The sequence below is a fragment of the Archocentrus centrarchus genome, chromosome 11 (assembly GCF_007364275.1).
Source record: "Archocentrus centrarchus isolate MPI-CPG fArcCen1 chromosome 11, fArcCen1, whole genome shotgun sequence".
Lineage (NCBI taxonomy): Eukaryota > Metazoa > Chordata > Actinopteri > Cichliformes > Cichlidae > Archocentrus > Archocentrus centrarchus.
Window position 1 is genome coordinate 15073107 of NC_044356.1, and position 135772 is coordinate 15208878.

The 135772-nt window shown below is 40.0% G+C and overlaps 6 protein-coding genes across 9 annotated transcripts in view; 2 read left to right on the forward strand and 4 right to left on the reverse strand.

The window, feature by feature from the left end:
* Positions 1-17470: 17470 nt before the first annotated feature.
* On the reverse strand, positions 17471-32743 carry LOC115788554 (TBC1 domain family member 20). The gene is made up of 10 exons (XM_030741622.1): positions 32512-32743; positions 31598-31652; positions 29674-29804; positions 29475-29555; positions 28706-28892; positions 28514-28615; positions 25462-25603; positions 24425-24609; positions 22697-22806; positions 17471-21610 (listed from the first exon to the last, which is right to left on the reverse strand). The coding sequence occupies exons 1-10, from the start codon at positions 32579-32581 to the stop codon at positions 21444-21446; spliced, it is 1230 nt and encodes a 409-aa protein (XP_030597482.1). The 5' UTR covers positions 32582-32743; the 3' UTR covers positions 17471-21443.
* A 1757-nt stretch (positions 32744-34500) lies between these two features.
* dgat1a (diacylglycerol O-acyltransferase 1a) lies at positions 34501-49897 on the forward strand. The gene is made up of 17 exons (XM_030741910.1): positions 34501-34974; positions 36688-36775; positions 41344-41384; positions 41934-42019; positions 42533-42585; positions 42982-43087; positions 43368-43496; positions 43856-43930; positions 45922-46025; positions 46168-46206; positions 46691-46732; positions 46915-46959; positions 47172-47284; positions 47480-47545; positions 47713-47800; positions 48072-48134; positions 48224-49897. Exons 1-17 carry the CDS (start codon positions 34703-34705, stop codon positions 48368-48370), a joined length of 1557 nt encoding a protein of 518 aa, XP_030597770.1. The 5' UTR covers positions 34501-34702; the 3' UTR covers positions 48371-49897.
* A 1074-nt stretch (positions 49898-50971) lies between these two features.
* On the reverse strand, positions 50972-55248 carry cfap20 (cilia and flagella associated protein 20). 3 transcript variants are annotated; one of them, XR_004020569.1, is made up of 7 exons: positions 54885-55247; positions 53549-53628; positions 51994-52105; positions 51710-51898; positions 51468-51581; positions 51275-51356; positions 51017-51090 (listed from the first exon to the last, which is right to left on the reverse strand). XR_004020569.1 is itself a non-coding variant. In XM_030741048.1 (6 exons), the coding sequence occupies exons 1-6, from the start codon at positions 54966-54968 to the stop codon at positions 51351-51353; spliced, it is 582 nt and encodes a 193-aa protein (XP_030596908.1). In that variant the 5' UTR covers positions 54969-55248; the 3' UTR covers positions 50972-51350. The 3 variants fall into 3 exon arrangements, 2 of the variants coding, with proteins under 2 accessions (XP_030596908.1, XP_030596907.1); XM_030741048.1 differs by having other exon boundaries at positions 50972-51353; positions 54885-55248; XM_030741047.1 differs by having other exon boundaries at positions 50972-51356.
* A 5437-nt stretch (positions 55249-60685) lies between these two features.
* LOC115788705 (G-protein coupled receptor 20) lies at positions 60686-63149 on the forward strand. The gene is made up of 4 exons (XM_030741848.1): positions 60686-60871; positions 61158-61414; positions 61887-62019; positions 62538-63149. The coding sequence occupies exons 1-4, from the start codon at positions 60686-60688 to the stop codon at positions 63147-63149; spliced, it is 1188 nt and encodes a 395-aa protein (XP_030597708.1).
* Positions 63150-68253: 5104 nt separating this feature from the next.
* Positions 68254-120369, reverse strand: slc45a4a (solute carrier family 45 member 4a). Its single transcript, XM_030740756.1, has 16 exons — positions 120248-120369; positions 118786-118867; positions 100387-101760; positions 77640-77828; positions 76071-76250; positions 75783-75973; positions 75515-75695; positions 74615-75055; positions 74048-74319; positions 73756-73917; positions 73243-73342; positions 73033-73113; positions 72802-72932; positions 72310-72378; positions 72073-72227; positions 68254-71263 (listed from the first exon to the last, which is right to left on the reverse strand). The coding sequence occupies exons 3-16, from the start codon at positions 100703-100705 to the stop codon at positions 71083-71085; spliced, it is 2652 nt and encodes an 883-aa protein (XP_030596616.1). The 5' UTR covers positions 100706-101760; positions 118786-118867; positions 120248-120369; the 3' UTR covers positions 68254-71082.
* A 7569-nt stretch (positions 120370-127938) lies between these two features.
* Positions 127939-135772, reverse strand: part of dennd3a (DENN/MADD domain containing 3a) — a 27549-nt gene continuing 19715 nt past the window's right edge. For both annotated transcript variants that reach the window (XM_030740274.1, XM_030740275.1), the window contains exons 24-30: positions 134322-134419; positions 132124-132278; positions 131230-131296; positions 131080-131152; positions 130866-130984; positions 130622-130759; positions 127939-129729 (exon numbers count right to left, since the gene is read on the reverse strand). In XM_030740274.1, coding sequence (XP_030596134.1) covers positions 129535-129729; positions 130622-130759; positions 130866-130984; positions 131080-131152; positions 131230-131296; positions 132124-132278; positions 134322-134419 — 845 coding nt within the window. In that variant the 3' untranslated portion in view covers positions 127939-129534. The remainder of the gene's footprint in view (positions 129730-130621; positions 130760-130865; positions 130985-131079; positions 131153-131229; positions 131297-132123; positions 132279-134321; positions 134420-135772) is intronic.

The following is a 135772-nucleotide window of genomic DNA, read 5'->3' on the forward strand; positions in this document are numbered from 1 at the left end:
AGTTTGAAGTTCTATCATGAGATGTTTACATCACTTGCCCCTTCAGGTTCAAGGATGTGCGTGGTTTTTAAAACTCTGCAAATCACTCTCTCCTCTGCATCATTCTGTAGTGGCTTTACCTCCTTCCTCTGTACATCCTCCATCCTCAGTCAGGCTGCAGAGTGATCTCACTGAAGCCTGGCCAGTGAGATAAGCCCACCTTTCTCTCCAGTCCAGCTCTCCTGCTCTCCTCTGCCTTCCCTCGTTCATACTTACTTCTCTTTTCCCCAGCCTATAGATTTGTTGCCCTCTCCCCTTCTCCTCAGCATTTTGTGTTTAATTTTTCACTCTCTTGTCCAATCTCTGTCTCCTCTCTTTCTTTTCACTCCCCTTTTGTGATATTTTATTTTTCTAGTTCCCTCATTCTCTATTTGTCTTTTTTACGAGTTAACATATAGGGAATCACCAAAGTGAAATACACCACCGGGAGCTGTTTTTCTTGTGTGTGCGTACGTGCGTGCGTGCGTGCGTGCGTGCGTGCGTGCGTGTGTGTGTGTGTGTGAGACTGTCACAGGGGGGATTTGTGCTGACTGGTGAAGGTAAAAGATTCATGACCCAACAAAGCCTGTCAGGGCCACACACACTCACATACATACACATAAACACACACATTAAATTTTGAGACTAGGTGAGTCTGCAGATTTTGCTCTTAGGGAGAGACAAATGGAGGGAAAGGTTTAAAGAAAATGTAAGAAGGAGCAAATGTTGGAGACTGTTGAGCAAAAGGAAAAGAGGGGGAGAGACCGACCTGTGTAAAGAAAAAAGTAGGAGGAAGATAAGAAGGAAGAGACACAGAGGAAAAGGAACTGGTTCGTGAAGCAGAAAGGTCTTTGAGCCATTAAATACTTGAGGGATTTCTTGGCTGTGATGACACATCAGAAGGAATAAACAGAGGAGAGGAAAGGAGAGGAGAGGTGGAGGAAGCACAGCAGCAGAAAAAAGACTGACTCACCTTTCAAATCATGACTCCATGGTGCACTTTCTTTGGGTCACATGTGGGAAATCCCACATTAATTTTCCTGGAGTTCTTTGGAGGATGATACATAATATCAACAGTATCATGCAAAATTGGGGATAGCATATAGCAAAGGACCTCTACAAACCAAAGCATCACATGTTGCATTTTCTTCATCTTACTTGTTGCACAGAGCCTGAGAAATCAAACTTATGTGACTGCATGGTTGGTTAGTTACTGTTTCTTCTTCTTCTTTTTCATAGTTTCAAAAGATGAGATCATAATTGATAAAATGAAACCAAGCAATATGAATTACATTGATTCAAGTAGATTTCTTTGACATTTTGAAAGCATTTTTTATAAATTAATGCCATTATTTTTATTTGCATAAGTAGTAATATTATTATTATAATTATAATACAGTTCTGTGAAAAAATAAGACTGAAAATAAAATGAAAAATAAAACTGAAGAAATCTTTTGCCCAAATTCTTTCAGTTTAACTGTTGAGGTAATTTTGCATTGCAAATGCATATAAGCTGATACAAATATGCTCTACTGAAGCATTTCATTTTGACCTGATGTACTTCCATTTTATGCTGCTAATGGAGGCCCACGAGTCATGCTAACTGTTTACTCTCAACTCCACTGTTCAAGAAACCAGAATACATAAAGGCAAAATGTGTCCAGTCTTGGTACTTTAAAAAAATAGTGCTAAATTTTACAGGAAGAGAAGCCTGGCACTACAGCTCACTGCATTAAAAATCACCATTAGAGGCCTTTTGTCAGTGGACCTGATCATCCTGCAATTTATTCCAATATGCCAGTTTGTTTATCGTGTTTCCAGATTCATCTACCTGGGTATCTACCTGTACAGCTGATACCAGTTGCATTTTGTAATGTAGTGGTGTATGTCTTTGTACCCCTACATGCGTGCACACCTGCAGGTTTTACTCAGAAGCAGCTGTGACTGGGTGTCTGTCTGTACTTGAGATGCCCATCCAGGCCTCTGCCAGTTCACCAAACATTGTAGCATCAGAGAGCAAAGCATTATTTTATCTAAATACATTCAGCACCCTCTCTGTCTCTCTGCTCCTACAGAATCAATAGTCATTACACTCAGAGTGAATTGATCTCACAGTGCTGTTTGCTGATTCCTCAGACTAAACTAAAACCTAATGAATCCCAGGCTCTCTGTATCAGGTGAATGAATGTCAAATGCGTGGCAGCCAGCATGGAAAGTCTGAGCAGAGTGGAGGTCACATGTAATCGGACCTGCTTCCTTTCAGGAGACCACATCAGCTTATTGAGATCTTTATTGTTTTCCTAGTAAACCAACATGTCGGAATCAAATAATAGACAACACTAAATGAATGCTGGTTCATTTCATGTTATAATGTAGCGATGGATGGATGAAAATGGGTCAGAGAGGACAGGCTGATATAGAGGTGAAAAGGAATGAGACAAGAGACAAGGTGAGCGAGTGGGAATATGAGTGAACGTGTAAACTAAAAAAAAAATGACATCACAAGAAATCCTACCATGGCATTTGATAAATAAAGGCTTTTCATAAATGTAGAATCTTGCCTGTGCCCAGAAATATTGCCTTTAATTTGCTAAATGTTTTATTCCTGTCTGTTTCATTGTTTATCCCAATTCAATAAACCCGTAAAGTTCTCCATGCAGAAAAATAAACTCTTAGAGTAAATATTTATTCATTTTTCAATTTTGGCTTTAGTATACACTCGCTGACAACTTTGTTAGGTACACCTGTTCAGCTCATTAATGCAAATATCTGATCACATGGCAGCCACTCAATGCACGTAGACATGATCAAGACGACCTGCTGAATTTCAAACTGAGCATCAGAATAGTGAAGATAAATTGATTTAACTGACTTTGACCGTGGCACAGTTGTTGGTGCCAGATGTGCCAGTCTGACTATCTGACCATTTCTGAATCTGCTGATCTGCTGGGATTTTCCCACACAACCATCTCTATGGTTTACAGAGAAGTCTCCAAGAAAGGGAAAACCTCCAGTGAGCAGCAGTTCTCTAAATGAAAATGCCTTGTTGATATTAAAGGAGAGTGGCCAGACTGCTTCGAGCTGATAGGAAGTCCACACTAACTCAAATAGCCACTTGTTACAAACAAGGCGTGCAGAAGCACATCTGTGAACGTATATCACCTTGAAACACATGTACTACAGCAGCAGAAGACTACACCGGCTGACACTCCTGTCAGCTAAGAACAGGAAACAGAGCCTACAGTTCACACAGGCTCACCTATATTGGAAAATATAAGATTGGAAAAATATTCCCTGATCTGCTGAGTCTAGATTTCTGCAGTAACACTGGGTCCAAATTTGGTGTAAACAACAAATCTATCCATTCTGCCTTGCATCAACAGTTTAGGCTCCTTGTGGTGTAATGGTGTGGCATATTTTCTTGCCACACTTTGGGCCTCTTAGTACTAATTTAGCATCAATTAAAATCCACAGCCTACTTGGGTACTGTTGCTGACCAAGTCCATCCCTTTATAACCAGAGTGTACCCATCTTCTGATGGCTGCTTCCATGCCACAAAGCTAAAATCATCTCAAACTGGTTTCTCAAACATGACACTGAGTTTTCTGTACTTAAATGGCCTCCACAGTCACCAGATCTCAGTCCAGCAGAGCACCTTTGGGATGTGTGATGCTATCATGCCGATATGGACCAAAATCTCTGAGGAATGTTTCCAGTACCTTGTTGAATTTGTGTCATGAAGAATTAAGGCAGTTCTGAAGGCAAAATGGGTGCAAATTTGTCTGTGAGTGTATATCTCCGTACAATCACAGTTGCACCTGTGTTGTACCTGCCATTATTATAAAATTATTTTCATCACAAGCTTTTAAACTAATATGCAAAGTTTGGGTGTCTAATAAGCCTTCACATTTATGGATCTGTTATTTAAGCTGGACTTCCTGGATCATATTTCATTGAAACGACATGCACTTACCTACACACTCTCTTGTGCCGTATAAATGCAGGGCTGCTTTGGTTTCAACACAAAGCATAACACATTATGCAACTATTGTTTAAATATGTTTGTGTTTATTTTGACAGTACATATAAGACATGTAGAAGCCCTGTAGGAAGAGATAAGTTTATGAATGGTCTTATACTGTAGATCCCACCCCCTCTATAGTGGGAGGAATAAAATGGGGAATTAACTGTCTGTGTGCAACACAAGGACATTTTGTCCGTTTTGATTCTGACGCAGCTGCAAACAGAAGCATATGGAGGAAATTTAAGATGATAGTGAATTCCAAATCTGAGAGGATCTGCAGTGGGATGAGATTGAAACAGGTTTTTAAGTAACGTCACGTCCAAAGTTGTGACAGCGTAATCAAACATAGATGTGCACATGCTCAGAAATTTATTTATAACATAATCTGTGGTCATGGATATGAGCTTAAGGACTTTGGATCACTCACTTTCAGTTACACACACACACACACACACACACACACACACACACACACACACACACACACACACACACACACACACACACACACACACACACACACACACACACACACACACAAAATCCTGTTAATACAATGATAACTGACTTTAATCCACAGGAAGAATAATTTGTATTTTTCCAGCCTGACCAGCCTGCTGCTTGTAAAAAAGCCAGTCTCTGATAGATCTTATCTCAGCCTCTTCCTGTCTCGAGGTGGTTTAATGTCCTTTTATCATTCGCCATCTTCTGTCTGTGTTGTTGACAGAAGTGACACCAAAAACTGGAGCTTCAAATCTGCCCTTGCAGCAGTGTTCATTTGAGTTGCCTTGTAGTAGTAAAGAAAAGAGGATGAGGTTCAAAGCACCATGGTGTCAGGCAGCTACATGGCTAGTGTAGGACACCTACTGAACCAAGAGATTAGATTTAGAACCAGGCATTGCTGCTGTCTCACAAAACACATTATTTACTCGTGGTTGACCCCAATGTAGTTTATAAAGTACTTAAAGTGGTGAAACTGGAAGCACTGAAGCATCCAAAGGCTCTTCTGGACCACGTGTAACAGACTGCAACCTTCTGCTTGGTGGCCATGCAGTGAATAATTTTGCTTCCTGTTTATTTGTTTTTTCATCAGCCTCTTTATTGGCTAAGCCCCCCCCCCAGATTTTGGTCCACATTGACATGACAGCATCACACAGCTGCTGCATTTTTCCAATTTCTTTGTCCAATTTTGCTGAACCTGTGTGAAACTCTTTTTCTGACCATTCTCTGTAAACAGTAGAGATAGTTGTGTGGGAAACTCCTAGTAGATCAGCAGTTTTTGAAATAGCCAGACCAGGCCATCTGGCACCAACAACCATGCCATGCTTAGAGTCACTGAAATCACATTTCTTCTCCATTCTGATGCTCAGTTTGAACTTCAGCATGACGAAATGCATTGAGTTGCTGCCATGTGATTGGCTGATTAGATATTTGTGTTAATGAGCAATTAAACAGGTGTTTAAGGTGTACCTAATGAGTGAGTTTAAATTGTATGGTTCCGCTCACAGCCTACAAAATCAACATTTTAAAATCAAGATGCATCTTCCTCAAGGTTTATTTACAAGAAATAGTCTGTACCCATTCAGAAAAAAAACTAACTAACATACTGATTTGGATGAGGTGGTTTTTGTGCATTAGGAAGTGCATTGCAGTAGGCAATTTTATGTGTGTACTGAAGCACAGTACTTTTAAAATGTAACAGTGGAAACCTGGATGATCATTCACAACACTATGTTCTCGTAACACTGGCATGAATCTGTCTCCTCAAAGGGCTCAGCATTCCCCATGTAGTTTGACATTACATATATCCATGTGCATTGCAGAAATCAATTCATTCTTTTTGAAACAAGGCTGTGCTATAGGGAAGTTTAAAAGGGTCGATTTGGAGGCACATAACATTATTTTCTTGATGCACCTAAATGGAAACTATTGTGAAGAGTTGGAAAAAAAAACAAGGCGAATGCAACAGCATGGATGTAATTAAACTGCAACTAAACTTCTGCAGTGCTTCACTTTACACTCAATGTCTCTCAGACACACACACACACACACACACACACACACACACACACACACACACACACACACACACACACACACCTCCACTGTGGCAGTTGCATTAGAATGAATGAGAATCTCCAAACCAATCACTTTGTAGCTTTATGGATCATCTGTCAGCCCAGCCATTAGACTGCCAACTTCTTGACATTTACCAACAAATTCATATTTCTCACACACACCCACACTTGCATGCACATACACACAGAAAAAGACGCACACTCAGTCACAGAGTCGGTCCTCACTACAGTAGAAGTACACCCACTAACACCCACACCGACACACACTGAACGCTTGTTGACATTTGCCAGCTCTACACATTTTTTTCTGCCAGGCATTTTTAAATGAAGGACATGAGATAGATCCCTGTAACTTAAGACAGATTGATCCGTTCCCGCCATAAAACTTGTTTCACTGCCTCTGAAGATGCGCTGCTCTGCGGCAGGCACACACTTGACACAGACAGATCCAATTCGAGCGTAAAATTTACTTGCTGTCTGTTGTTACCCCCTTTCTCTGCACTGTGAGTGTGTATAAATTAGATTATGTGTGGTTGATATAATGGATGGGGACTGAGCATGCTCAGGCCACTGAGAGCTAGTTTGAAAGATTAACAAGACATCACGAGTTAGTTATGACACATCTTAAATTAGTCAGCACAGAAAAGGGAAGAAACTTTTAGCCAAATGCCAAACTGTGAAATCAGTTATCAAAGAGCAGCTGCTGTGAAACCCCATCAAACCAGTTGGAAAACAACTTTTACACACTAATTATTTTGAACCCTCAGGATGGGCACTGACAAGAACCTTGTATTTTTTTTTTTTGACTGTTGTGAAAGCAGCACAGATATGGACTGCACTATGAGGCTGGAAATACTGCTGTATTTTTACTATTTTTGCATATCGTATGAAAAAAGTAAAAGCAACAAGTCTTTACCAAAAAAAGTCACATGCCAATAAGGTCATAAAAGTCATAAAGCTAGGGTGTCATGGTCATTTTAGTGAATTAGACTGTAAGAAATATATTGCTATGTGTCTTCAGATGAACTAAAACAAGTCTTTTCAGTCTGAAAGTGTTAATATACAGGGGTTGGACAATGAAACTGAAACACCTGGTTTTAGACCACAATAATTTATTATAAAATACAGCGTCAAGTCGTCTTGGGAATGACATATACAAGTCCTGCACAGTGGTCAGAGGGATTTTAAGCCATTCTTCTTGTAGGATAGTGGCCAGGTCACGACATGATGCTGGTGGAGGAAAACATTTCCTGACTCGCTCCTCCAAAACACCCCAAAGTGGCTCAATAATATTTAGATCTGGTGACTGTGCAGGCCATGGGAGATGTTCAACTTCACTTTCATGTTCCTCAAACCAATCTTTCACCAGTCTTGCTGTGTGTATTGGTGCATTGTCATCCTGATAAACTGCACCACCTTCAGGATACAATGTTTGAACCATTGGATGCACATGGCCCTCCAGAATGGTTCGGCAGTCCTTGGCAGTCACGCGTCCATCTAGCACAAGTATTGGGCCAAGGGAATGCCATGATATGGCAGCCCAAACCATCACTGATCCACCCCGATGCTTCACTCTGGGCATGCAACAGTCTGGGTGGTATGCTTCTTTGGGGCTTCTCCTCACCGTAACTCTCCCGGATGTGGGGAAAACAGTAAAGGTGGACTCATCAGAGAACAATACATGTTTCACATTGTCCACAGCCCAAGATTTGTGCTCCTTGCACCATTGAAACCGACGTTTGGCATTGGCACGAGTGACCAAAGGTTTGGCTATAGCTGCCCGGCCTTGTATATTGACCCTGTGGAGCTCCCGACAGACAGTTTTGGTGGAAACAGGAGAGTTGAGGTGCACATTTAATTCTGCTGTGATTTGGGCAGCCGTGGTTTTATGTTTTTTGGATACAATCCGGGTTAGCACCCGAACATCCCTTTCAGACAGCTTCCTCTTGCGTCCACAGTTAATCCTGTTGGATGTGGTTCGTCCTTCTTGGTGGTATGCTGACATTACCCTGGATACCGTGTCTCTTGATACATGACAAAGACTTGCTGTCTTGATCACAGATGTGCCAGCAAGACGTGCACCAACAATTTGTCCTCTTTTGAACTCTGGTATGTCACCCATAATGTTGTGTGCATTGCAATATTTTGAGCAAAACTGTGCTCTTACCCTGCTAATTGAACCTTCACACACACTCTTACTGGTGCAATGTGCAATTAATGAAGATTGGCCACCAGGCTGGTCCAATTTAGCCATGAAACCTCCCACACTAAAATGACAGGTGTTTCAGTTTCATTGTCCAACCCCTGTACTTTCTCAGTATAGTCAAGGTACATCTGTTACCTTGTGACATCTATGTTTTTTAAAATGTCAAGTGCTTTCACTCTAGTTTCCTCCAACAATCCAAGTATTTGCAGTTTAGGTGAAAGGCTGCATTCTTACTTTAAAGCAGCCTTTTAATTTAAATACACAATTGCAATACCTCAGTCACATCCATCCATCCATCCATCCATCCATCCATTCATCCATTCATCCACTTCTGCTTATCCAGGGTCAGGTCACAGAGAAACCCAGACCCAGCCACTTCTTCCAGCTTATCCAGGGGAACACCGAGGTGTTCCCAGGCCAGCAAGTATCCACATGTTAAGAATGAAATCACCAAAGGTATGTGAACCTTGCTGTAGTTTATATGCCCCCACCACCACCACCACCACCCCCCAAAAAAGAAAAGATAAAAATCAAAGCTTTTTTAAAGATACAATTCTAGCGTTTTCAAATATAGATTTTCAAAATCTATAAAAACTGCACAAAACAAAACCACATTGTCATCATTACTGTCCAAACTTTCCAGCTTAATGAGCATGTAAATGCCAACAAACCCAGAGACAGAAACTATCTGAGCCTGCTCAGAGAACCACAACACTCAGTGGGATACTTCCTTATTCCTCTGGTGCCCATGGTAACAGAATTGAGGTTAGCAGAGGTTGGGACCAACGGGAAGCAGGGACCACGACGATGAGAGGTCATGTGTGAGCGGCACAAGAGGTCAGTCCCAAGTGTCCACGCATGAGCAGATATACACACACCAAATGCACATACAGCATAATGAGTGCTATGTATGAATAGAGCTATATGGACCGGGTCTGGTTTAAGCTAATGAGGCCCAGGGGTTATCAGAAATGCACAGTAATATCACACTTTGTGCTATGTGAGAGAATGAAAGCAATATAACACCAGCAAGTTTAACAGTATCACACCTGCTGTAATTCTGGGTTCACACTGGATCTTACTTTTCCATTTTTGTTCTTTTGTTCTACAAGATTGGTTTGATATTAAAATTTTTCATATTTAAATGGTTTTAACTTAAGTTTATTTGGTTTTAATGTATTATTAAGAAATAAAAATGTTAATTATACACTCCACTTTTTTGTCAGATTTTATATACTTTAATATTGTTCTCATCACAGTGTGGGTCCAGAATTAAATCCGTCAACTAGTATTAAAAAGATATGGGATGGGATGAGGTTTATTTGTGACATGCATGGTACAATGCACAGTGAAATGTATTTTGTACCTGCAGCTGACAGTAAGTAATAAAAATATATAAATAAGAATATAAATAAGTAATTTACACATCGTGTATAAATAAGTATAAAATACACTACTCACAAAAAGTTAGGGATATTTGGCTTTTGGGTGGAATTTCAGGACGAGCCTAAAATGCATTCAAACCTTTAGAGGTGAACTTAATGTGACCTTCTCTAAGCTTTTGAATGCACATGTTCAACTGTTAAATGTTTCATAACTTTTTGCACAAGTTGCTGTTCTCTAACGAGGAGCTTAACGGCAAAATTCACAACAGGTGTTTGATCCTCAAATCGACCAATAAATGTCCTGGTTCATGATGAGGACGACTGTTTAAACACCAGCTCTAATTGAACCAGGACATTTATTGGTCGATTTGAGGATCAAACACCTGTTGTGAATTTTGCCGTTAAGCTCCTCGTTAGAGAACAGCAACTTGTGCAAAAAGTTCTGAAACATTTAACAGTTGAACATGTGCATTCAAAAGCTTAGAGAAGGTCACATTAAGTTCACCTCTAAAGGTTTGAATGCATTTTAGGCTCGTCCTGAAATTCCACCCAAAAGCCAAATATCCCTAACTTTTTGTGTGTATGTAATTCACATGTCAAGGCACACAAGATAAAAATATATACATATCTAGGGTAAAAATATTAAATTCTAGTCACTGGTATTTACATGAGAGCATGTTATTACAAAAAGGTACTCTGCTAAAAAGATGCTACATATGTTCTTGATGCCAGTATGACAAATCCTGATCAGTTTGTGGTACCTGACTTTCACTAGTAAGAAAACTACAGAATGAACTGGTACAAACATTCATTAAACAAAGCTTTAAATGATTTGGACAGTGGTGCTCCAAAACTGTGAACACCGGAAATATGAGATATCTCCTAAACACCTAAGTACGGGATGAATAGAGTCTATATAGACATTCCTCCTGTTCAGAAGACCCCTATGTCTGTAACAACAAGGGAACAGTTTACCCTGCCCAGGATAGGGTTACCGGGGCCCCACCCTGGAGCCAGGCCTGGGGAGGGAACTCGAGGGAGAGTGTCTGGTGGTCGGGCATTAGCCCGTGGTGCCCAGCCGGGCGCAGGCCAAAGAGGCCCGCCCTCCCGTAGGCCCACCACCCACAGGAGGCGTCGTAGGGGTTGGGTGCAGTGTGTGTCGGGCGGTGGCCAAGGGTGGAGGCCCTGGCGGACCGATCCTCGGCTATCGAGACTGGCTGGCTATTGCATTGCTCCTGCATTGCTTTGCAAAACATTAGTGTGGCAGTGGAGTTTCTCTCAGAGTCTATTCTCTTCTGTTGGAAATAAAAAGAATGGAAAATGTTGGCAAAAGAAGTAGCTAGTAATGCATAGGAGGAAACAATTACAGGCCCATCAGTCGCTGCAGCTGAATTGACATGACACATAGTTACATTTCAAGGGAGATGCTTGTCAGGTTACAGCCTAAGTTATGCCAGAATGGTTTACAGTTACGGCGTACTTACAACATAGATTTAACACAGAAGTATAAATCATACTTTAGATTTTGGCATAACAAACAGAAACTGGAATTAGTGCCCTGAGGTTGTATTTATCCTCCTTTTTTGTTCTTGTTCTTCAACCCAGCAATGCAGAAGCGCTATACAAGCAGCATTTTGTCACAATCTCCCCTTCAGTTCCTGATTTATGGTGTAACATTATGGCCAAGAAAAGTTTTTGCAGAACATTATGAAGTTTAGCATTTTATATTTATCAACAGCTCTGTGGTGTAGGGGTTAACACATTCACCAGAGATCCCCAGCTAGAGACTGGGAGGAGACACAAACCCAGTCTCAGGGGGTCACAGCCTTTGTACACCTAGTTCCAATCCCAAACCTGGGAGGGTTGCACCAAGGAGGGCATCCGGTGTAAAATCAGTGCCAAATCAAGATGTGGATCCATCCAGTGTGGCGACACCTTAGGAAATAAGGGAGCAGATGAAAGTACAAAAAAAAAAAGATATAAGATTTCATAACTTTACAATCATGTTGTACATTCCTGTGAACTTTTGTCTTTAAAAAAAAAAAAAAAAAAACTTAATGGCTTATTTAGTTAATGGCCAAAAACATATTTTTAAATGTCATGGTGAAGTCGACCTTTGACCACCCAAATCAAGTGGCACACACAGTGAGTCCACCTCCTTCCTCAGATACTGTGTTGACAGGAAACATGCTGGCCACTGCCGTAGAGACAAGATGCAATAAAAGAAAGTATCATGTATTTCAGAAAATATGATATATAAAAGCTATATGATTCTCGTGGTCTAATGGTTGCTCCAAGGTCCGTCCAGTTTGAAATATTCACACATAATTTCATGTAGGGTTACACATCAACTACCAGTGGAGCTTCACACCATCTGTGCAGACACACACACACACACACATCTACTGTACAAGGTTGGAGCTGTAAAGTCACATCAGCATGCAGGGACATGCTGCACGTGTGTTGCCTGTAAAGCACTTTGGGACATGTTCTCTGATCCATGACAGGGTGAAGGGCTGAGAGGGAGAGAGAGCAAGAAAAACAGCTACAGACAAAAAGTGTTTGTATGCGTGAGCCTGACGGAGCCACTACATGGGGGGAAAAAAACATCCAGCCTCATATGCTTTTGGGATTGAAACAGCTTCAGTGTAAATCATATGCGGTGTGGTCAAAGTGTGTCAGCGTAGTGCCACACTTCAATTTATAGATTGGAGTAATGAAGGCACAATAAACTGCAAAAGTGGAGCTTTTATACAAGACGTCATAAGGCCAGTGATTTGTTATCATATTAAAGCTTTGCAAAAAAATAAATAAATAAATACTCTGTAAGCAATATTTTCTTATTAATAATGGTTCCCATGACTACTCTAATGGCATATTCGTAATGTAAAATTGCAGGCCAATTAAAACCTACTGCAGCTGGTGAGAGCGTCCCCACTCGGGGCAGATAAGTTGCTTCATCAGATCATCACAATCAAGGACTCATGCTTTGGAAATTAGGCCAAATTTCAATGGACTTTCATGTTGGTAAAATGGAGGATAGCAAATCAAACTCAGCAACATCACATAGCGTGATGTCATCAAGTCTGCTTTCAATCTAAATGCACAACATAAAAAGCCAGCCCTGTTTGATAAGCCCAAAAAAGGGTATAATTTTAGTAAACAAACTGTATAAGTGAATTATACTAAAAGGAAATACGTGAAGACAATTGCTGTTTCCACTACTTCACACTGTTGAGTGTGTTTATGAACAAACGTACACAAAGTGACAAAGGAGCAAAAATTTGCCAGATGAATACGACTACAACTCTTAATGAAATACACTGCTCAAAAAATTAAAGGAACACTTTTTAATCAGAGTATAGCATTTAAGTCAATTAAACTTCTGGGATATTGATCTGGTCAGTTAAGTAGCAGAGGAGGTTGTTAATCAGCTGCTTTGGTTTAATGAATTTAACAACAGTTGCCCTAGAGGGGCAACAATGAGATAACCCCCAAAACAGAACTGATTTTACAGGTGGAGGCCACTGATTTTTTTTTTTCCCTTCCGCGCTTTTTCTGACTGTTTTTTCACTAGTTTTGCATTTGGCTAGGGTCAGTGTCACTACTGGCAGAATGAGGGGATACCTAAACCCTGCAGAGGTTGCACAGGTAGGCTAACTCCTCCAGGATGACACATCAAATTGCACCATTGCCAGAAGGTTTGCTGTGTCTCCCAGCACAGTCTCAAGAGCATGAAGGAGATTTCAGGAGACAGGCAGCTACTCTAGGAGAGGTGGACAGTGCTGAAGAAGGTCCTTAACCCATCAGCAGGACTGGTATCTGCTCCTTTATGCATGGAGGAACAGGATGAGCACTGCCAGAGCTACAAAATGACCTCCAGCAGCCATAGAATACCAGAATTGGCAGGTCCAGCACTGGCACCCTGCACTTTTCACAGATGAGAGCAGATTCACCCTGAGCACGTGACAGATGTGAATGTCTGGAGAAGCCATAAAAACAGAGCACTATAATTGGTTGCCAATTGCTGCATCTGTAACAAAGCACACACACACACACACACACACAAAAAAGAAAAACAAACAACACCTGAAAGATAAATGATAATATAGGTGAGAAGCTGCAACGATGCTCCCAGGAGCCCGAGACAGACAGAGAAGGACCCAGATGGCCCGGGCCATCCACCACACCCCAGGAGCGCTGAAGAACAGAGGCCAAACATCCACATGCCCACCCCAGCAGAACGAAGAGGGAGGCCCAGCCAGAACCCAAGAATCGCCTGGCACCCAGCAGAGCCCACCCCCACGCCGAAGAGGCCGATTTCAAAACATCAAGATGGCAAAGGCCAAAATGCACAGTTGGATTCTTCAAGTCTGGACTTCACAGGCCAGCGGATGGTGCTACTGTGACTACATCCACTTTGAAATACAGTCTATAATAATGTGTTAGCAAGATTGCACAAAAATGATCAAGTTGAATTGCTTTATATGAGTGCAGAGATGAAAATCCTGGAACATTTTGGAGCAGATTTTGCTTACTGGCCTTAGCAGATGCTGCCTTTTGTAAATACCCTTCTAGCTATTTTGACGTTTAAGAAAGGCAGAACCTGGACGTCAATGCTAGTTGTAAATTGCTAATTGGAATAATATGACTGACTAAAACTTAAATGTGTTATCTCTATCACAAATTAACTTCACCATTCAAGTTCCTTTTTCTGAAAAGACCAGTGAAGTTACTGTAATACATTTCATTTTATTGGGCTTATCTTTAAACACCGTGATCATCACAAATGCCACTATTCTCAAGATAACCACTGATTTTCATGCATTTTTTAAACTTAAAATTGAGGCACTAAATTAAAGATTTGTCACAGTTCCAGGGTTACAAACCACAGCGACAAGTTGATTAAAATGCTGGTAAAACAGGCAACACTGAGGGGTTTTGTTTGTTTGCAAAACTAAATCCAGTGAATGAATTAAAATAAAACTCATTTTGTCATGGCTCAGTGAAAGCAGAGGTGCTGTTGCTCCTGTTATCAGCGGCACTGAAGCCATGTGAGTGCAAACATGTGCGTGCGTGTGTGTGTCACCAGGGAGGAAAAAGAAAAATCAGACAGACCCCTGGAGCAGCTGTTGTCCCCAGTGTGCACAATGTTTAGCACACATGCGCACGCAGATACCGAGCATTTTATTCTGCCTGCACTGACAGTTTCTTTACTAACCTCAGCTCAGAGTTCTTAAATAGAAGCACCTGCACACATGTTGTTGTTGGGTCTAAAATCAAAAGTTTAATTTACAAATAAGACCAGATGTGAACATTTTCAGTGCTTTTGAGGGTGACTGGCTACCAGCTGATGTGGCACTTAATGGAGAATTTGTGTCTGTGTGGGCTGAGGGGTCTTGGTCATCATTTAGTGTTGAAATTGGAGCTGCAACACCTCCAGACTGCGTCGTGCATAAATTCAAACCATCCCTCTCCACATCTGCTCTCAGCCCTAATCAGACCCACACTCACTTCCTTTCACCTCATTAGAAATCTTCAAGGGACGCCCTTTAAATACATATTCCCAGGGACCTCCGCTACCTCTCTGTTACCTCAAACACGTCCACCAGATGTCTTTTTCTGCAGTTTTAAATCTCTCTCTTCTCCATCGTCTCATCCCTTGCTCCTCTTTAACCCTCGTCTTTCTGCCTCACCTCATGTTTCTGATTTGGCCCCCACTCTTAATCCCTGAGCATTTCCCTGGGGGGGTCAGACAGACAGATGCACAGTGTTGTCTTTTTGCACACGCGCACACATATTTCTGACCTCATTTCTCCAAGGAGACCAGTTTAACAGTTGCCATGAACAGCCAACAGCTGTATAGTACAAACAGAAGTATAAAAGGAAGACAAGAAAATGAACCAGCTGATTTCTTAGAAGTTATCTTAATTTATGCATTTAATTAATAATTCACACTTAATATCCTGGAAAACCAGTGGAAAAAGCAAAAATCATCACATTTGGCAAGCTGTGACCAGGGAATGGGAGACATTTTGCTCCGGGAAATGTCTGGTTGTCAACATACATTGTAGCTAGAGTCATCATATTTTCTGATTATACTACACATACAACTGGCTGCTTTGACTGACAGCTGTGACCACACAGGCAGCTGTGCAGGCAGTCAGGAGCTGTCTGCTAGACCTCCCCTCAAATTATTCGAGCCAAAGAACTGGACCTCTGAATTGTTTTCATGCCTTTGTACCTTTTGGTGAATTTCTGATGCACCTGTCTGGCAAAGGATATAGCATGCTGTGAGGTACAGATCAAGAAAACTATCCTCCAGTTTTGGCAAGTGAAATTCTCGTATTAGTCCGTTACTAGACGGTAATTAGCAGGTAGTGTATTTGTGTGCTGCACTAAGACAGACGATGGATGGAGCTCGCAAATTAAGCTTGCTGATCTCCTTCAGTGACAGACTGCTGCATCCTAAATGCACAAAGGAGCGTTACCGCAGATCCTTCCTCCCAGCAGCTGTAAGACTTTATAACCATCACTGCTCCCAACAAAAACCACAATAACCTACACATTGTAGGATAATATATAATATACTGTAAATAGTCTGGCCTGTTAAGGTTCAACACACAGGCACATCATGTACATTGTATATAGTGTTATTATTATTAGTAGTACTAAGGTTAATCTTGTTTGTTGATTTTATATATATATATATATTCTTTTCTTAATAGTGTAAATTATTATATTTTTATTTATATTTATAATAACTGCGGCTGCTGTTACACCCAAATTTCCCCTCTGTGGGACAATAAAGGCTGTTTCTTCTTCTTCTTCTTCTTCTTAGCATTCCACCTTTCCATCCATCCATCTTCTTCTGCTTATCCAATTCAGGTTTTCACTGGGAGTGACCAGGATGGACAAGATTAGAAATGAGCTCATCAGAGGGACAGCTCAGGCTGAGCAGTTTGGGGATGAAGTTAGAGAGGCAAGGCTGAGACAGTTTGGACATATGCAGAGGACGGATAGTGGATATACTGGACAAAGGATGTTGAGGATGGAGCTGCCTGGCAGGAGTAACATAGAACGACTACAGAGAAAATTCTTGGATGTAGTGAAGGAGGACATGCAGAGGGTTGGTGTAGCAGAGGAGGATGCTAGACATGGGGTGAGATGGAAGCAGATGATCTGCTGTGGTGACCCCTATAGGGAGCAGCTGACAGAAGAAAAATCATGTTCAGGGTTGCAGTTGGGCTCGAGCCTTTCTCAGCTGTCATCGCAGAGCTAGCACAGAGACAGACGACCATTCACACCTACGGTTAATTTAGAACCACCAATTAACCTAATGTGCATGTCTTTGGACTGTGGGAGGAATCCAGAGTACCCAGAGAGAACCCATGCAAGCACAGGGAGAACATGCTAAGGCCACACAAAGTGGCCCCCCGTCAGTCGGTGGATTCAAACCCAGGACCATCTTGCTGTGAGGCAACAGTGCCAACTCCACCCTCTGATTGAAATAGGGTAACTTCTGGCTCTTTAAAACTACAATGTTAGCGCCATAAAGCAGTTTATCAAAAACTAAATTCGTGGTTGTTACAACCTTCTACATACAATGAAATTACAGATTTGTGGACAAAATGACACATCACAGTATGTTTGGCACATCAATTAAAAATAAAAGACTGTTTCCCCAGCAAATAAATTGATCCAACAATATGTCCAGAGAAATTCTTCAAACTGACATAATCAGTATAATCCAAGTAGATGAACTCCTTTATTCTGCTTTAAAAAAAAAAAAAAGAGCCACAATCTTAAGCGTATAGCCAACAGCTTCTGAAAAAGATAATAATATTCCTTCTGGTCTTCTGTAAAGTCTCTGACAGAAGTCTGATAAAAGGGTTTTTTGTCAAACAATTGCTCCAAGATCAAGAACAAACTTTCACTTCTGTGATCCAAGTATTTTAACTTTGTCATTTATTCACTGCTCTGCTTCATCTGTATGTGAAGCACAGATCAGTACAAAATACAAGGTGCTAAAAACAGGTGTGTTCAAAGACAGTTTGTAACAGATATTTAGTAACAATCATGAAAAGTGAGCATTAAAATGCCTATAAAACATATGTTACAGCTCTTTCAGGACATTTCCAGATCTCAGGGAGAAAAGAAAACAGTCATAACTTCATTGGAAACTTTTTATAACACGACAGTTAATTCATAATCTGTCTTTATTTTTCTATTATTTTTTTGTTTTGCTGATGTTTATGTTCTGCATTGATTTTCACTTGTTTCATAATCAACAGAAAAACTAATCATATTTGGCCAAATTGCTTCTCGAAATGAACCTTCTAAGGGATTTTGTTTAGCTATTAGTAGGTGGAGTGCAAAACAGCTTCAAAATACTTGCAGATCTCAGTTGTGATCTCAAGGGAGATGAAAGAGAAACAAGACACTGCAACTAAAAGGCATTAAAAGAAAGTCAAAAAATGATTACATTGTGAACTATGTTCAATAAAGGTAAGTGATTACACAACACTGAAATAAACTTACCATGTGGGTTCTATTTTCTGTTTGTTTCGCTTGAAATAAAAGTATTTAATGGTGTTTATTTATGCATTTGAATTGCCCTGAAACCTCCTTTGTCTTTCTTTTAAATCCTGATGGATCTCACTCAAACACAGAAACAGGCTTCAATCATTTTGTAAGGCATGTGCCAGACGAAGACTGGGCAGGTGTTGGTGTGGGTGTTTTTGAAGTTCAATGTGATTGCAAGGGGGGGGCAAGGAGAAAGTGTCTTAGCATGCCAAGAGCCAGGGGCAAGAATTAAATCCTCATTAGGATCTGGCAGCACTACCACTCACCTTGTGTGTTCATGTGCGTGTATGTGTGTCTGTGTGTGTGTGTACATGGCACAAAATACAACTACACAATAGCAAAGACATTCGTCAAAGAGTTTTTCTATGCATATTAAATCAAGCAGCATATTATAAATAAGCAAAAAGAAAAAAAAAACTTAATATAACTGATTTATATCAATCATGTGTCAAAACACCATAGATGCACATTTAAATACAGCTACTTTAAAAGTAGCCGTTACTGCAGAAGGTCAACAGTAAATGTTCATTTTGTCATTTAACTCTAAAAGTGAAATTTCTTCACTTCTAGATATTCCACAATGAACTGTCAGCAGTATTATCAGGAAAAACACCAACTCTGTGTAAAAGTCACCAAAGCTCTGCTCACTCAATAACCGCAGAGCTCCAAAGCTCCTCTGTCATTAACATCAGCACAAAAACTGTGTGCCAGACACTTCATGGCATGGTTTTCCATGGACGAGCAGCTCCTGTGGGGATAAAATATAGCTGGCCCAGTACTTCTGCCCATGTAGTGTATATCTCTCTGTGAAGACAGAGCGCTCCAACTTGCTGAAAAGAATTAAGCAAACAGCATGTTTTGTGTGAGTTCCAGTGGTGCAGGTGTGCAGATTTCAGACAGAGCCAGAAATCGCTCCCATTTCCAGTTGTCATGCTAAGCTAAGTTGGCTCCAGCTAGTCCGGAGAAGTCTCACCAAACTCTCAGCAGGGAAACAAAATGTATTCCTTTAACTTCTGAACTGATTCATGATAACTGTGACACAGTCTTTGAATGCAAAAATAACTGTATCGCCTGCGCAGATATAAACCCAGAATAATGCTAATTTCAAACCATTACTAACCATTTTAACTGTTCCTCTTATTTGGTTATATTAAACACACTCATAAAACCCAGTCAATATTTAATATCATGTCTAAATAAATAGCCAATCAGATTGTTGCTTGTAAAACAAATAGTTTGACTGGTAATGAGGCACAGAGAGAAATAAAACCTTAAATAAATAAAAACACAGATGATGCCCAAGCATTTTAAAAGAAACAAAACTGGACTGCAGCTAAAGCTAGCGTTTTCCATTTCTCACTTTTGCGCACACCAACATAAACACACAATTAATTCATTTATACTGGATGATCAAGTGTACAGCTCCGGCTATTTGAACAACCAACACAGGTTTACTGACTGACTTGCAGACCCAGCTGACAGGTTATAGACTACTTTAACTGATTTATTCTAATAGATGACTAACCTGTTTTCAGTGTGATGAATCCTCAAGGCCGTGAAGCTTTAATTTACTACAGTAATTTTGGACACAACTGAGCATGTACGGTTGATTTCATACACAGAAGAAATCAACAGAACAGCTGCGGTGAGCTGTGCAAATATGATACATTCATATCTGATGACAGAGGAGGCAGCGGGGAGGGGCTGGGTGGTCGAGGAGTGTTGTGACTCTGGCGAAGTTGAGTTAACAGAAGCTTTGGTACATGCTTGTAAAAGCTGATTAATATTTCACAATATAAGTCTAACACAGACCATGCATCGCTGTTTGGAGGAAACCCCCTCACACACCCACATGGGTACCTCAGGTGGAAGCGGCCTCTATTATTAATATTCACTTTTCAGGTTATGAAACTCTGTGATTACCTTTGGCTCAACAGTATTTAAAGTATGTGTGATGCCATTTGGTGAGCTACGATTACTTCCACTAACAAAAAAAATATATAAATTAAAATCTTCAAGTACTTACTCAAAAATGTCCACCAATTAAAGCTGTACAATTATTTTTAAATGCCAGATAGCCAAAGAGAAAGATGATGTTGAGGAGTCCATGTACTTTTGCTCTTGTGACGGCTGTTCAGGGTGGATGTCGGCACAAACCTCCTAAATATTTTAAGAATGTAAAAGTACTGGTTTCTTCCCCATATTCACTCAGCAGTGGTGGGCTACAGCAACAGGAAAATTGCCACAAAAAATATAAAAAATATATACTACAATACTTCCTGCAAAATGCATCTGCAAAAGCCCCGCTGCTTGCATAGACCGATCCTTGTGCAATGTACACATTTTGGTGCAGCAAAAGCGCATTTGGTGTGTGTCACACACTACTGTAAATGTAACTGGCTTACACCTGGAGTAAAGCAATTAATACAAGGCTCACAGGCAAAATATCTACTTACATCGCCTGATCTTTCTCTTCCACTTCCCTTCTTTTCTCACAACCAGAGGCTTTTAGCAGAAAACGCCGCTCTTTAATAATTTGTACTCATGTGTCACCATGCTGGCTATGAGCACTTTTGGCTTTCAGATATTGCTGCAGATCCAAAAAAGCACACTGAAACACTTTACCAGAAATGCACAATCCAAGCAGGACAAACTTAAAAACAAGATATCAGCAAAATAATCAGCTGACAAGAAATAGGCGTGTAAAATGCTACAACAAGAGTAACGTGAGCAACAGCTGGAAAAAACAAAATGTGTTAGTGTTGCACGTGCACGGATGGATCCTGACATAACAGGTGAGGGACATACTTACTCCCCTCCTACACAGGAGCAAGTTACCCAGAGTGTAAGAGCCACAAAAATGACAGCAAAAGAAAACTCACTTTGCACAACTTTGTGACATTTTTGCATGTCTTTGGCTTTCTACTTCAGCAATCCTGTTCACACACATGCACAAGACTCCTGAGGCTGAATGAGAGAAAACACACAGTATGTTGTTCATTGTGGTTTAGTGGCAACAACCTGTTTGGCACCAATATAGCTTCTCCACAATCTCAATGGAGGAGACAAGTTTCAAGTTTTTAAAATGTGTATTTAGTGCTCATGTTGAATAGTCTATATTCCCCACCACCCACCACATCACCACATTAGAACAGCTGAAGTAATGCCTCAGGTCCCCAGTCCATGGCGGTCTGAGCCACAGCAAACACGGCTGCCCCGAGCGTTGCGGACAACCCCCATACGGCCATCTTCACCATCCTGTTCCCCCTCCTCCACAGCTGGCCTCGATCCCTGGGCGAAGCTGCTTCCAGGCCTAAGGAGGGTTCAGACAGTGAGGAACTCAAAAACACAAAGGGGTCAAGAAGATTCATAATACTGATAGCTGAACCAAACGAAGATTAAGGTGCATTTCATAAAGGGTTAGAAAAAACAGATCAGTACATAAAGTCAGTTTTCATTGCCACCCCTGGTTGACAGTTTCAGGTGTTTTGCACCTGTAATTACACCCCACATCACTGATGGATGTGGCCAGATGTGTGCACCTGTAAATCAGACTTTATGATAATGTCAATGACGTCCTGCAGCACAATTCTACAACACTGCGCCAAAATGGAAAGCTAGTGTTACATTCACAGAAAATGTGGATTCTGCCAGTAAGAAATGCCAAACACTAAAGAAAATACTTTGAGCTCATTTTAACCAAATGGTATACCTTTGATCAGTGAAGGATATGAGCTAAAATTGGACTTTGAGTTAAAATTGCTTTGTAAAATCACTGTTTACAAGGTAAAGGAAGGACATTTTTCATAGTTAATGAGAGACAGAAAAGAAGAAGGTTCTACAGAGTGGCCCCTCTGTGTGTCCGTTATGCATTTCATCTCACTCCTAATTGAATTTTGATGAAACTGTGGGGAATTGTGTAAATAAGCTTTAATATTACTCTGTTTAGTCTGATGGGGAATGCTACAACATGCTTTTGATTGCGTGTTCATTATATACAAGCTGCTAAATAGATTTTCACAAAACCTACGGGAATAATGCATCTTTTTGTTCTGTTCTGACATATTCAAATTTGCACTTGATTGGTCTGATGGGGGTGCTACAACATTTGTTTACTTGTTATTGATTGGCCCAAAGGGGGGTGCAGAGATTGTGGGCGATGACATATTTGCTGTTGCCTTGTTTTGAAGAATTGTGGTTACATGAAGAGCAACAGAAATGTAATAAACTGTGGCTCCAACATGCAACTTTTTGCTGGGAAGAATTTTCTTCGTACAGTTCAACAGTCGATATTCATTTTTGCCAACTTCAAAGAATTTAATTTTACCTTAACATCTACATGTCTGTATGCGTCAAGTTCTTCTTCAGTCAGTAATAAGATTGCAGAGACTATTTTTACCATGTCTGGAGGTGGTGAAGCCCTGGGCCTTTGTGAGACGCTGGAGAACAGAGTCTGGCCTCTGGTGGAGAGTGGAGAGCTGAAACGCCTGGAAGGTGCTGATGGACAGACTGAAGAAAGGAAACAGAGGAAGAGAGGGGTGGAAAGAGAGTTAGTTAGTGATGGAGAACAGAGTCAGGACTAAGGTGAAGCATAAATAACTGGAATGATGCGAAAAGATGGACTGATGAATGAAGTGATGGATAAAGACAGGCGAAGACAAGAGTGGGAGACAATTTCAGAGAACTGCTAACTCAATATCTCATGTGTACTGGTAGCTCAGGGGGTAATGTATAGCGAAGCATCAGTATCTTTCAGTGTGTCAGTCAAGGCCTTGTGTCACTTCATGCCCTAAACAATGACTGTATGAGCCACACTGAAGGACACTGACAGGCAGAAAGCAACTGATGGCTGTGGATACACAGAGAGAAGGTGACTGTTATCACACCTCTAAAGTTTCCCCTAAAAATGTTTTTAAAAATGTAAAAAATGGTCACACAGAAGGCCACAAACACACTAAATGGCCAGTCTATGTTATAGCACCACTGTGTCAGTGAGGATGTGCTTTTAGAGCATCACCTATCAGTCAGTGAAGGAATTACATCATATTACCTGCAGTGAATATGCAATATTTTTGAAGTAATTTCTTAAAATAGAAAATTCCTGATTTTTATTGTTTATAGGCTCTTTTCTTCTTTCGGCTGCTCCCTTCAGAGGTCACCACAGTGGAGCATCTGTATCCATCTCACCTTCTCTCTTGCATCTTCTTCTGTCACACCAATCCTCTGCATGCCCTCCTTCACTACATCCATGAACCTTCTCTGTGGTCTTCCTCTTTTCCCCCTGCCTGGAAGGTCTATCTCTATGCCCTATCCCTCCTCTGCATATGTCCAAACCATCTCAGCTTTGACTCTCTAACTTTGTCTCCAAATGGCTCAGCCTGATATGCTCATTTCTAATCCTGTCTCTCCTGGTCACACTAAATGAAAATCTTAGCATCTTCAGCTCTGCCAGCTCCAGCTCGGCTTCCTGTGTCTTTGTCAGTGCCACTGCCTCCAAACCATACATCATAGCAGGTCTCACTACAATCTTCAACCTTTCCTTTCACTCTTGCTGCTATCCTTCTGTCACAAATCACCCCTGACACTCATTTCCACCAGCTCCACCCTGCTTGCCCACTCTTCTTCACCGCTCTTGTGCCCTGTTTGTTGTTTAGGACAGTTGACCCCAGGTATTTAAACTCATTCACCTTCACTACCTCTACTCTTTGCAACTTCACCTTTCTACCTGTCTCCCTCTCATTCACACACGGGTATTCTGTCTTGATTCTACCACTCTTTTATTCCTCATCTCTCCAGTGCATACCCACCCCCCCCACTCCACTCCAGGCTCTCTTCTGCCTGCTCTCTATTCTCAGCGTAACTCGACAGTTAGTTACATTTTGTACAATATTGTTGAGGTTGTTATACTGACTAGGTTTGTCTGTGTGCGAAACCGCACTTGCTTTTAACAAAAGCAAGTATGGGTATGAAAACTGACTTAAGTCCACCCCCCCCCCCCCCAAAAAAAAAACAAAAAACAAAAAACCACAACAAATCAACAAACAAAAAAAAAGTAGGCAAAAATCTTTCTGTATTTATCAAGTAGTAATACCTAATTAACAACTTTATTAAGCTGGTGTTCCCTCACCTTTTGCGAGACTGCAGTGCTGCCTGCTTGGCCAGTAAGGATGGAGGGTACCTCTGGAACAAGTCCTGGGCCTGGCCAATCAGAAGCTCATATGGGAGATCCTGGGGGATGTGAGAGAGGAGGTGATGGACCATGGCCATGTCACACTCTGTCTGCTTCACCTCTTTCTCTCTGTGCAACACAATCTGGGGAGAATAAGAGCAAAGGATTGGTTAAAACTTTTAATCCTAAAGCAGATCACTCTGGGCAATACTTAAATCCTAGACTCCACATATTGTACATTAGCTGATTTCAGTGTTGTTTGTGAGGCGCAGTGAGTGCACAGCAGAGAGATAAGCAGATGAAGAGTTAAAGCCACATGCTGTGCACTGTACTCAGCCTGGGAGGAAACATGAACTACATTCTGCTTTGTTGTTTCATACACTTCAAACAGAGCTCTCCCTCTGCCCAGCCCCTATAAACACACACACACACACACACACACACAAGCAAAAACATCCTTAAGTGCAAACAAGAACCCACTTATCAAAATGCACAAACTCTACAGTTAAATAACACAAAGGAACAAAAGAATTCATGTACACTCTCAATATAACATTTCAACAGACAGAAACGATCCAGCTGGAAGTAAACCCACATGTATGGCATGCAGCAGTTGGTGTGGAGGAGCAGATGAAAAAAGTCAAAACGTTTTCCCTTTGTAATCTGTCTCCGTGTCCTTCCTACTAAAGCTCTCACATCAGTCAGCTCTCTCCTCATTCTTTTTCTCTTTCCTCTTTAATCCCTCCCTCTGTACCCTTCTTTCTCATCTGCTCATTAGGAAGTATCTAATTAACTAGTCTGATGACTCCACAGTACTCTGCCACAGTGTGTGTGTGTGTGTGTGTGTGTGTGTGTGTGTGTGTGTGTGTGTGTGTGTGTGTGTGTGTGTGTGTGTGTGTGTGTGTGTGTCAACATGTATTCACGTGTTCTGGATTACTGACAAAACAACCTCATTGGCTTTTACCCATTTCATGCTGGCAGCGACGCTGACTTACCGTAGCAGCGAGGTAGATGGGCATCAGTGGATGTGAGGCAAGGAAGAAGTCATACAATCTCAGGGTGTGCTTGAACTCTGACAGGACATGGCCGTACCATGTGATGAGCCAGGAAAGTGCAAAGATGGTTCCAACCTCCGCTCTAAAAAGAGGCACCCAAGGAGAGCTGAATACAAATGAACCACTTACATTGAAGGACATGCTTTTTTTTCTCTTCATTTTACCTTACTGTAATATTTCATTCTACTCTTTTGTAACCCAGTTTACACACAGATCTACTTTCATATTTGCCCTGTGTTTGTTGGGCCTGAGTGCAGCCACTCTGTTCATCCTCTGTCTGAAACAAGCTGTTTTAGCTCCTCTTCCTTTAAGGCCCCCCCTGTCTTTAAGCCAGCTTTCTCCTGACTGGCTGCCCCACTGCAAACAAAAGGTTTGAGCAGTAGATGGGTGGGGCTGCTGTGCACTTTTCTACTCTACTTGAGCTCTCAGAGCACTCTATACAACATGGCTCATTCACCCATTTATACAAGCACTTTTTTCTGTGTCTAAGTGCTTTCTATCTAACATTCACACACATTAACACACCGATGAATGCATCGGAGAGCAGCTTGGGGTTCAGTATCTTGCCTAGAAAACTTTGGCAGCCAGGGATCAAATCGCCGACACCGTGATTAGCAGATGAGCTGCTCTATGTAATGTTGCCTCTGTACACCACCATAGTGGAGCTGAATTCAAACAGTTAATATGTGATTGACGTACAGAATTTTAGCTTTAATTCAACGGGTTTTACAAACAATATTTCATTAACTATTTAGGAATTGCAGACATTTTTATACATAATTCCCCATTTTCAGAGGCTCAAAAGCAAATGGACAAACTAACATCATTGGTTACTTTACTTGGATGAACATGTGACTACCTGAACATCAGGCGACTACCTGATGTTTAGAACCCATGGACATCACCAAATGTCCATATTTTGCTAGGCCTTTATTTTATCCCATTTCTCTGCCATGATAAACTCTTGGGGTTGTTTTGCAGTATGATTTGGGTCATAATCCATTTGCACTGGCACATGCCATCCACATTTGGCTGAATCTGAGCAGAGGGTATAGCACACACATTTACAATTTATCTTGCTACTTCTATCCACACTCACATCATCAATAAATACAAGTGACCTGGTTCTACTGGCATTCATACATGCCCATGTTATAACACTGGCTCCACACATTTGACTGATACTGGGGTATTATTCAGATCATGAGCCATTTCTCTCCTTCTCCATACTTTTCACTTCCCATCATCCTGGTGCAAATTAATCTTGGTTTCGTCAGTCCAAATAATTTTTTTCAGAGCTCTTTCAGATGTTTTCTGGGAAAGTCTAATCTGGCCTTTCTGTTCTTGAGTGTAACCAGTGGTTTGGACCATGCTGTCAATCTCTGTATTTCTATTTTCGACTGTAGCCTTGACAATGGTACGCCTACTTCCTTGACTTAGTTAGATGTTGTGAAGGGTTTTTTTTTTTTTTTAAACCAAGGAAAGAATTTGTGATTATCCACTGTTCACTGGTCTTTCAGGCCTTTTAATGCTGCTGAGCTGGCTAATGCCTTCCTTCTTTTTAAAGATGTACCAGATTGTTGATTTGGCTACTTCTAAAGTTTTTGATGTCTCTGATGGATTTATTTAGTGATGATTTATATAGTAGATATGATGATCTACCATCCCCACAAGGTTCATGAAAAAACAGAGGATTTGGTTAACTTTTCAGAGTTTTGGAGGTTGAAATAAATCAAATGACCACAAAAAAAGGTCAGACTTGTGTGTTTGACGCATGTCTATCAGTCACATCTGAAACATTTGGGCAAGTATGAAAAGAGACAGAGGTTGCAATCACTCTTCATGTATGACCACCTGTTTTTAAGTGATCAGTGTGTTACAGTTTATTTTTGAGTCATGCAATTCACTGACACCATGCGGATGAAGGCAGAAAAAAAAAAAAAAAAAAAAAAAAAAAAAAAAAAACTATGGATGAGTTGGTCAAAAGTCATTTTTTTCTGATTGTAATAATTCTGACGTCTTGAACACTGGAGATGAAACACGGAATTGAAAGGAAAATATATTTTCTTCAACCTCACATACATCCTACCTCTGTGCCTCAAGCAAAATAACAAATCAGAGGCTGCTGATAAATACTGTACGGGAAAACTGAGGGATAAAGAAGGATGAGAGCTAAAGGAAGGGACTGACAAATGAAAAGATTTTAGTGGGACTGATGGACAGAAGAAAGGAGCAAAGGGCAAAAATCGTGTGCAATGGGATGGGTGGGAACTGAAAATGAAGCAGGAGAGAAAGTAAAATAAAGGTGAGCAGGAGAACAAGTACAGAATAAAAGAAGCAGAGATAAGAAGCCAGGCAAGGGGAAGAGGAAGTGTGCACTAGAAAGGGTGACTGAAACTTTGAAGTAGGGTGTTGTTTATCCTGCTGTCTTTTTCCAAGTGCAATGTCTTGTTTTTTGTGCTTTTTCTGTTTATGTCAGCGTGTATGTGAGTAGACAGGTAGTTTGCAAATATGGAAGTTGGCAGTACAGTATCAATTATGAACTGGCAACAAGGCAGCAAAAAAAACTGCAGACACACTCACTCACACACACACAGACACACATCAAAATACTTTAAAGGGCGATTCATTGACTTGCAAACATTCCCATCCCGAGTTCTACACACATTATCTGCAGTAGCTGGCTGTTTTTTGACATCCTTTGTTTCTTGTTTCAACAAAATGCAAATGGTTCATATATCATTTTTAGCTGAATTTACAAGAGAATCTCTAAAATCTTTTCTCTAAAAAGATATTTACCATTATTTTAGAGATTCTGTGGGGTACGTGTGTGGATGTGGGGTACATCTTGGCAGGACAGCCCAGCTGTTGTGCCACCTGAACTCTCAAATTTTAATTCAACTACAAATACACTTAGCCATTTCTCTCACTGTAAGCCATACAGTTAGAAACCAACACTGTGGTGCCCTCTAGTGGTCATTACTTTTTATACCTGACCATGAAGTCATGCAGTTCCAAATCAACGTGCTCCAAAATAGGCATCAGATAGTTCAAAATGTGTTTGGTACTGTCCATGGTAGGATCCATGAAGTCCCTGCACAGAGAAAAGACTTGCATTAGTGATAAAAAATTATTTTAACTATACATAAAATTCTGAGAATCAGTGGGAAATAAAATATTCAACCTGAGGTGATAATTAGATAGTGTGTCCAGCAATGCGATGGCCATTCTTTCCCCAACTACCAGCAGCAGAGTGACGGCCACATCATGGTAGCCTTGGTAGTAGTGCAGCTGAGGATTACGCTTCAAAACCTCCAGTATGATGTCAATGAGCTGCTCCTGAAGCACTGCTCTCTCCGTGGCTGGCATACCTGCAAAAAGTGACGTCAGAAGGACAGTTTTTTGGATTATCAATGTTTAACATAGGTTCCATAAACTCAAAGTCCAGTGTTTTCTATAGGCCCCAGACTGCTATGTTACAAGAACTTAAAGGCAATCGTGGCTCCTCTAGCGAGCATGTGCATACAACACAGATATTAATTTCACAGTCTACAAAGAATAAAATCTATCCTAAGAGTTCAGTTCAGTTTTTCCTCAATGCCTACACCTTCCTTTATTTATTATTTATTGTTGCTTCGATGTAAAAAAGTTTACATAGTCACCACTACCATGTAAACAATAGCAGTGCTGCTGAGTTTTAAAAACACACAAACCCTCTCAGCTCAAAAACGTGGGAACATCTCTGGTGAAGATTAAACTCGGTTCATAAATATCTCAAAAGATAAAGCCACACTGTTTTAAGGTCAGGGTTACCGTTTGATAAATTGCGCATTGATGTAGGCTGTTATCTTTAGAGATAACACACACACACACACACACACACACACACACACACACACACACACACACACACACACACACACACACACACACACACACACACACACACACACCTTTCGGGAACCGCTTCATGGATCTCCTGACATCGAGGACTACTTGGTTGTAGTCCTTGTGGTTCACCCTCACATCTCGACCTACAATAAAAAAATGTTACCATTACTGTTAGCATTATTAGCGCTAGGAGCACTTACATTTATGCAGCTATATTTCAGTTCATCAAACATTAACAAGATATTAAATTAATATACTAACCCGGTTTATGTGGTAGATCATACACATTTATGCTCAGTAGTTTGGGCCAAACTTTTCTCCTCAGTTCATCAGTGAGCAGTCCTCCTTTACCGGCTGCTGCTCTCCTCAGGGTCTCAATGTCCACTGGATCACTGTCCATTCAAAAGCCACAGTTAGACAGTGATTGTTTGGATGAAAATCTTTTGCAGTCAATGCCTGAAGTCTAGAACACACAAACATCACCAAATGCTGTGTCTCCTCCCTTGAGATGTTCTGCTCGGCCTTTACTGCAGCTTTCTGTTGCTGCTTGTTTGTGGATCTCTGTGCCTTCAGTTTTGTATTTAATAACTGAAAAGCATTCTTTATTGGGTTGAGATCATATGACTGACTTGATTATTGAAGAATATCGCATTTCTCTGCCTCAAGAAACTCTTGGGTTTGTTTTGCAGTGTGCTTTGGGTCATTATCCATTTGCAATGTGAAGTGCCATCTGCTGAATATGAGCAAGTATAGCACTGCTACTTCGATCAGCAGTCACATTATTATACACTAGTGATCTGGTTCCACTGATAGCCATGTTTGACAGATGATGTGGTATGCTTAAGATCATGAGCTGTTTCTCTTCCCATCATTCTGATACAAGTTCATCTTGGTTTCATGTGTCCAAAGAATTATTTTCAAAACTGTGCAGACTCTTTTTATTTTCAGGCAAAGTCTAACCTGAAGTTCCTGTTCATCAGTGGCTTGGACCTCATTGTAAGCTCTCTGTATTTACATTCATGAAGGCGTCTCTTGTTTGTAGACTTCTGAGAATGACACACCTACATTGTCAAGAGTGTTTTTGACAATGGTGTTGCTAAAATGGCTAGTGAATTGTTTTTAAGATTGTTGATTTGGCCATTCCTAAAGTAGCCATCTCTGGGATAGGTTTATTTGGCATTTAATGATGGCCTCTGTGACTCGGATCAACATTAGTTTTGGACATCATATTGAGAATTCCAATAAACAGCTCCTGATCTGCAAGTTGAACTCTTGGAATCAAGTCCAGCTCTTTTATCTGTGTAATTTGTCATGGAATAATGAGAAAAGAGGCCTAACCTGGCCATGAAAGTGCTCATCAGTCAACTCTCCAATTACTTTTGAGCTGCTGAAAATGGGGGACTGTGTATAAAAATGGCTGTAATTTCTAAACAGTTAATGCAACTCTTTTGTTAAACCCCTTGAATTAAAGCTGAAAGTCTGCACTTCATTCACATCTTGATAATTTTCTTTAAAATTTGCTGTGGTGGCATACAGACAGTTTTAAAGGGTTTTGTTAACAATCCCACCTTCAAGGCAAAAAAAAAAAAAAAAAAGGAAAAAAAAGGAATTTAAGGAATTTATTTAATGCTATGCTCTCCACATCTACCTGCATGGTATTTTGTGTCTATAAGTCTGAATTTCAAACAAAAAGAGTAAACTGTTGTTTTGTTCTTGTGAAATTAAGAGGTGGCAGAAGCAAATTGGCTGCTTCTGCCACCTCTTAATACTTAAGTCCTTATGATTACATCATACTATTCCTGAACACACGAGTAATCGCCATGGGTGAAATCATCTTAGTATGAAAGTTATTGTTTGTTGACAAATTAATACCATCTAATTGTGGAATAGTGTATTGAATAAGCAGAGGTAGAGGGACTTCCACTAGGGAAAACATACCCTATACCCTGGAGCTGCAGTGCTAATGGAGGCATTTAGTATGATGCAAAATGTTCATTTTTTTTAGGTTTTTAAAATTAGAACATTTTTGAGAAAGATTTTCAGGATTTTTCATCTGTAATGGTGTAATGGGGGGGGGGGGGGGGGGGGGGGGGGGGGGGGGGGCTTAAACTGCTTAAATGAGTATAGCCAGTTTGTATAACCAGTTTGGCATAAGTACACTTAACAGAGAGACTGTGATATTAACCTGATCAAAGCCTGATGGATCTCAGCCAACTTCTGCTTCCTCCCACAACCTGGCTCTGTAATAAACAGACAGGGATGGAGGAGTAAGAAAACAAAGTGGAAGCAAGTGGCATAGAGAAATAACAAGGAGTTAGGAGGGAGGAAAAATGGATAAAGACAGAGACATAAGGGTGAAATGAAAACAAATTTAAAATCAGTTACAAGTTTTAACTTTTACTAGAACAGCCCCACAACACTGGTCTATTATTGCTAAACACTTAACAACTGGCCTTTGCAGGAAAATCCCTGGATTTATACTTATTTTATTAACCTGCACAGACAAACCAGATGTATCTTCATTCGTTTCATACTGAAAGACTTTTCCCACTTGCCTATTTAATGTAGTTTAGGCAAGCAAAACCATTAGAATTAAGCATTGATCATAAATTTATGTAAATGGTATGCACAAGATTGCAGCCTGTGCGGGTTAAACACAGTCCTGATGAACAAAACAAGCGACCGCTTTGCTGGACCAGTGACTAAAAGCAACATTTCCGCCTCTTCTCTGCCAGACGGCCAGCTGTAAATTTCCAAGCAGTCCAAGCTGCCTGACAAGCTGCCACGCAAGCAGCATTTGGGGATATTTAGCCAAAGTTTGCTCTTACAACGCCCTGTAAACAAAGCAAACAAAGCATGGACTTTGGGAGAAGGACGGAAGAGCTTCAAGAATAGTGTCTAGCTAGTGTCACATGGCTGCAGTAATAGCATTAGGATAAATTAGTTGTAGCCACATAGTCTAGACTGGTCAAGTTTTTCCTGCTTGCACGTATAGTCTTGGTAACAATTCAGCATAACTTTAATTAAAGAAGAAGCCTTAAGCGACTAAATGCAGTATGACTTATTCAAAAACAAAGTCTGCTATCTGTCTTCGCGTACCTCTTGTGACAGGTCCATTCCCATTGACCACAACTCCGCCGTTGTGTTTCTTCCTCTTGAGTCTTTTCATTCCCTTTAAAAGCCGACTACCGAATCACGGAGTGTATATTGTGCCATAGGCAAATCAAGGAATTGAAAAGTCCCTAACCCACAGTCCCTAAGTAGGCGAAAACACTGAAAATACCTGTCGCAGCGACAAACCTTCCGTGAACTGTCGCCTACTCAACTCAACCTAGCAGAACGTTTACTGCTACAATACAATTGGTCAGAAATACCACGTGACCCCAAAGCATGTATATTATTTGCTTACCTTCCACTCGCACTGCAACCTGACTTGATTGTAGTTTTGTAGTTCCTACGTGTGAGCGACGGTGGCAATTTTTTTTTCTTTTTGGGTAATATAATGCGTTAGGCTGAATTCTTCTTATACAATATTTTTTTTTTATAAGAGACAAAAACTCGCTTTTATAAAAATAATAAGGAACATGTATTTGTCGACAATGAGGATTCTTCCACACCATTACATCTACTTTAAATAAAGGATGTATAATTTAAAGTGCTCGGTTTACTATTTAAAGGGTCAAGAAACAGGTAATAAAGAAAAAATAACAATCGGTCTTCGACAGTCAAATAAATATGTTTTCATAAGACTCTGCAGTCCTGTGAAAAACCAGGTGCTTGGAGAACCACCTTTAGTAGCAATAATTTGAAGTAATGATTTTCTGTTTGCCTTTATCAGTGTCTCACATTGTTGTAGAGGAATTTTGGCCCACTCTTCTTTACAGCATTGCTTCAGTTCACTGAGTTTTGCAGGCATTCATTTAAAGTCAGGTTGAGGTCTGGACCTTGGTTCTTTTCTTTTTCAACCATACTGTTGTTGATTTGTTGCTGTGCTTGGGATAATTTTCCTCTTGCATGACCCATCTGGGCTGAGCTTTAGCTGTTAGGTGGATGGGCTCGTTTAATACTTTATTATAACAACTGCAAAATGCCCCGGTTCTAAGTCCAAATCATCACCCCTCCACCGCTATGTTTGACAGTTAGTATGAGATGTTTGTGCTGTGTTTTCACTAAAGGTGGCACTGTGCATTATGGTCAAACATCTCTAATTTGATCTTGTTTGTCCAAAGGACATTGTTCCAGAAATCTTGTGATTTGATCAGATGCAGCTTTGCAAACCTAAGCCATGCTTACATGTTCTTTTAGTTGTTTTTTTTTTTTTTTTTTTGGCATTGTGAACACAATCCTGAATGCTCCAGACCTGCAAACTGCCAGAACTTCTGCTTTTGTAGAGGTGCTCATACTTGCTGTCAATCAGTTAATCAATTGCATTAATTATCATCACCTGGCTGCTACTTACTCTCTTAATTCCTATGGAAACAGTAAAGGTGTGCTGATTTTATCACAGGACTGCACAGAGTCCTGTGAAAACTTTCTTTTTCACATGATTGTGTGTAGCATGCTGCCACAGACAGATGTGATAAAAAATTTTTTACTACAATGATTTTTTTTTACTACATTCAGTAAGCCATTTTAATATATTTTTTTTTCATGGTTGAATTTGAGATATTTTATTTTATTACATAATTATATTACAACTTAAGTTTTATTTGTGTGTTTATTTTGATTACTGATTAGGTTTTACCTTATTTTTACCTTATTAAGACATTTGTCACATTGTATTGTATCATTATACCATGTAACAAAGTAACATCCAAATATTTGGGCGAAATAAAGTAAAACTTATCTTATACATAAACTGGCACATTAAACAAGCCCAAGGATATATCCCCGTGTCCTTGTGGACTGTAGATGCTCACTATTAATAAAATAACGGTCTTTTTATATTTACTTTTACACTTTCAGTTCCTTTTATGTCTAGTGAAATCAGAAACTTGTCATTTAAGCAGTTTTGTGGAACAGTGGCTTGTTCCGGAAGTTTATTGGCTCGTCAGTTCGAGAGGGGGGATGTCAGCTGAAAACACAGACCTGGCAACCCCTCTGACAACCGCACCTTGAGCCGTCGTGGCGAAACGCCCCCTTCATTGCCAGCACTGACGTGCCAGGAAGAAAGGCGTCCCGCTGCTGTTTATACAGCTCTTGTTGTGAAGTTACTGAGAGAAAAACGTGCGGCGGGCAGTTTGACCAGCAATGTCGGGCAGGTAGAGACTGCGTGATCAAAGCTGCTGAAATGAGCGACACAGCCGAGACGAGAGGGCCCGTTACCCGCCGGAGGAGGACCACTATCACCAGCGTGAAGCAAGCCAACGGGAGCAAGAGGCAAGAGGTAGGGGAGAAACCGCTACAGTGTTCCGTTAAAGAGAAAAGCGCAGACAAGGTCCAGAAGCATGCAAGCAATAACGCGAAGGTGGAGAGAGAAACGGGGAAGTCGGCCCACCAGCAGCTCACAAACAGTCCGAAGAAACAGAAGAGTGCGGTGGAAGATATCAACGACAGGCTCAGGTAACCTTTGACGTTATAACGTTCAGCGTTACGTACGGAAGAAGTTATCGGTAAAATGTCAGCAGCGGGGTACATTTCATACTCTCCATTTTTTCCGTCTTCATTTATAGTATATGTAATTTAGGCAGAGATGCTACTCTTCCTCGACATTTCCTTTAGCTGAGTGCCTTTTCATGGGAGGTTAGCAGGTGCTTAATTTTGGCTGAGCTCTTCTTGAGCCAACATTCGTTTGCAGAAACCCAAAATGCTTTGGTGAATACTTGTGCCTTGAAAAGTGGCAGTTCACCTTGACCTGTTCATAAGCTTTGCTTTCCTTTGAGTTGCCCTCATTCGTTTCTGTCTTCTTTCTCGTGCATGTCTTTGACGGCGTTGCATGCATTTTTCTGAGTGCCGTCTGCGAGAGTCTGGCACAGATCTGGGAAGTTAATTTTTTTCCAGATTTATAAACTGACAAAACTTTCATTGCTTGCATTCAGTAGCTAGAGTTCAAACCCTTTTGCTCATTTGTCAGGCCAAAATATGCATCCTTTGTTGAACAGGAGTGGGTGTAGCTGTGAGTTTGTATGCAGGGCGTGTCAGGAAAAACAGGTAAGGACTGATGGACCTTGAAGCAAACAATAGCCCGTGCTTTACCCGAAAGATACCCATTCTTTTTCATGGACCCCACACCCACTCCTCAGATCTGGCCACCTATTTCAAGCATGCGTTTCATTAGGTTGAAGCCCGCCCCCCTTGGAATTTCTACAACTTTGTAATTGGGCCAAAAGATGTGAAGACCACTATCCCAAGGACATGTGACACACTAACACCCAGCTGCTAAAATGTGATAAATGCTAATTTGTGATTTCTTTTTATTATTGTTTGGTTTTTTTTGGACCCCTGCCAGCTAGTGTAGTGTAGTGGTGTTTTCCTGTGACACATGATTTTGCAATACCATGACTGCAGTACTACTGACTGCATGAATTTCAGCACGTTTCTCTTGTGTCCTGGTACTCAGTTAAAACTGCCCGCCCCCATCTCTTCCTTTATTTTTCCATCCTCTTGCCCTCTCTCCAGTTTTCCTGACTTGTTGTTATTGCTCCATCTCCTCACCTCTTCACCATTTGCTTTTGTCCTACATACAGTCTTCTCCCCTGTCTTTGCCCTTCCTTTACAGCATCTCACTCATTGTTTCACAGTCACACATGCCAGTGTAAAAGTTCCCTTTTTTTTTGTTTTTTTTATGAATAGCCACAGTATTCTAAAGGATAGATTAGGGCGATGCTATTTAAACCTTTTAACTGTAGTGTGATTCATCTATTTAAAAGCTGGTATAGAATAAAATAATTTTTCCCATTCTAACTGAAGGTTGAGATTATCTTTAATGTCAGATTACACACATTAATACATACCACAAAATGCACTGAAATACTACATTGTTACTGAGTATATTACAGCAGGGAAAGAAGCAATAAATTCATCAAAAATACACTAAATAAGTGGAGTTCAGCATAGTTGGTCCTCAGCATGAAGTCACATTTGTGAAATGTAATGATTTTTAAAGGATTTCTCCATGTGTTATTTATTGGTGGAGTTGGAAAATCAATCCTGTTGCTCTAATCAGAGATTGCACCCCCATAGCTCATGGAGACAGTGAGACAGTTAAGAGTGGGAATAGCTTGATTATATTCTAAAATTCATCGGGGAACCTCTCGACTGTGTGTTGCTCAGCAGATGTCACAATCTACAGGAGTCTCTCTTGAGCTCAGCCAGCGGCTACAGCAACTACAGAGGAATCCTCAACTGGTGTGTTGTCATGCTGGTGAGTAAAACCACAGTACATTCCAAAACTGCATAACATTTAGAAGGTTAGACTCTCATTCAGCTAAATCTCACTCGTCCGAACAAAGCTCATGCACGATAATCTAAAAGAATTACTCTAATCTCGTCGGCTCATGCACTACGATTCTTATTATTTACCACTAGTCTCTGTTCTCTCTCTCTTTGTACCTCACTCTCTCTCATTCAGCCATCCGCAGTACATAAAATCCCCAACTACTGCAGCATATTTGAATTTTCAGGAGTGCTTCTGGCAGTTGCTCTAGCAATAAAAACAGAATTACCAGCCCACACAAAGTACACATCCCTCTGGGCTTTGCTGTTAGACCTGTTGTTACAGTGACATTCTGTGACACATTAACTTGTTGTCTGCAAGAACACTGATAAGTCAACTTTTGTGTTATCTCTCTTAACACTTGCAGGTTAACCACATAATAACTCAATTTCTTGGTTTGTCTTTGGCCCAGGTTGCCAGTTCTTGTAGACATTTCTATCATTTTGATAAGGTGTGTTGCTAAGTTAGTTTAATCTCAGTGAGCTTGTTTGAGCATGGTGATGTAGTGGTTAGCACTGTTTCCTCTCACAGCAAGAAGGTCCTGTTTTTTGTTTGTTTGTTTGTTTGTTTAAATAAATAAACATCGTACAAAGCACCTCTGACCTCACATGATTAGAGTAAATCTCTTTCAAGGGCTAAATAACAATGCCACTTCCACCTTTTCTTTCCCACTTCTTTTTTTTATGACTTATTGCGTAAAGGGTATGTAAAATTTTGATAATGTTAATAAACATTGAAGCCAGCACTATGTGATGGCTTTTTTTGCCAGCTGCCAGTAGGACCTTGAGAAGGTATTTATCCATGCAATTTAATCCAGCTGGGAAGTCCTCAAGATACCGGCATGTAAAATTATGAGGAAATATTGATGCCTAGAATTTTGGAGATAATTGTGGATACTTATTTCCAAAAAGGTTAGATGGAGGCTGAAGTCCAGAATGTGCATCTATGATCTTGCCATATTTTCTCCGCATTCTTTCCAGCCTGTCGGATGAGCTGCGGTTAATTTTAATTTCTGTTTAGGACTTGTAGCAAAAAAGTGTAAATTAAAGAAGGTCCTGGGTTTGAATCCATCAGCCAGCTTGAGTGCGGAGTTCTCCATGTGCATGTTCTCCCCATACTTGCATAGGTTCTCTCCAGGTACTCTGGCTTATTCCCACAGTTTAGACATGAATGGGCTAAGTTAATTGGTACTTCAGATTGGCAGTAGGTGTGAATGGTTGTCTCTGTCTTAGCCCTGCAATAGACTGTGACCTGTCCATCACAGCTGGCCTGTCAATCACAGCTGGAATTAACACCCCCCCCCAGCTTAGGCAGTTAGGAGAATGGAAGATGAATGGAAATAGCTTATTTTTCATATCTGTGTGAGATGTAAGCCCTCAAAGAGCCAAATTATTGCCTTTGGAAACTAATAAATCAAAATTTAATTTGAATTTTGCATCTTAAGACATTTTTAGCGATATGATTTAACATACTAATATTTAATATACTAATATTAGCTCTAGCTCTAGCTGGGATCTGTCTAACTGAATTATTGAATTACGTATCGTATATTTCATGGGTATGACTACAATGGAGAAATAACCAGTTCTTCTACATTTACAGGTATGCAGTACTATTTGACCCATATCCATTACTGTGATAATTGTTTTACTTTCAATTGTTAGTGCCAGGAATTACATGTTTTAATAATGGAACTAAAATGTTTAACCCTTGAAGGTTAAGCATTTTCTCGCTCTAGCAGGGACATTTTTATTATTAACGCCAAAAAAGTTCACGTGTTTACAATGGCTCATGCTCATAAGTCCTTAAACTTGCTATATTGAGCTGTCATGGATAATTTGAAAATAATATTAGCAGGAGTTCCTTTTAAAACAACTGAAAGGGTATGCTACAGCATATGGAAAAATTGTATTCATTGTAGCTGCCATACTATGTAGTACTTGTTCTGTTGAAGTTAAATATGTCATGTCCCTCTGTGCTGAGGACACTTCAGAACAGTTAACCTCATTAAGAAACAAGAGCTTCCATCCCAGTCCAGTGGGGGAAATACGTGTCTGTGTGCGCCTGTCTGTCTCCAGTGACAGCCTGCAGTGCCTCACAGCATCCTGTCAGCGTTAGTCTTATAATAGACATGTAGATGAAAAATATCCAGTTAGCTGTAATCCACGTGAAATTGAAACTGACCGTGTATGTCCTTCTGTGTGAGTGTTTATGTGTCTGAGGTTTGCATATGTGGTTGTAGATGTACCCTGCATGATTGCTCTCATGGAGATTATTTGTCTATGTTGGTCTGCAGCTTATGCATCTATGTAGTTTTTTTTTTTTTCCTGTGTTATTGAATATATGTGTGTGTGTGTGTGTGTGTGTGTGTGTGTGTGTGTGTGTGTGTGTGTGTGTGTGTGTGTGTGGTTCTATGACAGGATTAATCCCATCTTTGAAAGTTTAGATTGCCATGACAGCCACGTCCTTCACTCTGTGGTCACCACATGGACAGCTGACATTGCTCACTTTAAACATTCTTCAGAGGAAGCTTTGGGATTAGGCTGTAAGAGTGTGAAGTGGAACCCCAGAGCCTTAAGTGTGTGTGAGTGTGTGTCTGTATATTTAGTAAGCTGTGTACTTTGCCCTTGATAACAAGGACTATCAGATAAATTCCTAAAATGTCAGCTGTAGAAGTGCATGTTTCTGGAGACGAGAGATTAGATGTGTTTTGTGGAAACTGTATATGCAGGCATCCCAAAGCATCCATGCCTTGTTACTTATAACATTTAACACAAAATAACAGGCAAAACACAACATATCAAAAATGTCCACACACACACCCCGACCCCTTCATTACAGCACTCCAGGTCAGTTGGTGTTGGTAGAAAAAGAGAAAAATAAACAAAACATAATAATAAAATAATAAAACACACACACACAACATGAAAGTCAAAAGTCCCACAGACACATCAAACTTATTAAAAGTTTTTAATTTTAACAGTGCAGTGGATATTTCCTCTAAAATATTATCATCTGTAATTATTTTATACCACTCAAACATTTCATCAGAGTATTGATTTGTATCTGACTTTTCACATTGACCTTTCTGTGCACAGTGAGGACAGAAAAGACACAGTAGGCCTTTTTTCCACTGCAGGGAGTCACAGGCCATGTATGGGTGCCCCTTGCGTTTGTGCATATCCACTTGAGGAGGAAGTGCATACCCTCTTAAAAGGTCCTACAGAGGAGCTGCCTCTGCAGGACCTTTATTTTTCATGGTGGTTTTCACAGAAGGGGAAAAAAAAAACCCTACACTGGGGTGGGCACCTCTGAAAAGCTACCAGCTGACTAGTTAGAGAAGACAAAAACAACAAAAAAGCAGCAATCTCCTCTTTCAGATACAGTCTTCTCTCTAAAGTTATGAAGGGTAAAAGAAAAAAGAAGCAGTGCAGCAGCCATCTCGGTACTCTCCGCTGTTATTGTTTGTGGCACTTGGAACTGATGCAGTTGAAGCTGTCAAAAAATTATTTCAGTCCAGTGGGTCCTACACACACCCCTGTTGCCTTACAGTCTGAAAGGGCCTGTGAGTTGGCTTTTCCTGTAAGTAATGGCACAGATGTTGGTTCATCATCTCACTCTCACCATGAGGTCCCTCAGTGGAAGTTTGTAAAGTTTAAAAAAAAAAAAAAAAAAAAAAAAAAAGGCAAATTGCAAAATCTTCAATGTTGCAATGTTCTATACAAATGTTGTGTGGAGGCCATTGCTCCATTAAATGTGCAACATGTTGCAGAGGTCTCCTCTTGACTGTGCTGTAGGTTACTGAGGTAAAGGTTACTGGTTTGGACTACAGACAAAATCACATTGCTGCAGGGTTTTGGCAATCGACTGGGGATAAGCACTGCAGTGTGACCCCATTATGTGTCATACACTAACTGTCCTCATTATCTTAACTAGCTCACAAATTGAATGTGGCTGCCATTAAAATGAACTAGAAATATACAGATACCATGCATACTGTTGCCTACCTAAATTGTGCAAAGTCTAGTTTTATCTCACAGAATCTCAGATAGCCAATGACTGAGATGAAGCTTGACTCGGACCTTGAACTTGAACATAAAATTGTTTTGCTTGACTTTCTATCAGAGTGAGCCTCAGCAGGGTGTCAACATGAACCACAGGAACATGTCGCTAAATTTAGCTTTCAGAGGGATCTAATCTATTTATAACTCAGAATGTAACATTTATATTTCTATTATCCGTCTCTCAGTAAGTTGCCTCTGCATAAGAATAGATGTGTTTTTGTTCTGGATTTGGATAACTGCTTCCACGTGTATAAGCAAACAGTTACATGTGCAGGTTGAAAGACCAGATTTATAGCCAAGCAGTTTTTTGCTTTTAAACAAAGAACACCTTAATGAATGGTTAGATACAAAGCAACTTAAAACTCTAAAGTATATAATATTTCTTTTGTATGAGTCTATTTAATATTGTTGTCATGTTTTGTTCTTTCTCAGGTGCTGAGTAATGCACGACTTTTCTTAGAGAACATTATAAAGTGAGTATGCACCTACAAGCACAAACGTACATTTGTGTCGCTGTTATGATTCAAAAGCTTTACTGTCAGTCTTCTCATGTAAAACATGACAGTAATGAAATTCAGATTCTGAGGTCCCTCCAGTGCAAGTTTCAAAAGAAACTATGTACAGTGTACATTTACAAATGAAATAGAATAATTTAGGAAAACAGAATATACTAACTACCTGTAAAGAAAGAAGAGTGGTCTGGTACCTGAGCACTTCATGCTGTTATTGCACATCATTATTGTCACTTCCATTTCCTCCTGATTTGATCACATAGGGTTTTTTTAAATAATATATTTTAATCATCAAGAGCTTACATGCATCAAGAATTGAAAGTGCTTCCTGCCAAAACAACTTAAGATACCTGTACTGCAGCAACAGTTTATGACATGAGATTGTTAAACATATTTCCAAGTTGTACCCCACCTCTCGTGCCATCTCAGCCGGGACAGGCTCCAGCTTCCTGCAGCCCTTTAAGAGGTGACTTCTTCTAGTTGTAATATGTATTTCTCTTCCTTCTCCAGGTATGGCATCTTGGTAGACCCTATCCAAGTAGTGTCCCTCTTCTTAAAGGACCCTTATAGCTGGCCAGCAGCATGCCTGATCATTGGTATGGAGCCTTTATTTTACGTCACACGGTGAAAGACTTGCAGCTGTTTGGTCATTTCTGACTTTAGGATTGATGCTGTAAATGTGGTTTGTAGTTGTTTTTCCCACACAGATAAAACAATGAGTAATTTACTTATTTTATTAGTCATTGCTAATGGGTATTAGCAGTTTCAAATCTGCTCCCAAAAGGCCCGAATAGATCCATGCCTCATAGAAGTGTAGTTCATGTGAACCTCTGTATATATTATGCTGATTGTTCACATTTTATTTATTTGAATACAGCTGATTTTTGACGCAGTCTGTCTTTATCGGTACAGCACAGCAAATGAGCACTAAGGTGAAATAAGCATTTCTATTTATGGAAAGCAGAACTGAACAAGGTGTTATCTGAATCTTGCTCTTCAAAATCTCCTTTGAAGTTCTTCTGTTTTCTATAAATGGTGTAACAGAATCATGATTCACATCTTTGTGCCATAGTTTCTCACAAAGCTTTTTCTCTGTTTTTGCCTGTTAGTGTCCAATGTGTTCATCTTAGCAGCCTTGCACATAGAGAGGCGTCTGGCTGTGGTAAGTCCTTACAGTAACACAGATGTGTTTTTCTATGTTGGATTACATTTTCATTTAACTCGTGATGCTTTTGGGACTCTTTAACCTCAGTTAAGCCAATGTGTTGGTGTGATAACAGTTTTCTTACAGTACAAAGAAAGTGGGTTTGATTAGAAGGTTGTCATTCTGAGATCTTCCATTTTTGCTTGAAACGGGTGCTTTACAGAGTTTTCAAAGTAAATTCAGCATCACAGCACCACCTCTTTTTATACCTGCTCTCAGCTCTGATAAGAAGCAGATCCAGATTAGATTGCACAGTTCCTTAAGAGACAAAATACTAAAAGCGCATCAAGAGACCGTGATGAAAGGTCTTACACTGACAATATTACATCTCTTTTTGTCTTTGATTCTTTCTAGGTCACCATCTCTGAAACCACAGGGCTGATTCTTCACATGTTTAACCTGACATCCTTGTTGATCTTTCCTTCAGCCTCAGTCCTCACTGTGACCTCCATCACACCAGGTACATACTCATGATATTTTCTAATGCTAACACAAGAGCAGCGGGTCCTCTGCTTAGAAAATAACAATAAAATTATAACAACAATGTCAAGAATTGTAAGGTGAAGATGACTTGAATGGCCATTTGTACACACCCAAATATGCTCCTTTCATATACTGTGTCATTTATTAAAGTTAGCTAATGGTGTGTGTGTGTGTGTGTGTGTGTGTGTGTGTGTGTGTGTGTGTGTGTGTGTGTGTGTGTGTGTGTGTGTGTGTGTGTGTGTGTGTGTGTGTGTCAGTGGGTGGTGTGCTCTCCTTAGGGATCTACACAGTGCTGTTTCTCAAACTGTACTCCTACATGGAATCCAACAAGTGGTGCAGGGAAATCAGACAAGCCAAAGCCAAAAAAATGACACGGTCATATTCATGTAAGTACATCAACACCAGCACTGCTGGGCTGCTGACTCATCATGACTAAGGTCAGAAAAACAACTCATATCTGAGAATGAATTGAATAGATGATTCATACCCACAGAGCTCTGCACATAATATTTTATTTTATTGCACTACTTTGCTTATACTCCCATCTAGTGGTGGCATAGTGAAGTGTGCAGCTCAGTTTCTGCCACTTTTTCAGTGGCGTTTGTAAATTGGAGCTATATAAATGAATAAACTGAACATAACAGTTTTAGCTTGAGTAGCTTTGTGTGGTTTCAAGTCATTTTAATAAAACATGATAGCTGGGAAAAAGTACTAGATGATGCTTTTTTTTTTTTCTCCCCCAAAGGTCCAATTGTGGCACAATCCAACGGGTCAGCAGTTCACGCCAGTGTTTCCTACCCAGGCAACCTCACACACAGAGGTAACTGACAGCACCATTAGTGCAGACTGACACTATTATCAACAGAGGAAATCAGTGGGACAAAACATTTGTTATAAAAATATTAACTTAATGTCAGAGTAGTTTACCTGGGCCAGCCCCAGTAGTCCTGTGTAGATACAGGATTCCCTCTCAGAACAGTACAATCATACAGGCTGCAGTGTGGAAGAGTCCATCCATCCATCCATCCATCCATTTTCTTCCGCTTATCCGGGGCCGGGTTGCGGGGGCAGAAGCCTAAGCAGAGAAGCCCAGGGTTCCCTTTCCCCAGCCACCTCCTCCAACTCATCTGGAGGGACCCCAAGGCGTTCCCCGGCCAGCCGAGATACATAATCTCTCCAGCGTGTCCTGGGTCTACCACGGGGCCTCTTCCCGGTGGGACATGCCCGGAACACCTCCCCCAGGAGGCGGCCAGGAGGCATCCTAATCAGATGCCCAAGCCACCTCAACTGGCTCCTTTCGATGTGGAGGAGCAGCGGCTCTACTCTGAGCCCCTCCCGGATGGCCGCGCTCCTCACCCTATCTCTGAGAGAGGCCAGCCACCCTTCGAAGGAAACTCATTTCTGCCGCTTGTATTCGCGATCTTATTCTTTCGGTCACTACCCAAAGCTCGTGACCATAGGTGAGGGTAGGAACGTAGATCGACCGGTAAATCGAGAGCTTCGCTTTTACGCTAAGCTCCCTCTTCACCACGACGGACCGGTGCAGTGTCCGCATCACTGCAGAAGCAGCCCCGATCCGCCTGTCGATCTCCCGTTCCCTTCTCCCGTCACTCGTGAACAAGACCCCGAGATACTTGAACTCCTCCACTTGAGGCAAGAACTCGTTCCTGAGCCGGAGATGGCACTCCACCCTTTTCCGGCTGAGGACCATGGCCTCAGACTTAGAGGTGCTGATTCTCATGCCAGCCGCTTCACACTCGGCTGCGAACCGTTCCACTGCGAGCTGGAGGCCCCCCCCTGATGAAGCCAACAGAACCGCATCATCTGCAAAAAGCAGAGATGAGACTCTGAGGCCACCAAGGAAGAAGCCTTCCACCACCTGGCTATGCCTAGAAATTCTGTCCATAAAAATTATGAACAGAATCGGTGACAAAGGGCAGCCCTGACGGAGTCCAACACCCACAGGAAACGAATCCGTCTTATTACCGGCTATACGGACCAAGCTCTCACTGTGGTTGTACAAGGACTGAATGGCCCGCAACAATGGGCCAGACACCCCATACTCCCGCAGAACCTCCCAAAGGACACCCCGAGGGACACGGTCGAATGCCTTCTCCAAGTCCACAAAGCACATGTAGACTGGTTGGGCAAACTCCCGTGCACACTCGAATATCCTTGAGAGGATAAAGAGCTGGTCCAGCGTTCCACGACCAGGACGAAAACCGCATTGTTCTTCCTGGATCCGAGGTTCGACTAACGGACGCACCCTCCTTTCCAGCACCCTTGATCTTGCTGGGAGACTTCAACGCTCACGTGGGCAATGACAGTGAGACCTGGAGGGGCGTGATTGGGAGGAACGGCCTGCCCGATCTGAACCCGAATGGTGTTTTGTTATTGGACTTCTGTGCAAACCACAGTTTGTCCATAACAAACACCGTGTTCGAACACAAGGATGTCCATAAGTGCACATGGCACCAGGACACCCTAGGTCGCAGGTCGATGATCGATTTTGTAATCGTATCATCAGATCTGCGGCCGTATGTTTTGGACACTCGGGTGAAGAGAGGAGCTGAGCTGTCAACTAATCACCACCTGGTGGTGAGTTGGATCAGGTGGCGGGGGAAGATGCTGGACAGACCTGGCGCACCTAAACGTATTGTGAGGGTGTGTGGAAGAGTCTAAAATTTTAAATGAAGCTGAGTTCCTTAATTGTTAAACATTCAGAAATTCTAATATCAAAATCAGAAAGTGTAGCATTGAGCCATTAATATGTGACATGCTGAGATGACCTGTTTGTGTGTTTGTCTTTAGACATGTACTACTTTGTCTTTGCGCCAACTCTCTGCTATCAGCTCAACTTCCCACGGTCTCCACGAATACGCAAAAGGTTTCTGATAAGAAGACTTTTTGAAATGGTGAGAGGAAACGATCACAAACATTTTCCCAATATCTGAGTCAGCAACCTAATTAAGATAGCAGAAAATGAATCATGATCACAGAGGAGGAGATGCATGCATGGATGTTTAGTTTAAATCTTAACTTGCTCTTTTCTTGCAGCTTTTCCTCATGCAGTTGTTGGTGGGATTAATACAGCAGGTATGTAGAATATTTACATGACACATAACTACATACTGATTGCACACTGACTGCACACATTAAATAAGTGACGGGGCATCACGCTATAAGGGTATAGATCTGCTAAGCTGGACTGCAAACTGCAGTATTATTTGTTCATACTGATTGAACTGGGTAGATTTGTTTATATATTTTTATTTTTTTTTGGCTATAGTATCTTTTCACTTTAGTCACTTTGGAATGCCTGTTAAAGCATGTGCCACATGGATCCACTCCATTCACATTGCCACACACTAAAGTAACAAAATGCTGCCTGCAGTAAATATATTTAGGGATTATGTTTTTTATAATTTCTGCAGTGTGGATATTGCATATTTATCATTCCTTTGGATCATTTAGTGTACATCTAAAGTTGTGACAGCCCTAGTTGGAACATTTTTCTTTTGATTATATTGTAGAAATTTTTAAACAACACAAAAAAGTAACCCAAGTGTATGTCTTCCAGTGGATGGTCCCCACTATTCAGAACTCAATGAAACCATTCCAGGTGCGTAGATACACAGAGGCACTCACTGCATCTCTTAGAACTTCTCAAAATTTGTCTCAATAAAAACAGGAATCGCTGTAGGAATAAAGCAAGAGTCAATAAACAGTTACCGGTAAATAGTGCTGTCTTATAAAGAAAAAGTATCAATTTATTTGTTTTGGTTTTTTTTGTTTTTTTTTAAGGAAATGGACTTTTCTAGGATGGTGGAACGCTTGCTGAAACTAGCTGTGAGTATCAAGACTGCACATCAGTGATTTTTGTAATTTATGGAGAGAACAAATTAATCTAAATTTTAAAAAATCCTGGTGTTCTCTGCAGTTGTATTTCTTTATTATTATTATTACTAGTAGTAAAAGTGGTTAGTAAACAGTAGTTCAGCCTTACCAACCTAGACACCTTTTCCTCTCTCTCCTTTTCTCCTCCCTCCTCCTCTTCCCAGGTTCCTAACCATCTAATATGGTTAATATTCTTCTATTGGTTTTTTCATTCCTCTCTGAACTTTGTGGCAGAGCTGCTGCAGTTTGGAGACCGGGAGTTCTACAGAGACTGGTGGTGAGTCATCAAACCATACCGTTAGTCGTCAAGTACACATCCTCAGTGCAGTTTCCTTTAATCTTTAGTTTTTGCTTCTTCAGTTTCTGTTAGTTTAATATGTCTTCTTAGCAGAGGTAATGGTGATGTCCAAATGCAACAGATTTGTCGCGTACGTTTCAAAGAGTGTTTTCCTCAATCGGTCCTTGATTTCAGGAATTCTGAGACTGTCACATACTTCTGGGCCAACTGGAACATCCCAGTGCACAAGTGGTGCCTGAGGTGAGCACCAAACTGTCTGTAATGGGATTTTTGATGTTGTTGTTTTCAGCATTGCCAAAGGGTTTCATTGGTTGGCTTCATATCCTCATACTGCATATGTAGTAATCCAGATTTAAATATAAAGGTCAGGAATAATTTGTGTGTCTGTGTCTGTCTTTGTTTTATAGACATTTCTATAAGCCAATGTTGAGGAAGGGGGTGAACAAGTTTCTGGCTCAGACTGCTGTTTTCCTGGTTTCTGCCTTCTTCCATGAGGTAATCCAGCAACATTCAGTCTGTCTGTGTGACATAAAGCGCTGTCTGATAAATCAGCCTCAAACACCTCTGATCTTTGCTTTAACTTCTGTATGTGAAACAGACCGTTTATCCTAAATGTTTTATTCCCAGATCAAGGCAGCAATTCAGGAGAAAAAAAAAGCACCAGTATGCACACAGGAACTGAAAAAAGATGTGCTAGCATCTGGTGTTAATGTTAGAAGTGCAACTTCTCAGTCCCCATGTTTACACAGTTCATTTCTTTCCTCAGTACCTGGTGAGTATTCCTTTGAAGATGTTCAGACTGTGGGCCTTCATGGGAATGATGGCTCAGGTGAGACTAAATTTTCTCCAAACTTTTATTTATTTATTTTACACCGAGGCATACGCATTCACTCACCTCTGACCTTTTAAACCCTTCAGGTTCCTCTGGCTTGGTTTGTGAGTCGTTTCCTAAATGGAAATTACGGCAATGCAGCCGTGTGGATCTCACTCATCATCGGACAGCCCATTGCTGTGTTGATGTACGTCCATGACTACTATGTCATTCATTACGGGAGCACTACATAGCACAGGATAGACATATGCATTCTCCTACATGCACACACCAGCCTGCGGGACAAGCCATTGAGATTATAGAGCAGGTTCAGGGAAAATGATGGCAACTTAATGTTTATGAAGCTGTGACAGCAATGGCACGAAAGTTGTGACTTTATTTTTGCACATCAGAGAACCAACAGGAAATGATCTTGGATATTTAAGTGTTTTGTCTAGTCTCACACTGCACTCTTATCAGCCTCCAACTTTGCAACCCACTGTACAAAAGCAAATATGTGGTGCTAAGGTTTAATCTACTGTTCATTGGCTCAAAGGTTAGATGCATTGAAGAAAAAAAAAAAAAAAAGACTCCTCTGCTTTAATACAGTCATTTAAAAGTGGGAAGACTACTAAAAAACTCATACTCCTCCTGAGTTGTGAATGTCTAAGAGTGCACAGGTGTAACAAATGTGAACCACACTGCCAAGCGAGCACAAGCTAGAGCAGGATCCTGCCTCCATAGACAGAATATGAAAATGTGGCTGCTATACTGGGGGCTGAGGATTCACTCTTTGTATATCTAAAGGCACTTTTAAATGTTAAAGCCAGTATACTTTAACAAGCTAATGCCCAACATCCTGGTTGACCAGGACTTGACAGACCACAGTCACAGTATATTAAAATGTTAAACATGTATGAAGGTATGAAATTGTAAGAAGTGAGGATTCCTCTCCAAAAAGACTCAGCAGCACAAATACATTGATGTGGATTTATTTGTATCATTCTCGAACAAATGCAACCAATCAATTGCACGTGCTGCAGGTTTATTTTCCCTGGCTTTATCATATTGTGTCTGCGCTGCATTTGAGCTGTCAGTCTTTTATATTTTTGCATTGTTGCTTGTATATTTGACTGTGCCATCTTGAAATAACTTGTGGTATTTTGTTGATGATTTCCTGCAGTATTTGATTTGCCTGTTTGAACCAATGAATGTTTTTTGCACTCGAGATGCATGCAGTTAACTGAAGCAATAGATTTCTATGAATGCGTTCTTTGTTATATCAGTCATGTAAAGAAAATGAGGTTATGCTTCGATTTCTTTGTTCTGTAATTTGCTTGTCGACATTTTTGTTTAAAGGTAAAACGGAAGCTGTATTTTTTTTTTTTTTTTAAACGAGTTGAAATCACAGTGGATGCTTTACTGAGTTTGTTGAATCTCTTTCTTGGTTTGAGTGGGATTTTGTCAGAACATGACACTACTGCCAGTATGGATAACATACCGTAAGTTAATGTAGGAAGATGTTCTTAGGATTAAGTGTCAGATTGGAGCCTTTTGGGGTTTTTTGCTTTGTTTTTTTTGTTTTTTTTTTAAAGCATTGTATTCTTTCCTTTTTGATCATATTTCAGGGGAAAAAACTGTCCAAGAGCACCAGTTATTGAACTGAGTGTTGGCATTCCTTTTTGAATAATACAAGTGCCTCCTGTAAAACAAAAAATATGCTTGCATCTAAAAAAAAAAAAATATGCCACTAGTTTTGATGCCAAATACTTAAAAAAAAACAAAAAAAAAAACACAGAATCTAGGAAAAGTATTTTAACTGTAATCTGTGTAGCAAGTGGCCTGCTTTCCATGGTGTGATGATTTGTGAGCCTAAGATTTATTGCACTAAGCTCAAATGTAACTGAAATATTTTGCAAAATCTCATTAAAAAAACACACACACAAATGTGAAGCATCATTCTGATCACTTTTAGTATTTCAGTGCACAAACGACCTTTTTTTTAAAAATATCTTTCAAACGTTTCAACAGATGTGACCCAGTTCTGTCAAAACTGAGTTTTGTCAGACGTGAGAAGTGGTTATTGTGTGATGCCACAGAGTAAACATCTGAGTAGTAACATTTTATTTTTTAGGTAGAACAAAATTATTGCAACATTTACAAACCATGTATCTAAATAATGTGGGCTTCTGTGAGGACAACTTAAAAAAAAAATAAATAAATAAAAATACATGAGGGCAATAGATCGAAAGAATAAAAAGCTGGCCAGTGAGTTAGTGTAGTCCAGAGCAGTCAAAGAGGTGTTTCTCCAATGAGCTCATGTTATGGGATGCAATATGTAATATGTAAAATGAATGTATTGATAGTTTTACTCGCGCTTTGTGAAGAAATCCAAAGTGAAGCAAAAGATTATCTTGTAAATGCAAATCATTCTCATGAACTTTGACTTGAAGGTATTTGTGTTAATAAAAATAATTTATATCTAATGAATGGACTTGTACATTTGTCTAATGAAACACAGAAGATTATCCTGAACCCCCTACTTGCATCCAAGATGTCTATGGTAGGCGTCCTTCATTACAAGTGTGCAGCTGATATCTTTTGATCCATCCATCAACTCAAAACTGAGGACACAGTCCATGAAAACACTACTGAGCAGAAAGTAACCCAAGATGCCACTCAAAACAATTTTTTCCAATACTGGATTACTTTAAAGTTCATTTGTCTACACAAATTAATTGTATACACTGAATCTTTCCTAAATAAGTTTTCATTATTATCATGTTGTCGGGGAACCAAACCAATTAATTAACGTATCTCAGTTGCCGTGATAACAGAAAGCGTGACAATATGTATATTTTTTCCCAAAAAACTTTATTACAACCTTGTAACAAACAACACAGGTAATAAATACATCTGAAGAAAACAGAATAATCGCTGAAGAAATGAAACACGTCAAGAAGAAAAAGCCCACCTAAAACAAACAAGCAAAAGCAGGATAATGTTCACTTAAAGGCTTTTATCTCAGCATCCATTATTTTTATAGATATTTGTTTTATGAAGAAACAAATATAAAAAAAACAAACAAAATGATCGCTATGAATATTGTAAATTAACATGGTAAGAGTAACTAAAAATCTTAGCTCCATAAATGTTACCACTGTTTTAATCTCATATGTTGTGATTTGGAGTTAAATTTGTGACATTGGGGGGAACTGCGCAGGCCAAGAAACTCTACTGCTGCAAGAAACAAATGGACAAGTGTTAGTGTTAGATAACTTCATTTGATAGATAACTTTATGTGACTGTAATGCTGTTTGATCGTTCATACGCATAGAGGAGCGTACTCACTTTGGCCTTCTGGTTCTGGACAGGCAGGTAGAGTTTAAACTCTGCTGGGAGCTCATCCTCAGAGTATAACCTGTCGGAGAAATACACCCTCCGTATCCGACAGTTAGCATGAATCTGGGGGGGTGGGCAGACAGTAAAAAGAGAAAAGGGAATAACATTTAAAATTCTTACTATAGAGATCTTATAGTCACACCAGTCCAAGCAGCACCCGGAGACAGCAGGTTCCTCATCTGTGCACTAACCTGTACACGCAGCGTCTCTGTGTAATTTGTTCCATAGGCCCTCCTGGTGAAGTCCGACAGGTTGAACTGAATCTGGTTCCAGCCGTCGTCGAGCCTCATGGGCATGGTGCAGATGAAGGGCTTCACTCTCGTCGTGCTCTGGTAATTACTTGCTCGAAAGCGCCGGCGAACGTTTTTATCGTCCAGCACCTGAGAGAGAGATATGGAGACACGTAGAGAATGGGTCTCTGATACAATCCCAGCCCTTACTCTATATCCGCTACTCATGTCTGATGTGTCTGTACCTGGACTTCAAATGTGAAATACTTCTTGAGGTTCTTAATGATCATCACCAAAAAGGGAAGCTTGATCCCCAGCGTCTTTTTAGGGTCCGCAGGACACGTTATGTAAGTGGTGCTATAGGGAGGAGAGAGTTGATGAAGCGGTAAACAAGACAAAAATATTAAAGAAAGCAAATCAATTTGTGTCCTAAAACATAACATAAAGAGTATAGTATAGAATATAGTAGTGTAAAGACTGCAGGATGTAGGCTAAAGCTTGTTAACCTTATAACACAACATTTTCAAAAATAGCACATGGATACTGTTAAATATGTCATTATGTCATTTATCTGTGAGGTCAGAGTATGCACAAGTAACCCCGTGAGCCAAAAGCTCAGGCTTCAGGCTGTTTCCATCTCTCTCTTCTGTACAGTGTCAAAGAGAGCGGAAATCCTTAATATGGTCACCCCAGGAACACGTTAAGAGTAAAAGACTCGTTCGTCGTATTGCCAGGTGGAGAAGCGTGATCCGTCACTCCAGTGAACACGTCTCCACTGCTTGGATGGTAGCAGCTTGCAAGGCTTGGATGCAGCTGCTCAGTCATGGAGACCCATTCCATGAAGCTCTCTAGGCACTGTTCTCAACCTAATCTGAAGGCCATGTGAAGTTTGGAGGTCTGTAGCAATTGACTGCAGAAAGTTGGTGACCTCTGTGCACTATGCACCTCAGCATCTGTTGACACTGCTCTGTGATTTTACGTGGCCTACCACTTTGTGGCTGAGTTGCTGTTGTTCCCAATGCCTTCCACTTTATTATCATACCAAGAGCAGTTGACTGTGGAATATTAGTAGCAAGGAAATTTCACACCTGGACATGTTGCACAAGTGGCATCCTATCATGGTTCACTGAGCTCCTGAGAGCGACCCACTCTTTCACAAATGTTTGCAGAAGCAGTCTGAATGCCTAGGTGCTTGATTGCTTTTCGCGGCCATGGAAGTGACTGAAACACCAATGATTTGGAAGGATGAGTGAATACTTTTGGCAATATAGTGCAAGTTACTTCTTTATAATCTGGTTTACAATTCATTTCAGTGGTGCTTTTGCTGATTATGTAGGTTTTGTATGCATTTCTTAACATTTCTACAAAGTAGTTAATGTGTGAACAATAACCAAGCAGTATCATTTCTACGGTACTGAGAAATCTGTCTCAATCTGTGTTTTCCATTTGAATTTAGTGGGCCACATCCCAGATTAATAATAATTTATTTATACTTAATATTTTTATACAAATAACTGCAATAATGTATATAACTTTAAGAATCCCTGTACACCTCATATACACAGACAGCAAAAATTGTATTGCAATTGTTTAATATACCTTGTGTAATTTATGTTTATAGTTTGATGCCTCACATTTATTTCCTGTATCTCATATTCTTACAGGACTCTATTTTTATCTTATTTTTGATTCATTCTAGTTGCACACAGTGGGTCAGTGAGAAATTACATTTCAATCCTGTGTATGTGCTGTACATATTGCAGAACTGACAGTTGATTAATATATAAACAGACAACTCACCTGACGTTTGCCCCCTCAATCTCCAGCACATTTGAATGTATGTCATTGTCCGGGACTCTCTTTATGTGACCATTCCTCACCTGTGCAAATGCAGAAATAGATTAGTTTTCTTATTTTAAAAGGAGAAATCAAAAAGACATTTCTGACAGGTTTTACAGAGCTGTATGATGCATAGACTGTAAGGCCCTTTGAGTCTGCTGCATGATGTGATGCATAAACAAAACTCAAAAATGAAGTGAGAGAAGAAGATATATCTCATATGTAAAGCCAGATTCATGAACCAGGGATGGCACTGTCAGGAACTCTGCCCCTGATCACTGACCAATCCACAAACCCCTGCGGCCCCTCCTGTGACTGATGATCCCACAGTAGAACCTGCTTGTGGGAGGTGCTCTCCCAAGAGTACACTCCTGAGGCCTGGATTGAGGGTGGGGCCCCGGTAACGATATCCTGTGCAGGGGAGCCATTTCCCTTGATTTTGTTCTCATTATAGAGGTTTGGAGGCACCGCTCAGTAGAGTAGGCTCAGTAGGGTGAGGAGCTCGGTCATTAGCAAGGGCCTCAGCTGGCCCCATAGAGTAAAGCCGCTATGCCGCCATAAGGAAAGGAAAGGAGCCAGCTGAGGTGGTTCAGGCATCTGACAAGTATGCCTCCTGGACGCCTCTCAGGTGAGGCGTTTCAGACATGTCCTACTGGGAGACGCTCCCAAGTCAGACCCAGGACACGCTTATTATAATACCACTAGAGAGATTAGGAGAGATTAGGTCTCTTGGCTGTCCAAGAGACCGGACCGATGTTCACTCGGATAAGCTGGAGGAGGCGGCTGGAGAGGGGAAGTCCGGACATCTCAGTTTAGACTGCTGCCCATACAACCTGGACTAAGTGGCAGAAAAATGGATGGATAGATCTCTCATATCCCAGATCATTTGTCACCACTGCTTAAATGGCTATCCGAAAAGGTCCTGTTTAGCGCACATGGTAGTCTATAAAACAGAATTTAATGGCACTACTCATGTGTAACTGGTACCAACGACTCAGTCAAATTACTTTTTTTTTTTTAATTATACTGGCCGCACACTTCAGATGCTGATGTGTGACTCAGGTTAGCAGCTTAGTAGCACAGCCTCCATGGCCACCGTGTAATCACGTTACATTTACAAACAATCAACAAGAACTACGCATCCTGAATTTGAAATAGATCTAGAATACCTTCACAACAATAAAACAGCGCTAAATTCAACATCTTACAGGCGGCGCGAATGCACATGATGCTAGCCAGTTTTAGCTAGCTAAGCCAACAATATGGTTCCCTGCTTCCGTTCTGAGCCGCTACTTACCTTTTTGTCCCATATTTGAAGTGGTTTGCTGCCGATGCTGTACAAAATGGACAAAAAGCCGCTCTGGAATGTGTTTTTAAACATCTTCTTGGGCTCAGCAAGCAGTCAGCGTGCGCGTTCTGTACTCCCTCCAAAAAAAAAGCAATACTTTTGTTTATAAATTTGGTTTCCGCCCCCAACTTTACCGGTTCCGTGTGCTGGGACATAAACCGTTCCGCTAAGAGAAACTAAGATGTTTTCGCTCAATAAAAATCGGATTTACTGGGTGTTCCAATAATTCCCCGCGTCTTTTTCCAGAATAGCTAGGATAAGAAATATGGCAGCGGTGGTCTCGTTTTATTTATGTGTTGCTGGGGAACCAAAACCACCTGACGTTGTTTCTTACGGTTCTTACATGCTGCCGCGTCTCGGTCGCCGTGGCAACAGCGTAAAGGTAAAACTCAGGTGTTTAACATAATTCCGCGCAGAAATCGCACGAATAAACCAAACGCCCTTCACGTATAACAATTTCAGTTTCATACACTGAATACATGATATAATAAAAACTCCTTGATCATAAACCGCATTTTCTTAAGAGAGGAGAGCTTTCGCATACAATAATAGGGCTACATAACTAGTTCTCAATTACAGCCGTCAGGATATTCATTGTACTGTTCCTGCAGTGCGATGTTGCAGCATTATACGGCATCATAAACAAGGTATTTCAAATCTGGTGGCGTTTTATATGGTTTGAAACACCAAGTTTTGTCATGAAGCATTCAAATTTTGCACTACTGGTATTACACTTTGCATGTTCCTTAAAAGTTGTGACTATGTTGAGAATATAGGAAAGAGTAAGGGTTCTTACTTAGGAGGGAATTTTTTCTCTTTTTCTTTAAATTATCTCTTTGGTTCATTACAGTTTACTCAGACCAGTCACAGTGATCCAGATGCTTAATTGTCTGATGTCTTACCTATCCACAGACACCAAGTTTATGCATGTTAACCTGATAATTGAGGAGGTAGTCTTTATTTATTTTAGTTATGTCCTTTTAGGCGAACCACACCTGAAAACACCTTAGGGTTTAATAGAGTCCAAATCCTGTCACTTGGGTGGTTGATCCCAGGTATTTAAACTCTACTCTTTGCAACTTCACCTTTCTACTTCTCTCTCTCTCTCATTCACATACATGTATTCTGTCTCGCCCCTACTGACTTTTATTCTTTTTCTCTCCACTGCACGCCTCCACATCTCCAAGCTCTCTTCCACATGCTCCCTCACCTACTTAAAATCTGTGACGTGGCTGTGTGACCTCATAGTCCTAAACAGAAGACCAGCTGAAAACTAAAAATTACTTCTTAGCTTAACAATATTGTTTTGTTTGTTTGTTTTCATTAGACCTGAGTCCCTTCTGCTTGTTAAATGCCTACAGAGGCTCCTCCTTGTCTCCAAACCAAGCCAAAATGATTCCCCTGGCACTTATACATTTGTGGAAATTAAATAATATACTTTGTAACACCTATGTGCTGAAATTGTGTTTCAGTTGTAAAAACTGTTGGAGTGCCCCTTAATTCCCTAATGCACCTACATTTCCAGAAATAGATTTCCTATGCACAATTTAATTTAAGCCCTCTTTCCACCCACTAAATCCCACTGAAGTATAAAGTGGGACATCCTTCCTCTGTCTCCACCACTTTAACATCTGGCAATGATTTCAAATATTTAAACAAGCCAAGAAACATTCAATCAAACATTAACCAGGCACTTTGCAGAATGACTTCACCAACAGTGAAATGTAAATTTGAATTTATATATTCAGGAGGGACAACGCATAGTGATGAACATTTTAATGTAAATCAAAAGTCTCCTTTTAGTTTCATAAGAACTGAAGCCCATGGTTTTTTTTTTTCACTTGCTTTACTGTCAGGTTTGTGCTGCAGTGGGTTATTTGACATTCTGGTGTGAGCAGTATACAACTACAAGCGTTAAACAGATGTTAAAATTGTTTATCCTACAGTGGTTTATTAGGTGCTACTTCTTTGTGGTGAAATAAATAAATGTAAAATACTTCAAATTATCCTGTCTCTACACCTTTCTGTCTTTCCTTATTCATTTTGTAAGTGTGTGTTGGTTCACTGGTTCACAGGCCGGCAGCTTCATAAAAACATCTACAGAAACAGTTTATACTGTTATCTATTTTCCACTTTTATTTTACTCCTCACTTCTCTAATTGAATCAGGTATTTACACAGAGACAAATTGGATGTACATTTTTCCTGCTAACGCTTTCCGAGCAGGACCACCCTGGAGACAGTTTTAAATAAACTTTATTGAAATCACACTTGAGTCAAATTGTGTTTTGTTTTTGTCTCACAGAGACAGGGCAGTCTTTCTGCCAGTTCTTTCTCGTTTTTCCTTATCCTTTTGCTGGACAGCCACCTACTCCCTTCTTGTTATTCCTAATCCAAATATTATCCATCAGTGTATGTATTCCTCTTCTGCTTGTCGACACCTTGGACGCTCAGCTCTTGTCTGTGTGTCATGCTTTTGGCACTTCAGCCTTTGCATTCTCTTTTTCTGCTTTCAATCCACTTCTTCCAGCCATTCCAAATCCCTGTTTCAGATATGATATATTAGAAGATGTAATGTTCAGTGAGAGGTGGAGAAAAGAAAAGAAGCTCAAACTAAAGTGAAGGAAAACTGGAGTCATTATGAAAGAAAATAGAGACTGTAAGGCAGAGGAAGAAGGGGGATGAGAAGAAAGAAAGAAAAGGAGAGAAATCCTTTGTTACATTTTCTGTTAAATGTGACATGAAAGTGATGAAGAGGAGGTCCGGGTGTCTAACTTTACTTTCTATTGGATAACTGGCCCCGCCCCAGAGGTTCACATCCCAGCTCTCTGGGTCGTTATCTGCTTACCTTTGGCAAATGACTGAAAGGATGCACGAAATGAAGAGGAGATAAAAGTATGAAAGTAACAGCAACTTGAATAATATCATCAGACCACAAGGACTTTTGCATTAGTCTACTGCATGAGGATTCACTTCTCCAGGTATGTTTCATCCATTTAGTCATCATTACTTGACCTTCATTATTTTCTTGTTTTTTTCTGGTGCCCCCCCCCCCCCAGATCAGATCAGACAATTACAAGGCAGGCAGCAGTCTGCATTACTTTGCCTCATTTTATGAGCAACACACTTTTAAACAGTAGGATTCCCTGCGTACATGTGTCCTCACAGAGAGATCCATATCATTTTCACCCAACAATACTTCATCTGGGTTACATGCATCTTACAAATTTTTTTTTTTTTAATTGGAAATCATGAACAAATGGGAACTTTCATTCTTTTAAACACACAATTTAAAGTTTGAAATGGTTTGATTTAACTGGTGAAAGTTTAGCTTGAAGGTAAACTTGATTTTTGTATGAGCCAATCGCAATCATTTAAAACTTTAGGAGGCAAATGTGTATCTGCATCTGTAAACTCTTTCCAGGTTCTGGGTTGCAATAATCTGCACGATGCAAAAACCACTACAGGCTACAGAGTCATTCACAAGTTTCTCTCATTGTACTTTGATATAATAGTCTACTATAACAATAAACTACAACAATAAAGTTTCAAAAGCATATAGCCGCTTGCAGAGTTTTTCTGTTTTTTAATCCAAGCTGTCAGCCATGTTTTATCTAACTGTCTTATGATGATGAAGAGTGGAACAACCTTCCTCCTTGCATGCTATCCAATGGGAGCTCCTCTGACTCTGGTTTTTATAAGGAAATTACACGAGTAGAAAACGCCAAAACGAGTAGATCTGCCAAGTAAAACATGACATTATTTAAGACACATTTATCCATTTAGAAAACTACTTTTATTATGTCATTTTTTTCCTGATATCAAATAGTCAAGACTAATTAATTTTTGCAAGATTTCATTTGAAGTTTTTTTAGAAATGCACTGACAGGGACGGTTCAGAGCAGAAAGGAAAATGTGAGGGAGAGGGGGGTGAATGATGGGCGGCCTAAAATCCAAGCTGCTGCAGAAAGAACTTGAGCTACAGAGACAAGCCCTCATTATTCACCAGAAGACGCCCACTGAAGCTAACATTTAAGCCAACTTGGATAAAGGTCCTATAAGGGCTCTGGATGAAATCATAACAACTGCAGAGCTTGTATGGCAGCAAGTTTATTTCCATAGAAAATGAGTGTGATAAGTTTCAAAGCTCTGGGAAAAGTGAGTGCATTCATCTTGAGGTGAAACAGTTTTGCCCAACTAATGAATAGCTCTGTTTGGCCAATGCTTCTTAAAGAGGACATAACAAATTCACTAATGCTGTCATGCCTTATTTTTCACATCATTTTATCAGTTCCAGAGTGCCTTGGAAAAAAATGTGAACTATTTTTGGCTGATTTTGTTACTGCAGTTTTAAGTCTCTTGAAAGTGAACACAGTCCACGGCTTTTTAAACAGGATGTAACGCATTGATCAAATTAATCTGGTCAAGACAACCGTCTTCCTCATGTTCAGCACAGCACGTCAGCCGTGTGTTAAATAGCAGCAGAGTTCAATTGACAGAGTTCGTGTTAATGCTGTAGTCTGTCTTTGAAGAAACACACACGGTCACGCACTTAACTTTGTTGAGAGTGTCACATCGTTTTAGGGAGCAGATGGAGATGGATACAGTCGCCTCTACAGCACAAGAGCACATTGTTTAGAAGACGGGAATTTCTACAGTCGCTCTCTGTCTGTATTAGTTTCTGCTGATGTTGATCATGCTTTCATCTCTAGAAGTCACAGCTCTGTGTGTGTGTGTGTGTGTGTGTGTGTGTGTGTGTGTGTGTGTGTGTGTGCGTGTGTGTGTGTGTGTGTGTGTGCGCGTGTGCGTGTGCGTGCGTGCGCACGTGCACTAAGCTTGGAGAAGTAAGCTGTTTGAAATTATTTACAATACAGTATCCAAGGCTGCCTCCAGGATAAAGGTTGCAGCATCTATCTTTAAATTCCTGTTGGGAGTTAGTAATGAAGCCCTGATATTACTGAACAATCTGAGCAAAAATGGTAAAAGGTTGATAGAAAGAGTCTGGACACAATCCTAAAAAGCTTTTACCCTTTAGAAAACAGAAGAGTCTGAAAGATTTATTTTCTTTACTGCAATAACAAAGCAACAAATGTTTAAAAATCCCACAGTTAAAGTTTTGTTTTTTGTTTTTTAGCTACATGTCAACAAACAGCATTCTTTGTAGATGATGTACAGTCACTGGACTTTATTAGGTACACCTTCCAGGCTCCAGAACTGCCTTAATTCTTCATGGCATAGATGGCATAGATTCATCAAAGTGTGGGAAATATTCCTCAATGATGTTGGTTCATATTGACATGACCGCATCACAAATGTTTTAAATATCAACTATAAATTAACTGTCTGAAAAAAACAATCCCAGTTCTACTAACTAGCTTTCTGGGAGACTTTGCATTGTCACAGGTTGGAGCTTGCTTGTAATGTAGATGAATCTGTTGACATGCAATCTCAACACCTTCTTTTTTTTTTATTCTTATAACCCACAGGACTTCTACCCCCATGTCACCATGGAAATAATAGCTTGATAGTGTAAAAGCATTTCACAGTCTGGACCTCCAGTTGAGATTATTTATTAATCTATCCAAGGTTAAGAATGAACTTCTTGCTGCAGTAAAGCAGACTTGACCTAGCAGATGTTTTCCATAATATAGGTATTGTGAGATGTTTTTATTTTTATTAATTAAGCAAAAGATTGATAACTTTCATGTTTTAACATTTTCTTGCATCTTCACTTCCTGGTTGTTACAAGCAATGGAGAGCCTTCTCACTAACTTCAGCTCCAACTCCACTTCTGAGCCTCTCCTGTCACTTTTCAACCCACACCAAACTAACTGCAACAGCTGGGACCAGCAGTTGGGGACCCCACACCTGCACAGGTTATCCCATCTGGACATGCAGCTGTATCAAGAATTCTACACTGTCTGGGTCTCTCTGATGGTAAGATCAAATACTGAATAAGGTATTTCTATCATTCTTTTACAATTTTTATGAATTTACTCATATTTTTAGACTTACTCAGGGTTAGCAGACAAAAGCAAAGACCCCACTTAAGAGCAAATAGATTAAAATAACAAGGAAAAGACTTAATATCAAGAAAATCCTGCACACAGGACCAAGACTTGCTCTCCAGAATATCCCAAACTGAGAAGAAACTAATGAACCCTTCATGACCAGTAAACTCAGGTGTAAAGCTAAAGTGATTGTCTATCCCACCCCACCGCAGGTGTGTAACTGTCTGATGCTGGTGGTTGGTGTCGTCCTCAACAGTCTGGCTTTGTATGTTTTCTGTGGCGCCTCTGCACATTCTTCAGCCTCTGTGGTTTACACCATAAACCTGGCTGTGGCTGACCTGTTGGTGGCGCTGTCGCTGCCGGCTCGCATCGCTCTGTACCATAGTGGAGGGAGCTGTGTGGCCTGCTCCTATGTCCACACCTTCAGCTACTTTGTCAATATGTACTGCAGTATCCTGTTTCTGACCAGGTGGGTGAACCATAACCTCATTTATCACATAAAGAGGACCTATTATGCTTTTCATTATGTCTGCTATATTTATTCTTTTAGCTGGATGCTCATATTAAATGTGGCCAGGTTTTAAAGTAATGAGGTCAGCCTATGTCAGTGTAACCCTGTGGACTGAGAGCTCAGCTTCAGGCTGCTCTAATTTCTTGGTTTCTGGAAGTGTTTCCTACTCTTGTGTCAAGGTGACATCACAGATTTCCTTATATGGTCATCTCAGGCTATGACTGAGATGAAGAGGCTTCAGTTTGTGGAAGACAGGTGAGGGACAGCCAATCAGAAGAAAGATGGAGGTTCAAGGAGCGAAGCCTTAAAGAGATAGAAGCTAATAAAAATACGAAGCTGGAAATCTGAATTATAGGTCACCTTTAACTGAATGAAGTCTTCAAATATACTTCTCCCCTCTACCACTATTCAATAAGTGCCTTTTATTCAGTATCTGTATAGATCGATACCTCGCTGTCGTCCATGCATCCAGTACTCTCCATCGATGGAGGACCATAGGAGCAGCCAGGTGTGTCAGTGCCACTGTGTGGCTTATTGCAGTCGTGGTCACCTACTCTTTTCAGGTGAAGAGACACTAAAAACACAACACATGCAGGCTGAACTTTCTGTGTATAAATCTCAAAATAAACCTAAAAAATTAAAGTTCTCATCAGCAGATTAGGGGATCTGACAGAGGTCATAATTTACTCTAACAACTGGTTAATGAAGTTGTTTTGTTGTTTTGTTTTTTTTGTTTTTTTTTTTTGCTAATTTTAACTTATCAGTATCAAAACAGATCAGTGAGCAAAACCAGTGAGTGTCAATTTGACCTGAAGTGTTGGGATCTTTCATAATCAATCAAGTAGAAACTAATTTACTAGGTTCAAATAATGATTTTTATGAGGTTGCAAGAAAATTAGAGGGAGTCGTGGTTTGCTGAACAGATTGAAAACATCCAGATTACAGATGGACAGAAAAATGCTGGAATGTAGCTGCCAAGACAGACAGACAGTTTTTTGCTGAGAAATTCACGTTCACTGTGGAAACAAGTCAGTAATCTGAGATGAAAAGACAATTTCTTTTCTTTTTCTGTCCTGGTCAGACCACATCTTTGGAGGTCAGCTCCTCCTGCACGGTCCTCCCTGCCTTCTTCTATCTCACCATCCTGGAGTTTCTCCTCCCCCTGCTCGCTGTGGTGGGCTTCACTCTGCGTGTCACCTGTTTTCTCTCCTCCAGCCACGGCCTGCCCCACCAGAGCAGGGTGAGGAGGATCCGTGCTATCAGGCTTTTGGCTGCCGTCTTGGTGGTCTTCACGGTGTGTTTTACACCCTTCCACGTCCGCCAGGTGCTGGTTTACTTCCAGGTCAGAGTGGGAGGGGAGGCACTGGGACAAGGGGCGAGGCATGTGCTTGCTTATCACATCACGGTGACCTTGAGCAGCCTGAACAGCTGCCTGGATCCAGTGGTTTACTGCTTCGTAACAGACAGCTTCAAGAGAATGTGGAAGACCAGGAGAAGGGGAGGGAGAGAGGAGGACGGGGAGGTGGGGTTTACAACTGGAGTTGAAGGGGAGAGGAATTCAGTGAATAAATGCTCAGGTACAGCACTGGCGATAGCTCACAGCGTAGCTACACTAACCCTCACAAGCACATCACTCTCTGCAGCCAACGCACACCACTGCTTGGACACCCGGCCTCCACTCAACAACGAGTGATGGCACAATTCAGAGAAACACCTGGAGACAGTGACTCATCAAAACTTATGAAGAAACACAAAAAGATTCAGAGACAGCATCTGCAGCCCCCCTCCATCCATTCTTTATTTATCCATGTTGTCTTTTTGCTGTGAAGCCAATAAACTTCTCCTGCTTCAAGGTTTAATAGCTGCTGATTTACACATAAAGTGGGTTATTATTAAACTATGTGTACAGAAAGTTGATATCTGACATCTGTTCCAGTGGCACCTAATGCAAGTTTATCATGCTTTTGCATTAATAAAGAAGCTCTTTATTTGGCCAGTGCACTTACTGGAGCAGTACTTAAACTAAGAACTAAAATTTGACAATTAATAAAAACAAACAAACAAAAACCAAAATGCATAAGAGGTAAAATGCAGCAAGGTATTGTGGCTAAGTTATACAATTTAGAATAGAAACACTTTTTTGTATACGTTTGTGCACCATTGCTTTGAGTGCTTCAATTACTACATTTCATCAGTATTTCCGTGTCATCACGCTGAACGTAAACTGTGTTCAAAAATGACATCAGCGACATTAAAATGAAAAAAAATGACAGACTTAGAGAGCAAAGGGACCATCAGAGGGCTCAAGTCTCGAGTCAGCTCACTTAAATACAATAAATGCTCTCTGGAAAGTAATGCTCTTGTATTAACACAAATTCACTTTCTTCCCCACAGTGTGTTTGTTTGTCTCAGTATTGCTTGTTTTTTGTGTCAGTGTTTGTTATTTTTACTGACTTGTTTATTTTGTTTTGTGTATTAAATGATTTATATAAAGAAAATGCTGTGGCAGTGGTATTTATTGCAAATACCTAAGTGTTGTTTCTTTGCTGCTGCTGCTGCTGTCTTTATTAAAAGAAATACAGTCATCAGCCACTTCATTAGGTACAGCTCTACAGCTGCTCATTAACACAAATAGCTAATCAGCCAACCTACTGAAGTTCAAACCGAGCATCAGAGTGGGGAAGAAAGGGCATTTAAGTAACTTTGAATGTGGCATGGTTGTTGGTGCTAGACAGGCTGGTCTGAGTTTTTCAGAAAACGTTGATCTAGTGTGATTTAAAAAAAAAAAAAGAAGAAAATATCCAGTTCTAATTGAGAAAATGCCTCATTGATGCCAGAGATCAGAAGAGAATGGCCCAACAAGCTTGAGATGTTAATGAGGCAGCAGTAACTCAAATAACCACTCGTTACAACCAAGGTGTGCAGGAGAGCATCTCTGAGCCTTGAAGCAGATGGGCTACAGCAGCAGAAAACCACACTGGGTGCAATCTCTGTCAGCAATGAACAGGAAACTGAGACTAAAATTCGCACAGGCGCACTAAAATTGGACAATGGAAGGTTGCAAAAACGTTGCCTGGTCTGGTGAGTCTTGATTTCTGCTGCAACATTCAGATGGTGGGGTCAAAATCTGGTGTAAACAACATGAAAGCATGGATCCATCCTGCCTTGTATCAACAGTTCAGGCTGCTGGTGGTGTAATGATGTGGGGGATATTTGCTTGGCACATTTTGGGCTCCTTAGTACCAAGTGAGCATTGTTTAAACACCACATCCTACCCAAGTATTGTTGGTGATCATGTGCATGCCTTTCTGACCTGAGTGTACTCATCTTCTGATGGCTGCTTCCACCAGGATAGCAAAGCTCAGATGATCTCAGACTGGTTTTCTTGAACATGACAATGAGTTCACTGAACTCAAATGGCCTCCTCAGTCACCAGATCTTAATCCAATAAGGCATCTTTAGGATGTGGTGGAACAGGAGATTCACATCAGAAATGTTTCCAGCACCTTGTTGAATGTGGACCAATAAAATGCTTGATTTGTTCCACCAGAGGACAGTGTCTCACTACAGCAGAGGAATCTCATCTAGGACAATCACACCAGCACTGATTCGAAGTAAGGCTGTGATACTGTAGCTGACAAAATATATGCTCAGTAATAGATTATTCTAAAGAGCAAATTTTAGATTTTTGACTACTCACACAAAATGATTTCAATTTTTTTTATTAATCACATAAAGCTCTGTTCAGAATAATTACATTTTTTAATGATAATCTATTAGAGAAGAGGTATGAGGCATCAGTCATAACAGGAAAATGAGTCATTAAATGACTCCCTTTATCATCCTTCCAGAGAAACAGCAGGTCATCACAGTTCAATTTATGTCATGTCTTGGGCTTGCAAGGTTACACTGCAGTACAAATGCATCACACACAAGCACACAAGAACACACAGCTTGACCTGCTGCCACATGATTAGTCTGGGTTAGACGCGCGCGCGCACACACACACACACACACACACACACACACACACACACACACACACACACACACACACACACACACACACACACACACACAGAGAGTTTCAGGTTCCTTCTCTGGCTTCTCTTCATGGAAAAAGCTGAGGTTTTGACCGGTGTGTGTGTTAGAAATCTGATTCTGCAAACCATTTTCTCATTTTCCTCTTCCCTCTCTGACTGCACAGCATCATGGGAAACCAGGTCAGCTGCTTTAAAGATGCTGAGCAAAGATTTTTTTTGCCCATAAAAAGAAGTCCTGAAAGTGCAGACCAGCAGGTTGCTTCAGCAGCAGTCATGTGCACTGTGACAAAAAACCCCAACACGCAAATTTAAAAAATTTATACAACATGTAGACATGCGTAGGAAAGCTCAGAACACATATATATTTTACTTTTTAATTTTTTGGAGTAAATCTGCTTCTTGAGATAACCACATAATTGATTTACTTTGCTTAGTATGAAAAGGTTTGACTACATATATTCAAAATCTACCAATTTCTGCAGATTTCACTTCAAAAACCTCTTTAAAAGACAAAAAAAATCTTATATAATCAACTTGTAAATAATATTTTACAGAACTCTTGCATTCCAAGGATTAATTAAGATACTCTTTAACTTCCATGAAGATGTGCATCAAGCCTGATAAAACCAGTATAACTAGTGAGATAACAATATACTGAAGGACATTGATACACTGTTGTATTAAAACAGCATGTGTTTAGACACATGAATATTTCATTATTAAGGTGTGCGTTTGAAATTTTTGTAATGAAATATTTATTAAGGGTAAACTAAGAACTTCAAGAATGATGTCAACAAAATCCTTCTGAGCATCTTTCTCATATTAAATGCACTCTAAATATAAATTTTATTTTATCCTTTCCAGTAAAACTTGTAGTGTGCTAATCATTAACATCTGCTCTCTGCAGGCATATACTTCAGAGGATGCCTTATTCTGGAATCAGGTCCATAAGTATTTTCTAGAATGACACATATTTGTAGTTTTGCTTCTGTACACCAAACAAATAATCAATATAAGATTGAAGTGCAGACTTTCAGCTTTAATTTTAGGAGTTTTACAAACATATTGCATTAACTGTTTAGGAATTACAGAAATTTTTATTTATAGTCTACCATTTTCAGTGGTAGTAAAGGCCTTACAGAGAGTCAGGCACTGCCTCCAAAGCACTATCATCTATGCATTAAAGAAAAATGTCCTCATATTTAACATGTTATCTGATTACTTCTGAGCCTCTGAAAATGGAGGCGTATGCATAAAAATGTTTATTTTGTTGATATCATTGTATATTTATATCTTTTTGAAGTCAGACACTCTCCCACTTGCAGAAAACATTTGATCAAATAAACTTTTATTTTCATTGGAGTGGAGTTTTTGTCTGGTGAGGCCCTTTCTTTATTACTGATTCCTGTCACATTTTGAATTCTGAATGAAACATGCCAAATGATGAAGGACGTCATTGTTGGTTTACTTTTGAACAGCTTTTAAGGTGCGTTCCATACAGTGTTCATCCAGAGTCCTACATATGAAGGCTCAAGCATATTTACATAACATAGAGATATATATACAGACTTTATATAGAAAACAACACTACTAACAAAAATAATCATCTTTTTTATAGCAGCAAAAAAGAAGAAACTAAAAGAGAAATATGTATATTTACATCTTTTTTTTTTCAAATAACAAGGCATATTATATATAGTACACTGTGTATATTTACTTTCCCATTCTTTAAGTATTCATCTTGATTTAATCTCTATGAAAATCAAAGTATATAGGCATCTCACTCCTCCATCATTAACATACATTACTATAGGCAGAGCCACACACACACACACACACTAGAGGCTGGACTGACTGCATGGCCATCACGCTGCTGCCACTGACAGCTGCTGGCTGGAAATATGAAACAGCATCACTGTGTCTCCACATTCATTCAGTGATTGGGACGGTGGAGCCAACATGGCTGCCACTGAAAAAGTGCAAAGGCCAGAATCTTATGTGTGTGGCTCTCCCTAAGATTAAAAAAAAAAATACGCACACAGAAAAGTTTTCTAGTTGAATTAAAAAAAAAAAAAAAAAACGGAGACAAAAAGATTTTTCAACCATCAATTCCAGAGTTAAGTGTAAACCAGGTGATTGCAGAACAGAGAACGAGAACCAAAAAGTGAACACTGAGATGACAGTTTTAATACACTTATCATTTGCTTCAGATGTGAACAGCTGTGAGAGGACCTATGCTCTCTTTCTCTCTCTCTCTCACACACACACACACACACACACACACACACACGCACGCACATGCACGCAGTCCAGTTCACCTGTAACAGCAAACAGAATAGCTTTAATTTACTCATTTGGAAACTAAATGTCCTTTACAGACAAGAAAGCTCAAAAAATAAATATCCACAGTTACTTGTTTTTTCCTCCTTTTGAATATAATTCTACTGTATTTTTTTTTTTTAAACTTATCATGTGCAAGTTCTGTGCAATGTCAGGACTCCCACCCTGGATCGTCGAACATCAAAACAAAACAAAAAAGATTTCAGCTGAAATCAACTCACATTCGTTGACTTTAAGAAAAACAAACATTTTAAGTCACCAGATGGAATCAGAGGTTTTAAGAACTCAATCTCCCAGCAGGCCGAGCAAAGCGGCCGAGCCACCGGAACATTCCAGAGTCTGCGATAAAGGCTTGGGACATCGTTGGAACAACAAACACTCCCTTGCCCCCCCCCCCCCCCTTCCCACCCCAAAATCAAATACTTTCTCACTGCATTGGAACAGAAACACTCAAGTTGCACTTCAAGTATTCATGGCCTGGCGTTTCCGTCCTACACTGTTAACAAGGGGTGTCTCATCCTGTAACACATTTCAACACCTTCCAGCCTGGAAGTGATAAAATGGATGTTTAAAACTCACATACTTGTTAGGAGTGTACTGACCCAGACCAAGCACAATGCTTCAGCTTAAAGAATACATGTTGTGTTGTATTTTTGTTTTTGTTTTTTTTAAACACATTTAAGCTTGAACAAAAAGACACAAACATCCAAACATCCAGCCATGCATTAGAAAATATATCCCTGACCTATTGTGACAATAAAGAAAAGAGCTCGAGTGATTTTGTACAGAGTCATACTTTGGTGTTCCAAACATGCATATTGTTGTTGTCGCATGCAAATCTCCCAACCCCCAAAGTTTTCTTTTTTTTTAATCTTCATGTTTGTCCTTAAACTGAAGTTGTGGATTCATTTTTATCCAGAATATTTTATTGCCCTAATGGTTCCAGAATCCATTTTAAAACATCCGATCCCAGCAACCTTCTCTCTGACTGAATGAATGAATGTACCTGAAAGCATGGAAGGAATCGAATTAGTATTTTTAAAAAAAGATGGTTAAACTCTGCACCCGAGTAAAAAACAACAAACAAACAAACAAAAAAAAAAACACCACATCATCTGAATTCTCTTCTAAAATTGCCTAAATTAAAATGAACCTTCTGCACAAAACGCTTTATGTACGTCAACAAAACAGTGCTTTCTAGTTAGTCATCATCCCACTGCAATTTACATTTCTTTTCCCATTCATGCGGCTTGTTTCAGCCGATTGAACTGAAAGGAAAACTGACCCAAACATACAGCCTTTCACCCTAAAAGATCCACCACCACAAACAGCCCCGCTCTGCCAGCACAAACTCCACACAGTCCTCTGATTACCAAAGGTCCTTATTGCAACTAAAGGGCTGATTCATCAGAACACAAACACCACAATGCAATCTTTCATTTTTTCCTTCAAAATTTCTTTTTACATGTCCAGCATCATCAGCTAAAGAAACATTCAGAAGAATTAAGATTATTTAACTTCATCGCTGCACACTCGTTATCAAGGTCTTTGAGTCTCTACGCAAAGCTAAACTCGGTAGTTTTACTTCCTCTTCAGCCGTCACGCTGCGGCTGCCGCCAGCAGATATAACCATTTTCCCAAAGCCTTGTGACTGTTTTGTTAAATAAATCTCACAACACTTCAGTGAAAATAAGTGAAACTATTAAGCTCTAGAAATAATGATCTTAAATATGTGGCAAGCTGGATTTTCTATGGGAAGCTTGATGAATTATTCTTGGTGTTATTTTTTGTTGTGTATAGCACTTAAAACTGCCTGTTTTAAATTACTAAACAATGAGGGTGTCAGCATCTGCTTTAAAAATCTGAAGTCTAGTCCATACTGCTTCTCTCTCCTGATTATTTTTGACCCTCTAAAGTGGAAGGACTCACAACAGGACCATAATCCTCCACTGAAACTTAACCAACAAGCCTTAAACTTTGCGCTGACAGCACCTTTTTTTTTTTCTTTTTCTTTTAAACAAACAAAAAAATAAGCAAAAAAGTAGAGAAAGAACAACTCGGTTTCTTTCTCTCTTCATCTCTGGTGTTTGGTTTGTCGCTCCACTTCTCATCTGACATGCAGCATGTAGTTCGATTAGTCAAAACAAACAGAAACAACACTGGGTGCTCAGTCAATCTTAAAAATAATATTTGATTGTAATGCCCCATATACTGCGCACACTGCTTCGAGGCTCTTTCTTTCTCACTTGTAGAATTTCAACCCCCAAAAATTGTATTTTTTTTTTCTTTTATCATTCAATATACAGGTAACTTTATTCTCATGCTCAATATTTATGAGCAGATGCTCAGAATTATTGTCCTCTTTCCCCCGCGTTGACGGCTGAATTAAAGATTTTGTCAGTCCCACCATATGAAAGAGGGCAAAAGCGTCAATTTACGGTCAATAAATTCCCCAGGAACCAGGCTTCGGGCTCATGATTTCAAAAATGCCACTTCCAAAAGTCTTAAAGCTACTGTCGCTATAAAGTCCCACAAAGCCGACTGAGTTGTTGGGTTGTTTTGGTGAGCATGGTGCCTCCGCTGGAGGCCCCAAGTAGCAGATACACACATTCTCATAAATCAGCTTCCACATCACGATTCAAAAATTCAATCAACCTGACTCCACAGTGCGGAAGAACGATTTTCAGCATTGTACTGACTGCAGCTTCAAAGACTAATCTTCATCAAAAGAGTTCATTATTCAGGCGTTCATTCGATTGTGTTGAACACAGATGAGGAAATGTGAAGGTTTGAATGCATGTATGCGAGTCCCCTGAAGTTTCCTGTCCAGGTGGCTGCTCGGTAGCACCTCCTAGAGGCCCTGAGAGACAGAGACAACCTCTCTTTAAAACCACAATCAATGAATTACTCAGTCCTGGACGACCATGATGGATCGGTCAAATGTCTGCAAGGGTTAAGTGGAAGGAACTTAGTCGACAGCTGAAACAGCACTGGGACCAGAATGGTGTTTGTTGGGTAAGCTGGTCTGATGTAACACTGGTCCCACGGCAGATTGTGTTGTTTTCTTCAGCATATTCTGACACGTGAATCCAAAAAAAAAAAAAAAACCCTGTTAAAGCCAGAACAAATGCCAAGAGTGGACCAAAGTAATTCCACATCAAGGCACACCTTTAAGTCTTTTCCAACAGCAATGATGACTCAAGTTGTTTCCAAAGCAAAGTGTATGTCAATGCAGCCAGCTAATCACAGAGCAGACTCATTTTCTGTGTGACAGGAAGCTGTAGTGCTGGTGGCCTTCCCCTCCTTGTTGAGTTTCAGGAAGCTAGGTTTCTCGATCACTACGGTAACAGCCCCTTCAGCGCTATTGGGATTTTCCAGCGATGTCAAGGCCCGTTTCTCCGAAGCTTTGGCTGATTCCCCATCTCTGCCAATCACAATAAAAATCTGTTAGGACTTCAAGAACAGATTTAGTAGGCTAGTGGAAACAGTTGCAACAAGTGAGTTGTAGCTGAAAGTTGAACTATGTCAGCTTTGAACAGACAGGCTTCCTCTTTCCATTTCCAGGCTTTATGCTGTGCTAAGTTAACTACCTTCTAGCTACAGGTTCTTATTTAAAATGCAGGGATGATTGTGGTATTTAGCCGTTCATCAATAGAGGTTTCTTGCATGACGCCATGTATACATTATTTAAAAGTTTACTGCCATATTGGATACGATGCAACCACAGGTGGCCCAATTGGTTGGCGGTTGCTGTAGATAAGTTGCTGAGTGAACTCAGTCACATAAAGGGTGCTGCATCAAAAACCTCAAGATTGTTTTAGTCTCTAGCAAATTGGCATGTTCGATATTAGTTTGCATGGAAGACAGCAACTTATCTGCAAATACTCAGTAAAAACCAACAGTGCGGTAGTAAACTTGAAAACGTTTGCTTTCAAAGTAGAAGTTGCACCAACACATTTTGCACAACTTTTACTTTGAATGCAAACATTCTCTGTTTTCATTTTATGTTGCACTTTTCAGTTTCACTATCACTCAGGGAGAAGTTGGACTCTTGGCCTGGACCAAACTCTAGGCCTATATGACTGGCCTATGCATTTCCTCCATTGTCCCACTTCCAAAACTGCGAACACATTAATGTCACATGGTTTGTGATCACGTGACTGCAAAACCTAAGCACATTTCCTGTTTTCTGTGTGTACTGCTTTTATGGCTATGACTAGGTAGCTGTCTCACCCGTTGTTTGGAGTCGGATAAATGACCAGGAAACAGGCAGTGAAGAATCCAAGGAGGGAGCCCCCAGAGGCCACCATGGGAATGACACGAACACTGCCAACAGCTTCCACTACAGAACCCAGAGCTGAGGCCACCAAGATCTGGCTGATGTACACCTGAAAAATCACAGTTTTCTCAGTTATCAATATATCATAAAAATGTAATTGACAGAACTAAATTATTTCAATCAACACTCACCTGACAGGATAGGATGGCACAGTCGATGCCAAAGCCTCTGCGAGAGTTACCAGGACTGTGCTGGATGTACTGAAAAATGCAAAGAAAGTTATAGTTTTTAGATAACATGTTAAATAACATGATATTTACTTTCTTCCAGCTAGTGAAGACAGCTACAGTGATAATCCAGAGAAATTATAAACTGCATAAATATTCTTCATTTCCAATTTTTGAAGCTGTCAAGCTAAACTGCAAAAATGAATTTTTAGCGACTGATTTTAAAAGTACAAACAAATTAAACCAGCAATTCACAAAGAGGAGAAAGATTAAAAAATGTATTTTTATAGCTTCATAGCATAGGGTAACTAGGGCATAAGGTTATACTTTTTAGTAGGATAAATTTATCATTGGTTTGATCTTAAAATCACTAGCCTCATCCTTTAACCATGCATTTCATTCGAATAGCTGTTTTATATTAACAGATGCAGCTTTTCTAATTTAATATATCTGTACCTCTTTCATTTCATGATATTGACCCAGTAGAGCATAAGGACAGTAGGAGATACTCATGGAGATGATGCCCATGCTGCTGATCATCACCATGGACACGTACACATTAGGGAAGATTGCCATGATAGCAGTTCCTATGGAGGAAAACAAAAAGAAAGAGAACGAGAAAAATTAAAGCATTACAGATGACCCAGTTTCTTTCTACTTTATTCTGTTCTATTATATAGTTCATACCTATGGAGAATCCAAGTGTACCCAGGATGTAGATGACCCTAATGCTCAGGTCAAAGTTGTCAAGATATTTTTGAAGAAGAGCTAGAAAAGGGAGATTAGTTGATTGTTTACTCAAATGATTTATCTTTTCTTACAGAAAATCCACTTTCTAGCCATGTTTATTTAAAGGAAATCTGAATGATGGGAGCTTGTGGTCTTTTGCGTGGCTACCTGAACATGTAGCAGCAGTCATGGCATATATAACCAGTCCCCAACACCCCATTTGAACTCCTTTGTGATAGTTATCCAATAAGGTTGAGTTAGAAGGAGCCTGTGAGAAAGAAACTGGGATTAGTTACATCTTTTTTTTTTTTTTGAATGACTTGTGGCTTATTTAAGATGGAAAGCGTTTATTTCTGTTTGAACCTGCTGCTGCAAAATAAATGGTAAAATCACTGAAATAAAAAGGTACTGTGGCAAAGCTGCATTATGATACAGAAAAATGGTCTTTTCCAAAAAAAAAAAAAAAAAAAAAAATTTTAATTGCTTAATTGTCATTAAAAATGTCTACAAAAAGATCATACATGATACATGTTCTCAGAGTAAATAACATTTAAAAAGACTATATTTTACTTCTCTCTGCAAGGCTGATTTGTTTTAATCACGAATCATAGTGGGAAAGGAAACTAAGGTGAAGTGAAGATATGGTTCTCTATCTGTATGTTTTGAAGCTGTTTCTCATACTTTAGGATCTCCATGGTAGATGACTTGTCCCATGAAGTCGGTGAAGAAGACAGCCTCTGCGATGATGGAGAACCACGTGAGCAGGTGACAGGCACACAGCCGTAATAGCTCCTTGGGCATCTTCAGCATGGAGAGCCACAGCAGCCGCACGGTGGTCTCAACCTGAGGAGAGAAGATGAAATATCACAAATTACAAAAAAGGGCAGGACTAGCCTGGTGCTGTAGTTAGAGTTACAAACAATACAGACTTATTCAAGGACTCAGTAAGCATTACACCCCTCCATCTACTCACCTCGCCCTCTTCACTCTCTGTATCCCCGCTGGAGGAGTTGGTGTTCCCGCTGCGGTGTCTGCTCCTCTGTCTGTTCCTCCTCCTGTGTCTGGCCTCCACTTCGTACAGGTCGTTCATGCTGCGGGACGGCTTGATGAGAAAAGCAGCATTGGCCCGGCGGTAGCGGTAACGATGACTACCCACGCGGCCGTAGTAGGAGAAAGTGCATGATGGCTGGCGGTAAAAGGTGTGACGGTAACGTGTCTGTCTCATAGGAGCTCCAGTACTGGCAGCTGGATGAGGAGAGAGACTTTGTTAAGACATCCGTGTGCTCATCTTTTAATAACTATTATAACACTGTGGTTTTTTACAAAAATTAAAAAGATTATTTTCACTTTAAGAAAGAGATACCAGCAGATTGAGGTCATCCAACTGTTACTTTTCATTAGCTTAGTATTATTGTGCTGTTTTTCTAAAATAAAGTAGTTTACATCAAAAACAAGTTCAGATGACCAAATCCTGACTGAGTTTCTTATTAACTAAGTATAACAAAGACCAGCACGGCTACTGTAATGTAAAGATACTGACCTTTGACCATTCCAGCACGATGTGCCTGTCCTTTAGAGCTCAACCTGTTAGTGCTTAGTCTGTCAGTATTAGTTAGCGTCCGCTGCTCATTGAGCTGGTTGTTCAGCAGTGCCTCCTGCCCATCGTCATTTTCCATTTCTTGCAAGAAAGCTGAGAGGCGGGAAATCCTGGGGGTGGGAGCATGTGTTTGATGGCTGCTGTTTTGGAGGGGGCGGAGCAAGTCTTGACTTCCCGCGCTGCTGCTGCGTCTGATGTTGGGAAATCGGGGGGGTGGCGTGCTGCGATTGGGGTTAAAGAAGGGACTGGTTGTGGAAGGTGAGCCATGATAGGGCGAGAGGTGATCAGCAAAGATGGAAGGCTCTATGTGGCACAAGAATAGTGCATCGTGGTCAAGGTGATCAAGAGTTGCGTCTGCCATGGCGAGGACGCTGTCACTTTTACCTGGAGAAAGAAGAGGGGAGGGGTGGGGGATCAGTTTAAATGTGAGGAATTCAGAGAAAATTGAAGGAAACAGGGAGAGTGGAGAGGGAGAGATGAAGCCACAGTTGCCCTGTCATGACTGGAATATAGGAGAGAAAGGGTAATAGAGCATTTTTATAAGTGGAAATAAAAACCCACTCTCATATGTCTTTGTGACATATGGTCAATACCACACTGAGCTTCCTTTCCCTCTGGGAAACACAATATCCTCATAATCCAGCCCAGCAATTCATGACTTCTAAAAGATGACGCATCAAACTTTAAGACCAAAGAAGCACAGATATGTTGTTTACTTGAGGTTTATTTGGATTCTCTTGGCACAGCAACCATCTCTTCTTCATTTGAATTTGAAACCATTTAAAACAGATTTTGCTAAAAATAAATAAATAAATAAAAGAAGGCAGGAGTTTCTGAACTTACTTCTCACAAGCTCCACCTCTAGGAAGTCCATATCTCCATGATCTGACTGGTCATCTTCATAGGGGTCATAGAGGTCGTAGCTCTCTACAGTATCATCCTCACCAATCATTTCCAGTTTAGGGGCGAGAAGTCCATTCCTGCCATTGGCTGATGTTTGCAGGTGGGCGGGGTCCTGACTCTCCTGTTGAAAGAACAGTGACACAAGTGAGTTCTATTATGTCATTGAAAAAGTCTTTTTGCACTAAAATTGAGCTTCACAGCTAAGTACCTGGTCGAGCCTGTCGTGTTGCGGCGAGTACTGCTGCTCCTCGATGCTAAAGAGATGCAGCACGACAGAGACAGAGAAGAGGATGGCGGCAAAGAAGAAGAGAATCTGCTCCTGCGACTTGAAGGCTGCTCCGAGGAACGTGTGGGTCCAGTCTAAACCTCCGAGAGCGTAGCCAACTGCACCGCCGAGACCTGCAGGCAAGAACGCACACACCAACACGCAATCGTGAATCCTGCTCTTTTTTGGCACTGGCAGCAAATCTTTGATTGGTGCATTTATCAGCTGTACCTGCAGAGGCGGCGTGGATATTCAGCGCCATGTCTTGTTCCTCTGTGTCTGCCACATCTAACAAGTATGCTCTTATTGGTCCCTCTGTGGCATCCGCGCAAAAGTCCAACACCACCACACCCAGCACAGTAAGGACAATTCCTATTGGTTGTCTCCCTTGTTCATCACCCAGTGACAGACCTGAAAGGGAATCACAGAGATGTGTATGATATAATTTTTCTGTGCTAATCTTACATTAGACATAGACATAATTAGATAATGATCAAGAAGAAATGTACAGCAGTCACATTAGCAAAAAATTCTCACTCTTTTATTCGTACACAAAAATATCTGGGCTAACTGTTCTGATGTAACCAAGGGTGGCGAGAGCTGGAAGTCAGCAGTAGCAGATTAGTGAATTACAATAGCTGCACAAACAGGTAACTGAACATTTCCCACACTGCTTTGCATGTTGTGTGTGACCTTCTGTACCACGTGACATTTGTGACTAGGTCTCTCCCCCATCCCCCCGGGGGCCTGGAGTTGTGTAAATGTATGTGAACAACACAGAGTGCAGTACTGTGTGTGTGTGTGTGTGTGTGTGTGTGTGTGTGTGTGTGTGTGTGTGTGTGTGTGTGTGTGTGTGTGTGTGTGTGACATTGAGGCAGTGTGACAAAACGTGACAAACTGAAATCCATTAATGTCAGGGAAATAGAAACATTCATAGAAAGAAGAAAGAACTGTGGAGTGTGAGTATGTGTGTGTGTGTGTGTTCCCTGTACATGTGTCTATGTATTGGAGGGGGGTTACTCACTAGCAAGGCACCCAGACAGGAAGTGAACTGTGATTGGTGGAAAAGGGGAAGCAAACAGGAAGCATTTCCCTGTGAAATGCCTGCTCTTGTGTTCTCATGTCAACACACACACTCACTTAAAGCTACACACACACACACACACACACACACACACACACACACACACACACTCATTCACAGGTTACTACAATTTTCCCATGTCATCCTGGCTTGTTCACACACATTCATGTATACTCACAACGCATGGAAACGCACACGTTCTCTTATTTATTCACTCATTTCTCTCAGACAGAGACAGGTTGCTGTTTTTTCCCACGCACAAACACACAAACTCACACACACCTCCCTGGTGCCCTAAATTGACCCGAGTGCCACTGCAGAAGAATAGAGGCAGAACAGAATAGATGTGAGTAAAACTGAATAGAATTTGCTGACAGAAAACTGTTCACACACCTCTTGTTCTTATTTATAACTCCTTTGACATTTCATTTGGTTATATTTAGAGATGTGTAAAGGCCCAGTGCACTATTGTTCTACATTAGGCACACATTTGTTCCACATTTGAATATAGGCCACTCTATTATATTATGGATGACAAGTTAAAGGAAAAACCTGAACTGATGGGAGGTTTGCTGTAACAGCTTTTTTGTTTCTAATCACTATAGTCTTTTTTTTCTAATAAACTGAATATAACCCTTAAAGTACATAGTAAATATAAAGCTTTATGTTCTTTCCTCAGCTCTGACATACATATCACATCTAATGCAAGAACACACCTATCAGTGATCCATTCAGAAACAGAGCCACTCCAAGCAGTGTTCCTATACAGAGAGCCAGGATGAATGGTCTCCTCCTGCCCCATCGCAGAGTGCAGCGGTCACTGGCTGAGCCGATCAGAGGAGTGAACAAGAGGCCAAGAACTGGACTGAGGAACCATGTCAGACTGTAGTACTGCTCTGGAAGACCTGCACAGGACAGACAGACAGACCAAGAGTCAGATGAGATGTGGGCAGAGATACATTAAAGCTCACTTCAGGTGGGCAACAGAGATGTGACTGTGCTTCCACTAGAGGGTGCAAGCTGCATTGTAACTGTATGGGATGAGCATCATCATTTTTGGAGCCTATTCCAGGGCTCCAAGGCTAGAGGCAGGGTACACCCTGGACAGGTTACACTCACATTCACACCTATGGGCATTTTAGAGTTACTAATCAACCTGAACCCAGTGGGGGTAAATATAAAAAAAATAAATAAATAAATAAATAAAAACAAATAAATATAAATATATATATAAATATATATAAATATATATAAATATATATATATATATAAATATATATATAAATATATATATATAACTATATATATATATATAAATATATATATATATATATATATATATATATATATATATATATATATATATATATATATATATATATATAAATATATATATATATATAAATATATATATATTATATATATATATATATATATATATATATATATATATATATATATATATATATATATATATATGAGAGATAAAACAGAGATAAAAGCATAACATAATCAGAATATGTCAGCCTGCTGGTTAATGCTGTTCACCATCACCCTGATTAACATAATAATATCCTGCTGACAGTGATGTTAATTGACACATATTATATTGTAATCTGGTAATAAGATTTTAAAGGAATTGCTGTGTGACAGCAGAGCGGCTGCAGTCACAGGTTAAGTCCACTGCGACATAAATTGATTGTATGTGTTGTTACTCCTGTTACCTAAGAATTGACCTGAGGCTGACGTTTTCAACACCTTCTGTTAAAGCCTACACAAAGATAAAGAGAACACTACAGCAACTGTCCCCGACGGCAGGATTTATCTTAGGTCTACTGAGTTTCTGCGTGTGAACCTTCACCCTGGATTATCACACAAAGGAATCCAACATCGACTCCTGTGCTCTGCTTAATGCAGAGAAAATGAACAAAAATAAATGAGCGCAGAAGCTCAGTGAGCAGGTTGGTCAGGCTTTTGTCAGTAACTGACAGAAGAGGTACAGCCCGGACTTGTCTGTCTCAAATACTTTATGAGTTCAAAAACTGAGGAATTAAATCTCATTGTATTGCTTCTCTTGACAGCACAGAAGCTCTTAAGTTGTTTTTAAACAACTATTGCTTAAATAAAAATAAAGTAACATTAATTCTGGCTAATAGGGAAAAAAAGAGGAGAAACCTTCCCTTTTTCTACTTAACATCCATTTCCTGAATTAAATGGATCAAGCTCAACATAACCCAGACTGTTATGTGAATGTGACCTTGTTACTGAGCACACCTTTATTTATCTTTATGCCCTAACTTTCCGGCATTGGAAACCAGGTGAGGATTTCAAACATATCCAATGAATGACAGGATCCCAAATTAGGATGGGCCAGTGGAAATAACTTTGACTAAACAGACACTCAGGATGCAGCAAATGAATGGAAACACACACACGCATTTAATACCTGTCAATAATATCACCCAACACCGTGTAAACCATCAAACATACCTGTCACCAGCAAAAAATAGCTCTTAACTCCTCATACGAGCTCATAAAAAACATGGTGCTTCAGGGTCACCAATTACTAATATAAAATTTTCAAAAATGACAGTGTTCACAAATGAACTATTTGTAACGGACTGTTCCAACAGATTAAATATACTCACTGCCCACTTCATTAGATAAACCAGTTCAGCTTCCCGTTAACACAAATATGTAACGAGCCAATCACATGGCAGCAACTGAGTCCATTCAGGCGTGTAGACATGGCCAAGATGCCACTCCTGTCAGGTAAGAACAGGAAACTGAGGCTCTTCAGATGGCTGCTCCTAGCATATCACAAAGCTCAAATCATCTCCAACTGCTTTCTTGAACATGACAATGAGTTCACTGTACTCAAATGGCCTCCATAGTCACCAGATCTCAATCCAATAGAGCACCTTTGGGATGTGTTGGAACAGGAAATTCACATCAAGGATGTGGGATGCTGTTGTGTCAGTATGGGCCAAAATCTCTGAGAAATGTTCCCAGCACCTTGTTGAATCTGTCCCATAAAGATATTTAATCATCAGGCACTCAGGATCTAGTATTGGCTGTGACTTAAGACAGCTGTTTGCACCTGTATCTTACACAAAGACATTCAAACTAGAAGCAAAATCATCTGTATTTTAGCAAAGCTGTGAGTCAAGCCCACACACAATAATGTCTCACTTCTAAGACAAATTGTTTGCTTAGTCTTTGTGTCTGCAAACTTTCTGGCTTTGCTTTAACTCCAAAATTGTTTTCACTGACTGAAATCTCACATGCTTCCTCTGCTGATTCAGCACTTCTTCCTCGAGGGCAGGTATCAAGTAGGATATGTTAAGATACTTGGAAAGCCTCAAGTTAGACTTTTTGAGGAGCGCTCTCAATCTACGGCATTTAGTGAAACCAGTGTGACTTACTGTTTAGTACATCAACAACACTGGACTGGGATCAGATGAAAAATGAAAGCTAGCTAAGTGGAGTGATAGGCTAAGAGGATAACTGTAAATCAAAAAGCTTGCACATCTATTATTTGCTTCTCACATAAGTATGTGTCTTCAGTCAGATAATATGATTTTACTCATTTGTTTCACTGATAAACAGAAAGTAAAATCAAGCTTTCTTGAGTCATCACGCCCATTTAGTTAGCAATGCATTAGTGAGATAATGTTCGACCTCGCCCTTGAGACACAGACTTCACTGAGCTAATGGGAGGAAGAGGAGGAGGTGGAGGCAGGCAGCCTTTCAGCTAAGTGAAGTCAGCTCAACTGCAAATAATTAACTCACAACTTTATCACTGTCTCACTGACAAACTGTCACTTGATGTGGCTCACTGAAAAATGAAGGCCATTTGGCTGCCACACAGAGGCAACAGGCGAGGTGGGAGACGGGCACTGCAAAGGTACGAGGTCGTTCTTTGTACCATGAGCCCTGCTTAAGGACTGAGAAATCGGCTTTCGAACAAAGTGCAGTTCTAATATTCAAAAAGCACCACGACTCTCTAACGTTAGAATGTGGGGCGACTGCTATTTACTGAACCAGACAAATCTGAAGGCCAGTGTGGGCAGAGGCCACCAGCAGTGTTATGGATAAAAACAATACAGAGTAACACATTGCTGTAACCACACTACATTTGTGGTTACAGCAATGCAGCTCCTCTTCCTAAATTTAGTAGTCACATTTGAGTTACTGCTTTTATTTTAAGGCAGTATAGCCTACAGTCAGTACTGCAGTGTTTGCCATTTCACATTTTTTTTACTGGCTGGCTTTGACGTACACTTTATTAAACCTATGGTTCATTAACGAGCATAAAAAGAAAGATCTTGTGTATGGATAATGTGCTATGCATATGTGTATGTGGGCATATGTAAAGATTACATTGAGTTAACTGACATTCAAATGATAATACACCTTAGGTGACAATGCAGAATAATGTAAAAGTTAATTAATGAGTAGTGTAAGAAATTACTTTCTACAGGAGGTAAATAATTAAACTAATGCATTTCATTATTAAATCTAACAAATAATGCTTAATACATAGCATTTCTCAGCCAGACTGCAACACCGTCTTGGATGGTCGGTGGATCGATCCCTGTGTCCTACAGTCGGCATGTCGGAGTATCCACGGGTAAGATGTTGAATGCCCCCAATGCATCTGTGCATGTGAATGTTAGAAAGTGTTTTATGAATAAACATGTGTGAATGAGACTTGTAGTAGAAAGCACTTCAGCTATAGAAGTACCAGTCCAGCCCCCAAATAGGAATGATTAAAAAGACAGGCACATAAAAACATGTCTGTCTGCCTCTATGTCCTAGGAAGAACTTTCCAAAAATACCCCATTATCTGATTTCAGCTAAAAGCCACTGTTGTTTTATTTTGTTAATTCTGCAGTAATTCACTGGAATAAGAAGAGACAGCAGAGATTCAGAACTGCTGATCAATACAAGCAAGATGCCACTGGTAGTTAATTCCTCGGTGAGTCACGAGATGGAATAAAGTTGGAGAGTGCAAGTGAGTTGATGGCACCAAATCTAACTGAGAGAAGATTAGACGTATCTGAATTTTAAATGGACTTTCAAATTGCTCAAGGAGACCTCTTTTAAGAGACTGATATCAATAACTGAGTGCAACAATATCTAATTATGAGGAGCCGATCTAAAACGTCCCCTCCATTAACAGAACCTTATATCTGTTCATTTTAAAATGCACTCTACCTGCTGATTGTGACAGTAAACACCAAAGTCATCATATCAGCTGGATGGTCAATATGCTGTCATACAATACTCATTGGTCCACCACAGACCAGACAGGTGATAATCTAACACATTTTTTCACATAATCAATTAGAGGAAGAGTTGATATGATTTCCTTTAAGCTATGGTTCGGTTGACAGCAGATATAATAAACACAGCGTAAGAACTCGACTGGTCCTTGGCTAAATTTACAAGAAACAAAAAAAAAAAAAAAAAAAAAAAAAAAAAAGAAGATAAAATCAGCACAGTGTCCCGAGTCTGATGCTGATGGTAAAGCTGTGCAGAAATTTTCTGGAAATTTTTAGAGATCTGTGGGAGCGGGGTTGTTTGCTTGCAAAATCCTGTCATCATGTGAAAAACTGTCTGCTGCAATCATGGTAATTTTCATGTTTTTACTGCTGTTGATGAATCACATGATTCTGTTGGGCAGAAAATGTGGTCTGTAGATCGCCTTGCAGTCCATGAAACAGACTCAGAAACAGCAACTCCAAGGTTAAACTGCATGTTTCCCCATAAGTGATCAGTCTGACAGAAACCATGTCTTTTTAAACACAATCATGTGCATCGTATCATTATGATGTCGCCAGCATTAATCTAACAAGCAACTTAAGATTGAACAACAATCACAAGTTGGGCTAGATTTACTTTTTATAAGTTTTTTAATCAGCAGATCAAGTGATCCTCTGTAGCACTTGAACACAATGATGAATGAAACAACAGCAGCACTCACACACAGTGGAGGTGTCATCGTGGACTCGATGAATCGTGAAAACTGGTTAGCTTTGATCATACTGAAACTGATGTCACTGTGACACACTTCTTTACTGTAACAGCTGCTGCTGTGAATCATCTGAATCAGAGTGCACTACATACAGCTGCTCAGGTTTTCTCAGCACGCTGCCAAAACAAAACAACATACTGACAATGCAACTATAATTACCTTTATTAAGGTCACACACATGCACAGAGAGCCTGTCTGTCCTGGAACACAAACTACAACACTACTACAGCTAAAGAAGGATATGCATAATCAAAGAAAAAAAAGACAACAGTGACATCACAATTACAAGATATTGCCTTCAAATATTTTTTTTTTCCAGGTAGTAACCTCCAGAGCTGAAAAATGAAGCCAAAATCTAGATCTAATCTTATCAACAGGTTCTCCCAAAGTGCTTCTCTCATCCAAACAGGCAAAGCTCATTCAGTCTTCAGGAGCACTGAAGTCCAGTCTCTTGATCTGGGGCACATGTACATGTGGATATAACCTGTCCTTGCTCCTGCCACTTTGGATTTGTATGTTTTTCCAGAGGCAGATATAAATTCAAGTATCATTCTCAGACAGGAACATTAAGCCTTTGACCTCACTTTGACTTTACAGTCCATTATCCTGTTGTCCTGTACAAATGTTCACCTTCTTTCTCATGAACAGGCTATAAACTGGGCTTGACCCTTGTCATCGCAGCGACCAGGTCTTGGGAACTCTGTCGCCACGGAGGCTCCATCACCTTTGCTTCCTGGTTCCTAATATGGCTGTGTCATTCACACAGTGCTTCCTGTTGTGGGGTGAGTTCAGACTAAGCAACACTTTGTTTCTTTAAGTTTGTTTCTGTATTTTTTCCATACCCTTTTCAATCTTTTGTTTCTCTCTCTCATACACACATACACACCTAAGAATGCATGAATACCCGAGAAAATAACACACTGAATGCTGTATGCTCATATATACAAAAGCCACATACACAAGACCTGTTAAAGTGTCAAACAGTGGCACAGCAATAAAGTGGGAGACAAAGCAGCAGATAGGAATCGGTCTGTCGGTAGGTTTGTCAACATCAAAACAGGAAAACTGTTTCTAGTAAACAGTTCCCACACACACAGAAAAACAGAAACACAGTCAACATGCAGGAAATAAAGACATCTCTCTGTTCCCACACACATACACAGACTTACAGTCTCACCTATGAGAAAAAAAAAAAAGAGCTCAGACAGCTGACTTCCCACAGTTTCAGTACAGTAAGTGCAAATACACACATACACAAGGAACAATACTGAGAGAATCAAGAAGCAGGAAGCATTTTAGAAAGAGAGAACAAGAAACAAGTGCAGTAACAGACAAGGAAGGGAGGAAACAGAGAGAGAGGGACTGTGAGAAAGGATTAAGATCAAAGAATTCAAAAGGGAAGGATAAACAGAGTTGGGATAAGGTGAGGAGGAGAAGAGGGGAAAGACGGAGGAATGAAGACAGAGAGAGAAAAAGTTCATATTCGGGCTGTCACACGCCTGTTGAGCATTGATAATTGATCGTGGGAAACAAAAATGTTCAATCTGCTCTATCATCAAAGTTGTTTCATTTTTTTTTTTAAGCCATGCACATTTCCTACACACACACACACACACACACACACACACACACACACACACACACACACACACACACACACACACACACACACACACACTAAAAACTGAGCTTAATGTGTGACTGTTGGGAACACAAACCTCCCATTCATCACAGATTTTATGTGTTTCTCGTCGCTGCACTGTAAAATACACAGTAAAACTTTATAGTTTCAAATGTTTTCAAAATATGGGTTTTTTTTAGATTAGATAAAGCTGCTTTGAACTTTGGGGAAGTCTTACCACAATATCAAGATATGCCTCGTAATGTCAGTCAAAAGGACAAAGAATCTGATACTGAGCCCATTATCAGTTGTGCTTGTTCTACACCTGTAGATTTTATTTTACTTTCAATAAAATCACTGTGCTTTTATTTTCTTTAAGGAAAGTCCTCAGATCCCTTGCAGCCTCCATGGTTCCCTCCATGTAGGCTGCACATTTTCACAACAGTCCCTCTTTGTTTTCTCTTGTACAGTGTATTTGAATTTGATCCCTTCAGCTACATGAAGCTTAGAGAAAAACATTTCCAAAGTTGTAAAATGTATTGACGCTTTCTGTTGCTATAAAGGGAGTTCAAAGTAAAAAGTATATTAAAAAAAATGACTACAGTTGTGGATATGCAAGTGTCAGAAAATCTGCAAAAATGACCAACTTAAACCAAGTTAAAACTAAAGTGTAACATGAAGTTTACATCAAAGGCAGCGTGGCGTATTAGCCAGCAGCTGGAATGATCATAACTCAAACATACACTGATCAGGCATAACGTTATAACCACTGACAGGTGAATAACACTTTTTATCGCTTCATCATAGAACCTGTTAGTGGGGGGGGGTATTTAGGGAGCAAGAACATGGATGGCCGGGTGCATGTGTGTCCTTGGCACTAGGATGCACTATGGAAAGAAGGCAAGCTGATGGAGGGAGTGTGATGCTTTGGGCCATGTTGTCCTGGGAAACTGTGGGATGCTGCTTTGACATGTACCACCTACCTATGCATTGTTGCAGACCACGTACACCTTTTCCAGGAAAACAGTATTCCCTGATGGTTCTGGCCTCTTTCTCCACCATGCCACAGAGCAAAATTGGTTCAGGAATGGTTTGAGGAGCACAACAAGAAGTTTGAGATGTTGACTTGGCCTCCCAATTGCCCAGATTTCAGCACACCTTCAGAGTTCTAGTGGAGTCCGTAACTCGAGGGGTCAAGGCTTTTTTGGCAGCAAAAGAGAACCGAAACAATATTAGGCAGGTGTTCATAATGTTATGCTTGATCAGTGTATGATTCTTAATTACTGACAGCTGCTAGTTGTTTGTGCAGGACTTATAATTAAGTGTCCAAATAAATCACATCTGTTTTCAGTCATTTTTTTCTAGACTGTCAAAGGATTATCTGATAATATCCATCCATCCATCCATCTTCTTCCACTTCTTAAATTTATCTTAGAATAAAATGCTTTCACATGGAAGAGAGTATAATTAACCACACTATGCAATGTTGGTGCCTTGCTACTAAAAAGTTTAAATAAGTTGGCTAAGAAAGCTCAGTGTGCAGGGCCTTGTAATCAAATTCAAACATTGGCCTGTGACAGAAAAAAGAGATGTGAACCAATCAGATACCTGATCAGGTTGTCAACTGGTTACACCTGCGTCAGATGCAGCAGTTAAGATTACCATAGTGACCTTCTGTGGCTTTCTGTGTGACAGGTTGTAACCACCTGTCAAAATCTCTCTCAAATGGGCACTCCTCACAAAATTTCAAAAAGAATTTTTCTGCTTTCCTCACTCTGTCAGCTAATTTATGGACTCCAGCTCTGAACACCGTCCACTAAAATGTTTTGCTTTTTGTTTCCTGAGAAACTGCTAAATGAATGGTAAGACATACATCCAAACAAAATGCCCACATCGTGCAAACGAGGCTTTCATTTTGGTTTTTGAAGTGTGTTTCTACAGCAAATGATGTGGCACTGGGTTAGATGCAAACAACCTGATAGGCACATTTTTATAAAGTCCCACATGGATGAACTTCACGGTTCTTCAGCACTGTAGAAACACTGACAAACAACGGGCTGAAAGAACATTTTAGTTCTTTTTTTTTAAAAATATATTTCTTGGGGAAAAGTTCAGGCACTCTGGGTGGGAACACGGCTACTGTTTATTCAAGACTGTGTGCTTTACTGTCAATAAATCTAATATTGATGTCTCACCACTTTACTGTGTGACATGCTAATTTATTACCATGAACATGGGCCTCACATTATCCTGCTGCTTTTAAAACCACAGTGCTGAATGTGTCTTAATTCACCTCTGCAAAAATGTTTCCATAACCTTTGGTAAAAATGAAAGTGCTAAACTGTTTTAGGAAATTACTTTAAATAAAAAATATATATAGGACATATTTGTGATATATTTGCTGTAAAACTGCTCTGTTTAGCATGTTGAGCCAACCTACTGTGGTCTATCCAGCTAAATATCATTCAGGGCATTGATTCCTCTTGCTCCTCCTCTCTCACACAATTAACTGTAAATGATCTATCTCCTTTGGAGAACAACAAACCTCCAAACTTAAATCAAACAATTTGAATTTTTCTCCCAAATAAACAATCCCTCTTATTTTCTCCCTTTTCCCCTTTTCTTCTCCGTTCTCTCTCTTTCCGTTCCCATTCCTCCTGCTCCCATTCTCCCATAAACCCCCCAAAACAATCCTTTCATATCCTGCTCTGGCGTGAGAAAAACCACAAGAAAAATGACAAGGGTCCAGAAAAGAGGGAGAGAAATGGTGTGAAAAGTGAGAGCAGGGTAGAGGTCACGATGGGAGAAAGTGGGCAGGAAGGAAGGAGGGCGAGAGCGAGAGAAGGAGAGACAGGGAGTGCAAGGAAAGGAGGAAGCAGGTGTTCTTAAATAAACACAACATGCGAACTGAGTCAGGTGTAGTGCTCAAAAAGGAAGGAAGAAAGAAAGGGAAGAAATGTGGTTTGTAACAGATGGACTGTGAGGGCAGAATTAAAATTTAAAACATTATCATCAATATTTCATTGCTGATAAGTGTTTGGCAGTGGGTTTGATTTCAGCATGAGGGCAGAAGAGTTCTTCTTACAGCTCACTTTAATAAAAGCACACAAATGTAAGCAAACATGTAGAATTAATATCTAAGAACTTTGGGACAATTAAATCTGAGTGACTGACATCTGCTGCTGTTAAAGCAAAATTTGAGTGTATATTTGTGAGGAAACCAAATCCTCAGTAACCGAGTGATTAGTAAAGTACAAATCCAGCTTCAAAGGACATTTTTTTTGCCCTTATTTATAGCTGCTGTGCATGCTTTTCCCCTTAGCTTGCTATTTGCCCCAACTGGACAATAATCAAACTGTAGAGGTGGGAATGTTGACTCATGGACACTGACCATCAGGCATAAGAAGTGTATGAGGTCACCTTTACATTTAGTTCAGTTGAGTACAAAACAAATTCAGTAGAAACACTCTGATTATGTTTCTGAGGCTCTGTAGTATGATTTTAACCAGAAATCAGCACACTGTATATCAGTCATACAGTGTCCAGCTGGACGACTTTTATGTTTGCAACAAAGGCTAAGCATGTCACAGATCCAGAGACAATATTAGACCAGTAAAAATGTAGCTACAATAACCAAATAATATTACAACATACTTGAAGGTAGGTGCATGAATTCATTTGGTTGAATGTTAAACTGTAAAAAGTGTGTTTTACGCAACAAATTAAAGTGTCATGTTAAGCCAATTCTCATAGAGCTTCTCAACTTTGAACCTTCTCAAATAACTTTCTATGTGAAATTCGCATGTTGTCCCTGCGTCTAAAGGAGCTTTCTGCAGGTGCTTCAGTATCTAATTGGTCATTTGTGAGCTAAATAAAACACTTAAACTGAGTAGAGTAAAGCAACACCTGATAACTGTGAGAATGGATGAATGTGGCTACAGTGGTCAGTAAGAGTATAAAAGCACTATATTAACAGCCTATTTCCATTACAGTTATTAATTATTAGCTGCTTATGGCTAAATTGCTATTTTATGTACCAGGTCTTTGCTCTAATATAAAACCTAAAATGACCTCATTTTTCAGAGTTGGTAAAGCATCTCACATTTAGCAACGCTATCTGGTACATTGCATTAATTTAGCAGAGATCTTCGTCTTCTTCTTTTGACTGCTTCCTTTAGGGGTCACCGCAGCAGATCACCTTCCTCCATCTCACCCTATTCTTATCCCTCCTCTGTCACACCAACTCTCTGCATGTCCTCCTTTAATATATCCAAGAAACTCCACTGTGGTCTTTTTCTTTTCCTCCTGCCCGGCAGCTCCACCTTCATCATCCTTTGTCCCGCGTATCCACTATCCCTCCACTGCCCATGTTTTTAGGGTGGTTACTTTGTGGCCAAACCAGATTTGAACATTAAATTCTGTTGATCTGTGATTCAAAGTTGTGAAACATAAAACATTACATCATGTTCATGGACAGAAAAAACATTTGTCAGGCACTATAAATGATGAGCCTGCAACATAACCCAGATATCTGAGAAACCTACTGATCCAAAACCTGCTGAGATAACTGCAAAAAGACCCAAAGAAAAGATACTGGTAAAGATACTTGTTAAAAGCAAATTCAGCCAACATTTATGTTCACAGTGACTGCAGAGTGGAGGAAAGAAAAGACTGAGACAGATAGATGGAGACAACAGGGGAGAAATGAATGAGTCACAGTGCTTCCCAGCATCAAGAGATGCTGAGAGCATCAATCACACAACAGGCACACACACAGATGCTAGTACCAAGACACACACGCACTCTGAAGAAAATGCAGACTCAAGTAGGCGAGCTGCACCACCAAGGTTGTAATTACCAAAGTGCCTCTTAAGGAGAAATACAACAAACTGCTAATGAAAGTAAAAAAGCAGAACAACGGTGAGAAAAAAATCTCAAAGAAAAATTGCACCTGATAGGACCCGAGTGTGTATATCACAGATTTTATTGCCATTCTTGAGCGAAAGACGTTTTTTTACACTCCACACACAGACACACAATCTGCTTTATATTGACTGGAAACTGTTTTAAGAGCCATTCATTCAGCTCATTTAACACAGAAAAGAGCAGATATTATCCTCTGTGTGTATGTATGTGTGTGTGTGTGAGAGTGCCCAAACATAGCGGCAAGATCCCCCTGTCAACTGTCCTTTCTACGTAAAAGGTATCATTAAAGATGCACAAAGCTTGCATGTATATGCACATGCACGCAGCTGCTTCTAGTCAGCAGAGTTATGTAACAGCACTGCAGTAAACTAGGAGCCTCCCACTGAGATAGAAAGAGAAAGGAGAGAGAGAGAGAGACAGATGGAGACATTTATGCCGACAGCGAAGCTTGACGAGTGAAATTAGACTGACTGAATGAATTTATTCTTTTCAAGTATCTGTCATTTGCATCGATATATGGCCACATGTGATTGACAGCAGGGAGAGTGGTCTCTGGCTGGGGCTGACCTATAACACACAGGATGCTCCAGCTGGCAACATTTGCTGTCCTTTCACTACCAAAGAAGCGATCAATAAAGCCAATCAGCAGTGATCAGTCAGTAATCTTATGCAACCACAAGTACAGTAGGTCAGCCATGTGATAAAAGGCATTTCAGGGTTTTCTCAATTCAAAACGTGACACTATTATAATGCAACAATCTGAAACTAGTTTATTGATCTAGTTGGTGCATTGATCAGTGACCACCAACCACATGGGAAATATAACTCCATAATACCAAACACAAACAACATGCAACACTTAACTAAGCAGAACCAGAACTGGAATATATTTCCACCGACTTTTATTTTCTCATAAAATAATGTTTATCTGTAGCATTAAAATTTATCATAGTTTTTTAGCCAGCATGAAAAAAAAATGACTGATTTCTTGACTGCTTCAAGAACAAATCAATTATTGCACCCTTTTACATACTTGTGGGTAATTTCCAATGCATTTTGCAATACCTTTGAGTTGCTGTTGTAGATGGTGACCCTAATTAGTTAATAAAACTTTAAAATTACACAGTAATAGATGTATTGAGCTAATGAATTAAGATAAATGTCTCATCCAGACACACAGAACCAGATCAGATCATCTTGGTATTGCACAGAGATGCAAACCCTTGAAGTTAAAATGGTATAAATGCCTTCCTTTAAAAAACAAACACAGTTAATGTAGATTCACTTTATGGCCAGTTAGTAAGATTAAAGAGTGCTTCCAAAAAAATGATCCAATGGTTAGGTTAATTGGTGATTCTAAATTGCCCATAGGTGTGAATGTGAGTGTGAATGGTTGTCTGTCTCTGTGTGTGTTAGTTCTGGACATGAATTACTTACTGTATTTTTCCAATATGCCTTCATCACTTCAGCAAACTAGAAAACGTAGCTTTCTGACATGTGGTTTAGATTGTTTAAAAAAGGGCGGCCTATCTTAACAAAACCAAACCTATTTCTAAACCTAACCACTCTAACTACTGAAAGACTAAAATTAATGTCCTCGTGTGAGAACTTGAGTGCTAGTCTCTTTAGTGAAAGTCCTGTGACTTTCTGAGTAAACAACTCCACAAGACCAGTCTGTCAGTATTCATCCATCTTCCTCTCATTAATATACCGTCAGAGTCAACAAGAGTCAGTGAGACAGCAGATGTTTTTCTACTCGTTTAAAATACACACCCACCCACACACACACCCACACACACACACACACACACCCAACAACTGCCCTGCGGCCTACCATTACTGATGTGTTTTCTGGCTGCTGTTGGGCCTGTGTGTGTTTGTGTGTTCCACTCTTGGTTTTATGGATTTCTGGTCACTATTACTGACTGCAGTCCAACTTGTTTTGTATAGTGTGAAGTATAGAGAGAACTCATGCAGTAAAAAGGGTATGAAAACTGTGGGCCCAGTGTTAGGGCTTCTGGATAAAGTCCATGCTCACAAATCTACTTGCACAATTATTTTTTATTACTGTGAAAAAAGTAATATAATAATATTTGTAAATTTTTTTTTTTTTTTTTATTTGATGGAAATTTCCTTCCTCTTTTGGAGATTTTTAAGGTGTGTTGTGTGTTGTGTTTTCTCAATTCGTATTTGTGTGTGTGTTGCGAAACCGATTTAATGTGATTCAAACCCCCTATCTGAGCAGATTCTGGTCGCATTAGTCTTGTCTTCATATCGCTGTGGAGCTCTGAGGTTACAATGAAAGATGCTCTGAACAAGCTGCAGGTCAAGTGTTAATGCACAATGAGGTTTGCATTTACATCTGGTTCATTTCCATATCTCATGAATCTTATTAAACAAAACTGCCATGAAGACAAATTTACATTTCTGTTCTATATTTATGCTCCAAACTAACAGCTGCTGGTGAAAGCTTTGCATTTAGCATACAAACATTTTATACTTCAAATTACTGCACATTTTTCTGCTTGTTTTCTATTTTTTATTGAAATGACCTGTTTATTTGTTGTGTTTTTCATGTTTCACCAGCTGCATTCAGAAAATAAATGAATTAAATGATCACTAAACTCAGCTGACTGATTAAGACAATAATTAATACAATGAAAGTAATTTAAAGAATTTGCTTGACCCAATGTTTTTTTGTCCCTCATTATCACCTCAGAGCTCATTTGTTTTTGATGACTTCATCTCCCTGGAGAGGGAAAGGTGGAAACAATGTGCTGACAAATAACCATGCACACACGCACACACACACGCACAGTTCTGCATTCCTCGCATATCTTACACTAATAGCACACACATACCTAGCTGATCGCCTGATGGATGGTAAAACAAGCACATCTATATGACCACACATAATATGTCTTTGACTGAAGTATTTGCTGACTCTGCATCTACCCAGCATTGCAAATACAAACAGGGACCCCATGAATGTAACCTGTGCTGCTGTTCTGACTGCGGTTCAACTCTTAACAACCCTCACGGTCCACACACCACAGTCTGGGAACCACTAGCATCACTGGTTCACCAACAACAACAACCAGCAATCAGCACCACCAGCAACTATTTTGATGATTTAATGACGTATAAATAACCCTTTTATTAAAAAAAACAAAAACTTTTGTGTCTCTGTTAGTGGTAACTTATTAAAATGAACAAGGTTACTGCAGTGACGAGTCCAAGTATTATAAATGGAAAGGCTTCAAATAATTGAGAAGTCTGGTGTGATGGTCTCTCTCTCTCTCTCTCTCTGTCTGTGGAGACAGGCAGAAGTGTAAAACAATAAATGAAGAATGAAGACAAGCTGGCAAGAATGCAATTTACACTGTCAGTGGCTCCTATTTCTCACCTTTTCTCAATATACATATTTATTTCTGGCCTGGCATGTTCTATCCATCTCTGGATAACTCTCATTTCTCCAACTTAGACATTTTTAAACCATTTTCCATTACTTGGTCCTCCATCTTTTCTATACTGCGAATGACTTGGTCAGATTATGGTGATTAGTCACTGTGACATCAAGCCAGTCATTTATATAACCCTGTATTACACTGTCTGCAAGGTCATCTGTCAGATTAGACCAGCGAACATGATAGGATCACTCAATGGATTAGGTTAACTGGCGTGCAAGTATAAACAACATAAGATCAAGCTGATTTGCTGCAAATGAAACAGCAGGGGAGGCTTCACATTGTAGCGTGAAAACAGGGTACCAGCTAGCTACCATGAAATCAGAGCAAAAAGACGTTTCTGTGTAGACTGACGTGTCAAAGTCTGTGACATGAAAGGAAATTATCTCAGATTGCTTGCATGTAGCAAATTTGGTGACTCTGGCCTCAAGTAAGCTAGCACACACTGTGCCATAATGCATTAGTAAAGTAAACAAGCACCCAAATGGCCTTATTGTCTCATTAACTTTAACTGCCACTTTGTGGGCCATTTAATTTGGTATGCAAATATTAAAAGGCACACAGTGCTTCAGAATTCGAGGAAATACGATGTAGTAAAAGTGAAGACACTAATCCAGAGAGCCATACCTTTAAGCCACAGAGAAGGTCGGTTTTTTTTTTGGATTGTAGTAATCTCCTTAAGTAAAGCCAAGAAGGCCACCAAAGAAGGACAACAAAGTTGTAGAATTGCCAGACATGGACTCTTTTGGGTACCACAATGGTGGCATACAGTAGCTGTAAGGATAGGCAGTCAACCACGCAACCATGCAAATAAACAGATTATAAATAATTACTGGTTAGGAAGAACCCTTTGAATAAGATTATGCTACTCCTGAGACTGTTTAGCCTCACTCTGAATCTTTAGGAGCTATTTTCTTCCTGTATTAAGCTGATAATTACTGAACCCTTTCTTCATTAAACATCTAAAAAGAACTGGCCGATGTCCAGAAATGATCTAAAGAGAAATCCACTTTTTGTAGGAAAGTATTCTGACACAGGACAGAATAACAGAAAAACTGCTACAGGAAAAAAGGAGAAAATAAGCTCATTTAATAACAAGCTGGAATTTCAAGAAAATATAACTTTTTTGTGCATGAGTGCAGTGGCTCTTTCCCCTCCAGTTCAGTCCTTTTTTGTGTATTTTTAGTATGTGTGTGTGTTTAGTTTTGCCAAGCGAGACCTTCTTATCTCATTGTATTTGTATTCTGAATACAATGACAATAAAGGCTTTCTATTTGATTCCATTATATTCTATCAGTTGAATTCACAACATAGAGACTTTTGAGGTCAGTGGGTGTAACTTAATGAGTGACCTACTCCACAGGGTTCATAGAATTTCCCCCTACTTTCTAAATTAAGTGAAACAATATTGGCTATGTGAGCTATAAGTGACTGATTATGTCTTTTCAGATTAAATATGTTTTATGTTGTGAGTTTAAAGAACTGCCCTGTGTCTGCAGGTACTTAATTCTAACACAATGACTTTATGTCTGATCTAACATCAGTCCACCAGTCTGCTGTTAATATGAAGCTTAACATTAGGGCTGCAATGATTAGTCGACACTGTCGACAATAATCGACAGCAAAAATGGTTGATGACGAATTTAATTGTTGAAAATAGTTGTTTTTTATTACTACTGATGACTGAGACGTCTTCCTGTCCATCTATCTCTGGCGAGCTTCACACAATCCGGTTGTTAAGTAATGATGCAGAATTCCATTCACAGGTCCAAACTGTCACGAGATCAATGTGTCGCAATGCTGTGTCACCCCCCCCCCCCCCCTTTTTTTTCCCCCCCAAGGAATTTATTAAGTTTCACAAATACAAGTATACAATAAACAGTATACAAGAACATGACATACAAATGAGCCAAGTGAGCCAGGGGTTATCTACATTAAAGAAAAAAGTTATAAGTGGAACATAGATTTAAAGTTTTGATAGCCTTCTTGTTTGTTGATTCAGCAAGCAATTTAAACAATGCTGTGTCCCTGGTTGTTTTAACCAATCCGACTCAAAAAAAAAAAAAAAAAAAAACACACTCAGCTGTCATTTTACTGATGAGAAAGAGAAGTGGAAATGGCTGCAGTTGATAGAGTATGTTACAATCATCTTTAATAGTGAATAGTCATTGGTTATGCCATTGCTGTTTATTTAGGAGCATTTGGACCCGGAAATGACATCAGACTTAAAGACCGGATAGCATTCAACGGCATGTTTAGTCATGGCGGCTACTCGTGAAACTGTGCCAACTTTGTTTTACAGGGAAATTAAAGTACTATATATATTTTTTTTATCATTGGAAAAATGGACCGTTAAATTTATATCAACAGGAAACATGATTAAAATTTAAAATAAAATTAAGTATCCATCTTCTGCGTGTTTACTACCACATTTTAAATAACCTTATGCTAAATATAAAAGCTGATAGCTAAATAAGTGCCATTTCATAATTATGTGATTCATAATCCGATTAGTCGACTAATCGTTTCAATAATCGATGACTAATCGACTATCAAAATAGTCATTAGTTGCAGCCCTACTGAACAGACTCGAAATAAATATATCTGGCAAAGACAATAATAGTGTGGTTTATTTTTGAGAGCTTTTCTCCTGAGTATTTTGATGTTTTACTAGTTTTCGCTGAGTAACTGTGAGGTCAGTTCTGAGAAAGCCGATTATGTAATGCGTCATGCTCGTAACCAAAAAGATCAACACAACACAGGATCTGAACTCACCTCCTCTTCCCCTCCTTGCTCTCTTTGTCTTTCTTTTACCTTATCACTTTTCTTAATCCCATTTGTAGAGCTGACTCCCTTTCACTTATCTCAGTTTGAGCATTAGGTGGTGTTCCTGCTGAGGGTGACTTTCAACAAAGCAGGACAAGCAGAAGAAATCAAAGGCAATGCACTGAATGTTTCAAACGACCCCTCATCTCTCTGCGTGGCAGCTTAAAGGACATCCACATACTTACACATATATACACACACATACACATCTGTTGCAAGGCTAACAGAGACAGACTCCATTCAAACCTACGGGCAATTTAGAATTAAAAAAATACTCTAACCCATGCATGCTCCCAAGGATGAATCCAGAGTACCTGGGGGAAACCCACAGTCACAGGGCAGAATATGCAGACTCCACACAGAAAGGCCCCAGCCTGGATTTGAAGCCAGGACCTTCTTGCTGCAAGGTAACGGTGCTAACCATCACACCAATGTGTTGCCCCAAAGGTTTGCTGCAGCTTGGATTCAAACACTGAACCTTAGAGTTTGAAAATGAATGATCAGGGCCCATCAAATCTTAAAGGTCTCACAGTATATGGCCGCAATAGATCACTTTACTCTCAGACTGCAGTCATACTTGTGGCTCTTAGAGCTTCTAAAAGCAGAATGGGAGGCTGAGCCTTCAACTATCAGGTCCCTCTCCTGTGGAACTAGCTCCCTGTTTACATTCAGAAGACAAACACCCTCTCTACTTTTAGACATTATTGTTGGATCTTTAGTCTTGCACCTTTAGGTGCCTTGAGGCAACTGTTGGTGTTCTATGAGTAAAATTTACCTTAAACAAATTTAATTGAATAGATGGAGAAACAAAAAAAGAGACACAAAGACAAAGGCAGCACAGTGAGTTGGTAGGAAAAGAATTTCAAATGTGTTAGATTAGTTGTCTTATCTCTCAACTGTTTCCAACCATCAGGCCAGACTGTATAGGACCTGAGCCCTATTTGGTCCCATTTGATGCCTAAATTATAAATATAACCAGCTCAGCAACCCCAATATGTGCCCTTGCCTTTAGGGGAAAAGCCTGTCTCCTCATATAAGAACAGAAGAGAGCTTGGTATGCTCCCCATGCAAGCCCTTGTAAGGCAGAAGTTTCTTAGCCTTTCTCTGCATTGTGTAAATATGGGCTCCTTGACCAAATTATGTCTGCTGTGCACACACTCAGACACACATCCTCTCCCCTTCTATGACCCCAGTGTTGTGGGGTTACACATACAATGGTTTCACTCAGGCTGAGCCAACCAGCCAGCTTACTGACAATCCAGCTAATTCTAGTAGCTACAGTCAGTGCATGAAGCATTAACTACATAGAAGGGGGGGTATTGTTATCCCAAAACTTGGAGCTGTGCCCACAGTTAGGGGAAGGAGTTGTTTTCAGGTACTATGTCTGTTTGTTTTTCTTTGAGCAGCCTAAAAAACATGAATGAATGTGAACAGAAGCAACCTTTGTAGTTGTGAAGGGGTGGGGGAAATGCCATATAGACATATAACTTCTAAACTGATCTAAAAATCAAGATGGTTATGGATGTAGTATAATAAGAACTGAAAAGTGCTTTTCTATTTCAGAACAAAGTGGCTCACCCAAAGCCATAATATAACTTCCTCTTCCAGGTTTGCTTCCACCTTGTTTGTTCTGCCAGCAGTTTTCCAGCTCTGTTATAATGGTGCTGTCAACACCTTACAATGGCGTTTTATGAGGAAAAATTGTTCTGGTCCACAGGGGATTTTTTTAGATCTACTTTGCCACTGGGACAAAGCCGTGCTGACATGCCATATTAAGCTCTATTAATACATCCATGAGGCTAATCAGCATGCAGAGAAAATGAGGAAACCTCTCCATCATAGGCCAAAGCATACATAGAGTTAGACCTGCTAAACTATCTAAAACATGACATGTGGCAGACCAAGCAGGACAGGAAGTAAAATCTTGCCAAAAATGCCACTGGGAACAGAGCACAAGATTACCATAAACCTGCTACTATAGCAAAGTAAATTCTAACCTGCCATTTGTTTTCCCAACAGAATGCTGAAAACAATGCCTTATTACACAAATCTGTCATACTGGTGAGCCCAGAGACAACTCTCTCCAATCTCCCAGCTTATGACTTTACAGATCTCTACTGTACTGCTTTGGTTCACTCTCATGGCTCTCACTGACCTTTTTTTCAACAGCTGTTAACATGATTGGCACATCAGCTTCATAAGGTCTGAACATCACTTATAGCCTTCTCCATGCGGTTCTCTTTCTTGGAGCACAAAATAATGTGTTTGTCGAAGCCACAGGCGTCACTTTTGTACAAAGTGTCCTTTGGAAGAGGTGTGTGACATTTTGCATGCAGTCGTGCAAACGTCCCCATTTATAATTTGTAACAAATTAGTAAAAACACTTTGCAACAAGTTTTTAGTAGTAATAATAAGAAGTACAGTTTATTTTATTGCACCGACTGGAAACGCCTTTATTTATTTAGGTGAAGGGCAACGTTCACTAATTATGATCAATAAAAGGTCAAAATGAACGGTAGACAATTAGCTTGATGGGAGGGAAAAAAAAAAACATCACTGGATTATCTTTCCTCTCAGTGATGAATAACAGCCAGACACCAAAGTCACTGTTCTGTCTGCTTTAGTTTTATTTATTTCAGCAGACTAATCTGTGGTGCTTGTACCTCCTGGCAGTTTCAGAATCTGCTAAGAGGAGCTCAGACATATTCTGATCTAAAAAAAAAAAATTAGGCTAGGGCAGCTAAATCAGGGCTAAAATTAGAACCAAAACATGTAGCAGCTCCCCTGTGTAGCGCTTCCACAAGAGATATGTACAGACTGTTGAAAATTACTCCCAGAAAATTTTTTTTAATTTTCTTGCTTTAACATTATGTATTCAGAGAACACCACTCTTCTGAAGACAGCTGGAATCCTTTAAACTTTCAGCACTTGGCTGATCTCAACACTGTCCTTCAGACACAGCAAGCACTCGAAGTGCATGTTTTTTGGATCCTGGTTCCCCATCCTGGGTGAGCCAGCCAGGAGTCATGGTGTCCACAGAGCAGCCTCCTATTCATGTCCCCTTGGTTATGTAAGCTAGGACATCACACTAGAGTCAGTGAAGGGGAAGGATAAATTTGGAGGAAAAAAGCAAGAGAGGGGGATTGCATGGAAAATTGCTTTAAATTATAAATATTGTTATGGCTGTTTTAGGCTTTTATCTCCCCCCTTCTCACTCTAACATTCCTCCCCTTCCTCCTCTCCTACTTTTTACTCTTCACACCCTCTCCATCTCCTCTAAAGACTCCTGTACACTCCAGACAAAACTGGACTTTCAAAATGCTGTAAAAGATGACACTAGGTGCAAATGACAGCATGCTCACTGTGACCGGAGGTCTGTTTTTTATTTGGGAGGCAGAATGTAAGCCGGGTAATCTCTGAGCACATCCGGTGGAGGTCCATCCAAACAAGGTGAAAAGGAGATGAGATATGTGCTCTGACATTTTAGCTGCTAAGGTGTCACGTTAAATGGCAGAATGACTTAAAGACAGGACTTCATCCATCCATCCATCCATCCATCCATCCATCCTCTGGTTATCCAACTGAGGGTGCAGGGCTGGGGCAGCTGGGGAAGGTTGTGTTGGGAAGGGCCTCTGGTGCAAAATCTTTGCCAAATTAAACATGCGGATCATCAAGAATGAGATTCCCAGACAGGAGTCCAAGCTGGAAGTGGCATACCTGAAAATGCTTTTATTGGGAGTGACCAGGAGGGACAAGATTACAAATGAGTACATCAGAGGGACAGCTCAGGTTGAACAGTTTGGAGACAAGATTAAAGAGGAAAGACTGAGATGGTTTTGATATCTGCAGAGGAGGGATAGTGTAAGCTGCTAGGCAGGAGGGACAGATGAAGATCACAGAGAATGTTCATGGATGCAGTGAAGAAGGACATGCAGAAGGTTGTAAGACAGAGGAAGATGCTAGAAACAGGGTGAGATGGAGGCAGATGATCCGCTGTGGCGACACATAAAGGGAGCGGCCGAAAGAAGAAGCAGCATGTTCTTGGACTGTGGGGGAAAGCTGCGGTAACCAGGGAGAACCCACACAAACATGGGGAAAACATACAAAGTTCACATAGAGAGACCCCAGCCTGGATTCAAACCAAAGACCTCCTCACTGTGAGACCAGAGTGCTAACCACCACACTGTTGTGCTGCCCAAAGGAAATCATGCAAGTTTTGATTGATCTTTTCTTGCACCTATTTCTACCTGCCCAATGAATGGCTGTTATCATCTGTTATAAGCCTTACTGGTACTGCTCAAAAGCAGCTTCTTCTACCTACTTGATCTCATTCGTGGCTATTCGACCCTTCTCAAAAGTAATGAGCTTACCATTTGCAGGTTAAAAACAGCAATAAAGTTCTACACTTAACTCTCAACCAAAAAAAACCCAAAACAAAACAAAACCCAAAAAACAAACAAACAAACAAAAAAAAACAGCAATTATTTGTAGCTGAAGTACTTTACAGATCTTGGCTCCAGCCTGTGACTTTATATACTTCACGTGTCTTTGTTTTTTATGTAAATCACATGGACTCTACTCACCTATTTGCAGCAACACAGGAGTCACCAGCGCCGTCTCCATGGCGTAGCAGAACTCCCGACCGAACATCACAGCCCCATGCATCACCCATCTCTTCAAAGGAATTCCTTCAATCGATCCTTCACTAGCAGATTCCTCTCCTCCTCGGCCTCCTTCTGCCGCTCCGCCTCCACCTCCCAATCCATCCGTCTCACCTCCTGCTACTCCTTTCTCCTCATCCAAGCCTGATGCGGTGGAGTTTTTGCTGCCAACCCCACCCACCAGAGATCCGACCTGCATGGTGTCAGCCTCTGTGTTCTGGGGAGGCATGTTGGAGGGCATGCAAGCAACAAGAAAACAAGCGCACCCCTTCTAACAATACTACAATACAAAAGCAATAATACTTCTATTTCTCCACTTCCACAAACTCCTCCTTTCAAGTTACTTGTAGTTACTTTAAAACTAGTAGTGGCTTCCTAGAAGTAACTTCATTACAATCTTTGCAAGAAAAAAATTGCAACCAGTGGTTGTAACTTGCTGGTTACATTGTTGTTACATCTATTACTGACATGTTCAAGAAGTGATGGAGTGTTGAATAACTGTAACAGATGTTTCCCAGCCTGTGAGGTAATGAAATGTATCTTAAACTGGGTCCTGCTAAAAATTACAAAGGCTAAGGACACTAAATATATGCAGAACTAATCTGCTACTTCCAGATGTATCGCACATCAGAATTTTCAGAAAATTAAGATAACAAAACAAAACAAACAAAAAAAACAAAACAAAACAAAAAAAAAAAATCACTTAGCAATCAACTGTCCTCTAAAGTTGTCCTCCAAAAACACTGCAAATTCAAATTCCCCACATTTTTAATCCTTGCTTAAATTGGGAAAAAATAAAATAAAAATCAGCTTTCTCAAGGCTTGGAGAAATTCTCCAAAAAATAAAGGAAGCAGATGAATTTCACAGGATGTGAGCGGTACATTCCAAGAGCGGCTTTGTGCATTTGCTTCTTTGCTTGTTTTTGTGTGTGCACATCAGGTGTGTGAGGAACTGCCTGCAAAACAGCTTTATTTGGTATGAAAGTGTCTGTGTAGGTGTGTGTGTGTGTGTAGGTGTGTGTGTGTGTGTGTGTGTTGTGGGTGTTTATGGCTTTTTTGTCATCGACGTTTGCCACTCCTTTTTCTTACTGTCTATTACAAGCAGTAAAAATCCATATAGAAGACCATTCAGTGAGTTCCAGAGTCATTTTGTGTATGGAGGGCTGGATGGAGGGCTGGATGACGGAGTGGGTGGGGGCGAGCAAGAGGTCGCGGGGGGAGGAGGGAGCAGGAGGAGGGAAGGCGGCGACGGTAGGCGGAGCTCCTCTGAAAATCCCCATCGAATGGCTGATCAGTCTGGAAGAAAAATAGCAAGAGAACAGAAAAAGCCAGTGAGCTACAGCAGCTTAAACTTCAAAGATGTCCTACTGTTATCTCCAGTGTGTTCATATGAGCATGACAGGTGAGGGAATGAGTGCGTGTCATGTGTTTTTTCATACCACAGCTGATATTACATGAGGACGTAGTAGTATTCTTAAAGGTGATACACAGCGCTTGCAAAAAAGCTGAGATTGTATATAAAAAACAAACAAAAAAAAACAAACCAAACCGAAATAAAATCTTTATCTTTTTCTCTTATATGTTTTATCAGTGGCACTCAAGGAAAATCATTAAGCTTGAAACACAATACAAACAGTTGCAAGTCTGAGGTTCTCATCTTATTTGACAGTTGAGAAAATGCAAATATCTAATCAGCCAATCACATGGCAGCATATCAATGCATGTAGGCATGTATGATCAAGACAACCTGCTGAAGGTCAAACTGAGCATCAGAATGGGGAAGAAAGGTGATTTAAGTGACTCTGAACGTGACATGGGCTGTTGGTGCCAGACAGACTGCTATGAGAATTTCAGAAACTGCTGATCACAGGGATTTTCCCACACAACCATCTCTGGGGTTTACAGAGAAAGACAGAAAATATCCCGTGAGCAGCAGTTGTTTGGGTGAAAATGCCTTGAGGATAACAGACGTCAGAGGTAAATGCCCAGACTGCTTTGAGCTGAAAGGAAGGCAACAGTAACTCAAATTACCACTCCTTACAACAAAGGTATGCAAAGAGCATCTCTTTAAGGCATGTTGAACCTTAAAGCAGATCGACTGCCGAACCAGGTACCAGTCCTCTCAACGGAGAACAGGAAATTAAAGCTACAATTTGAATGGACTCACCAAAATGAGACCATATAAGACTGAAAAATGTTGTCTGGTCTGATGAGTTTCAATTTCTGCTTCGACATTCAGATAGTAGGGTCAGAATTTGGTGTACACAACATGAAAGCATGGATCCATGTCTTGGGTCAAAGTTAGAAATTGGGAAAAAAAAATAGAAAGATGATGCACTTTTTTTTTTTTTTAAATGAGATTTTCTTTACAAAAACAAGTTCTTATTTACACCCTGAACAACCGTTTATATAATAACAAAAATAACTAGTTCCAATTTCTAAAAATCCTCATCCTCAAAGCCTGTGGATAATCTACTCAAAAGAGACCATTATTACTGCCTCTTTTTGAAATTAAAAGTTGTAAAAACACCAACAAAAATTACCCTTACTGTTTTGGCTAAAGGCAAAACTCTAGAGACCAGTAACTCAAAGGCCTATTTCTGTAATTTGGCAAACCAACTCACATGCACTTGAATTTGTAAGCGTGAGGTTTTTTTTTTTTTTTTTAAAGTACCAGCAAGCTGATACCACAATTCAGGCACACACATATGTATGTGTTCTCTCATATGAAAAGAGTCCATTTTTAAACAGTGTAATTGGTTTGAGCACATGATTCATCCACGCAGACACTTGGACAGTCTTTGAAACTGGACGGGATGGATGAAAGAATGTAATGTGTTTTATGAGCTAAAATGTTTTCAAGTTGAGCTACTGTTTCAAACAGAGGGCTTGTGTGTGCGGTGAGAAGAAACGACAGATATGCAGATGGAAAAAAAGAGAAGGAGAAAAGAGGAGTACAAGGAAGGAAGGTCTTCAGCTAATAGTACGCTTCACAGAGAGACAGAGAAACGGAGTCTGCATGGAAGTCCAATACGATTCCACACAGAGTTAAATTCCAAAGTGTGTGTTTTCCTGCGCAGCAGCCCACTGTATTAAAACCCATGGAGCCCACACAATTCATCACACACAACACACACTAATGCTTGCCACGTGAACAGCACACATACATAATAACAGTGCTAAGACCATTATCAAGCCTCTTAGGGAGAGATTGAGAAGGTAAATAAAATTGGAGCAAGGGAGTGAGAGTGGTAATGGGAAGGTTGGAGGGAATGAGGGTTTTAACAGGTGGATGGTGGGAGGAATTAGTGATGGAGCGAGAGGAGAGTCAGGAAGAAGAGAGAAGAAACAGATCGACTGACAGATGGAAAATATTTGTCTGCCTGACATTTGTTACTTTCTTTCTTTCCTCCCATCATCGTTTCCTGCCACTTCTAGTGTACTCAGATGTCCTCATTAACATTCATAATGCACTCAAGATGGTCCTGAATATTTTATCGCACACAAACAGACAGGACCCTTGTCACCTGACCTCACACGCTGCAGCAGATTACATAACAGCGCCTCTTCTCTACAAGCATTTAAAATAAAATAGGCCCCAATTTTCTTCTAAATTCCTTTCGGATTTGAGCACAACAAGAGAAAGAACACCACAATCTCCACTATCAGAGAGAACAGGATGTCCCAAAACACCCAAAATCTCCATGGTAAGACATGCTGCAACACGCCAGCAACAACAACAAAATTTTCGGATCTTGTTGGCCACATACTTCCAAGTACTTCATGTGTGATGGGGACATTATTTATGGTTCCCAACAGGGTGGAGACACAGCAATTCTGGTCTGGGGAAGCAATGCCTTTTTCAAATGGTACACACATTAATGTGAAGTTTAAATCTGCATGCAAAAGAAAAACACAACAGATGCTGCACCAACACAATTAAATTCTTATCACGAGCCTGTTAATGGATTTATTTATTTATTTTTATCTTCGACAGGGCTTTACCGGCTGGCACTAAGCATTCATTTCAGCTCTTAATCTTAATAATAAACTAATCATAATTTCCTACAACCACTTTCTGCCAGTCAGTTAATCAATTAAATTAACAAACATTTTCTAGCACTGTAGTGAGGAGCCATTTCATAATTTCTTCCTTGCTGCTGTGAAGCTTTAACATCTGAGCATCACAATTAGAAGTTATACAACCTTAAAAAAAAAAAAAAAAAAAAAAAAAAAAAAAAAAAATCACACTTGCTCTGAAAGACTAAGTAAGCAAAGCAGTTGTGATGGTAGTTAAGGTTAATGTGATTCTTGCAATGGAAATAATTCAATTAAGCTTCCAACTCTGAGATTTTGAAGGTTTTCTACAAGCACTTCACCCCCCCGCAGCAACAGTTCAAACAGAAATACCATCAGGGTCTCAAAAGAAGAAATATTTAAACAGGGGTGGGCAATAAAGCCTCAAAATCATATTTCAAGGAAATTTGCCAAAAAAAAAAAAAAAAAAAAAAAACAAACAAAATTTCATTGGTGATTGCAGCTTGCACGCAGCAGCATTTATTAATGTAAAGAAAATTAAGGGTATTTTTCATCTTTTTCCAATGAGCTACTGTCATTGATGGCACACTACCTAATTAAAAGTGTCAGTCTATTGCCCCAAGGTGCCAGCAGCAGCAGTATTATAGTGCAATAGTAGTGACACAGCGTAAGTCAAATGTAAGCACAAAAGTAGCCTAGGTACAGTTTTCCTGGGAAGCATAAGTATAACATAACTGCAAAATTGCTTCAGTTTAACAATAACTAAAGTAACTTAATCTTATAACACTGCATGATCCTGCATAGTATTGTTCAATAATACAACTGAAACTGAAAAATATTTTCTACCTGCAATGTTGTATCTTGGGTTAAGCTTTACTGACTGCAGCTAACAAGTGCTCCAGCAATCCAACAATGAGTCTTTTGTTTACATTTGGCTGTAAATCACCAGCTGCTAGTATTTTCTCCTTCATAGTCTGGTTGTACTCAATGTTGTGTTTTTTCCTCAAGTGGTGAAGCAACTTTGCTGTTTCCTCCTTTAGCAGGAACAGTTTGCTTCTAGATTAAATTAGCTCCCTCATTTGGAAATAAATCTCATCGGAAGCTGGCATGCAGCTCTTGCCCTCAGATATGTCTGGGTTTGTTTTGTTGTGCACACTAGGGAACATAAAAGCATGGGGTCCATCATATAGACCCCATGCTTTTATGTTCCCTAGTGTGCACAACAAAAAATTTACCCCGGTATTATATAGCACAGCCTTATAATTAAGGTTCTCCAAGAATCTGTAAGTCATGTAGCCTCGATTATCCAAAAACATACTTCTGGGGTTTCTGACTTCAGTAACAGCCAAGATTTTGGTGAGTGGTAGGCTTTAGTGAAAGCTTCAAAACAGCACTGATGGATACAATTACCACAAAATGATTAGATGAATAGTACCAAATACTTTGTAATCTGTAATCTAAATCATTATATTTTACATAATAATAATAATATCGGTCTCTGCCTGGAAAGAAGGAAGGTAACCTGTAAAAATACATAAAACAATTTTTGTGAAATTCAAAAATAATGCAAGTGACTAGAGGGGACACCTGCTGAGCACAAATGAGTCAATTACCCAAAGAAACAGCATGAGCTGTCAGGATGAAAACAGCCTTGAAGCAGGAGTTAAATCAATTTAAATACTTCTGTAAACACAAGAAGCAATTAATCCATCTCTTCTACTGGTGAACCCCTGAGTTTTAATAGTAACCCATTATGTTTCAGTTCTTTGTTTCAGATCCTTTTTTTTTTTTTTAGGTCTAAATTAGTTTGGTTTAGGTTATAAATGTAGTGTGTGCTATCACTAGCGTGCAATTAAAAAATAAAACAAAAAAACCCCAAAAGAAAACAAAAAAAAAAACAGGTGAAGGTCTGTGAATCTCTTGTTCAGGAAGCACTATATGACAAGATTTGTAATTCTCAAACACACAAGCAATGACTGTTTTCTAATCACAGGTCCATACACATGTAGCTAGTTCCCTCATTATTTCTCTGTGTTCTCTTAGTTCTGCTTATACAGAATGAAACTTTAGCTTTCTACCAGAGAAATCATTAAGTAAATAAGTCAGAACTGAGGAAAGACTCCCTCATAGGCAACACAATAAAGACAAAAAAAACAAAAACAAAACACCACCAAATTTTATATATATATATATATATATATATATATATATATATATATATATATATATATATATATATATATATATATATATATATATATATAAACACAAACACACACACACACACACAATTCTTTTTTAATGCTACTGAATGAAAAAGAGGGTCAGAAGATGAGAGGAAAACAAGAGCAGGAGGGAAGGAAAAGAGATGCCTGTGAAGTTCAAGGTCACAGACAAATTAAGAGTCTGCCATGTCTCATGTCTCACAGCGCAACACACACACACACACACACAGGCTTTCTGACTCTGCAAGGGCACACACTCAACACACATAACCTGAGTCTATTTTAGTGAGTGTTTATTCTTGTGCCATAGACCAGATTATGTGTGACACCAACATCAAATCAGAGGAAGTACCGTCTTTCTCACTTTATCCACCTTCTCCATTCCTCTGCTCCTCTTTCTTTTTCGGTGCTGACTCATGACTCACGTCTGCAGAGCAAGTTGACTTTACAAACATGAAAAATATGTAAGTCTTATCAGCTATGTAAAGCAGAGAACGTCTAATTTGGGCAGTGGGGTGGACCAGGAAAGTAAGTGGCAACAGCAACAGTTGGAACCAATGGCCTGCTATACCTGACAACCCCAAACAAATAACTCTGTTGGTCTCTCACGTGCATGCACACCTTTGAAAGTTAAGTGCAAAAACAGAAAGCAGTATGAGATCATTAGGGTAAAGTTAAAGATAGAGGTAGGAGGACGAAGGGATATACTAAGAACTGACACAGCTTTCTAGAGTCCCTGGTGAAACTTTGGCTTCCTATGTCACAAATATAATTTTAACCAAAGAAGAGCTTACCAGGCCAGTCTTGAGCTCAGAACAGCAGCTGACGAAACAATCTCAACTCAAGGTCTATTTACTGGCTTGGGCTGATGGTTTCCTTTGATGCAGTGAATTACTGACTTGTAAAAACTTAACTGCAGGTATTAGATCAGAAAATATTCAGAAGTTATTTTTGGCTAGTCAAAACAATTGTTGGACCAACACTTGCTAGTTTCCCCTTTTTATATCCAACGTTTTCCCATCTTTTTCTTGCCAATTTATATCACTTTAAATCCTAAAAGTTTCACTGTTGATCAGACAAATTATGTAAACGCATGATGCTGGGCTTTTGGGTGTTATGATATTTTTCATTGAATTAATTATGCATATTCTTTTCCCAAACCATTACTGTTTAATCAGGTTGTTTGTGTACGTGTGTTTTACAGTGAGGCACACGTGCCCTCTGAAAACAATGTAGCACTGGGTTAAATAGAGGTACATATAGATTACAAGGTTAAGGACCTCGGGATCAAATTCACATTCTGCTGTGGCTGTAGATGCTTTTGCGCATCAAGTAAATAAAAATAAAGACACCAGTATTTTGTTACTCTGACCAATAACTTGAAGTGGTGCTTTATTTGGATTAAGTATTGTAATCCAAAGAGAGGTAAAACAGATAAATTAATATGAGAGGCAGAAAGGGCAGGAAATTGTGTAATCTAGTTTCACAGACTGCTACATAAGATGTCATTGTCATGACCCTTGTTGTACTTCATCCTCTTTCCTTTGGTTCATCAGTTTTACCTTTCTTTTGTCTCTTTTGTTTTCCTGTCTGTCCTATTGTGTCTCTGTGTGTCAGTTGTAGTTCTGACACCATCACATTTTCTGCAGCGCCACTCAATCAGCATGTAAACCTGTGGCTCATCAACTCATCTCCAGCCATACATCTACCCGTCTCTCCAGTCACTATCTGACAGACATCACGACAGTGACACCATTACCACATCTATTGTGTTTGGGCTTCAAACTAATTCAATTTGATTGTGCTTACATTTCACCCATATCCCTCCTCCTGCTCTCAAGCTTCAGCTCCTCAGCTCACCAGCATCAGCTCCTTTCTCCCTGCCTGCCCACTCTAGCTGCCTGCCAAACCAGCTCACCCTGCCTCTACCATCAGTCTGCCTGCCTGTGCAATGTGCCAGCCACGCTTCACCTCTCTTCATCACAGACTCCCTGTTCAATTTCCAAAAAAGACATTTCATCTGCAGCCCTTCCACCTTGAGTACATTTGGAATAAAGTCTCCATCTGAATCACGGTCAACTTGTGTCCATGTGGTATGAATTTAAGTCAGTTCTATCTATGTGTCTATGTATTCTATATTAGCCATTACATATAAAACAATGATTACCAGTGAGGAACATGGCTTACCAATTAAGTACTGGTATGGAATGGGTACTTGGTATTGGTCGATATTCAAAGCCAAGATATATGCATCAGCACCAGGAGTCATGAATATTTAAGTGTATTTATATATTAGCTTATGTCCTTTCCCTGTTGCATTTATATAGTTCTTTTTCAGTTTTTCTGTGTACTAAATACCTTGTATTATTAGATATTCATGTACAGTTTATATGACCACTGTGTAACTTAGGAAATAAATATTTTATCAGAGCCTTGAACTGGGTAAGAAAGCTGGCTCAAGTCAAATTTTTCCAACACTGAACAAAGTCTCACAGAAGAAAAAAAAACCTTTGCTGGTTGGCAAAGTATGTGATTTTAAAAATGTGTTTGTATCTGTGTGCACTGGTGCGAGATGAAATAAAATGCAACTAAGTCACTGGCAGATGTTTAGTCTTCTGTTGTCTTCATTTCAGTTATCTACACCCGACAAGAGGCTGGTAAACACACAGGAAGCTGAGCAAAGTTTTGCATGCACAAAAAGACGTGAACATTCCTCTTCAGTAGATAATTTTCCCATGAAGAATAACCACTGTCCAGGTTTTGGGAAGCAGATGGCAGAGATAAGAGAGCAAGAGAAACAGAGCGAGGTTGGGCAGTTGACAGAGGCTGGATGTTAGTGTTATGGTGCAGTAGTGCTGCAGTGCAGGGGGGGGGGGGGGGCACATGTGTACCAACGTGCAGTAGCCTCAATGACAAATCCCCTACTCATTACACAGGGCTTATATCACTATACCGGGTGGCATGAATATGACATAATATAAGTGCTGTTCACTTAAATGCACTCTAACCCACACATACACACATATGTGCATATTAAAACACTTAGGAGAGCTTCCCATTGACTTGGTTTTATCCCTGTGATGTCCTAGCAGCTCTAAGTTAATCCCTGGTCTCAGCCTCACCTGAAACTCCCAGCTGCCTTCTCTCAAAATAGTTGCTAAATGTCTCTGCTTGCTTTAAACAGTCACAATGAACCATCAAGATGACACAAAACTTGTTTTAGTGTGAGTTCAGTCATGTTAAACTTCCTGTCACTCCACTGACAGGCTTATCATGCAAGAAAAGTCACTCTACCACAAAACAAGATGGACTGGACTCTCAAACTACAGAGAAGAGGCTCTGAGGTATCCACCTAGAGCAATTTAACCTCTGAGTTTGAATACAAGACACAGCACAATGCTTTATGGTCTAAAAAATGTGTTCCTCTTGTGTGTTATCACATAATGTCTGTGTGGATTATGCATCTGAGTAACTCAGACAACTGGAATAAAATTATTCCACCCACTTGCATAAGGCAGTAGGCATGTTCATTTGGTGTGGGAAATTATATATTAGATCTATTTCCATGACTCTGGTAAAGCTAATATGCTAATGGTAACTCAAATTCACTTGAGATCATAATTATGAGCAGCTGAGTCTGAGAAACGATTAATCTGAGCCTCCTGGTTTTCAGTTAGGAAGCAGAACAAACCTGCAGCAAAACAGCCGCACAGCTCGCAGTGATGTCTATATAAAAATTCAATTTTCTTAATTCAGTTAATTATAAATGAGTCATACACTGGTTATATCTGTTTTTATGGGCTGAAAAAAAATTTAAAAAGTGCAAAAGCCATCCCTCTTTTCTTTATATTTTGCTTCCATTGAACCAGAATTTCTTATATTTTTAAAGTGGTTCCGAACAGTAGTTCCCAAAGGCTTTCTGAAGGTCTTTCAAAATTTTTGCTTGGACATTGGCAGCTTTTTCACTCATTTTCAGTTCAGTCCTTGGGTTAGAATTAGTGTTATAGTTTCAAGAAATTACTCCTCTAATTTTCCTATCAAAATACAAAAAAAATAAAAAATAGCTCAAGCCTACTATATGTTGTGGCTACAACACATCTAACAATTTAGCAACAATCAAAGACGTTACATTATGCATCCTATTCCCTTCACTCCAACAGATTAGCCACAAAAACTAGTGCTGCTAATAGAAAAGAACAACTACATTGAGAGGTGCAGAGATTAGGATGGCTTAGCTGACCAGACAACAAGTTCTTTCATTGCTGCATGTTTTGTTCTTGGGTACTCCCCATTTCTTTTGAACAGCAAACCAATCTACTCTCGTCATGATACATACAAGTTGTCCTTTGATAATGCTGCTTTGACTCATCAGCAATCCTGTTTTTAGAAGCTGGCAGGAGGTAGGACAGGTGGGGGTGTTGTAGCTCACAAGTTTATCTACCACGAGTACGGTGTTCGCCTGTTTGGGTGGGTGCTTTGTGATTTGGTTAGGCTAGGCTGGCTGTGGCTCAGGTGGTAGAGTGGGTTGTCTATCAGCTGAAAGATTGGTGGCTCAATTTGTGTGTGAATGTTAGAAAGCGCTTAAGCATAGATAAAAGTGGCATATAAGTACCATTTAGGAAAAATTCATGGTGTGGATTAAAATATGCCTCCTCACAACATTAATCCTGCATAGTAAATATTACAATGTACCCAGTACATTTATTGCTAAAGGGTCCTGAAGCAGTATCCATACGTGATGAGTGAATCAACACGACTGGTGTGCCAAATGACGAGGACACAGTGTCTGTATCTCTGAGATGTTCTTTGATGTAATAACAAATAAAATATATTTATTTAATTTCATTTGTATTTATTTGTAGTTGGGGTCTTAGTCGAAAATAGGATTGGGATACAAATTTATTTTACCTATGGTTAATTTTGAACTAGATTATTTCTGAAAAGTCCTAAAATAAGGATCATGTCGATCTTTACAGTACTATTAAAGAACAAGAGATACAGGCATGATTAGCATGTGATTAGCAAATAAAAAAATATGAGAGGGAGAGAAAAGAGACCTTGCCTGCATGTTGTGTCAGCTTGCTTAGCAGCCTGTAATAGCCTGGTCATCTTAATGTTTATTTTTAGCCCAGTTAGCTAATAGGCTGGCTAGTTAGCACTCTGTCTGGCCCACCATGCAAACTGCAGCCAGGTCAAACACAACAAAAAACAATGCAGCTAGCAAGCTTATGCTACACTTTCAAATTAAGATAAGTTTTCCAGGTTTGAGGCTAAAGTAAAGAGAGCAGGTTAGCCCTGTGCTAAAACAGTACACAGCCTCTTTGAAGCTTTTTAAGAATGCTGCTCTGTTTCATATTTGTAATAAATTATTATTATGTGGTAAAAAAAACAAAAACCAAAACACACCAAACAGACTGAACACTGAGGCCACACACATACACTGTTCTTTTAATCTGCAAGGCATGTTGACCTGAGCCTGTCTAGACACTGGATGTCAACATTGTTTCTACTGTGTCGTAAATTTCTAATCATTATTTGGATAATCTGCTGACCCAGAAATTAACAGGTCAACAAATGACCATCAAAGACCTCTCATGGAAAAGCTGCCCTGCACCTCTGAATATCTGAAGCTGGGTACAGTGAGATTTTGACAAGCTGCTGACAGCAGATCTGACCTACTTCTGCTCCAGAGTCAGACTACTCCTGTGTCACCCAGACCCAATGCATAACCACATGCGTGCATGCACGCGCGCGCACACACACACACACACACACACACACACACACACATACACACACACACACACACGCATACAGACACATATCTCTATAGCTCACCACCTCAAACCCTGCCTATGCCCCTTCAGACTACAGTGCCCCCCAAACATTGTATTACTGCAACCCCCACATGCATCCTGTCTTTCTAACCCAGGGGACCTGCCCCCTTTTAAAGAAACTGCATGCATGTGTGTGTTTTGGTGTGTATCTTACCACTTACACCCCCACCCCCACCCAACCAGGCTTCTACCCACAAGGGAGCTGCACGCCAGACACAAGATAGGAAAAAAAAAAACACACAAAAGAGAACGAGGAGGTGATATCGATCTACTTTATGTCTCTCTCGTTAGTGTCTTTCTTCTTTCCAGTCTTCCTGGTGGACAACCTCTGCCTCTCATAATATTTAAACAAAAACATAACCCCAAAGCTACCTCTAAGTGAGTTCAAACCTCGGTAAGAACACACACACACACACACACACACACACACCTCAGCTCACCACATGAGGCTGCTGAAAGCAGTTAAACACTGCCGTATTTGTTTTTGTCTCGTAACCAACATTATTGTTTCACATCGGTACGTATGACAACATGTCAAGAGTGACAAGTGCCTGCCCAGACCTGTTCAGGACTGCACTAGACCTCAACATGGCAACTTCTGATACCACCCACACTTACGATGGAATATTCCACTGCAGAGTGCGCGCGCACACACACACACACACACACACACACACACACACACACACACACACACACACACACACACACACACACACACACACACACATGCTTAAAGCTGATAAAGGCAAACTGAAATTAACACCAATCAGCTGCTGACACACACAACTTCACAGTCATTGTCAACAGTCAAAAATTGCAACAACAACGTGCGAATAAATGCTGATTATGCAAAAGGTATGTCTCAGATGTAGATATGACTCTAAAATAAATAAAATCTAATCATACTACTAGAGCAGTAAAATTTTATAACTTTTTGGTGCAGTTCTCCAATTTGGTACTGCTTTCTAAATTCTGCAAAAACAAAAGAAAAGAAAACAAACAAACAAACAAACAAAAAAAAACAACTAAATTTAGGTTAAGAGAAGTCAGTCAAGGTAGGTTCTGTATTCTTGCCCTGCTTCTCTGCTCATCTGTTGTTTTCCTGTCAGACAAAAATGAGGATCGGCACATCCTGAAACATGCTTAGGTTAACTGCAGCCATCTCACTAAACCTGCCAGGCTAACATGAGACACTGTGTTGGCTTTGTTTTTTTTTTATACTGGCTGCACTCTAATTTCTTATCAGCATGTTATATATGGTGAACAAACACTTTATGTGAGGTAGCATGTCTGAAACCTTAGTATGTGATCATAACCAATAGACTAAAATTACTATTTAATATTGTAGCACGCAAGCACTGTGATAGTGATGTCAACATCACAGACATTGTCAGACAGCAGCCAGGGCAGCTTGGTGTGGTGTTCTAAATAAATAATAAAATATTTCAATGAAGTATGTTTTCCTACCTTCAAACCAGTCTGTATATCCAACAATGCAAGGGATTATCTAACTCTTTGCCTCCTTTTTTATTTAGATACACTGATATTTTTATAAAAGTGTGTTCAAATGGCATATTCAAATTATTTTATTATGCAAACTGTATTCAAAAAGATTAACCCCTCACCTTCCACCTCACATTGACAGCCTTGTGCTCATGACAACAACAAACTACATGATGCTACGATCACTCTGTATTGAATTATAAATGATTTTGGATCTACTACGTCTGATAGTAACAGTGGCCAAACCTGAGCTCAGCAAAGGAGAAAAGATGCAACAGTCTGCTATATTAGCTTTTTACTTCATTCCAGTAATTTCTTCCTCTGCAGCACTGACAGCATGATGTTATGATCAAATCTGGCACCATGTAGACCAGAGTGATTCACAGTCATGCCTAACTTTACCAAAAAAGGCTAAAACAAAATAAATAAATAAACCTTAAAATTAGAACATTTTCACATACATGTTTATAGACACGAATATTAAATTACAGAGAACAATCACGCAGACTCACATTTCATGCAAATGCATTAAAATAGCATGAGGGATGATGTTGGATCAGAGCAATGCTGCACCTTTCCAAGTTCAGCCAGGATCACTTTGTGTAATGTCTCGCTCTGAAAGGTTTAAAAAGAACCCCATATTGAACACTCTTTCTTCTTGTGTTGCAGGTAAATTAGCTCAAAAGTGCTCAAGTGTCTGTGTGCGTCCATCATTCTAAGTGCAGCATTACTAACAGTGTTAATGACATTACTGGCACGCAGCCAGTTATCTTCTCTCCTCACTCACCCAGGATGCCCGACTACTTCTCCGTAGATATTCTATAGAGCAGAAACGACTGGTCTGTATTAATATGAAATGAACCTACGAGCAATTTTTTTTAAACCGAAAGCTATTCACATTCAAGTGACACATCTGACAGTTTTTAATAAGCTGCAAAAGAAGAGGAAGACGATAAGAGAAGAGGACACTTGCTGCTACTATGACCAAAATGCGTGTAGAATTTTTGTGCTTCACTTCTGTTGCATCCAATTTGGTAGAGTTGCAGTTGCAAATTTTCAGAACTGGCTCATTTTGCTCATTTTGGTCTTTCAGTTTAGCAGGTGTTACTGACTGAACCTGAGGCTAATGCTGCCAATCATCTTTGGCATCCAGTCAGCTTTTTGCTAATTTAACTGGGAGGTGGCGCCTCATTTAGCTCTCAGACATTCTGTACTCAGGATGAGTCAGTAAAGATGAGGACAGAGATTAGAAAAGAAAAAAAAAAAGACCCACAAAGATAAGGGACAAATGACTTTGGAAAGACTTTGGAGAGGGAAACTTTAAATCCACTCTGAGTGCAGATTTTTCATGGAAGAGCACAGTTCACTGATGCAGTATTAAAGTTAACCCTGGGCAGCAGAGCCCAAACAGCTCCAAGTGTGATGAAGCCAAGTATGTTCAAGCTATTCATGGTATCCGAGTTCAGACTTGGCCCGCCCCAGAAGGAAAAAATCTGACCTTTACCATAACTTTTTGTACTTTTCTGTAGTTAAAACCAGAAACTGGTCAATAAGCTTGACCTGCTGTACTGCTAAAAGGCTATTAATATAATCAGAATCAGAATCCAGCCAAGATAATCCAAATCTTCAAGATTTGGTTCATTCTGGTGCTGGCTATCCAGACATGGATGCTTTTGAACCAAATTTGTTGTCAGACAGGTTTTCTACTTTCCACTCCCCATTGTCAGGGACAGTAATTGGCCTGAAGTCACATGACCATATGCCCATGACCATAAGAATCCTTGGACAAGATTCTGAACCCCAAGCTGCCCTCGATGCTTGTGGTAAGAAAGTGCTTTGAATGCTCAAACTGAGTAGAAAGACACTATAGAAGTCCAGTTCATTTTATTGGCATATACAGCAGGTATGGGGATGTATATGACTGTTTGTATTATATTTTACTTATACTATTATGACGACCCCGACATAGGTCGAAACACGTTGATCAAACAGTAAAGCTGCTGAGGTTTTAACCTCTTCTGCTTTTGCATGGACAACAAAAAACATGTGATCATCCCCTCACATCTGACTTTACTGTGACTGTATGTGAAGCACTAGGAGCAGATCATGTAACTGAAAAGTCTGCTGGTGTTTAAGAGGTATAAAAATGGGCACAAACAAAGGGTGAAGACACAAATGACAAAGAGTTAAAAGGAAAGAAACCAGTCAGAAAAAAGAAAAACAACAGACAAGGCAGAGAGGAGGAGGAGTGAGCAAAGTGGAAAGTCTCTGTCCTTAGAAGACATTTTGTGATACTGACAATCTCTTCAGCTGCAGAGCATACCTGTGTGTGCCCTCTAACTCAAGGCCGGGGCTAAATACAGTACTGCCATCTGATATTGACTTTAATAACAGTCCTCCACGATTAGAAAACCAACCGGCCATGCATGCATGGTAATAGTCTCCACACACAAAACCATGCCAGGTTGCAGATACCGTTCTATGCAGATCTATGAGGTCACCAGTAAATCAAACTGTTACATCTAATTCATCACAGGCATCAACCTGAACTCTGCTATCTGACAAAGTCATAGTTCACTGAGGATAAAGTGACTAAACAACACAGCAATATTTGTATCTTCACAATGTGCATGTAAGATCTGTTATAGATACAGAGTGAGGGAAGTTATTGATGGCTCAGATGCAAGAGAGATGATGAACACATGTGCATAAACACACACGCTTGCCCTTGAGATCACATTTGTTTATAAAAACCTCTCACTAGTAGGAAATGGGTTATCTACACATAGGATCAGGGCTCAGGATACAAGAGCCAGATCCTATGCGTAGATAACCCAGAGCCAAAAAAAACCACTCAATCACTGACAAAACTGCTGCAGTAAAAATTTTAAAGCTTTAAAATAATTTCTAACAGCACTGTTTATTATAATGATAACTTGGGAATAAAAGCTAGCATACTAAGCCAGTAGCTCTATTGGCACAAAACTAGTACTACCAGGAAAACTTGTGTAATTGGGAACTTCCCACCTCTACATCAGACTTTGTTATATGCACCACATTCACACAAAATATGCAGTCTGCTTTTTAGTCAAATGCTGCCACACATCATCCATCCAATCATCTTTCAAGATTCTGCTTTTGTGCCAATTTGAGCTTCCTCTTTCTTTGACTGGGTTTCTATGGTGTATAGAAACATAAGGCTTCTAAAACTACACCCAAAATGCTGCCCAAACTCCAGCCATCCATTTTAGGGTCACCAGATCCTATCCTAGTTTTCACAGCATAAGAGGCAGTATACACTCTGTGCAGGTCACCAGTCTAACACACAGAGACAGACAACCATACACTCTTACATTCACAGCTTCTGGACTGTGGGAGGAAGCCAGATTACCCAGAGAAAACCCATGCAAACCCCAACCAGAAATGCCTCAACCTGGATTTGAACCCAGGACCTTCTTGCTGTGAAGCAAGATTTCTGTGGGATAAAAAACACAGAGTGACTTTTTCACAAGTGGCAAAAGAACAAAGTGGGAGACTGATGAAACTGAAGGGCAGATTAATGAAACATCTACAGTAATGCAGAAGTTATGCTTGTTTATTGCGGTCAAAAGGCAGCTCAGTGGGAAGGTGACGCTGTGGATCGGTTGGTTGATCAAGATTCCTATCCTCACCCATAACCACCAGGTAGTAAACTTGATAAAAGATAACAAATACAAAAAGGCAGGAATTAACTTCCTTCTTGTGAAACAATTGGGTCCTGACTGAGCTAAATCATTCAGGACAGGTTCCTCCATGTCAAAAAGGAACCTGCTGAGGTGGTTCAAGAATGCCTCTTCCCAGTAGAGCCAGAGGTAGTAGTAGTACCTCAGGAGGGGAAGGCCTGAGCAGCTCTAGTCAGAGGCAATCTCTGCAGTTATCAGAAATTACTAGAAGCCTATAGATAATACCAGTCACAAGCAGACAGAGCTATTATGTATGCTTTGTTTATGTAAATACCAGCCAGCTCTACATGCAAATATTGAACATCTGCGTGTGGGTGGCTGACAAGTCTTTCTATGTGAAGTTACAGAGGGAGGTGTTTGCAGTGTTTACTTAACATCTGTGGAAATGTATGTTTATGTGCATATGGAGAGTGTGTTCATGTGACTGTCTGCACATGACTTCTGCCCGACTACATTTGTGTGTGTGTGTGTGTGTGTGTGTGTGTGTGTGTGTGTGTGTGTGTGTGTGTGTGTGTGTGTGTGTGTGTGTGTGTGTGTGTGTGTGTGTGTGTGTGTGTTATAAAGCAGCTGATAGTCAGCAAAGATTTCACCAAGAGGAAGTCGTTAGCTCTCACTTCAGCTAGAAAAGCTAGTCTTCAGCATACTAACTGAAACCTAAACTGCATCAGAAGCAAGAGCCTGGCATCGATTTTTAAGGAAGTAGCGAGCATCACATGAGTGCACGTCTGTGTGTGTGTCAGGTCAGGCCAAAACAAAACCAAAATCGCGTCAGTGAGCGAACCCCAATTCGGCACGTCTACTCAGCATTGTTCTGCTCGTGCTGGTTGTGGTTTTGAGCAGAACAGAAACATATTAAACTTGAAATACAACATCTGTTGGCCATTTACAACTCTTTCTTTGGGACTTACATGTTTTTTTGTTGACCAAATGCCAAAGTAAAACACACGAGATGAACTAAAATGCTTTGTGTGTCCATGTGCATGTGAGACTCACCAAAAGGCCTTGAAAGCTTCATAAATGTCGTTGAGACGTTGTAGTTTCGTTCAGGCTGCAATCTTAAGCCCTGCAGTTGTACCTAAACACACATACACAGCAAAAAGTTAAGCCCTTACCAATCTGTAGAGTGAAAAGCACACAAAACACATGCAAAATGTCAAAATACGATCACTGCTTCTTTGCTGCAGTAAGTTGCGTACATCTGTCCCAGTTAAAAGCTGACATGCTTGCAGAATCATGCAGAAAAAATTTTCAGATGTATCTAAAAGAAGCTCCTATTAAGCACGCAATTTCAAAACACACCCACGTTAAGACATATTACAGTCATCTCAGATTGATGACTCTTAACTCAAATCATTAAGGTGTAACCAACATTATATGTAATGCTTTTATTATGGGAATTATTTCTATATTTATCAATCCATTTCTTGGTATTTACGAGTTCAGAAAATATTCTCAAAGTATCGCTAGTCTAAAAGCGAGAGGCATTCAAAATTAACTGCCAGAAAACACAAAAGGAAAGGAAATACTTTAAGACAACAGCCCACTTTAACTCTATGGAATAGCGGCAGTCAGGTATAAAAGCACAGCTGATGGCGTTCAAATAAACCTACAGCCACTGCCGATGATCACACCGATGAATCAGTAATTATAATGAAGGACACTCCTCATCCATCTACTTTGCCCCGGCGAGAGCGAACAAAACAATTCAGGGCCATGGTTGGGCTGGATCCTTATTAAAGCTGTCAGAGAGGCGGATACACCCCGGACAGGTCGCCAATCTATGGCAGGGCTAACACATAGAGAAGGACACCATTCACACTCACGATCAATTTAGAATCACTAATTAATCGAACATGCACGTCTCTGGACTGTCGGAGGAACTCCACGCAGAAAGGCTCCAGCTGGCCGGTGGACTAGAACCCACGACCTTCTTGCACGGTGCTGACCCCTGCAGCACAGATACACTGGTAGATGTTTTTGTTTCGCTCCTGCCGCAGTCATCGGTGTGTTATTATCTACAGTAAACTGCTCCTTCCTGGTTAATTACATACACAGCAGTGATGAAGGAAATTAACATTATTCTACTGCCAATGTCCTCACCATCTAAACTATAAACACCCACCCCTGAGCCTACTCTGCTTTACCTGCTTTACATTTAAACGCCATCCACACCCGGTATTTATTCTTTTTTTTTTTTAAACTTTAGAATAAGGAGACCTAATTGTGCAGCCTGACCTGTCCCCTGCTGCATGCACCCCCAACCTCTCTCCTCTTTTTGTTTTTGAAACAGGCCTACAGAAAACTACTGTAAATGCCTCCTCCTCCTCCTCCTCTCTCTGCAGCAGCAACCTGAGATGCTGTGTATCCGCCTGCCGGAGCCGATCAGCAGCGGCTATAAAATGTTAAATATCCGTCTCGTCTCGTCGCTGCTGTTTCACTCGGGCACCGCGCTCACCTCGTCGGGTTATGTCAGCCGCTGGCTCCGTGTTTTCGTCCGCTGAGTGGTCGGACAGTCGCTCGTCTCTGCAGCAGCTTTTGTTGCATAGGTTGTCCGCTGCTCCCGCAACTAAAGCCAGGGGTTTAAATACGCCTTTAAAGGAATATCTGTCGGAAGAAAGACGTAGCACTGGCTTCCGCCGACGTCACGGTTTATTTGCATAAAGAGGCGGAGTCGTGGCGTTGGTATACAAAGAAGCAGCGAGGCTGAACTCTTAAAGGGGAATGCCATGAAAAATAGTGCAGAAAGCTTTCTCCCAGTAGAAGAATTATTTTTTCTACTCTTTTGTTTTACTTTTGTTTTATTTGAATATGTTCAGTTTTACTTATGTTTTTATTAGTGCCCGTATTCATTTTGCACAACAGGTTATTTGTCAGGTTGATCCATTTGTCAGTGAACAGGTGCACCAAATCATTCTTGTGATTGTTGTGTAGACAAATATGATGAACGTAACAAAAATGACAAACATTTGCTCAAGGCTTTTTATTTGATTTTGGTTAGGTTTTTAAGTACAAACAATAGTTTAAGTTTGCTTTTATTTTTCTGAAGTCATTCTATGACTTTTCACGTCTAGTTTAAACTTTTATTTTTAGCCAAGCTTCATCTGTCAGACAGACGACCTCACATTTGACTATAGAATACTTTGATACACGGAGGAGTTCAGGTCAATTCAATGACTGCAAGGTGCCCAGGTCTTGTGACTGCAAAAAAAGCCCAAATCATCACCCCTCCACCACCATGCTTGGCAGTTGGAATGAGGTGTTTGTGCTGATATGGTCTGTCTGGTTTTCTCCAAAAGTGGCGCTGTGCATTATGTCAAAACATCTCCACTTTGGGCTTGTATGTCCAAAGGACGTTGTTCCAAAGTTCTTTTGTTTATATGCTGTGATGTTGTTTTTTAGACAGAAGAGGCTTTCTCCTGGCAGCCCTTCCAAACAAGCCATACTTGTTCAGTTTTTTTCTAATTATACTGTCATAATTAGACCAATCTTCAACCTTCCTTTTCTCTCAAAAATTCTTGAAAGAGTATTTGTGAAACAGCTAATGGATCATCTGCAGTGGAATGGTTTATTTGAAGAGTTTCAGTCAGGTTTCAGAATTCATCACAGTACAGAAACAGCATTAATGAAGGTTACAAATGATCTTCTTATGGCCTCTGACAGTGGACTCATCTCCATGTTTGTCCTGCTAGACCTCAGTGCAGCAGTCAATACTGTTGACCATAATATTTTATTACAGAGATTAGAGCATGCCATAAGCATTAAGGGTACTGTGCTGCAGTGGTTTGAATCATATTTATTTAATAGACTCCAATTTGTTCATGTCATTGGGGAGTCTTCTCCATAATCTGAGGTTAATTATGGAGTTCCACAAGGTTCTGTGCTAGGACCAATTTTATTTATACCATACATGCTTTACTTAGGCAGCATTATTAGAAAGATAAGATAAGATAAAACTTTAATGATCCCACGACGGGGAAATTTGCGCATTACAGCAGCTCAGTACAGAGAAAAAATGAAAAAGGATGAATAAGAACAAATAACTAAACTAAAACTAAAATAGAATAGAATAGAATAAAATAAAATAGCAAAAAAACTATACACATATACATAAGCACTATATACATAAAATATATATATCAATGTCAATACACACATTTACATATACACACATATACACACACATCAAAACACTATATACAGATATCAAAATATTATATACATTTGTAGCCGGTAAGGTACACAGCATACACGGTATGCATTATATGGGTGAGTGTAATAAATAAAATGTATCTGGACTGTATGGATAAAGTGATGGCAGAGGAGGTAAAGTGTTCAAGTGACTCAAGACATTATGATGCGTTATACAGTCTAACGGCTGTTGGGATGGATGACCTGCGAAAGCGCTCCTTCCTGCAGCGAGGATGTTTCAGTCTCTGTCTGAAGGAGCTGCTCAGCTCACCCACGGTCTCATGCAGAGGGTGATGGGGGTTGTTCATGATGGATGTCAGCTTTGCTAACATCCTCCTCTCACCCACCACCATCACAGACTCTAGAGGACATCCCAACACAGAGCTAGACCTCCGCACCAGTTTGTCGATCCTGCTCCTGTCCCTTTCGGTGCATCCACCCCCCCAGCAGGCCACTGCGTAGAAAAGGGCAGATGCTACCACTGTGTCATAAAAGCTCTTTAACAGAGTCCTGCAGACACCAAAGGACCTCAGTCTTCTCAGCAGGTGTAGTCGACTCTGGCCCTTCTTATACAGGACATCTGTGTTTGTAGTCCAGTCCAGTTTGTTGTTGAGATGAACACCCAGGTATTTGTAGGAGACCACTGTCTCAATGTCCTTTCTCTGGATGTTCACCAGTGCTGTAGGGGGTGGCTTCCTCCTGAAGTCTATAACCATCTCCTTCGTCTTGCTGGCGTTGATTTGCAGTGCGTTGTTCTCACACCAGCCGACAAAGTCACTGATGACCCCCCCTGTATTCCTGGTCGTTCCCATCTGATAAACATCTGATGATGGCCGTATCATCTGAGAACTTCTGTAGGTGGCAATGGTCTGAATTGTACCTGAAGTCTGAGGTGTACAGACTGAACAGAAAGGGTGAGAGGACCGTGCCCTGTGGTGCCCCCGTGCTGCAGACTACTACAACAGACAGTCATGGCACCTCACATACTGTGGTCTGTTGGTGAGGTAGTTGATGGTCCATGCCGTTAGCTGACTGTCCACTCCGGCTCCCTCCATCTTCCCTCTCAACAGTGCAGGCTGGATGGTGTTGAAAGCACTGGAGAAGTCAAAGAACATGACCCTCACAGTGTTCCCCGCCTGCTCTAGGTGAGAGAGGGATCTATGCAGCAGGTAGATGACGGCATCGTCCACCCCGATTAAATTCTGCAAAAAGCATTGCATACATTTTCATTGTTATGTAGATGATACCCAGCTTTATCTGTCCATGAAGCCAGATGACACACATCAATTAGTTAAACTGCAGGAATGTCTTAAAGACATAAAGGCCTGGATGACCTCTAATTTCTCATTTTCTGCCTCTAAATTCAGATAAAACTGAAGTTATTGTACTTGGCCCTACAAACCTTAGAAACATGGTGTATAACCAGATACTTACTCTGGATGGCATTACCTCGGCCTCCAGTAACACGTTGAGAAATCTTGGAGTCATTTTGTCCTTCAACACACATATTAAGCGAATATGTAGGACTGCTTTTTTTTTTTTTTGCATTTGTTTCCAAATTTAGAAACATTGTCTCAAAATAATTCTGAAAAGCTAGGCTGGACTATAGTAATTCATTATTTTCAGGCTGTCCTAAAAGCTCCCTTAAAGCTTTCAACTGATCCAAAATGCTGCAGCTAGAGTGCTAGAAAGACAGACCATATTTCTCCATATTGGCTTCTCTTTTTTGGCTCCCTATTAAATCTCGAATTTAATTTAAAATCCGTCTTTCATACAAGGCCTTGCATAATCAGGCCCCACCTTATCTTAAAGACATTATAGTACTGCATCACCCCAATAGAACACTTCGATCTCAGAGTCCAGGCTTACTTATGGTTCCTAGGATACTTAAAAATAGAATGGGAGGTAGAGCCTTCATCTTTCAGGCCTGCAAAAAAATAAAATAAAATAAAAATGTCACGTGTACAGTAATGCATTTCTTTTTCTTTCTTTGTTTAATCGGCCTTTGATGCATTAAATCAGAATAAAGAGGTATTTCCCCAGCTCAGTCTTGCTCCTCTGTGCTTTTTACATTATTTTTTTTGAAAGTAAAGAAAGAAAATGAAACTATTGTGGTGCAGTGCTGAAGCCTACACAAAGCCATTGACTAGATTTTAATTCTTGTCCATTGCTGGAGAGTGCTTTCCAAGGAGATGTGTCATAATTACATTACAAAGCTGTAGTCAATCCACCGTTTCAGTTTCTGTTGGGCTTAAGAGGTGCAGACCAAGCAGATTTGAAGTCAGTTAAATTAATCATTTGCAGTCAGTTGATTAGGGCTGCAAAAAAATTATTTGCCAACTGTTCTCTGAATTAAGCAGGTTGGTTGAATCCTTGGAATTTCATCAGTTATTAAAATTGTTGCCAATAGGATAAAACAGTCAGCTAATCTGTGAACAAGCACACTATTACTAAGAAGGGTCTGTTTTTTTTTTTAAATTGTCTTTATCCAGTTTTAGACTAACACAGATCTGACTAAGAATGCAGCTCTAAAAATATCATTAAGATTTATTACCATCTCTATCTGTCTTGCCCTGGAGGTGGTGACATATTGCTTTTATCCTCTTATTAGTCCTACAAGAGCACATAATTATAAAAATACATCACATGATGTTATCTGCAGCGAGTCTTTGTACATTTGACAAGAACACACCAGCGGGACAAATCGCTGTTGTAGTAATTGTTCATGTAAAAGTGCTGAATCTGTGGTTTCTAAAAGGATGAGTCCCTAACTCAAATCCAGGGGAAAAAACAAAACAACAAAGAGTCACTCCTATTTAGGAGTTGAGTACTTAGTAACTTTTTTAGTGCTGTAAACACACATTTTTAATATTGTCACATATAACAATCCCACACAAATTTCCTGTTGTTGTAAATACTCATTATTTCAAATGTGTATTAATCCACATCTGAAAATAGGTCCCAACAGAGGAACTGTTTACTTCTGTTTGAGTGATGTTTGTGAAATCCAAAGTGCCCAGCTGTTTTAGAACATGTCAAAACATGTCTCACCTCAATTATTTCCACCACTGTATCTCAGGGGCCCATTTCTAGACTCAGAAATTGTGTTTTTCTAATCTTACTCTGAGTGATGCGATTTTGCATGGACACTATTTACTGGCTAAAGCAATCTAACTTGTTTGACATGAAAAAAAAAAGTATTCCTCTTTTTTCCCCATTTAATTTCTTTCCGTTTTAATGTGGAGAGGGCTCAGCTGGCAGAAAATAATGCTGAGTATTGAGCTGCTGTCTGATCAAACCACAGACTTACATTTCAAAGTCAAGTCAACTTTATTGTCAGTAAGTGCCATAAGTACAGGACACATTGTTTCTCCCCACAACCCTCAAACCTGCAGTGTGCAAACTAAACACAATTTAAGAATAAATGAAAAAGTTTTGTTTCTGTGTTAACACTTTACAATAAGCAAGAGTACTGAAAGAGACTACGAATCCCTCTTGCAAGATGCCCAATCTAGAACCAGTTCTTTCTACTCCCACTGATAAAAGAACAGGTGGCACCACAAAGTTGGAACCACTGACTCAGTAGTTATAGGAGGGGTTGTTACCACAAATGTACAGATTACTTCTCCTATCTAACGCTGTGCAACATTCAGTTTTTATTTCCTTTGAAACGCAGGATGGTTTTCAACAGACAAATAGCTCTGCGTCAGCACTGCACTGATGGGGAAAAAGTGCCAAAGAGAGATCATATTTCATATTTAGCATCTCTTCATTGGCTTACTATTGAATCCAGAATTGAAATTTAAATCCTTCTCCCTATATGCAAAGCCCTAAAGACCTTAAGTATCAAAGACCTCACAGTATCATATTGTTACATTATCATATTATTATAGAGCACTTTGTTCTCAGACTGCAGGGTGACTTGTGATTTTAAAAGCTTTGAAGGGCCCCTCTCCAGTGGAACCAGCTCCCAGGATGGATTTGTGAGACAGACACTTTCACTTTTAAAATTTGACTTCAAACCTTCCTTTCTGCTGAAGCTTGTAGTCAAGGCTGGATCAGATGACCCTGAACCATCCCCTAGTGATTCTGCTATAGGCTCGGGCTGTGGGCAGACTTCCTCTTTATCACATGGGATGGGTTTAGTGTGCGTACCACTGTCACATCATGCACGTTTTCTCTTCAGTATCCTGAAGTTTGCTCCTGTTTCTTTTGTCTCTTTATGCGCACATTTTCTCTCTTCTCTTTCTCCTCACTCCAGCCAGTCAAGGCAGACCGGCTGCTCCAACCTGAACCCAGTTCTGCAGGAGGTTTCTTCCTCTTAAAAGGGAGTGTTTTTCCCCACACTCTTGCCAAGTGCTTGGTCATAGCTGATTGTTTTGTTGTGTAGACTCTATCATGTAAAATCAGGTATCTTGAAATTAATGTGTTTTGGAGCTATATAAATTAAACTGAACAGAAGGGGTTAAAAAAAACAAACAAAAACAAAACAATAGAATCTTAAACCTGCTGCTCAGTTCCTGTAAGTAAAAGTTTGTGGATTAAGGGAAACTGATTAAAAGCTACAGGAGGCACAGAAAACAACTTATCATGTACTGCAGCTGAGGCATTAGTGGCCCTGCATGGTGAGAGATTAATAGCTGCTTATGGCTTTATGTTTCAAAACAATGTCCAACACACACACACACACACACACTATTTGCACAAATACAACTGCATGCATGTACATATATCCCAGTATTCTAAGTATTAGAAGGGATTTTCAGAGAAGCCAGTGTAAAAACACCTTGGTAGACTCCACAGGGAGGTCATTCACATAACAGCAGCCCTGCAGGGATTCAGTGTTTTGCTCAAGGACACTTGAGCAGGGTGGACCGAGTCTGTTGTAGCTTTGTCAGTGCAGGTCTCCCACCCTGCAGCCTAAGCGGGGAATGAGCCAGGAGTCAAATAGCTTCTTTGTTTTCTGCAGACTCAGTTTTACATTACAGCACTGAAATGATGGATTCCCTGATTTTAAGGGGTATTTTTTATACACCAGTGGGAAATATCTGCTGGTTGCATTTTTGTCATTATGTGGACTTTATGGTATTCAACATTTATTACTATAAAATGAATTGCTTAAAATGGTGCAGTAGGTACAAAAGTTTAAATTAGTGGTTAGTTTGAGTCAGTTTGAGTCAGGACATTTAAGATGCCACCCACAGCTCTTGAAAATTATAGTGGCCATTTACAGTTTTTTAACATTTTAGAAGCAAATATTTAATAGTCAGCAGAAGAAAAAGATTATATATGTCTGAACTGAATAGTTATTTTTGTATTAATTGAGATATTTAATTAAAAACATTTTATTGTTAAACTGCACTCCTCAAGCCTCAGGCTTTACCCATGTGTGAATTTCTTTTGGTATCAAACTGCGCCCTCTTCTGAGGAACTCCAGAAAGTGCAAAAAAAATAAAAAAATAAAGGATTAGTTCAGTTTTGCATGCAGCTTGAGACTTGCACAGTAAGAACTCACTCCATGAAGGCATAGGTGCTGTGATTACACTAGTTAGACTGTAAAACCACCTGAACTAACTACACAGAACAGTTCGACATTTGTGGGTTGTGATACCTCAAAGCAATCATACACGACATCAGCAAAGAGCATTTTTAGTTTTTTTTATAGCTTGATTTAAATTGTTTGAACCAATTCACAAAGAAAAAAACAAAAAAAAAACAAAAAATCACATAGGAGTCTAAAAAACTGTTTTGCATGAAATATTTATTGCTTTCCATCCTGTGAACTATCCAATGATCTTTGAAGAGTAAAGTGAAGCTTTGGTTTGTCAGACTTGAGGTTTTGTTTAATAAAAATGAAATTTTATTTATATATATATATATATATATATATATATATATATATATATATATATATATATATATATATATATATATATATATATATATCATATACTGGTCATAAAAGAGAATATGTACATTTTTTTATATAAAGACAAAAGCAAATGTCACAAAAGTATAAATATAATGGCTGAGTTGTCATTAGGTTGATATACAATATCATGTCTCCCAGTTATATACAGTGTATAAATACAGTAATAAAAGATAAGTTTAACCCTCAGTTTGAACCTCAGATGAAACTGTCTCCAAAATGTAAAAATAGTTTTGTGAACCAAAAGTATCCTGATGGTGACACTGACCTTTAGTAGTATAATACAAAATCTTAATGTTCTCTATATGTGTGAGACACGGTCCACTATTTTAATACATGTAATGCTACTGTTATAGTGACGTCTAGTTAAAAACCATCATAAAATGTACAGAACACAAACATCAGGGAACATAAATACATTTTAATGTGTGTGAAACTTTTTATAGCTTTTAACTTTAACTTTATAAATATCAGGGTGTTTAATATCTGTAATGCACTGTGTGGACAGGAATTTTGACTTTTTCGTTGGTTCATTTTCTTGAAAAACCTGTTAAATTGTTAATATAAATAGAAACTAGAAGCCCCCATATACTAAGCATGCTTGAGGTCTAATGCTGAAGTCCCAAGTCAGCTGCTCGATCAGAGAATTGTAACCTAATTTTTTAATTTGCTGCTGAATTTGATTGGCAATAACAGACCAAGGGGGTGGGTGGGGGTCGTGTTATCTCACGCACTGTATTTGGGGCAGAAGTTAAACACATAAACACACCTCCAACTCAGACCTACAGGTCAGAGCTCAAAATCCAGTCATAAAATTTAACAGGTTTCTTAATTTGCCCATGTCCCACCTACTTGGCAACTTTAATGAAAACTGTCCAGTTGGTTTTTGCATAAACTACAAAAACAAACAAAACAAAAGAAAAAGAAAAAAATTTGTCTAACAATGAGAAAAATATCTCACTTATAGTAGACGTATTGCACAGATAGCCCTTATTTGATCATCTGTGTTCAAACACATTCCAGTTATTGCAGATCCTCACACCCACACCTAGTGTAGATCACAAGTCCAGTTCCCATCATCGTATATTATCATATTTCCTGTCCGTTAAAGCATCACTTCCATCAAAATAAATCTTCTGTTGGGGCTTTCCCACAGCGATTGTGAAATCTCCAACCACAGTTTTGTTTTCAGGGTAGTTTGACTCCTCTGAGCTGCAGACATTCACGTCAAAAACACAGCTGGAGGTGAGGCTCAGTCACACACTGTGTGATTATTCTTGTGTAAATACTAAATGTATAAAAACCTTCATTAAAGTGAACTCTGGTGCACCCTGGATTGAAAAATTATCCATAAGAACACAATCTCACTTTCCCCTTTTCAGTCTGAATTTTTACTTCATTAAAAACTATAAAATAAGTTGTTAGTATTTCTAATCTTAACTTCATAAAAGACCGGACTTCATGTAAACTCTTTGCTCCACTTGACTCCTTCATATCCTGGTGATGCAGATCTTTTTTTCTCCCTGCTGTGCTGTCCAAATATGGATCTTCCCTTTATTTCCCTTCATCAAATTCAATAAGAACTCACACTCTAAAATGTTCCTAAGTTCAGTCCTTCAGCCTCTTTACTCCACCTTCCAGATGGCGATCTTCCCATCATGTTTTCCAGCTCCACTGAGGACATAGCGGTCCTCGGCTGAGCACAGTGCCATCACTTTGTCAGTGTGGCCGTGAAGCTCCTTCAGGACCTGGTACCGCTCCGTGTCCAGGATGTAAACCTTCCCTTTGGTTGAACTGCGACCCATGCCGCCAACCCACACCTAGACAGAAAAAAAGTTAATGCCATTCAGTGTCAGATAGTTTGATGACCATAAGTTAAGATTACTAACAAGAAGAGAACAAGCAGGGGAAAGTGTGGTAAGATGAGCCAATGGAGCCAAGTTGAGCCACCACCTGTATCTGAACAATTACACACTAAACTTGGGCAACATTTCATCACTCTTTCATCTGGCTGATGAAAGAGGAAACTTATAGATGAAGTAGGTAACAGTCAAAGCTGTCAGAGCTTTTCACAGCATCACAGGTATCATTTTCAATGCAAAAGCAGGAATTAAGAAGGTAAGTAGCAGACAGGAGCTGCTAATAAAAATGCGCTTGATTAACAGATCAGCAGCAAGTGTGAGCAGCTCTATAAAAGCAGAAGTTTTGGTCGTTTGCTGGTGATTTGGGTTTGTTTTGCAGCCACGAGACCGAAACCCTTCATGTCAACTATGAACTCCTCTGTATACCAAAGTATTTTCGAGTCAACTATGAGGCAATCTGCCCAACAACTAAAGCTTGGCTGAAACTGGGCCATGCAACCCTCTCTTATGTCAATTAACAGTATCCTTCACTGTCATTGGTAGTTGTTTCAGTGACTTGCCTCAAACTTGAGAAAAGTTTAACTTGGACATGACCCACTTTGCACTTCCAGCAGTAATTTCACCTGCTGTTGTTTGAAGTCGCTAAATGTCATCGACTTTGTATGGTTAGAGGTTGCCAGATTGTTGTTAGCTGATGCCTGTGTGGATGAGGCTTTGCTCCTTATATGGGTAAGTAGACCTCTTAATTCCAGCTGCATAGTTATCTTTAAATCTAAATGTCAACAAGAAAACAAAGAATTTCCATACAGTTCTTCTTCTCCTCTGTGCGTGTGTGTGTGTGTATATTAACCTGGTTTTTAACTTTAATCATGCAGTAGCATCCAGTGCAGTCCTGTAGACTGATGCAGTAGAACGGTTTGCTGGTGTCTTTAATATGCCAAATACACACTTCTCCAGAATCTGCACAAGCACTCCACAGCTCCTCCCTCTGAGCAAACACATCGGGTGAAAAAGGGCCACATTTCAAAATAAAAATAAAGTTACAAAAAAAAAAAAAAAACCCACAATATTCAAAACAAAGTGTGTGTTTATACCTCTGGTAAGTGCAGGGCACAGCTGAATGCAGCTGTGGAGCCTTTTTGCTGTTCTGGTAAATTCATGCGACATTTTATTGAACCATTCTTCCACACCTCCATTATACTTTCCCTGGAGCCTTAAAATAGAGGAGAGGGACAGAGGGAGTATTCAGTTTCCATCATCAATACCACACATTTTCCATGGTAACTGAGCAGTGAGAGTGAAACTTACAACACCAGAGCATTCCACTGTAGCTGCAAACAGACTGCAGACGGTCACAGGAGAGGCGGAAGTACTTCCTCACCTGAAGGAAAAGGAAAAGTCAAAAGAGCTGAAAGAGAAATGCAAACAGGTGTAAACAAAGGTTGAGTTTAAACTGACCTGCAGGGTGGAGACGTCCCACACCATGATGCTCCCCTCTGCGCTACAGGAGTACGCCACCTTGTGGCTGAAGAACAAAGCAGACGGGTGAGGTTTTTGATACAGTTCAACAATAAAGACTGGATTAGGCACAGAAACTGTACAGGTTTTGATCCCTTGAATGCAGTTTTAATCTGTGAAAGTAACGATACTGTGACACTGCTGAAACAGCCAGCTGGCTTATCATGCTATTCAAGAAATACATCAAGAAAAAATGTCAACAAATACCTTTATATTTCTAAATGATAAAAATTAATTTTCTAGCATTTCAAAGTGAATTTCTTTAAACTGACAGTTTATAAATGAAACTATTAATTATTTGATTACAAAACACAGACTTTAGAGACCATGTCTTTTTTTGACTACATTTGGTTTGAAATGACAACTTAGACTTTGGCTCCTAGACTCTGGCCTCATCGCTCTCTGCAACTATGGTAACACATCAAAATGGGAGCGATGAGTAAACATCTCCCCAGAGCCTACAGGTGGACGCTGGGGGTTGAAGGGTTGAAACAGCCAGGCAACAGCAATCGTGACATATCATGGGGGAGAAAATCTGCGAAGGTTTGTTTAGTATTTGAAGCTCGGCTTTCCTGTCTGGACTACTTGAAAGCTTGACCCTGAAGGGTGATCACACTGTTGACCAGAATTATGTTTAAGGTGTCCAATTTCAACACACGTCTACAAGCCATACAAACAGTGCTAAACTATATATGTTTTTAAAAGAGCAATGAGGAGTTTAAACACTGCATGTCAGATTCTGTAAATTTACCCTGAGTGGTTGGTTTTGTGACAGAAAGTGGTGTATTTTTGAGGTGGCTGCATGTTCATCTGTTGTGATCACGTCTGCGTTACCCGTATTTGCCTTTGTCGACTGCCAGTCCGGTGACCTCAGCCCTGTGTTCGGTCAGCTGTCTGTTACAGACCATGGCCACTATGCTGATGATGTAGATAACAGAGTCCTCAGAGCCCACCCACACCTGGTCTTTGTCAACTTCCAACATGCAGTTCTGAAATCAGAAGCATATCGTTGAGCAGCAGTCCACAGATATTAGAACAATATCAGCTTCATACATTTTACACAGGGGAAACTGGTTTCCTTTAGAACAAACTAAGTCAGCATCTAAAATGCCCCCAAATTTTCTACCTGTGCAATTAAAAAACAACAACTCAAATTAATTAATTCTAAAGCTACTTTGAGCTGCTCCTTTATTCACAAGGTGTTGTCACAGTGGTTGGCTCCGCATATTTGATGCCAGATGCTCTTCCTGGTGTAACCCCAAAAGGATTTGTCTCTCCTCCCGGGAGGAAGAGCAGCTGAAAGTAGCTTGTTAGGTAAATGTGTGAACCACTGGAGCCTCCAACTCAAACAATTCATTCTATTTTTTTTTTTTTTTTAAAAACGGGCAGATATTTGAACATAACTTCTGACAGATTTTTTGTTATTTTGTTTTGGGTTTTTTTTTTGGACAAACAGATTAAGAAAATAATGAACTGTTTGGTTCATAGTGAAAAATAATGATGACGGTCCCAAACAAAGTCTCTTCCTAACAATTGTAGCATAGGCATTGACACAAGGCACAATGGGCTTCAGTTACGCTGCTAAGAGGCTAATGTATGCAAGTTAACGGAGGCAAATAAATGTGCAATACTCAACCTGTCCACTAGGTGGCAAAACTGTACTAATAAACTCCTGACACTACTCTGAAAAACACTGAATATTGGTCTGATTTTACAGACTCAAACATAACTAACATGAAACACTGTAAGTATTGTCACTAGAGGTGCTCAGTCACAAAAAAAAAAAAAAAAAAGAAGAGAAAAGCTTCTATTACTTGTTCTATTAATTTCCCCCCCATAATTCATTGTTTCTGATCAGCTGTCATTTTGCTGAAGTGAGAAATCATGGTGTTTTATAGTGACCTGGCAGTGAACTCAAAGCAAATATTTTGGTTAGGAAGAGAAAACGCACGCTCCGCCTATCTCTGTCTCACACTCCCAACATATTTCATGTGACTGTGACCTGCACAGTTTGCATAGTCAAATCAAAGTTCAGTGATTAGGAGACACCTAAGATGTGCCTTAAAACTTCACACATCCTTAGCCTTATACAAAGTACATGTTCTCCTCAGAGAGCTTTTAAACCTCCAGCAAGCTCTTACTTTGATTTTTTTATGAAAGAAAATGAGATGGTTTCTTTGAGGGAATGTAAATTATCCCAAACACAGTAAAACATGTCTAAAGATACTGACAATGTTTGAAGTCAAGCAACAGAAGAGGGGGGAAAAAAGAACTGTTTAATCTGTACCTAATGTCAGTGGCATGCATGTGCTGCTTTGCTGCTGATTTAGTTCAGCGATGAGCAAACATCTGCCCGGGTGTTTTCATTTAGTGGTGGAACAATTACAAAATAAAATCATGTTCACTAAAGCGACTACTTGCAGAGCTTTGGAGAAATCGGTTTACCGTGTAGAGGGTTAACTATAACATTTTGACTACTGAGAGATAAGAGTGGGAAAATTATACAATTTGAATATTTTTATTTCTGACTGCCACCCGTTTTCATGAGCAGCACGGTGGTGCAGTGGTTAACACTTCTCTCAGAGCTAGAAGGTCCTGGGTGCAAATCCACTAACCAATTGGAGCCTTTCTGTGTGGCATTTGCTTATTTTCCCTCCCCCTCCAGGCATTCCAGCTTCCTCCCACAGACCAAAGACATGCATGCTAGGTTAACTGGTGACTCTAACTTGGCCCCAACACATTTCACGTGGCTGTGACCTGCACAGTTGAAGACTGACTTTAAATTGGCCATAAGTGTGAACATGAATGCTCCACTGCCTCTGTGTCTTAGCATAATAGGTCTAAACTAACTAGTGACAAACTTTCTTCTGTGGACACATTTTGTAAATTTACATAAGCAGCAAGCCTGTTGACTACTGCCTTTATTCATCTTTTTTTGTGTATCATGCAACACTGTTTGTTACCTTGTTTGTGTTTTTGGCAAAAGTAATTGTGTTTGTGTGCAGCTGATGCATTTTATGCATTTTCCTCACCAGTCTGGCATTACCAACATGGCAGGTGTGTGTGAGAGACCAGCTGGAGGCATCAAACACCATCACCTTCCCCTTACTCACAGATACCCATAACTGACCTGAAACGCACAAAGACACACACATACACAGTTTATCAGTTATTTCTCAATACCTTATTACATTTGTGGCACGCTGCGGCTTCTTGGAACATGCATCACTGAGAATGACTTGTATAGATTTCCATGTCTTATACTTCAGTAGCTATCTAGAGGTTTTCCTCCAGCAGTGTGAATGTAAACACTTCACGTCATGTTATTTTGCAGCTCGACTCCACCCAACCAACCCAACGGTCAGATTTTCCCCAAAGTATTCAGCGCTTTTTAAAAATGCTACTGCTGATGGGAAAAAAGGTGACGTGTTTTTACTTCAAGGAGTGAAAGAAGACAGTGGAACAGAGAGGACGTATAAAGTGAGAGATATAGAGAAAGAGAAGACAGTGGTGAGGACAGAGGGGAGAGGAGAGAGGGAGTGAATGGGCCATGTGCCAGGAACTCAGTTCAGTGACCTATATTCAAACCAGAGAGGGAGAAAGAGTCCGAAAGGGGCAGGCAGGAAGGATCTGAATGGTTAATTTGTTCTTTCCACTAGCAGTAAAAAGCAGCAGACTGCTACAGAAAAACTGAAATGTGTTTGTTAATGTGTGGAACACTGGGTATGAGTGTGCATGAGTGTGTTAGTGGCTGGGGGCAGTCTGCAACCAGCACGTATATAAGTGGACCCAGATGTACACTGAAGGCCACTGAATGGCTTTGTGGATCTTTTTTAAAGCTTTTCACTCACTTCTTGCCACGTAATGCGCCAGTCTGTCTGTTGGTCCCCCATAATAAAAATCAAATGGGCTGCATGTGAAGGCAAAGAAGCAGTAAACAACAAACGCATACCTACAACTCAAAGGTGAGAGACGAAAGGAAGAAAAGGGGACAAATAAACCACAAACTACAAGAAGGTAGCTTCACTTCTTTGGATCTTAATTTTCTACAGGCCACGTCCAGCTGGAGACCTTTGTTGCACAAACTTTCACTCCCCCCTTGTTTACAGTCAACAACTAATTGGGAGTGAACAATCGCTAAAATCATTATTTTTAAAAAATGCTTCTGGAGTCCTTCATAACTTATGTCCATGTCTGTTCTTTACAGTTAGTTTTAGGAACAAGCAGAGTCTGCAAACTGATTTGCACTCTTTGGACTGCTGTCAAATAGTCATCAGTTTTATTGCTGAGTAGATTCCAATAATTCAGGGAGAATGTTGATCAACACACAGAATTTATTCCCATTTCTTTATTCAAAATGAATTATGAAGAAGAGAAGAGTGTTGTCACATTTTGATCCACCATGCAAGACCATTTGGACAGCATCTGATTGGCACTTTTAAATTATAAAGTGCCTTGAGACGACTGTTGTGATTTGGTGCTA

What these genes read in the sequence shown, in the direction of transcription:
- LOC115788705 (XM_030741848.1), top strand. Translation starts at nt 60,686, where the DNA reads ATGGAGAGCCTTCTCACTAACTTCAGCTCCAACTCCACTTCTGAGCCT. An exon ending in CTGTCTGGGTCTCTCTGATG is followed by an intron (nt 60,872 to 61,157) that starts GTAAGATCAAAT and finishes ACCCCACCGCAG; the next exon opens with GTGTGTAACTGTCTGATGCT. An exon ending in AGTATCCTGTTTCTGACCAG is followed by an intron (nt 61,415 to 61,886) that starts GTGGGTGAACCA and finishes CCTTTTATTCAG; the next exon opens with TATCTGTATAGATCGATACC.
- cfap20 (XM_030741047.1), bottom strand. Translation starts at nt 54,968, where the DNA reads ATGTTTAAAAACACATTCCAGAGCGGCTTTTTGTCCATTTTGTACAGC. An exon ending in TTCAAATATGGGACAAAAAG is followed by an intron (nt 53,629 to 54,884) that starts GTAAGTAGCGGC and finishes GCATTTGCACAG; the next exon opens with GTGAGGAATGGTCACATAAA. An exon ending in CAGAGACGCTGCGTGTACAG is followed by an intron (nt 51,582 to 51,709) that starts GTTAGTGCACAG and finishes CCACCCCCCCAG; the next exon opens with ATTCATGCTAACTGTCGGAT.
- slc45a4a (XM_030740756.1), bottom strand. Translation starts at nt 100,705, where the DNA reads ATGCCCTCCAACATGCCTCCCCAGAACACAGAGGCTGACACCATGCAG. An exon ending in CAGAGAGTGAAGAGGGCGAG is followed by an intron (nt 73,918 to 74,047) that starts GTGAGTAGATGG and finishes TTCTCTCCTCAG; the next exon opens with GTTGAGACCACCGTGCGGCT. An exon ending in TACACTTGGATTCTCCATAG is followed by an intron (nt 72,933 to 73,032) that starts GTATGAACTATA and finishes TTTCCTCCATAG; the next exon opens with GAACTGCTATCATGGCAATC.
- LOC115788554 (XM_030741622.1), bottom strand. Translation starts at nt 32,581, where the DNA reads ATGAAAAGACTCAAGAGGAAGAAACACAACGGCGGAGTTGTGGTCAAT. An exon ending in ATCCATCAGGCTTTGATCAG is followed by an intron (nt 29,805 to 31,597) that starts GTTAATATCACA and finishes TTGAATGGACAG; the next exon opens with TGATCCAGTGGACATTGAGA. An exon ending in GCACTGCAGTCTCGCAAAAG is followed by an intron (nt 22,807 to 24,424) that starts GTGAGGGAACAC and finishes TCCTTTCTTCAG; the next exon opens with TCTGTCCATCAGCACCTTCC.
- dgat1a (XM_030741910.1), top strand. Translation starts at nt 34,703, where the DNA reads ATGAGCGACACAGCCGAGACGAGAGGGCCCGTTACCCGCCGGAGGAGG. An exon ending in ACTGGTGTGTTGTCATGCTG is followed by an intron (nt 36,776 to 41,343) that starts GTGAGTAAAACC and finishes GTTCTTTCTCAG; the next exon opens with GTGCTGAGTAATGCACGACT. An exon ending in TCATGGGAATGATGGCTCAG is followed by an intron (nt 48,135 to 48,223) that starts GTGAGACTAAAT and finishes TAAACCCTTCAG; the next exon opens with GTTCCTCTGGCTTGGTTTGT.